Source organism: Cornus florida, unplaced genomic scaffold (assembly GCF_030987335.1).
Source record: "Cornus florida cultivar Cherokee Brave unplaced genomic scaffold, ASM3098733v1 CherokeeBrave_3.0.0_Hap2_Chr06, whole genome shotgun sequence".
NCBI lineage: Eukaryota > Viridiplantae > Streptophyta > Magnoliopsida > Cornales > Cornaceae > Cornus > Cornus florida.
The window spans coordinates 65,009,483-65,153,661 of NW_026775576.1; the positions used below are offsets into that span (position 1 = coordinate 65,009,483).

Here is a 144,179-nt window from a genome sequence, read left to right on the forward strand (position 1 = left end):
GTCAGACACCGTTGGCACAACACATAGAACAAAGTATCCACGCTAAAGGACCGAAACACACTCCGCATAGACAACTCTACAATTCCTTAAGTGGAAAGAGAATTCAAATGGCATAAATCAGAGCCTGCTCATTGAGAGGACAGATTGACAACTATTAAACACCAAGGGTTAGCAATACTTGGATCAAAATTCCAACCTCTCGTAAATAAGTTAATTGAAAGCTTTTGAGATGCTTTCTTCTTGTAGATTCATATGCCTTTTATCATAGCTTCTAATACCAGTTTATTTGCTCAGAAGTACCACAACGAAAGGGCTCCTCGAGCTCAATATCTTGAGGTTTTTAGTTATTTGAGCTATCAAAATTCTAAAAATTTAAACCCATTCAATGAGAACAACTGAAGCATCAGGCCCACTGATTTTAACTTTTGAAACTGATCAAAGTCTGAGAACTATTCGGAAAGTTAGACGTGCAATTAAATTTGTTGAGCATTAGAAACCTATTATGGTGGGTTTATCTTTGAAAGCTCAGGTGGACAGAGAGAGGTGCTTGTTCACGATAATGGAACCCTTATGAAGTCAGTTTGGGGGTTGTAAAAACAATTGTGCCGATTTGGATACACATGAACTAAGGCAGTCTACGGTGAAGATAGAAACAGATTTAAGAATTTAACTCAAATCACTATCAAGACCCTAACAGAAACCTAAGAACAGAGCATAAGCAAACCATGAGAGAGAAAAAAGTTTGTTCTTTCACTTATTCAGCTGATTTATATTTAATGCTGATTTAGAGTTACCATCAAGACAATGCAATAGTGCAGGTAGGAAAAGAAATTCGAAACACATTCATCAATATAAATGGTTGTTGTCATTTTGCTACGGTGTCAAGGAATAAACAGCAAATCATCCCCAAGACAACACTTGGGCACTTCAACCACCTTCAAATATATCGTCTAGCAATTTAAACAAATATAAATGATCAAATCTAGGGAATTTGTTTAGTATGAAAACAAACAAACAAACAAAAAAAAATCCTACTAATTAACATCCCCACTTTCCATTCATTAGTGGTTTGGGTAAATAGAGCAGCTTCGGTTTGACAAATAAATACAAGTCACAAAGGAGTGTTCTGAAATATAAAAGCAGAGATGATTAAAAGGTATAACTTACTATGAGTGAACACACACATCACAAGATCTTTTAGTTAAATTCAAAAGACTAACATCTAACAACTGCCACACACTAGCACAACAGTCCTCTATTTGTAACAGCTTCAATTGAATAACATAACAACCATACCAAACATTTTGAATCATGCATCAATCGTAAAACATTTGGAATCCCTAATAACACAAATCAAATCTACATCAATAAATTATCTATATTTATTTAGTCAATAGAAATTACCCTAAAAGAAGGCTGAAAGTTGGCCGGAGCACCACCCTTTTCGCCACCAAACTCACCGGGAGGGCCCCCTCGAGGACCCCCACGGTATCCATCCCGGTCACCAAACCTCAGCCTGTCACCTTCAAACCGTGGTGGGCCACTGTAATATCAAAATAAATCCACAAAATTAATCACATTTCTACCAAAAATCAAAACTTTGAGAGAAAATGCATAAAAGCCATTATGGAAAATGCAATGCGGATGCTGAATTACCGTGGGCGATCGCCGGATGGGCCGACCAGTGGGCCTTGCCGACTTCTTCAAAGTGGCGGGAACAATCTCCGATGGAAGATTGAGGTAAAAACATAGAACATATTCTTAATTATGAAGTTATAAACAATAAGTAGAGTGCGATCATGCAGCCCCTCATTTTGAAAAAGGAGAGAGACATGGTGTATATATATATATATATATATATATATAGATATAATGAGATGGATATTTAATAGGAGTGGAATATAAAAAAAAAGAGTAATTATACTTGTACCGATTTGTTGCACCGAATATTTTTTATTGGTTATTTATATATAGTACATGTAAGTGGAGGGTTCACTTTTTTATTTATGCGATTTGTTATAATAAATTGTTAGACCTATTTTTTTTAATCGATCTATTTATAAACAATCTCCGATGGAAGATTAAGGTAAAAACATAAATCATATTCTTAATTATGAAGTTATAAACAATAAGTAGAGTGCGATCATGCAGCCCCTCGTTTTGAAAAAGGAGAGAGATATGGTGTGTGTGTGTGTGTGTGTGTGTGTGTGTGTGTGTGTATAATGAGATGGATATTTAACAGGAGTGAAATATAAAGAAACGAGTAATGATACTTGCATCGATTTATCGCACCGAATTGTTGCACCGAATATTTCTGGTTGATTATTTATGCATAGTACATGTAAGTGGAGGGTCCACTTTTTTATTTATGCGATTTGTTGTAATGAATTGTCAGACCTATTTATTTTAATTGATCCATTTATGCATAAATAAATAAGTGAGACCCTCCACTTATATGTACTATGCATAAATAATCAATCAGAAACATTTGGTGCAACAATTCGGTGCAATAAATCAATGCAAGTATCATTACTCGAAAGAAAATTCAAAAATATTTGGTGCAATAAATCGGTGCAAGTATCATTATTCAAAAAAAAAAATAGAGATTGGTGGATTGGACTCGTTACTCTTTAGAATGAAAGAGTTAAAAATTGGTGAAAAAAATTAAAAGGTGGCAGCTTTACATATACAAGATTGCCAAATAATGACAAGTATAAAATATTATATTTAGAGCATTGCTATTGTAAGAGTCATATAAATCCTATATTTAAGAATTTGGGAGAGGGAATTAATTAAGAAATAATCATTTGCAAGTAAGAAAACAAATTAAGTTTTTTCTCTCCTCTTTTCACGTTCTCTCTTTCTCTCTCTTAGTTAACCCTCAACTAATTTGACTTAAAATTTTTGTGATGAGGTTATTCTAAAATTCAAAAACGTGAACAAATAAAAAATAAAAAAAAATCTCAAATAGAATGAAATAGTATCACGAACATAATAAATGAAATTTAACTTACTAGAACCCAGTATGTCACCTTTGAGGATTAACCCATTGACGGAAAGAGACAAATTGGTTGAGAGTATTAACCAATGACTCAACCAATGAGAGAAAAAGAGAACGTTGAGAGAAGAGAGAGAAAAAAGCTTGATTTGTTTCTTTAATTGCGAATGATTCTTTCTTAATTAATTGTCTCTCCCAAATTCTTAAAAATAGAAATTGTATGGCTTATAAGCTCCGAACTTTGTAGACTTTTTGCGATAGCGCTCTCATAATAACACTACTCTTATATTTATTACATTTACAAACATACTTATACTAAATAACACTACTCTTATATTTATTACATTTACAAACATACTTGTACTAAATGATTTTTTTTATTAAAGACATTGTAAATGTACTAGTGACACCAAATAAAGGAATGACTACTTTAATCCACTTCATTTTTATAAATTAATTGAACTATCCTAAAAGGGAACACAAAATCATATGATCTGTATGAGGTACTGTTTTTGTATTATTAAAGCACATTTAAAAGGGTATGGTGTTATCATCAAGAGTAAAAACTTATAATATGTATACTTGCATATATAACTTATATATATGTGTGTGTGTATGTGTGTGTGGGTGTGTGTGAGTTTTTATTCCACACATCTCATACAGTACTGATTTGATCCCAGTGTTGGGTTTATTTCCTTCTATATGGAGGAAAGCCCAAGTAGGTTTTATTAAAGACCAAAGCCCAGCCATTTAGGGTGAATAACCCTAAGGAAGTCAGAATAAAAAGGCAGGAGAGATCAGCCGTAGCTGACACAAAAGAAAGAGAGAAAAATGCAATTTTTTTTCACACTGCCCAGATTTCATCAAACCTCCGATCCTGCTTCGTCCGTAGTCCGATCGAGCTAAAATTTGGAGGAGAGGTTCATGACTCAATGAGTTAAAATATGAACGGTGATGATTGGATTTTGAGCTCAGGAACAGTGATTCGTGCCCATGAACAATAACCGGGTTTATGGTATTTTCTCTCCAATTCTCTTTGTTTTTGCCAAGATTGATGATATCTTGATGAGATGTATTGTAACCTCTAATTACGATTAGAGAAGACTTTGTGTACCCATTATTTGGTTGATAGTGGAGATTTCAACTAGACGAGGTCCCGTGGTTTTTGTTCCTCACACTGGAGAAATTTTCCACGTAAAAAATTGCTTGTGTTCTTGTGGTTTGGTGTGATTGATTTTCTTTTCTATTATTTTCAGCACATATAAAATTAGAAATACACTATATTTGCTTGCATATAGGGAGAAGAGTTATTCTGCTGTATTTATTTATTTCTATCTCTCCCAACAAAGTGGTATCAGAGCTCCAGGTTGACAGATTGTCAGGTTGACAGTTTGAGTTATGAAGCAAATACAAGTAGAATCTCAATGGTTCAAATTATCACATATGGAAAGGAAAAATGGAGAATCTTCTTTATGTGAAAGATTATTACCTACCGGTGTTTAGTGCTGAAAAACCAGAAAACAAGTCTGTTGTGGAATGGACTTTGTTACATCGACAGGTGTGTGGGTATATGAGGCAGTGGGTAGATGATAATGTTTTGAACCATATTAGTGGAGAGACAAATGCACGTTCTCTATGGAGTAAGCTTGAACAGCTATATGCTAGAAAGACTGGAAATAATAAATTGTTTCTGCTTAAGCAGATGATGGCTTTGAGATATCAGGACGGGACTCATTTATCTGATCACCTGAATACATTCCAAGGAATTATTAATCAGCTGGCTAGAATGGGTATTAAGTTTGATGATGAGATACAAGAGTTATGGTTGCTTGGTTTATTACCGGACTCATGGGAGACGCTCAGAACTTCATTGTCTAACTCTGCTCCGGAAGGTGTAATCACAATGGATATGGCCAAGAGTTGTTTGCTAAATAAAGAGATGAGAAGAAAAACACAGGGATCCTCTTCACAGTCAGAGATCTTGGTTACAGAAAAGAGGGGGAGAAGTAAGAGCAGAGGTCCGAAGAACAGAGATAACAGCAGAAGTAAGTCCAACAAGTTTACAAATGTTGAGTGTTATCATTGCGGGAAAAAGGGACACATCAAGAAATATTGCAGGCAATTGAAGAAAGAAAACAAGAATGAGAAAGGGAAGGGAACGAAGAATGGAGATGACAAAGATGGTGATGACAGAGTTGCTACCACCACTCCTGCAGACTTCCTCATTGTTTATGATAATAAGATGATAAATGTTGCATACCATGAGACCAGTTAAGTGATTGACAGTGGTGCCTCTATTCATGCTTCATCTCGAAAGGATTTCTTTATATCCTATAAATCTGGTGATTTTGGAACAGTAAAGATGGGCAACGATGGCTTGGTTAAAGTCATTGGAATTGGGGATGTGTATCTGAAGACGAATAATGGCATGAGGTTAGTTCTCAGAGATGTAAAACATATTCCTGACATTCGTTTGAATTTGATTTCTACAGGTAAACTTGATGATGAAGGGTACTGCAGTACTTTCAGTGATGGCCAGTGGAAGCTCACTAGGGGTGCTATGGTTGTGGCTCGAGGCATGAAGCACTTTGCACTGTACGTTCTGCAAACAAAGATCTCCAACGACATTGTTAATACGATGGAGGATAATGATACAACAGAGTTGTGGCACAAGAGACTGGCTCACATGAGTGAGAAAGGATTAGCTCTACTTGGGAAGAAAAGTCTACTATGTGGACTGAAAAGTACACTTCTGAAAAGGTGTACTCATTATTTGTCAGGGAAGCAGAGCAGAGTCTCCTTCAAGAATTCCCCTCATTCGAGAAAGTCAGAGATACTGGATTTGGTACATTCAGATGTGTGTGGCCCTATGAAGACGAGAACACTTGGTGGCTCCAGATACTTTGTGACCTTCATAGATGATCATTTAAGGAAGTTGTGGGTATATACCTTGAATTCAAAAGACCAAGTGTTAGCAGTGTTTAAGCAATTTCAAGCCTTAGTTGAGAGACAGATTGGGAAGAAACTGAGATGCATTCGTACTGATAACGGCGGAGAGTATTCTGGTCCTTTTGATGAGTATTGTAGACAGCAGGGTATCCAGCATCAAAAGACAACTCCTAAAACTCCTCAGTTGAATAACGTAGCAGAAAGGATAAACAGGACACTGGTTGAGAGAGTGAGATGTTTGCTTTCACAAGCCCGGTTGTCAAAATCCTTTTGAGGGGAGGCATTGAGCACAGTTGTTCATGTGTTGAATCTTATACCCTGTGTTCCTCTACAGTTTGATGTGCCAGACCGAGTTTAGACAGGTTAGGATGTCTCTTATAATCATCTTCGTATTTTTCGGTGCAAAGCATTTGTGCATATTCTAAAAGATGAAAGGTCCAAACTTGATGTGAAAACGCGACAGTGTATATTCCTTGGCTATGGCCAAGATGAGTTTAGGTACAAGCTTTATGATCCAGTTGAGAAGAAAATTGTGAGAAGAAGAGATGTCGTGTTTATAGAAGATCAGACGATTCAGGATATTGAGAAAGCATGGAAATCTATGTCTCAGCAAGGTGATATCTTGACTGATGTAGATCCAGCTCCTCTGAAGAATCTGCCATCTCAGGTTGAGAATGATGTTCAGGATGACCACCAGTGTATAGGTGATGTAGATGTTCCCTTACAGGTTCAGGGAGATGTTGAGATTGATGAGCAATTGACAGCGCCAGAGATTTTACCAGAAATTCCATCCAGGAAGTCTCCCAGAGACCGACGTCCTTCCACTTGGTATTTAGCAGAGCAATATGTGTTATTGACTGACGGGGGAGAGCCCCAATGTTTTGCAGAAGCCATAGAAGATGAACACAAGAAATAGTAGGTTGAGGCCATGCAAGATGAGATGCAATCATTGCATGATAATCACACTTTTGAGTTAGTGAAGCTACATAAAGGAAAAAGAGCTTTTGAAAACAAGTGTATTTACAGGAAGAAGCTAAAGGGGTTCTCTTCACGGCCACGATATAAAACTAGATTGGTTGTCAAAGGGTTCAGTCAGAGAAAAGGTATTAACTTTGATGAGATCTTCTCTCCAGTCGTAAAGATGTCATCGATCCGTATAGCACTCGGCCTAGCAGCTAGTCTTGACTTGGAAGTTGAGCAGATGGATGTGAAAATTGCCTTCCTTCATGGTGATTTGGAGGAAAAGATTTATATGAAGCAACCAGAGGGTTTCAAAGTGAAAGGGAAAGAGGATTATATGTGCAAGCTGAAAAAAAGCCTATATGATTTGAAACAAGCACCGAGACAGTGATATAAGAAGTTTGACTCTGTTATGGGATAGCAAGGCTACAAGAAGACAACTTCTGATCACTGTGTATTTGTTAAAAAATTCTTTGATGATGATTTTATTATTCTACTGCTTTATGTGGATGACATGTTGATTGTTGGCAGGAATGCTTCAAGGATTGACCAGTTGAAGAAGTAATTGAGTAAGTCATTTGCTATGAAGGATTTGGGGCCAGCAAAGAAAATTTTTGGCATAAGAATCAGTCGTGATAGGAGTGCCAAAAAGTTATATTTTTCACAGGAGGAGTACATTGAAAAAGTGCTTTAGAGGTTCAACATGGACAACACTAAAGTGGTTAGCTCTCCTTTTGCTACCCACTTCAGATTGAGTACAAAGCATTGTCCTTCTATAGATAAGGAAAAGAAAGACATGGAAAGAGTTCCTTACACCTCAACAGTAAGAAGTTTGATGTATACAATGATTTGCGCAAGACCAGATATAACCCATGCAGTTGGTGCGTTAGCCGATTCTTGTCAAATCCGGGAAGAGAGCATTGGAATGCAGTGAAGTGGATCATGAGGTATCTTCGAGGCACTTCCAGTTTGAGACTTGGTTTGGGAAACGGACAACCATTGTTAGTTGGCTACACAGATGCAGATATGGCAGGAGATGTGGATACTCGTAAGTCTACTTCGGGTTATTTGATCACTTTTGCAGGTGGGGCTGTAGGTTGGCAATCAAGACTTCAGAAGTGTATTGCTCTTTCTACGACAGAGGCAGAGTTTATTGCAGCAACGGAAGCGACTAAAGAGTTTCTGTTATTAATATTTATTAGTAATTAATAAATAATTACTTTTATTTTATTTTTTAAATGATTTATTTGGATTTAATTGCTTTTATTGTTATTTTTAAATGATTTGTTTTATTTAATTGAGTGCTAGATTAATTGTCTTATTTTAATTAAGTTATATTTCATGATTATGTATGATGACTGATTGAATTGTTGGCGTGTTGATTTTATTGGTATGATGTGACTTAGTTGTACATTCTTATTTGTTTATATGTTTCATGTAATTAGTTATTTTAATTTAAGTGTTTATTTATTTAAATTAATTGGACTGGGCTTAAGGGAAATTGGACCAAAGGATATGGTCTTGGGCTTGAATGAAGCTTTATTGGGTTAATTAATAAAGCCCATGGTATTGTGATTATTTAAATAATCATTTTTGTGTATAATTATAAATATAATTAATTAATTAGTGTTATGGTAGAATATATATATATATATAGATATATATTTATGGATATATATAGGTATATATGATTTAATTAATTCATAATTAATTATGGAAGGAAATATACATATATATATTATACAAAATATGCGTGTCTAGATATTTATATTAGTTAAGGATTATTAGTTTCCTTTTATTTAGTAGTTATTATTGGTATAGGATTAGGTATTAATATGTATAAATATACACTTAAGGTTTTATCGATTAGAGTTTTGTCACGTTAGAAAAATAAGAGAGACAAAGACTGAAGAAGAGAGGGCTGACAAGGAGACAGCCGGGCCTAGGAGAGAGGATGCCGAAATTGAAAGAGACACTCAAGGCTTGAAGCGTCGGTTTCGTTTTGAAACTTTCAAACGAGTTTTCACTATCTTTCCTCTTAGAATTCATAAATATTTCACCTTGAGTATCAATATTTTAATTAAATTTGTTAATTAAATCATAGTTAGATCTGATGAATTAAAAGTATGAAATACTATGTTTTTAATTCTTTTGGAATTTTGGGTTTTAATTTATACATATATGTGTTGTATCTATTTTTAAATCAATCTATAGGTTAATCTTGGACCCAATATGATTAATTAGGGTTTCTAGAGTTTCTAGAATTTTTCTGTAATTTTTGGAATTTTCTAGATATTTTTCTGGATTTATTTTATATTTTTCTGAATTTATTAGAATTAGTTGTATAATTATTTAAGGGCTTAAATTATAACTTTTGTATACTGGAGCCTAATCAGTAAATCTGCGTTTGCATAACGGAGAGGGTTATTGTGCGGCGCGGCTCACAGAGCTACGGTGCGCCCAAATCAGAACCATTAGATGGTCCTAATGGGCAATGGAATGATCCAGTGTGGGCGTGTATGCATGGGAGGGATGTACACCTGATCTGGACCGTAAATGGAGTTGATGGATGGAGGAGGATGATCTTGTACGGTGCGGTCCATGAGGAGTAGTGCACATGCAAGATCTGAATGCTAGATATAGTCAAATGGTGGAAGATGGATTCAGTGTGACGCGGCTCACCAAAGGGGGAAGTATCAACCAACTAGAAGCAGCCACATATGTGCTGAGAGTGGATCAGGCGCGTGCGAGTGCATGGTAGCGCGTGGAAGCGCATGCAGTGAATGTTGAAGAGTTTGGCGGCACGTGGGGGCACGTGAGGCACTCTTTGGGGTTCCGGCAGGTTGCTGTATAGTCCGGGGATGTTCCAGAATTGGTTTTAAGCCTCTTAGGGTTGAAAACAACCATTAGAGGAGGTGTTCATGGTGTCCTGAAAGCCACAAAGTGTTACTTTAATGATTAGTATAATTTATTTTTGCATAAATATAATAACTTATGATATTGGAATGTGGTGTATATATGTATATATATAATTATACATATATATATGTGTATACATGAATTTTATTAAATTATGATTAGTATGGAAGAAATGATATATATATATATATATATATATATATATATATATATATATATATAGGATTTAAATAATTAAGGATTATTAGGGAAAGATTATACACATATATATTCTAATAATATATGTGTATATATATGTATGTGAACTAAGATTATTAGTATTATTTTTCTTATTTTATATATTTAGATAGATTGGTTAGTAAATTAGGGATGTGCTTTATAATCTGCATGAGATATCTATGTATAAATTAGTTGCCGTTGAGCCTACAATTTGTACATGGGATGAGTTGTCATAGGCGTAAATATATTGTCTAAGTATTTGTATGAATAAAATACATACATAGGAAGCATGGATGAGTTGCTAGTTAATTTGTATAAATATATATACTTGTAGAGGCATGGTTGAATTGCTAAAAGTATAAATAAATATACTTAAGAAGGCATGGTTGAGTTGCCAATATATAGATAAATATATTTACAATGGCATGGTTGATTTGCCAAAGTGTAATTATATTGATATGTGTTAGATGATTAAAATATATCATCTATGATTATTGTATGTATAAGTTAGATTAGGATTAGATATTATTAAATTAGATTAGGATTAGATATTATTAAATTAGAATAGTCTAGTACTTACAGGTTAGTGTATTATTTGATACATATTAATAAAATAATACTAGTGGTGACATGGATGATTTGTCAAAGTCTAGATATCGGCTGTGTGATTTAAATACTTAAAATCATTATTGGTTTTGGAATTAAATATAATGTTCTCTTAATTATATTTTATTGTTTAAATTATTAAATTATTTAAAATGGAATTAAGGTTAAAATGTTTCTCTTTAAAAGAGAAGGAGATTGTGAATTGGTTGAGGTAGGATTATGTTTTAATCATGACTTAATGGTTTTGAAAATTAATGAACATATTAAGAGAAGGGAAGGTTATAATGTATATAATTATTTATACATATGTGTATCTTTATTAACCTTAAAATTTTAGTAGGTTTGGTTTTGATCAGAGATGATTTACTTATTGGTTTTCAAAGGTCTGGTAGAGAGAACTTGCTCGTAGGGTTTAATCCACGATTTATTTTTTTCAGGTTATTAGAGATTCCAGTCTCGAGGTTAAGGATCCGCAATTGGGAGACTGTCATTCATCTATTCATCTTGTGTACTTTTAAGTAGTATTGGATTATTGGATAATGTTTTAAGGGGTCCTGGAGTTACCGGATTCTCGAGTTGTAACTGTTGAATAATTACTAATTAATATTTATTTATTAGTTTTCTTCAATGGTTTATTTATTCTTTATTATTCATCTTGTATTCTGTGCTTGTTTAAATACTTTAATTGTTTTGATATCCTTTGGTTTTGTGCGCGGACTTGATCAACCCGTGTTCCGAAATCATGAGGTATCACACAAAGAAGTTCTTGAGAGAACTTGGTTTCATGCAGTAGAGGTATGTGTTGTTTTGTGATAGCCAGAGTGCTATTCATCTTGCTAAGAATTCCAGTTTCCATGTAGGATCTAAGCACATTGATGTACGATACCATTGGATCAGAGATGCGTTGAACAATAAGTTACTTGAACTTGAGAAGGTTCACACTGATGATAATAGTTCTGATATGTTGACAAAGACCCTACCAAGAGAGAAGCTTGAAGTTTGTTGTTCGATCGCCGGGATGGCGATTCTCTCCACATAGTCGGAAAGGGGGAGATTTGTTGGGTTTATTTCCTTATATATGGAGGAAAGCCCAAAGCCCAGCCCTTAGGGTGAATAACCCTAAGGAAGTCAAAATAAAAAGGTAGGAGAGATCAGCCGTAGCTGACACAAAAGAAAGAGAGAAAAACGCAATTTTTTTCACACTGCCCAGATTTTATCAAACCTTTGGTCTCGCTTCGTCTGTGGTCCGATCGAACTGAAATTTGGAGGAGATGTTCACGACTCAATGAGTAAAAATCTGAACGGTGGAGATCGGATTTTGAGCTCAGAAACAGTGATTCATGCCCGTGAACAGTAACCGGGTTTATGGTATTTTCTCTCCAATTCTCTTTGTTTTTGCCAAGATTGATGATATCTTGATGAGATGTATTGTAACCTCTAATTGCGATTAGAGAAGACTTTGTGTACCCATTATTTGGTTGATAGTGGAGATTTCAACTGGACTAAGTCCCGTGGTTTTTGTTCCTCACACTGGGGAAATTTTCCACATAAAAAATTGCTTGTGTTCTTGTGATTTGGTGTGATTGATTTTCTTTTCTATTATTTTTAGTACATATAAAATTAGAGATACACTATATTTGCTCGCATATAGGGAAAAGAGTTATTCCGCTGTATTTGTTTATTCTTATCTCTCCCAACACCCAAGAATAATATTATTTGAAAAAAATCAAGTTATTCTCGAGCTAAGTTGAAATGGGGTTTGCTTAAATGCGTGTTCAGTTCTAACTTTCTAACGAGTTTAAAAATTTGAGTACAGACTGCACACTCGACTTGTCATTATTTAAAAAATTCATTTAAAGTTAATTTGAACTCTTGTTCAATATTATATTCATGAACTTATTCAATCAACCCTGCATAATCTTATATTCGTGATGATGTTCAAGAGTCTATATTTATGAACATATACGAGCCTACAATTTAGTCATTAGTGTGATCACGAGTCAAACCTAATAATATTTGGAATCAATTCCAACCCCAAAAATCTAGTTTGTACTTGCTTCTTTATTGCTAAATGAGCACACATGGAGTTTTAAATGAATCAATTTCAAATGATTCATTTGCTGTCCTAATCCTTAATACCAAAATATTAAGAAAAAAAAAGAAAAAAAGAAAAAAAAAAAGGGGGTAAATCTAGTATGTGATGGTTTATTTTATCTCTTAGAAGATCTCATATGGTATTTTTATTTTTATTTTTTAAATTCACAATTACAATTATGAATTTTTTAAGTGACAAATGCACTCGGCGTTTAATATGAAATGATTTTAAAAAGAACTGGGTCCCGGTTTGAAGTTTGAAGTTTGAATTTTGAAGATTGAACAACTGGACTCTAAACAGTGTCCCTTCGCTTTTTCTCGTGCTCCGTATCAACTTCAAAAAAAAAAAAAAAAAAAGGAAAAATTACATATAAATAGAGTCAAAGTTCCATATTTACTTAGAGGCTGAGTCAAAGTTCTATATTTCTCTAAAATGGATTGCTGAGGTGGCACATGGTTTTTTACTGTTTAGAAATTGTGGTGCCTAAAATACCCTTCCGCGAAGGTATTACTTTTTCTTCGAAGGTACTACTTTTTGGCGTCCAGGTATCATGTTTTTTAAACACCCGCGAAGGTACTACTTTTTTGAATTGGAGGTACTACTTTTTTGTTAGGGAAGGGCATTTTAGGCACCACAATTTTTTAAACAGTAAAAAACCATGTACCACCTTAGCAATCCATTTTAGAGAAATATAGAACTTTGACTAAGTTTAAATATAGAACTTTGACTCCATTTATATGTAATTTTTCCAATAAAAAAAAAAAAAAAAGGGGTTGAATTTTGTTTGTACGTAAAAACTAAAGCAATGCAAATTCCCCAAAAAAAAAAAAAAAAAAAAAAAACAAAATAAACAAAAGGGTAAAGCATTTTGGACTTCTATCTTATCCCTCTAGATTCCAACATGTTCAAGTGAATTTTCTCCGATCCTAACACAATCCCTCGCCCCATGGAAGGTATTGCCTCTAATCTAGTTTTCAAATTTTGGGTTTAGTTTCAGTTTCAATAGAACCAGTTCACCCAAAGTCACGCAGACTATGTGTTTGTATATGTGTCTGTGTGTAGTAGAGTTGATTCAATTGCTGGGCTTTGATTCTTTTTATTGTTCTTCCAAAATCATTGTTTGCTGCACCAGCAAAAACTGTTAATACAGTTGATGATCCATCATCAGCACGCTTCACATGGAGGGTTGACAAATTTTCCACGCTGAAAACACAGAAGCTATACTCTGAAAGTTTCTATGTTGGAGAACACAAATGGTTAATTTTTCATCTCTACCCTCTTTCTAGATTTTGATTTTGATCCTTATGTTTGATTTTTAAGTTTTTTTTTTTTTTGGTCTGGGAAAGGCGGTTGCTTATTTTTCCAAAGGGGAACAATGTGGACCATTTATCGATCTATTTAGATTCTGCAAGTTTAGTAACTTTGCCATCTGGGTGGAGCAAATTCGCGCAATTCAGCTTATCTGTGATCAATCAAATTGATAACAAGTCCACAAAGAAGCAAGGTGTGTGTTTTGCATTTTAATTTACAAATATCTATATATCTTGTACTATATAGTGCTGATCTCTTACTCCCCGTGGAGCAAAAAAATTCATCCGCACTTTCTATAGATTGAATTTGCAAATTCTTTATCTCATTTGTCTCCCTTTAATCCTAAGTTCTGATTCTTACAAAACTCCCACAAACTATTCACCAAGACCTTTTAGCAATTTCGTAATAAATCATAGTCCTAGTCATACATACATCAACCTATTCACATCAGGAAAATCAAACTAATGACATATAAAACATCGACTCAAAAAAATAAAAATAAAAATTATTTTCTCTGCACAACACTTCACCCCATAAATTTCAATGGATTAAAATCTATTTTTTCTAATTATCTTTTCTAATTATTTGTTTGAGAGACATGATTTTCAAAGGTGAAGAGGTTTAAATCTATTTTTTGGGATAATCACCTTTTATTGTTGTAATTAGTGGTATTGGTAAATATTGAATTTAGAAACTAAAATAGTATCAGTGGTTTTGTATTAAAAGGAAATGATGTAAGCGGATTTCTATAATGACAGTTGCATTAGATCTAATGGTCACTATAGAAAGTGCAGATGAATTTTCTTGCTCCACGGGGAGCAAGAGATCACTACTCTCTCTCTCTCTATATATATATATATGTACACATAGGCTTATATGTTGTGTGGAAATATATTATTTATCTTTGCAGAATTTGTGCGTTCTATTGGTATTATGATTCTAATCTGTGTTTTACTACTCTTAATTATATGTTCATTTTAATTTACAATTATTGAATGCCACAGGTGTGGAACTTGGAACTTAGCATAAGTTTTAATTAGAAAAGATGTGGTGAATTGATTTTTTATTTTTGACTAAGTAATTAAATAAGGTGAACCTCTACTTTAGTAATTGGTCATGATGTACTAAATAATTAAATGATAATTATCTCTACATACCACCTGATTGTTACTGTTACTGAGTTCGTTACTGTCACCTATTCATCAACCTTCTCCGTGATGGATACGTCTCCACGACCATTTTTCCAAGAACGCTAAGTTCTCAATTGATCTAATCTTGCCTTGTATATGAAATTTACCTGTTCTATCAGCTTACACTGATACCAAAGGCTCCTCTCCCTTACCAGTGGTAGAAGGCCAAAAATGATACTCAACATTCATCCTAAAGAAGGAGAAGAAATAAGTCTGAATAAGCATCATTAGTTACAGTCAATTAACTGCCACTCAGACAGTAAGAATCTCAATCCTGCAGCCTTTCTTAGAAGTGGTTAATGTGTAAATTGTCTGTAATGAAATGCAATCACATGTTGAATGGCATGGAAATATATCCTTAATTTTATAATTTTCAGGCTAGAATTTGCCCAAATGTAAGGTATATTGGAGACAAAACTGATTTTGTTGATGCATTGACTGTATTCACTGGAGATATTATATGTTTTTTGTTTTGGTGTTGAAAAATATAAACATTTAATTTACTTTAAATGCTTATCAGATTGATATGGCATAATACTTCACTGGATAATCGACCCTAAAATAGATTGATTCTGATAATGTTAAACGGATAAGTTTTTCATGCAAATTATATCTTTACTTCTTTGTATGTATTGGCTGAGCCGCATATATGATAAGGAGGCATAGTCCCCCACCACCAACAAAACAAAGTTTTCAGTGCCATCTTTTAAAAGAAATTAAGGTGGCCCCTGCAAAGTTTTATCTCCAATCCTAAATTCAATTTCTTTTCCATCCTTAATTTGAAGCTGATTTCCCTTAATTTGAAGCTTCCAGAGGTTATCTTGTGAACGATACATGTGTTGTTGAAGCTGATTTCCCTGGCTTCCGTTCAGTTGAACTTACGGTTGAGGCGGCAAAGACTGCCTCAGGCAGAGATGAAACTCCTAATTCTTCTTCTCAAGGGGATATTGATGGGAGGATTAGACAGAATGATTCTGATACTGATACAACCCTGCCTCAGACTGATACCTTGGGCCCTCCTCCTGCCAGTAAATCAGCAACTGAAGTGATCCAGTCTTCGGTCCCACCAGCCACTCCAATTGTTGAAAAGGAATCAATGGTTAATTCCCCTCACGCCCAAGATCCGGTCAGCAGCTTTTCTCTAGTCAATCAACAATGTTCTTTTTTTTCTTTGTTTTTTTAAATCTTTGAGAGAGAGAAAAAAAATAATAATAAAAAAAAAAACACTCTTTGACCTGAGAGTCAGTTGCTAAAAAGAAATTTTCTTTTGTAATATTTGTAGGAAGTTGAGTTGCCAAGGAGTCTTCCAATGGGTTCTCCTCTTGAGTCATCTTCATTTGATGACATGGATGCCTATACCTCCAAGTTGGTGTCTGTAGTAGAGACTGATGCACATTTTGACTCCACTACTGAAGGATCGGTCGTCGCCTCCATTCCTCAATCAACTGTTGATGAAGCCAAAAAATTCTTTATAAAGATGTTATCTCGGGACCTATCAGAAATTCCTGATTTTGCCGCACACATTACAGAATCCATCCGTGTCTTATCAGAGTGTCATGACCTCACTCCAGCCCAGCTTGCACAGCTGAAATCCCTCAAGGTTGAGTTTCCATCAGTTCTCAAAACTTTGACTTCCAACCATTCTTTTAAGGAGGTCGAGGAAAAAATAGCAGAAAAGCGAGGAACACAGAAGTGTTTGGTTGAGCAAGTCAAGATTAATGCTTTCGCGTTCCAAATGCAGAGAGCTATTCACAAAGACTTGATCTCAGAGGAGGCAAAGCTTCAACAAGAGGTTGAGCGGCTGCAGGCTGAACTGGCTAAGATTTCCGAGAAGAAGAAAAGTGCTGGGAAAGAGATGAAGCAACTGCATGGGAAGATGGTTAATCTAGAACAGTCTAGGTCCTCTGTTCTTGAGGAGATCTCAACCCTTGAGACCGAGAAGACCGCGGAGAGCTCTCTGTCATGGGTCCAGCAAATGTGGACTGAGCTTAGAGACACATTCATGATACCAAACAATTAATCTCTTTTTATTTGCAAGATGAAAAACTTTTGTTGGTCTACTGTTATATTTCTCTCTAAGGGCCGGTTACATTCTACCTTAAATTTCATGTTTTTGGATATTTTTAACTTATTTCTGGTCGGTTGGGGTCAATATTCTTATACTTTTAGTCCTGCAATTCTACTTTAAATTGCACTTGTTTCTGGATTAATGAATGTGATTATCCTTTTTACCTTAGACCCATCTTCTTTTATTATTATTATTATTATTATTTTATTTATTTATTTATTTATTTATTTTTATTGGTTCTGCTATTGATCTATATCAAGCCTTTTCATGGGTTGGTTTCTTCAGGTGAGCCTTTTCACAGTAAGAATTATTTTAGTAACTTATATAGTTATATAATTTCTCGTTTAGAAAAGTATTAGCATATATTATATTGTCGTTGATATTGAAATCTCATAATACTTTACTTTATCTTCATTCCTAATATTTATAGGGCTCGCCAATAAACTTTCTTATATAATTCCAAATTTGTTTCTTATAACCACCAAGTAATACAAAAATGTTTGACAAAAATTTTTCTTATATTTTTATAGCTCCACCCACGTACGCGGGTTGAGACCGTGGGATACTACTAGGGGCAGAGCCAAATAAGGCCCAAAGGGGGCATGTGCCCCCCTTACTCCAACCTACTATACATAAGTACGTATTTTTGGTATATATATATATATATATATATATATATATATATATATATATATATACTTACATGGTAATTTTAAATAGTGCCCCCCTCAAATTTTCAAATTCTTTTAATTTCCTTTTGAAAAAAAAAAAAATTACATACCCTTCTTCAAATATACAATATATTTTTCTTTTTCTAATTTTTGTTTCCTTTTTCAAAAAATTTCTTTTTTCACTTATGTATAATTATGTATTTTTCTATTTTTTTAAACTTATTTCTTTTATTGATGACATTTGAGATTGTATTTAATTAAAATATTATTAATTAATATTTTTATTCTTATATTTGTAACTATATTTTTTTTACAGTATTTATTTAATATATTATTTTACAACTATTTTTTTCTTATTTGCCCTTTTGATTTAAAAAAATTATATTGTCATATTTGTTAAAAAAAAAAAAAAAAAATTTAACAAGTACATTGTGCCCCCTCTGAAATAAAATCCTGGCTCTGCCCTTGGATGGTACCTCTCTCTTTGATCAGGTGTGGGAGGGAAAATAATTTTTTTTTTCTTAATTATAAAGTAATAGATAATAATTTCATTTAAAAAATTAAATTGACAGGAGGATGTCAAAGTGGCAGCTCTAAGTATCCAAGATTCACAAAATAATGTGAAAGTGCGACATATAACGTGTTTTATGTATTACATTAACATATTGTTATATACTCCCTCCGTCCCATTATTGTTATCCACTTCGTAAACTGTGACTCACAATTATGTGAGTCACAATTTACGAAGTGAACAATAAAAATGAGATGGAGGTAGTAATTATTATCATTTTTGTCTTTATTTCTTATAAATGGGCCAACCACGTAAACTCCTGGTTTTTTTTTTTTTTTTTTTTTTTTTTTTTTTTTTCACTCTTTCTAAGTCATGTATTCTACTTAGATTTAACATTTTTATAAAAAGTTTTTGGGTTAATTCTACCTACACCTCCTGACGTTTGCCTATATTCCACTTACACCCTTTCTACGTTTCAATATTCCACCTACCTTCCTTGAGGTTTTGGTTTGTGTAGCAAATTATCCCCTAACGTTAAGCAACTCACGGTGTGTGCTGATGTCAGCATCAGCAAATTGTTAAAAAGTCAATTTTGCCCTTCTAATGTCTAAAATGACGTCTTTAACCTCGTTCACCAATATGCAATTACAAAACTGCCCTTAATTTGTTAACTCAAGTGTACAAGAATACCCTTCCTTTCACTTCAATATATATATAGATATCTATTCTAGGGTCAGAGATTGGTTATATCATCGATTTCTCTCTACCCTCGAAGCAATTGTGGAGCCCAAATTGGTCCTTCATTTTGCTGGCTTCAAGCCCTTAATTGTTGTGTTCTTAAAGTGGTTTGTCGATTGAGAGAGGCCAAAGTTTCAGTTTGCCCAAGGGTCGAGGCTTACGTAAGCTAGAAAGTCACGGTCGAGGGTTCCAGCGTCGAGCCTGTAATTCGACGTTCGGTCACCGAGAGACATTAATTGTGATACCGTAAAGGTTGTAATCCGACACCTGCCGCTGACATCAACTTGTTCTTCAGCTTCGTCTTCCGTAATCAACTTCGCCTTCGATTTTTGGCCATTAACGTCCATTTCGGCAGTGGTGGCGGCGGAGGAGCCGACATCAACTTTGTTTTTCTTCACAAGAATGGAATCAGATTCTTGGGGTTGTAATGGTGATGGTTCGGATGGTGACGAAGTTACAGAGCTATGCTGAATTCTTCTACAGAGCTCTGGTGTGTCTATGGCCGTTTTGAATTAGGTTTCACCGAGGTGGGTCGAGGAATCGCTGCTCGCCGGACTAAACTGGGTTTGGTCAAACTTAGTTTGTTTTAGCTTTGAGAACAACTGAATCGCTGAACGGGTTTCGTATGACTGAATCGTTGCTCGCCGGATTGAAAAAGGAAGAATCCTTAGTTCAGTCCAAACGCCGGACTTCAACGCCATCGAATCTACGGCCGCGTAGTCATCTTCGTAACGCTGGACAAGAACGGGGTAAGCCGAATCAAAGACGCCGGCGGCGAAGTTCACAGCTACCTCGACCCAGTTCAGTCTAGCGATCCCAAGTTCGGTGAAGCTCAGTTCAGTCCAGCGAAGCTTCGCAGTTTGTTCACTGCACGTTGGTGGTCTCGTAACGGAGGATGACGGCTGTGATAAGAACCAGCAAACTATCCTTGCAATTGAACGGCGGGCAGTAAGGACTAAAATTTGAACGGCGGTGTGTCCTTGCAATTGAATGGCTGGCAGTAAGGAGAACGCCTCAGCTGTGATAAGAACCATCTTTTTCTGTGCTTACTGTTTGTGTATTCTATTGGTAGCATAGTTTCTTCGTCGCCGACAACAATGAAGAAGAAAGGGAAAAAAAAGAAAAAGAAAAAGAAAAAAGATATATATATATATATATATATATATATATATATATATATATATAGTGCTTGTATATATGTGTGTGTGTGTGTGTGTGAGCAGAGAGAGAAATTTAATGGTGTTAAACAGAGAGTGTTAAAGTCTTTTATTTTAAGTTATGAATTTTAGTAAAACAGTAAAATCACACATTTCCGTTGGTAAACTAAATGGTGGTTACTGGCAGGGGGTGTAGGTGGAATTATGAAACGTAGAGGGGTGTGTGTGGAATATAGGCAAACGTTAGGAGGTGTAGGTGGAATTAACCCAAATTTCTTATCACGTCAGTCAACTGTCTAAGTTGACCTCCGTTTCTTACCTTTCTCTTTCTTACTAGACTACTAGTGAATTTATAGATTGGAGTTAGATATCTCCTACCATCTAGGTCTAAAGTAACATTCTTGTAAAATGAGTTTTTGATCGATCTCCTACCGGTGGTGTAGGTTTTTTCAGCCGATTCGTCCTCGGATCAACCTGCAGCGTTACCTCCGGTTTAACAGCGGAGATCAATCGCAAACTCCATCTCTAGTTGAAACTATCTTGTACTGATTTGGATATTAACAGCCATTCGATTCCGTGAATTATTCCATCTGGACGGACCACATCGTCGGGACGACCACCCTCGCAGTACCGACTAACTTGTGCTTCGAATCTTCATTGAGTCCGACCAGTGGCGTAGCTAGAAATTTTCTTCTTTTGGGGGTAATCTTTAATAGCAATAATATATATATATATATATATATATATATATTATTTGAACCAAAACAATATATGTAAAAATTAAAACATTAATTCATAATATTTCTATTTAATACATTCACAACGATTTTTCAAATTATTCATTATTGTTTCAAAATTGAGTTCATTCAATTAAATGTACTAAAAAAAAATCATATTCAATGAATCAAGAATAAGATATGAAAAAGAAAATAATACAATTACCTAACTGTTCTAATATATCACATATGTGAAAAAAAATAAAAACATAAACTAAAATTTAAAAGGACAACAAGCCCTAAAATAATTTTGGTAGTAATAACTAATAATTTTTCTAATTAAAATTATAATATCAACTAATAATAAATTTAGATGATAAAAAAAATATCAAATTACTTGTCTGCTTACTATTGACTTAGTCTTTGTCTACTGGTAAATGGTTGCTCCGCTTGCTTTGTTTGGATTGTGGAAAATGTTGAAGAGGAAGATGAAGATGTGATGGAAATAATCCATTTGTTTATGGTAAAGTCAAAAAGTGTGGTAGAATATCTTGATGAATTTTTTTTTTTTGGAAAGTGGTAAAGAATATAATATTTTGGGTGGAAAAAATATTATATTTTTTTGGAAAGTATAAATTGATAGATATATTATATATATTTACAATTGTGTCACGATTATATTCCTCTCGTGAATGGGCTTTTGGTTATATATATATAGTATATTATGTGTGAATTGTCAAATTTTAGAGGGGGCAACAATACAAATATAAAAATCTTTCCATATAAAATTTAAAAAAATTAAAAGTTCAGTAGAGGCAGTTGCCCCCACTTGTCCCTTTGTGGCTACGCCATTGAGTCCGACGGTCTGGTGAGCGAGTGTGAAGTGCTGAGTCAGCTCGAAAAATGAGTCGACCCATTCAGTTGAATGAATCATTTTGGGGACGATGTGGTGGAGCAAGAGGGTCTGGAGTAAGCCTGTCAATAGATCAGATCAATCAAATCCATATTCGATTTGTTAAGCAAATAGATTATCGGATTCGGATCACTAACGGGTTCTCGGACCGAAAGTCCCAATCCATATCCTATTTAGCTCAGACGCGGATCGAATCGGATTCGAATTCGGATTAAAATCATATTTACTAACATATATAATTATAAAGTTAGATGAAGCGGAAAATTTCTAATATACTGAATGCTACATAATATAACTATGCAACTAAATGAATATAATCATAAATAATTAATATATATAAATTTAGTAATATATAACTAATATATGTAACATTGATATATAACATATTGTAAATTATTTACTCTTTGTTAATAAATAAAGAGTATGATATTATTAGTATGTATATTAAGAGATTTATTAGCATATGGATGAGAACACCACATTATTGTCTATATAGCATTATGATTTTTTTTTTTGATTTTTGGGTTACCTCTAATACAATTTTAATAGGAGTATTGATATATATATATATATATATATATATATATGTAAAATTATTGATAAATAATTATACATATAATTATTTATATATATAATTTTAATCAGATCGGATCGGATCGGACTATTAACAGATCGGATTAGCATAATCCATATCCGATTTATTAAGTTAACGGATTATCGGATTCAGGATCGTAATTCGATTATCCAATTTTTTTGTTCAATTCATATCCGACTAATCGGATCGGATTCAGATTAGGATCCGCTCCATTGACCGGTCTAGTCTAGAGGGACCTGAGATTGGCGGGTTCTAGGAGGAACCGCTTGAACTCGGGGTCAAGGTTGCGTTCGAGTGCTTCGTTATTTGGCGTGAAGATGGTGATGTTGTGTGGACTCAATGATTCTTTTAGTGTCTGCAACAAGCGAGCCTTCTCGACGAGTTCGGCGAGCTCGGTATAATAGGAGTAAGGTGACGAGGACCGAGTTGGAGCTGATTTAGGCGTGGTTGTGACTTGGGTTTTCCGGCAATGCAGTACTGAGGATACCAAAAATGACTTGGGTCGGGCACGACCTATGTTACTGGAAACGGGTATGGAAAGAAGACTTGGTTCAATAAAATCATCACTTGTTAGGCCCAAAATTGGAGGATCAGTCTGGAAGCCCGATCTCAGAGCAAAAGAAATGGGCCCATATCCAAAATGAGCCCAAAGAATCAGCCCAGCGTGAAGAGTTAGTTAGGAAGCTTCTAGAATGTTGGTAAAGGTCTATAAATAGACTAAAAAAGGAAGGAAAAGGAGTTGGAAATTTTCTTGAAGTGTAAAATTATTCTGTCCAAATTAAGAGAGGATATTTCTTGCATCTTCAATGGCGCTGTCTGTGGTAAATGATCGAGATTGATTCGTAAAGAAGAAGCTTGATCTCTGGAAGTTGGATTCAGATCGGTGAGATCATGATCTGTCTTGTAGAGGCTTAGTTCTAATTGATCTTTGGAAATTGGAGTCGGATCTGCACAATCACGATCTATTTTACGGAGCCAGATCTGATGAGCTCACGGTAGGAAAGATTCAGATCCAACCGAAGGAGATCGGAATTCAGCCAATCCGAGACCAGATGTAGTGCATTCGCATTAGTAGAGTTTAGGTCCGATTAGGAATTCACGGTTGATGACTCTGCTCCGATCAGGAACGATGATAGGAGGTGAAAGTTCTAATCCACAGGAGAATGACCAGCAAATAAAGCTCGACGAATTAATGAGCATGATTGAAGCTCTAAGAAGAGAGAATGCGGAATTGAAAGCTGGAATAGAGTGTCGAGAAGTTTAGATTATTCCACGACCGCCTCTGGTAGGCGAAAAAGTTATGTAAACGAATGTTGTTCACCAAGTTGAACAGGAAAGGAACGTTCACCTGGATTTTCGTCGCGAAGAGATCAGGCACGACGATATTCCGCCAAATGTTCATTATGTAGAAGATTGGGAAGAATCTGTCCATTTGGATCCACATCGGGAACGGATTAGAAGAGAAGAGTTCATGGAGATTGATCACACCGTGAGAAGCTTAGACGAGAAGAAGTCGTGGATTTCGGTCGCAATAAGGCCACACCGTCGTGGCAGAAGGAGTTGATGGAGGAAAGGTCCTTCGATCTTCCTTACCGACTGTCAATGGCCACGTATGACTATAAAAGTTCAGACAAGAGGTCTGCTGATCAAAAGATACTCCCAAGGTTTTCGAGGGAAAATGAAGCCCTCCGTTCGGCAGCACGAACAGTTGATTCACCGTTTACAGACGAGATCCTGAATGCTCCGAATTCGAGAAAGTTTTCCATGCCGGTTTTCATTCTGTTCAACGGAACGAGCCATCCGATCGATCACGTTTACCATATTCAATTGAAAATGGCTCTGAACACGGAGAATGATCTTTTAATGTGCAAGTGCTTTCCTACAAGCTTGATTGGACCGGCGCTCAATTGGTTCAAGAACTTGGCAAGAGGCTCAGTGGATAGCTTCCGAGACCTGTGTGACAAATTCATAAGCCAGTATTACGGGAACAAGCGTCTGGCCAAAGATATTTCAAGTTTGTTCACAATGAAACAACACGAAGATGAACGTCTCTAAGCTTTCCTCACCAGGTTCAACCTCGTTAAGAGCATGGTAATAAAATGCCATCCATCCACGGCGGTTCAAGCATTCAAACTACCAGTGAACCGAGGGACACCGTTCCACACAAGTCTAGTGGTGAATACACCGAGAACCATGGACGAGCTAAATGAAAGAGCTGATGGTTTTGTGTGCTTGGAAGAAGAATAAGTTGCCAACGCAAGGAAGACGTCCGTAGTCGCGATGGAGGAGAAGACCAAAATAAAGATCCTACAAAAATAAGCTCCACCATAGCGTCAGACCTCCTGGAGAGCAGAAAAGAGGCCTAGAGAGGAGGAATCGGTCACTCCACTCAAAGTCACCCTGGCGAGGTTGTATCAAGAAAATAAAGATAAGTTTCATTTCCCCTACTAATCAGACAACCACTCGAATAGAGAGATCAATCTAAACATTGTTCTTTCCATAGTAATTTTGGTCATCAGACTAATGAATGTAGGAACTTGAGAAGGCAAGTGGAGATGCTAATAGCAAAGGGAGAGTATGTAGGATACATTCAAGGGCCGGCAGTAGAGCAGAACCGACTGACTGAGCAAGTGAAAAGAAATCAGAAGCCAAACTACCATAACGCTCAACCTATTTGGATTATAAATGCAATTCATGGCTGACCTGAGCCGACCGAGGAGTCAAAAGAACTGCTCTGAATGCGCCTCCATCAAACACAAATGAAGAGAAGGATAGTAGTATAAATGCTCTGCACCAATAGAGCACATCAGTTCAGATAAAGTTTGACAGAACGGATTTGCTGCGAGTTCAGATCCCTCATGAAGATCCTCTAGTCATTAGCTTGACGGTGGCAAAATGCTTGGTGCAAAGAGTTTTAATTGATTTAGGGAGCAACGGGAATGTCATGCCAAGAATAACGTTTGACCGGCTCGAGATCAAGCCAGAAAAGCTCAAACCCATTGGAAATCCCTTGTTGGGATACAATGGGAAGCAAGTGGAACCTATTGGTATGGTAGAATTACCAGTATGAGATGTTGAAAGAGATCTGATTGAAATCTTTGTGGTTGTCGAGATCCATTCGTCTTACAATCTTCTGATGGGAAGAGGGTGGATTCACAGGGTCTAGGGTGTCCCATCGATTCTGCACCAGGTGATGAGATGCTTGAGTCCGGATGGGAGCAAGGTGATTGATATCCATGGGGACCAGGTCGCAGCCAAGGAGTGTTACTCTGTAACGCTGAAAGCTGCTGGGAAGGGAAAAGCTCCAACCCGATCTGATAGCCCAAGATAGCAATTACTAGGGCCTCCACCCAAAGAGACTAGGGAGGAGGAAGAGCCTTTGGTTCTTACCGAAGATCCCTTCATTGATGTGGAGATAGATCCTCATAGGCCAGACAGAACCACAAGAGTAGGGTCAGGGCTTGCAAAGGAGGAGAAACAACAGTTAGTTGATTTCCTATCTCAGAACGCAGATGTGTTTGCCTGGAGCCATTCAGATATGCCTGGAATCAATCCCTCTGTATCTTGCCATTCCCTCAATGTAGATCCAAACGCCAAGCCTATAAGATAAAAGCAGAGGAGGTACGCCCCAGAGCGCAATCAAATCATACCTGATGAAATTGACAGATTGCTGGAGGCAGGATTCATTAGAGAAGTTCAGTACCCGGTTTGGCTCTCAAATGTGGTTGTAGTATAGAAGAAGAATGGGAAATGGAGAGTTTGTATTGACTTCACCAATCTGAACAAAAGCTTGTCTGAAGGATAGTTTTCTATTACCGAAGATTGATCAAATGGTGAATGCCACTACTGGATACGAATGGTTAACTTTTCTAGATGCTTACTCAGGCTACAATCAAATCCCTATGGATCCAAACGATGAGGAGAAAACTTCCTTTGTCACCGAACAAGGGATCTACTGTTACAGAGTCATGCCGTTCAGATTAAAAAAACACTGGAGCCACTTACCAAAGGCTGGTCAGCAAAATTTTCAAAAGCCAAATGGGTAAGACTGTAGAGGCTTATATTGATGACATGGTGGTGAAGAGTAAAAAGAAGGACTATCATTTGAAACACTTGCAAGATATGTTCTGGGTATTGAGGAAGTACGGTATGAAGCTAAATCCAACCAAATGCTCATTTGGTGTGGGTTTTGGGCAGTTCCTTAGACACGTGATCAATAAAAGAGGGATTGAAGTTAGCCCAACCCAAGCAAAAGCTTTAATAAAAAATGCAGAACCAAGAACAGTAAAGGAGGTGCAAGCACTCACCGGACGAATAACCGCATTAAGTCAATTAATTTCTAAGCTGTCAGATCGCTGCAAACCGTTCTTCGATACAATAAGAGGCCACGGAAGGCAAACCTAGGGGGATGAGCAATGACAGGCACTGAGTAGTTTGAAAGAGTATATGCGGAACCCTCTAGTCTTATCTACCCCAAAACTAGGTGAAAAGTTTTTCATGTACCTTGGCGTGTCCAGCATTGCAACAAGTGCTGTTCTGGTGCGGTGCGAAGAAGGTAAGCAGTTCCCAATGTTCTATGTTAGCAAAACAATGGCTGAGCCGGAAAGAAGGTATTCAAAGGCCGAACGAGTGATCCTATCACTGTTGAATGTGAAAAGGAAACTCAAGCACTATTTTAAATCCTATCTTATCGTCGTTCTAACTACCTTTCCTATAAGGGTTGGTGGTGTCGCCGCACCACAAGCTTAAAGAGTGTACATTAAGGCGAGGGCCAAGTTTTACATTTATAGAAGCCACTACTACCTTCACTAAGAATATAGTTAGGGTGAGTAGGGATCGTCCCAAGGGATTGGATTCGTACTTGATTGTGGAATCGCTATTAGGGTTAGTAGGTCGAGTGATCAAACAAATAGTTGGTTGGTTGATTAAACTAGAGAGCAACTAAATTAAACTAAGTGATAACAAAAGAATGCAACTAAGAGCAAATAAGAGAGAGAAGAGTCTTGGGGTTTAGAGATCACCACTAAGCAATGCATTTTTATACCATTGATAAGTGACTAATGAGGGCAAATGGTGTGTTGCAATATTGGTGTGTGCGTATTTTTGGTTGATTCAACAAGTAAGGATGACTAGTTAAGCATGTATTGTCTAAACATCATGTGAAATGCACAATATATCTAAGCAGTGAAGCATATATTGTCTAAATAACATGTGAAAGATACAATAGATCAAAACAAGTCATTAATCCTTTCATTAAGCTCACAATCTAAATACAACACAAGGTTAGAGACATATGTTACTTGCATTCAAAAGCATGGATCATCAAACAACAAGCATGGATTGTCTTCCCATTTAACACTACATTACAACTATACTACATCTATACTACTAGCATGAAAGTAAACTAAGGGAGAGGCACAATCCATTAAGGAATAAGTATAAACCATCAAGAAAATCACAAGAGCATTCCATTAAGTACTATGTTTTGACAATCTCTAAATCTATAGCATCAATACACATAGATATGCATCAATAATACAAAATCTAAGACAAGCACATGAACATCTATTCTAACATACATAGACATATGGATAGAATGAAATGATCAATTGAAAGTATTTAACCATATAAATCATTGAACAATCAAGATCTGTATATATCAAAGTGTCAAAACTTTAATTACAACACTAATCCCTCAATAATACACGAGTTTTAGATATAAAAAGCATGCTTGGGGGCTAACTCTAGCCCTAAGAGGATGTCTAGCCACTTATGGTGATGTTGCTCCAACCCTCAAGAGCTAACTCCATGGAAGAAATCTGCTCCTTGTTGATGAAGAACTTCAATGGTGTCTCTAGCCTCCTCCTCCTTTACGCTTGCTTTCCAATAGATGATATGATATGATATTAGCTCTCTTTGTAAAAAGCAATCCCTATCCTTATATTGGTAGGTTAAATGACACCCAAAAATGAGCTAGGGTCGTGCACACAATATTCCCTAATGATTGGATAAAGGATAACTTTCAATGAGCTGGAAATTTAACTTTTTCGCACTGGAGGAAGTTCGATCGATCGAACCTTGGACTTGGATCAATCGAACATGGCTGAGATCTATCGAACTTAGGCTGGATCGATCTTCATTGGTGGCGCTTTTTGGATAAAGACAAATCTGAGATATTTTGAAGATATTTTTGGGAAAAGGACAAAAGTGGTTGGAAGGGTGGTACAACTATATAAGATTAATCATTTGGATAAGGACAAAGCAGTTCGATCGATCGTAGAATGGTGTTGGATCGATCGAACTTTTGAGATCTCTGAAAATGTCATCATGGCTCTGATCCATCTTGAAGTGCTGAGATCGATCATGTTAAATCGATTGAACTTTGATCTGAGATCGATCGAAGATGTTGATTTCCACCTTTTTTTTCCTTTTGCTTCCACTTGGCTCCTTTCTTTGATTCATCCCAGAATTGCTTCAATTAAGCTCTTATTTAGCTGAGTTAACTTATTTTCAGGATAAGTGCTTGAAAATGGAAATAATACGAAATCAATCTAAAACGTTAAAGTAAGATAGATAACGGTACTAGAATGTCTAAACTTAAGGGGTTTAAATACGCATTTTTCAGCGCTCATCACACCTCCAAACTTAAATATTGCTAGTCCCTAGCAATGAACTAAAAAGTAAAGGAATGAAATGAACAACTATACAAGTATGAATCTAGAAAACAATAAATGGATAACGCCACTTTCGTAGGGAACACGATTGCACTTAGCACATGCAACAAGGCTTTTAAACCCCTAGGTTACCCCTAGTGGATGAGTGAAGTCTCGTGAGGGTTTCCAGAAATGGTACCCACAAACATTGAGCTCATTCTTTCAAAAGAGGTACCAATATTGCAAACAAGCATTGGGAGAAAACTACCTTAAGTATGCAATTTTTCAACATTTCTAAGCAATCTCCCAAAATCTCAACATCAAGCAAGTAAGTATGGTCATCCACACATCAAGAAAATGATCATGCAAATAAAAACAACTCTAGAATCCTTTTTGAGTGGACCGGCATCAAATGTGTTGTTATCTAAGCCAACTAAAGAATTAATCACATCCTTACCCTCAAAGTAGCACACAAATCTAGTACCAATCATCAAGACAAAAAGTGGATCTTTTATTAAAGCTTTATTCATCTAGGTGCGCTTATTCTTTTCACTCAATTTTTATTTTTATTTTTATTTTTATTTTTATTTTTTATTTTTTATTTTTTATTTTTTTATTTTTATAGGATCAAAGATGGAATCATGGTGTAATGTGTTGATCTCTTAAGCTTTCTAGTGATTCATGAGGTTAAGCGTTAGGTCAATGACTCATAAACCAGACGGCTTTAGGGCATTAGGTGTTCAAACACCCCTACGGACTTACAAGCTCAAATCAACTAGGTTACAAATCAAGATAACCTCCATCTAATCATTTCCCACTTCTCACGATTTGGGAGAAGTCCTCACTTTTTATTGCTTTTGCTTTTGCTCTTTTTTTTTTTTTTTTTTTTTTGAATAAACAAGTTCAGTTATTAACCTAGAGTTTGGGTCCTCCACCTTTCGGCTCGAGAAGTTCAGTTCTTGATGAGGCTAGAATCCCGGCTACTTAGTGAAAAGGGGTTGTTATCCACTTTTATCAAGAATGAAAGCTTTCAATGCACTACTAGCTCAATTGTGATATAACCAATTCAATAATCAATAAATCATGTACCCCACAAATGAATGCTAGTGTGCGCCGGTGCTAGTGTAGAATCCTAGAATGAATCTCAAAACAATCACAAAATTAAGATGATGTGGACCACAAGTGCAAGCAAGATGTCAATCTTTCGAAAAATTTACTCCTAAATGGCTTCCACAAGGCATACAAGGAGTATTGGACTCTCAAGTCAAGCAATTTTTAAATTTTAAGCAATATAGTCCTCAAAAGATCAAAATTATCGCTAGATATGGACCAATCATAGAAAAATCCCTCAAGTACACAAGTTATGCTTAAAATCTTGAAATTTAAAGCTAACACTGCAAAGCACCATTCCCGCCAAACTTAAATGGCACAATGTCCTCAATGTGCAAGAGAACAAAGGAAAGAGTATACCAGTGCAACTAAGGTATAGAATGATCGGGACTGAAGTATCCAAAGTGGGTGGCATGCCCCCCCCCCCCCCCCCCCCCAAACTTGGGATGAACTGTGGGCCTAAAAAGATGGCACTTGGATAAACTCATCAGGTAACAAAATGGGATAATCAGTGCACAGTGGACATGCAAGTGTAAATGTGATAAATAGATAAAGAGATGAGAGAGGTATAAGGGTGGTCCTGAAAATCGGGTACCACTCTCTCACTGAAGTCACTGTGATGCACTTGATGGAGTCAAATATACAGATATGAGAATATAATATATGACATCCATAATAAAAACATGCATAAATAGAAAATAAAGTACTGAAACATCAAAAGATCTAAGCCGACAGACCGGTTGTAAAAATAATAGTACTATACAGTGACAAAAGTAAAGTATCAATAGTAAAGAAGGATCATGAAAAGATAGAAGAATCTGGAATCTCAGGAAGATGAGGCAGGACGGGCAGGTCGAGCTCCGCGGATATCTCTGGATAGATCTCGAAACATAGTCGCGACATCCGTACGGAAGGTAGCAAAATCAGCTCTGTGGGCCGTAAGATCAGCTCGTATAGCAACAACAGCATCCTCAAGAGTCTGCAGGCGTACTCCAAGGCCGGGGGTCTGATCTGGAGCCTCATGTATAGAAGAGTCAGAAGAATAAAAATCTTGAGTCTGTTCCTGCTCGTGAATGGGCAACCCAGCTGGAGAGTACTGCTCTGTGTCATCTACAGGTCGCTCCAAATTAATATCTATATGCTCGGCAGCTGGACTGACTGGTACATCGTCCGCTGCGGGATCTGCTGCTGCTGCCTCTGCTTCCTTAGCCTTTAGCTCTTCTGCAGCCACTATTGCGTGGTCCTGTAGTCTAGTAATGATGGCATTGTAGCTCTTGTCCCAGTTCTTCTGCAAGAAGTGACAGGAACCTCTCTTAGGGTGCTCCCGAGGATGAATAGGGTAGCGCTGGTCGATCAGAATCTGGGTGATGAGGTGGCCAAAAGGGAGAGACTTAGCCTGTCCGGGCTTCTCCTTGCTGATATACTCGTCAAATAACTTCCTCATCACGCTCCAGATGAGCGCAGGAATAGATACCCAGTGGCCTGTGTATAATGCGTAGAGGGCTGTCAGATAGTCTCTTCTCCGCTGGATCTTGTGCCCGGCTATATATATATTCTAAAAGAAAACGGAATCGAAGAACCATAGGTCATCTGGAAGGAATGTGCGGGTGGCGAAAGTTTTGCCATTGGCATGGTGACCTATAAGAAATACTGCCATGTCGGCATAAGAAGGCTTGTATAGCCTCGGATATAACTCCTGTAGCTCCGGAGGGCATCTATGTGGACAATGGCAAGAGCGGGCCAGCGAGTCCACAGTGATAGTAATCTGATGGACATCTATGGTAATGACCAGCTCTGTTGTGGTACGCGGGGATGGTCGGAGGTTCTGGAAGAATAACCGTACCAGCCGCGGGTAGACTGGCTCTGTAACTGGGGCAAGAATAGCTAGGTCCCTCTGAATAATGTCGTGGTAAGCTGATCGGGTCAGCACCGATCTGGAAAAAAAGTCTGTGTCGAACACCGACTCATTGTCTACTGCCATATGTGCATATCTATGCGCGGGCCTATCACGCTCCTGAGTTGGTTGAGCTGGCTGGCGTGATAGAGATGGTATTGGTGAATGCTCAGCTCCAACATGTGGCGGAGATGGTGATGGTGTAAATGCAGGCTGAGCTGCAGAGGTGGATGGAATATGAGCATCCTCAGCCTCATGAGCAAGTGACTGAGGTGGAGTAGGCTGTACTGGCTCCTTCTGTGCATGAGAGGGCTCTGCTGGCTCCTCTATCCGTGGTCTGATATGTCTCTGAGGCCCCTGTTGCCTTTTGGTAACAGTCTTGCGCTTAGTCATAGCCTGAAAAATAATTTAAAAACTTGTAAGGGGAGTTAGTACCAGAATTAAAAATTGAAAGCACAAAATAGAAACATACATGTCAAATAAGATAGACAAAATATATAGATGACATGAATCTATGCAAGTGACAAGATATGAAACATGCTAAATAATGTAAGTATGAAATGCATCCAATGTGGAATATCACAGGCATTGGGCATATATGAGATAGCATGAACATAAGGCATGATGAATGAAGTGTGTGTATGAGATTTGTGAAGTTCGATCGATCATAAAAAGTTTTGAGATCGATCTCAAAACTTCAATCGATCTGAGATATGAGTTCGATCGATCTCTCAAGATCGATTTGAGATTGAAGTTTGATCGATCGAACTGTGTGAAGGTGAAAACTCAAAGGTCACATATCTGTGACTTTGGAAGCATGGGGCCACACGAACAAGGTCGTGGGCCCATCAACACAACACATCTATCAATTCTAGCCACATTACAAAGCCCATACTCCCACAATCAATTCAAAAATAAAAAATATAAAAACATATATATACACATATATACAAACATGCTTCAAGCTCATCAATGGTGGATTTCATCATCATTCATCCTAGATCTAGCATGTAAGCAACATATATTATCAAATTAAAGCTTGAAATGACAAAGTGTGGTTCGGATCTCACCTCTAGTCACGAGAGAAGAGGAGATCAAGATGGTAATGCAAATCCGAGAGGAGAGAGAGAAAATCAAAGGTTGGAACTCGCCGGAGGCTCGCCGAAAATGGAAAGGGTGATTGGGGTTCACGGCGACGATGAGAGAAGCAAGGGTTAGGGTAGGGAGTTGTTGGATCGATCTTTGTAATCGATCTCACAACTCTCGGTTTTATTTTTAAAAATATTTTCGACAGAGTTCGATCGATCGAACCTCAATTGATATCGATCAAACTTTGTCTTTTCTCTTATTTATTTATTTATTTATTAAATTGAATAAACAATAATAATTATAAACTAAATAAACTAAGATATTTTTGTATTTTTGAAAACTTTTTGAAAAATAAAATAAAATGAAATGAAATGAAAATAAAATAAAATAAAATAAAAATGAAAATATTTTTGGATTTTTGAAATTTGAAAAGTCAAAATAATGAAATGAAGAACTGAGATTGATCAGAACAAGAGTTCGATCGATAAGACAGAGAGTAAGAATATGCAGGTTTATGGCTCAGAAAATTGGCTAAGTGTTGGAACTTGAGATCGATCGAACTTGAATATTCGATCGATCGAAGAACTTCAGATCGATCTTGAAATGTTTTCGATCGATGAGTCAAATAACTGAAATATGCAAGTTGATGCAGGCTCAAAATTTTCTAAGTGTTGGAGCACGAGATCGATCAAACTTTGAAGTTAGATCAATCTAATGTCTTCTGATCGATCTGAGAATTAGTTCGAACGATGGGATAGAGAGGTGATTTGGATGCAGGTGGATGCAGGTCGAAAATTTTTCTAAGTGTTGGATGCAGGTGGAAGTTCGATCGATCGAACTCTCATTTGAGATCGATCGAACTTATGCAAAATGCTCAATCACAACATAAAAATCATGCAATCCTAATCAAAGTTCCTATCAATGCGTATGAACCAAAAACAAGTATCTAGATTTCGCAAGAAATGAAATTTAAGATAAAAATGAGGGAGGAATAGGGTTTTGACACCCTACTAAATGTCGTTGCTAGTCTTTAACGTCTCTAGCAAGACATTGGGCTTTTTTAGCCCAGATCGAAGATCTTGTAATGCATCCCCTCTTTGTTGGGGTGATAGATGCTTTGAACTCCACCCAATAAATGGTTCTTTGAAGAACTTATTGGATTAAGCTCAAACGAAACTTTTGTTCAAGTTAACTACCGCAAGTCTCAAAACACCGTTGTCAACCACACCAGTCATGAATCCAAAGCCTGACAAGTCTGTGCCCTCAAGCCAATGGATCGGACCTTACAAAATCAAACAACGTCACCATCGCCCTAGTCACAATGACTCCCAACATGACAATGCACCCCAAAATCCTCCACATCGTCCTAAAGCTGGCCTACTACAAGGCTACGCCTAGGAATCAAGACACCGGATCAAACTCACACTCACAATCCTGTCAACTAAGGTCACACCACCCAAAGCATAGTACAGGAATGATAAAAGGAATGAACTAAATAAGGCAATTAGTCATTAAAACATACACATATATATACACAAGTATACATTCACAAGTATACTACGCAATATTAAAACAGAAACGCAATATATATATATGTACAAGTATACATTCACAAGTTTACTAAGCAGTACTAAATCTATGGTAGACAAGTATACAGGCTTAAGTATACTATACCAAAACGAAATAAAAAAAACAACGTGCAAGCATACTAGGTACAAGTATACTAAACGTAAATCAAATTCTACTCATAATTTCACATAAACTATATCACACCATATAACTAAACATATAGTGTACAAGGGCAATCAAATATGCTACCTATCACACAGGGTTCAAGCAATAGAGACACGCTACACATCACCTATAACGCTAGCATGATAAACAGATATAGTAAATGAAAAATACATCATCTATATCAGCACATAACTACCAAATAGTCACATCCCCTAAACATGTTTCTAAGGTATGCTCAAAATAACAAGGCATATAAACATATAAGAAGGACTATGCAAATAACAACCCCACAAAATCATATGCAATAAGGGGTTAAATGCCTCTAAAAACGACAATCTCACCAAAAGTGAATCTCAAAAACCTGGATGAGTCCGTTCTCTCACCGTGAGGAAATGAATCATCTCCCAGAATGAACAGTAAGGTCCCTAAAACAAAGAGTCTACAAGTCTTTCCCAAGACTAGCTCAAACCCGAGGTGGAATCCTAACGCCATGCAAAACAAAACAATAATGTAATGAATAGTTCTAACACTAGACATTACAAGACATCAACAAGAGAACACCTCTTAAGACACTGATAAGTTTGATGGGAACTTTACAGGATCCTATCGGAACTTTAACACGCAACCCCAAGTCTTCTATGACAAGGGAGAGTAATTAATTGCACCGATGTAATCAATTACACAAAACCATTCACATCCCAACCTATGCTCGTAAGAGCTGTCCAAGGCAAAACGAGAAGAATCCTAGGTCAACGCACCTATCAAATCCCTAACCATCACTCTAAGAAGAAGCGACCTTAGAACCTCGCCACTGAGGCTCGTGAAAACAAACCTCCTAATCCCCAAAAAATAACTCAAGTCAACCCCGACTCATCGTCCCATGACGCTAGAAACAAGACCCCAATGATGTCATCACATCAAGGTCACCATGAAAACCCTAAGAGATGGTATCAACACCCCAGACACTCCCCGACCACATCGTAAAGCAAAAAAATAAATAAATAAATAAAATGGTGCCTCCCAGGCCACATCTCATTCCACCAGACAAGAACTGCGATTCTACGCTTACATGATTCTTACTCGCATCAACCGTCAAACTAAGGTCTCGAAACACCCAAACCAACAAAATAGACAAGAAGGTTCCCGTCGTGGGTTCCTTGTAGAATGAATTTCTCCTACCCAAGGAAGAAACTCCGTAGGACAATAATGTATCTAAGGGATACAATAGACTCCAAGAGACAATGCCCTAGCATCACTCTCTAATAACCAAGCTGGAATAACCCGCAATGCCAAAACAAGACATAGAAATAAACAGCTACTAAGTAACATAGTAACGGACTACATACTCACACAAGTAGTAAGGAATCACATAAGGCATGTTAATGTATGCATCATACAATCATACTAGGGATGACAAACACATACAATACGTTAAAGCAAACAAGCATATCCAACATGCTAAGCAAACAAGCATAAAATAACAAGTTAAGACAGCTAAGCATATATAATGTACTAAAGCCGACAAGCATACACGGTATGCTAAGGCAAAACAAGCACATACAATACGCTAAAGCAAACAGGCATATACAATGTACTCAGGTAGACAACCACATACAATATGCTAAGGCAGTTAAAGTAAATACAACACACTAAAGCAAACAAACATATATATCATGCTGAGACAATTAAAGTAAACTTTTAAACATACGTCCACATAAGCACGTAAACATGTTATCAAATCAAAACATGTTATCAAGAAGCAACTAAAAATATAGAGCATGGCAACATAAGCATGATATGCACCCAAAATCCGTCGTCCTAAGGTTTTCGAACCCGGACGCTCTGATACCACCTGTGACCTGGATTTTTCAAACCCAGTGTGTCTTGTGATGACCCGAAACAGATCCAAAAAGGTAGAAGCAAAGCATAAACAAGTCTACAGAGATGTACGTCATCCCTAAGACATGTGAGTGGCCTTTTTAGGAATCCCATGACTCAACAGAAGTAAGTCCGAATTTAGGGTTTTAAAACCCTCTAAAGGAATGGATTAAGGGTAAAATGGTCATTCCAAACTAAAATGGGTGCCACTTGTACATCATTGGAAAGATAATGAAAAATTAACAAAATTAGACTCAAGAATCACTTGATTCGGAATCCGGATGACAAAGATATGAAAATAGAATGATACGATGTCCTCCAATTAAGAGATACCACAACCCTATCTCACTAAAATTTTCATAACTCTCACTACAGTTGGAGTTTCTGTGTGTAGTTGGTACCATTGGAAATCTGACTTCAAGCTCTTGAGGTTAGACTAAAAAATGACCCAATTTGGACTATAAATAAAGAAGTTTTGACCATTTGAAGTCAGAGAAGCAAAGCTGAAACAAAACCTGAAGGAGAAAAAGAGCTGGGCATTTAGGTCAGCCGAAATGGCATTTTGGTCAGCCAAAATAACCCTAGAATAACCAAAAATCTGGAAAATGAAGGAAAAACATTTCGGTCAGCCGAAATGATGAATCGGTCGACCGGCTGTGGCCAAAACAGTACCTAAGCTACTGGAATATGCACTTAAACTGTTCAAATGAAGTCCTAAAGTCACCGGTCTACTGAAATGACTCAAAAAAATTGCAAAACTACTTGTTACGCACCAGAATTGATAAGGCTTCACCCAAGCCTCAATCCCCATCATGGAATGGTCTAAAAACAAAATTTAGAACTGTGCAGGCATGCCAACAAACCTACTTTACAAATTGAAAGGTGTTACAATGGCCCATGGCCTTAATACATGATAGATTCACAAAATCATATGCCAAACCTCCAATGCTCATAAAAATATCTTTCAATGGTAAAAACAAGAAATTTCATAGCAAGGACGTAAACTATAAGATGATTGGCCCTTGGCCAAAAATCATACATATCAAATGAGTACTAAAAAGAGTGCTTAGACACTTATTACATATCCGAAATTGAAATGACATGTTAAACCAAACATTACATTACAATTTCATAAGAGAAGCTAAACATGCTAACACTTGCATGTTAACAAAAATACATCAAAAGAACTTCAATTCAACGAATCGACCTAGGAATGTTGTGCACCTTAAACCAAGGTATCTGTACCTGAAAAATAACCCGATAACTTTAGGGTGAGTAAACAAGTTACTCGTAGGGAATGAGCATGCATAGACCTAACATTTTACAAGGTTATCACTTTAATGTGAAACAATTCAAAAGGTCATGCCACCTAACATCTATGTTAAAAGTGAGACTAAGGGATCATCTCAAGCTACACTAGCAATTGAAATGAACTACGGCATACAAGTATACATGCTCAAGTATATAAATAATGTTAAAACATGATATACAACATACAAGCATACAATTAATATAGGAAAACTCATAAATCAAGTATACAAGCACAAGTATACTAAGCTAAATGAATTACACGTAAAACAAGTATACACGGCACAAGTATACTAATAGGATTCGATTACACAAAACAAACATACAAGGCGTAAGTACACTGGATAGAGTTTAGATACACAAACAAGGATACAAGTTCAAGTATGCTAAATGAGATCTAAATACACGAAGCAAGTATACAGTTTCAAGTATACTAAATGAGATCTAAATACACGAAGCAAGTATACAGTTCCAAGTATACTAAATGAAATCCAAACCCACAGGATGAGCACCAATTCTCAAGTTACAAGTAATCCATGATTAATAACTTGAAATTAAATGTGAAATCAAATAGTGGAAAGACTAGGACCCATGGTCTCTAACCAAGCAAGTTATTCAGGGTAATTACGATCCACAAGGTACTACCTAGTGCGCACTTATGACTTAGAAGACTCTTGTCTCTGTATTAGAGCCAAACCCTAGCCATCACCTGTATTTTGTCCTTATAAGCCTTCCAAAATCAATAAGTTCAAAACTTATGTAAAATCAATAAGTTAAACCAAACTTATACAAAATCAAATAATGCATAAAAATCATCTTTCATGCACAAGTAAGGTTGAATCCACGCAAACATTGTCCTAGAATTCAAGTCTAAGTGGCAGATGATATGTCAAGTTCTCAATATGCAATTTATACACAAAACAAGAATATTCTACAACAATGGAGCCAAATTACCATCCTAAGCCACAAGTACTAAATAAGTTACAATTTAATAACTAACTTTCAAGGTAATCAATTATAATATTATAAACAAGCTATATATCTATGCAAAATATATTTAAACAAGTTTTGCAAGACAATGATATCCTACATCATGCTAGGTACAATTACCATGACTTAAACCTAGAAACAACTTCTAAGGCATAGTTAAATTCATGGAACAAGTAAATATGATTTAGTTAAATAAAATAATTAAACTCTCTAGATTTAAAATTAATTCCAAATAGCCTCAAATTAATATATGTTAGGGAATATATCGTCATCTTTACATATATCACATTAAATATCCATTTAAGTGATTAAAATACTTAAACTAAAATTAATTAAGCAATTAATTAATTTTCTCTAGATTTTTTATCAACTCCAAATGTCCTCAATTTAACATAGGTTAAAGAACATACCAAGGCCTATTTTAATATCACATTACAAGTTGATTTCATGCTAGTTACAACCATGTGAATTAAATTTTAATAAAAAAAAATTATTAAATAAAAGTTACAATATATGTTCAAATATTCTTAATTTAATATATGTTGACAAACATATCAAGGCATAATTTAATAACATGCCATAATTTAATTCCAAGCTATATACATCCATGGAAATTAAATCTCATACATAGAAAATAATCAAATTAATTTTTAAAACTTGAACAAAGGCATGCTTACAAGTTGTAAATGCTTATAAAACAATCAATACAACATTAATATAAACCTAAGACATCCCCTACCTCGATTTGAGATGCCTCACCGAAATGAAACTGCTCCGAATCTTATGAAACTTTGGGGTTTTGTCGGGGACAACAAGGTGAAATTAAACCCTAAGGAGGTCACACCAAAATCCAAACTTGGCTTCAAACCCGAACTCGAAAAATGGCCAAAACGAGATTCCAATCGATTGGAATTAAAGGCCTCGTCGAGGCGGACATTAAACACTAAGTGGTACGTCGTTGAACCAAAGCCTAAAAATGTGCTAAAAATTGTGAGTGTGCAATGTGACCAAGTTTTAAATTTATAAATTCCACTATTACTTCTAACTAAAAATATAGCTGGGTTGAGCAGGGATCGTTCCAAGGGATTGTGGGCGTGTTTGCAATGGAAACAATAAATAGGGTTAGTAGGTCGAGTGATCAAAAGATGGTTTATTTGGTTAATTAAACTACAATGCAATTGAAATTAAAGCAAGCAAAATACAATAATTTTAGACGATAGGGAAAAGATATAGAGAGGTGAGGACTTGGGGTACTAGAGCTCACCACTAAGCTTGACTTCACTAGACACTAGCAATTATATATCAATGGGAAAATTGAATTGTAACTTGTGTGTGTGTGACATTAATTGAAACTAGGCATGGATGGCAAATAAGTATAGATTGTCTAGCCAATTCAAATGGAAAGCACAACCTATCAAATGAGACCAAAATCCATTCAATGAAACCACAATTTGTGCACACACAACTATCTAGAAACATACACCCTTTGCTGGAACACCAAGGAACAGGAATAGATTGTCCACCTATCTATGAATCTAAAGCAACTACACTACATCTACACTAAAGACATGAAAATTAAACTAAGTAAGCTAAAGATGTGACACAATCCATCAAGAAACAAGTGTGAACCATCAAATAAATTACAAGAGTGTTCAATTAAGCACTATGTTTTGATCATCACTAGATTAACTTCATCCATACACATAGACATGCATAAAGTCCACTAAATCTAGAGAAAAACACATGAATCATCCATTCTAGCATACATAGACATATGGTTAGGGATGGATAATCAATTTAAAGCATTAATCCATACACATCAAGTAGAAATCACAAGATATATATATATATCCAAGATCAAAACATTCATTACAAATAAATCCCCAAGAATATACAAAGCACTAGGTCTAGGAAGCAAACTTAGGGGCTACTCTAACCCCAAGTAGATGTCTAGCCACTCATTGAAGTAGTCATCCAACCCTCAAGGGCTATCTCCATGGTAGGAATGACCTCCTTCTTGATGGAAACCCTAGAAGAATGACCTCCTTCTTGATAAGAACTCCCAAAGATGTGTAAAAGCTCTGTAGTCTCTATCCTCCTCTCCAAGATATGTGATGTGTAAGTTATGATAAGAGATATATAATGTAAAAATGGCTCAAAATCCTTATATAGGTAGCTCAAGTGTCACACCTAATGGTCTGGACTCATGCACTAGGGCCCTTGCAATGATTGCATCACGAGCCATCTTTTAATGAGCTGGACTCTATTTTATTTCGAACTTGAGGAGGTTCGATTGATCGAACTGTGGTGAGATCGATCGAACTTAGGTAAGATCCATCGAATGCTGTAGAGATCGATCGTCCTTGGCAGTGCCTTTTTGAATAAAAACAAATCTCTGAGATATTTTAGGGTATTTTGGGAAAAAGACAAAAGTGGTAGGTGGGGTGGTAGGTGTGGATAAGATCGAATAATTTCGATCGATCTGAGAAAGGTTGGATTGATCGAAGATGTTGAGATCTTTTGGATAAGGACAAATGCTTGGATCCATCTTGATGAGGCCAGATCGATCTTTCTCTGATCGATCGAAGGAATATTGAGATCGATAGAACTTGCTGTTTTTCCACACTATGCTTCTACTTTGCTCATTTCTTCCATTCAGCTTGAAATAGCTTCTTTAATGTTCTTATTTAGCTGAATTAACTTATTTTTGGGATAAACACCTAAAAAGGGCAATAACATGAAATTAGTCTAAGACGAAAAAATAAAATAGATAAATGTCCTACAATGCTCAAGCTTAGGGGGTTTAAATGCGTACTTTTCAACGCTTATCACTAAGGCACTACGGCATTTTACTCAAGGGAAGTGGCCGAAAAAGGAAGAAGAAGGGTGGCAACCCCTTAGGCTCCCATGGCTGCCAGTCAAGAGGGGAAAGAGATGGAAAAGTTTGACTTTTCCTTATGACATTCCCTATTTATAAAAAAAAATCCTAAAAGTGCTCCGAATGGGTCCCGCCGGGTTCGGAAAAGTGGAATTTGAGCAGACGTGCTCAAATGGCAAAACTCTATGAATGAAAAAGAACCAAAATGAGAAAAAATGAACAACGGAAGAAACGACATCGAAAATTGAGTCCCGAGCAGAGAGATATGTCCTAAATAAGTTCAGCGGCAATAGGGATCAAAAACCCGAAAACTGAGGAGATCGACCGCAAGACAATTCTAAGAGTACACGACTTGATGAAATGTGAAAATGAATCCCGTACGAAGATCCAAGCCCCAAGAAAACACTTTGCAATTAACTTTCATTAATTACACAAAGGCACCTACACAAAAGGATAACTGCGTAACTGGCCAGAATGAAGATATTTTCTTAAAAACCCCTAAAATAAATATCTTTTGAAGATATTTACGAAAAATACCCGATGAAATATCAATGTTTTTGAAGAATCCTTTTATCCACGCCCTTGCGAGAAAAAGAAATAACCTGCGAGCTTTTCTCCGAAAGTAAAGTTACGCATTTCGAGAAAAACAACTAGAATGAAAACTCATGAAGTCAAAACTCAACCCCGAACATGAAAAGTGAGGTTGTGCCAACAAAGTGACACACGGGGAAAAAGACGAAAAGTGAATAGTATCGAAAAAATGAAAAATGTGGAAATGACTTGGTCCTTTAAGAAAGTTGTCAATGCAAAGAAAAGAGTCTCGGAAACCATTCTCGAACACTCGAGACGACACTAAGTGACGAGAAACTGAACTCATAAGAGAGAATTCAACGAAAAAAATTCATTCGTAAAATTCTGAGAAAAAAGAAAGGAAGGAAAATGACCGGGTCATTACAATTGATTTAAGGAGAAAAGACTCATAGTATGTGGATGTTTTGGTGGTGAAATTGTTACGTTTTGATAATGTGCTTTGGTATGGTGTATGTTCGATAAAATGTCTCTTCATAATCGTCTTATTCCCATCGACCAAGAAATCGAATCTACTCTTAGGGAACTTAGAAGACATGAAAGGAAACCTCCTTCCTTTAGCATTCACTCATTTGATATCATGGATAATAATGATAAACCTCAACCTCAACCTCAACCTTATCATGGACCACATCTATTGCCCCATCCTCCACTTAGGGTTCTTATAGACCATTTGCAATGACCCAAATCGAGTGGATCCGGATCGCTAAACGGGTCTTTATCCGAACTAGAGGACATGCAAAGGTAATACGGTCATTCCATATTAATTTAATACTTTAGGGCCCAATAAGGAAAAAAATAGTCTTTTAGTTCAATCATAATAATTTAAGACCCATAAAGGGTAAAATAGTCATTTACTAAAGCCATCCAATAATTATATTGAAGCTCAGGGGAAATTATATAATTATACCAAAGTTTGGGGTCAATGTGTGAATACTAGTTCATCTAACCGGTTACATGATTCATCTAAACGGTTAAATGGTCTAATCCAGTGGCATGCAATCTGCCAAGACGAACTGATCGGTTAGATGTCTCATCTAACTGGTTACATAGCTCATCTAACCGATTACATGGAATCATCTTACCGATTACTTGGTTTGGCCAATGAACGTGCAGATCGGTAAAAATTCAACTAATCAATTACATAGCCCCATCTAATCGTTTACATGGCTTACACCAAAAAGTGTGACTTTTGTGAATCCCATAAACCTACGAGATTGATCAAAACTCATCTCTAACCATTTTCTCAACATAATTCAACATACTAAACAACCCGTATATGAAATCACACACCTAACTACATCAAAAAAACGTTATATACATTAAAATATAGCATTTATACATTATTTTAAAATCGAAGTCATACATGTTCCATTATATACAAGTCCAAAAGAAATTTGATTACAAAATAAGGCTGACAGGGCCATAAATACATTTCTTTTACGAAACGATCATCAACTAAACTAAAAGTCTAAAATATACAGATATAAATATGATATCCTAATCTTGTTTAAGGCTGTAAAGATACGCCATTCATCAATTTATTTCCTTTCTCCTGAAAATGTTAAATAATAGGTAGAGCTCAACAGCTCAATAGAGATATCCTAAAATATAATCTTAGTAATCTCGTGAGCTACAACCAAAAAAGAGGGAATCAAGGAAACGGGATCATAGGGATATCAACAATATCATTATACATGAATTTTATAATTTCACAAACAATGCAATGTATATAGAATGGAACACCTTCTCTTTCTTTTCCAACCCAAATTTCAATCATCAACTCAATTTTCACTTGCCTAACCCATACCGTAACTTCACCTTCTCAAACTCACCTCATGCTAATAATGTGCATGACATACAACTACTCATGAAAACACAATTCATGAAACATCCATCTTATACCTCACATCATAACATATAAGATATGAAATCCACAACATGGAATTGATCATACAAATTATTTCTCAAACATTTCATCTTAAAAAGAATTAGCATGTTTTGCAACAAATAACTAAATCACTTTATCCACAACATGGATCATGTAAATTAACAACATCTCATGCTTAAACATCTCAAATAATACTTTGTCAAAACTTAAACATGTTAGATAAAACATGTAACGCATCATTAAGATTTTATGCAAGAAACAAATAGAAACTCATAAAAACCATAGGACTCCATGATCCAAATTCGAATCCCACTAAAAGGTTGTACGACCAGAACCAAAACGTAGCCCTTAAAGAGATCTACAACCTTGCTAACAATGGCTTGGATCAAATTTACCTCAACCTAGAGGAAATCAAGAGAGAAGAGAGAGGAATATAGAGAAAGATAGAAATGTAGAGAAAAACACACACCCGGATGAGGAAGAAGAAAATTGAGGCTCAAAATGGCCTTTGTCACCTCTAAATGAGTGGCCAACAATTGGGTCTCCATTTGACCCTCCAATTTACTAAAATAACCCCATTACAAATCTTAACCATCATCATGTCATAAAATATCCTCTCACATAGCTAAATACATTATCACACACATATATATACTCACACACAATTACATGGAAATGCCATAATGCAATATATAACGACCCAAGTTTTTATCAACTCAGTGCGTCAGTGATGACCCGAAAGTTAACCCGGTAATGGATCCAAAATGCGGAAGTGAAAGATAAACCAAAGTCTCTAGAGATAGAAGTCATCCCTAAGACACCAATGTGACCTTCCATGAAATCACAAAACTTAAAGAGAGTGAAAGAGGAAACTAGAGTTAAAACGAGCAAAATCCATTAATTAAGGGCAAAATGGTCAATTTACAACTAAGAATGGAAATTTGACTCCAAGTAAGTCAAATAAGGTTCACACAACCTAAACTAATCATTTCACAACATTCCAAGAGGTTCTAAGAATTTTGGACAAGAATCCCACAAAACGCCCTTTCCGGTTTAAGCGAAAACTGACACCATCTCACTAAAATATAGATAACTCCCACTATGATTTGAATCTGAGAATGGCATTGGTACCATTGGAAAGCTAACTCAAAATTTTTCAGTTTAGGCTCAAGAATTAGCCCGTTTGGATTAGAAATGAAGAAATTATGATCGTTTGAAGTCGGAGCAATAATGTTGTCCCTAAAACTGAAAAATGAAGAGTTGAGCCATTTAGGTCGACCGAAATGGCATTTCGGTCAACCAAAATGAACAGAAAATGGCCAAAATTTTTAGAAAATGAAGGAAATCATTTAGGTCGACTGAAATAACCCTGAATAGTACTTTTAGCTACTAAAAAGTGATTTTTTTGGTGCAATGAAATTTCCAAAAGCCATCGGTCGACCGAAATGGCATTTCAGTGGGATTGAAACACCTGTTATGTGCTAAAAGTGGTGAGGTTTAAGCCAAGCTTCAAATCCCATCATGAATTGATTAAAAAACAAAGATTAAAAGTTGATTTTCAAGAGGATAAGAGTATGTGAACATGCTAACATACCCAATATGAATATTTGAATGTAATACAATGTCTTACGGCCTCATACATGTCAATTATGAGAATTTCATATGCCAAACCTCCAAAGTTGGTTAAAATACACTTTTAAAGCAAAATATAGTACCAAGTGAGTACAAATATTAAAGTAAGCATGCTTGGCCCTTGGCCTCATGTCATACATACAACATAAGCATCAAAAAGTGTACTTAGGTACACATTATATATTTCAAGGCAAAAATAGCATTTTTCACCAAAATGATACTACATGCTAACACTTGCATGTTTTCCAAAATACAACAAAATACATCAAGGCGTCAAAGCAACTTAGGGATGTGATGCTCCCAAAACAAAGTCTCTTTACCTGCAAAACAACCCGGTAACTTTGAGGTGAGTAAACAAGTTTACTCGTAGGGAATGAGCATGCTTAAGCTTAATTTAATACAACTTACAATTCAATATAATTTAATCCAAAGTGTTTAACCGACATTGAAACTTCTAACACAACGAAACAAGATGCAAACTCACAAGATTATCAACTAGGAATTTAAATGCGAAATCAAACCAAAATGGATACTTGGATATTGCCCGGATTAAAATCGTACTCTTGGGATCACTTTAGGGCTATTAACCCATGGGTACCTTCCCCTAATGCGCACTATAGTGTAGAGAGCTCTCTATCTCCCGTACTAGAACCAAGTCCTAGCCAAGTCAAGTTATTGATAATATCATAAGTTTTCAAAATCAACAAGTTGAGCAACAAGCCATAATATATGTTACAAACACAAAAGCCCCATGAAATAAATGACTAAATCATTAGAACAATGAAATAAAAATTAATTAAACTAATTAATTAATTTCTCTAGATTTCAAGAGTTAATCAAATAATCCCAAATGAATATATATAACAAGAACTGAGGCATGGCCATGCCATATATCAAGTCTAAAATGAAATACAAGCATAGTACAATTAAGTAGAATTTAAATCAATTTAAATTAATTAAATCTCTTGATTTAAAAGCTCATTTAAATCATGTTAATTCAATATACAATAAAGATCAAGTCATGGCCATGTCATTTACCAAGTCTAACAGTCTAAAGTGTGTTATATGCAAACTACTATTAATCATAATTTCTCAAATTAGTAAGAGTCATGCATACAACTTGAATATTACTACAAAAGCAATTTATTCACTTAGATAATAAACTAGAACACCTCCTACCTCAATAGAGAATAGAATCTCTATAATCCAAAGCAATCAAGTCCAAAAAGGAAAACCAAACTAGGGTTTTGTAGAGGAGAGTGAGAGGAAGCTAAAGTATTCCAAGCTCAAAGGTCTAAGGTGAGTGGAAGGAGGCCAAAAATGAAGTCAAAATTCTAAGTCAAGTTTTTCCTTCGATGGAGGCTAGGTTAGAGTTTGAGAGTAAAGTGGTGAGGAAGATACAATAAAGTGAGGTGAGTGGAGGATTTAGCATTCTTCCACTCACTATGTGCTCTTACACTACCTCTCACACACACACATAATGCAAGACTTAATTTGGTACCTACACTTGTCACAAATCCATGGCTCCTTCCTAGGCTTAATCCTAAGCCTACACTTGTTAACCATCCAAGCCAACAAGTGCTCCAATTCTAAGCCAACAAACGGGTGAATTTACACCCTCCATGTGTCAAGAGATGAAGCTTCCAACCTACTCCACCCCAATGCTAACAAGTGGCTCCATGAGAGTGTGACACTTATCACACTTTCCAAAAATTGCAAAAAGGTCATTTTCCAAAATATCTTCCAAATTAAATTACAAAATGGTCTCTAAGACATAAAATAATTACTTTATTTAATTACACTTAAAACCCCAAAAGTCAAGAATATTTCCAAGAAGTTATGGATCCGTACCATTTACAAGAAAAGTAAACATCTAGCATGCTTTTCTACAAAAGTAAAAATGTAAATATCATGGAAATTAAATATTATGGATGTATGCAAATTTGGAATCAAATCCGAGTACAAAAAGTGAGGTTTTGCAAGGAAAAAGATAAAAGGGAAAAAGATGAAATAGGGAAAAAGATGAAAAAAAGAAATTACTGAAAAAAGAAAAGAAGGAAAATGACCGGGTTATTACACAATATCAATGAAGAGTATCGGAACCCACATGGAGTGTAAATCAAAGGCACATCAAAAATAATAAACAAAAAATTTAGGAAAGTCTATAAAATACGAAACGTTACACCATTACACTCCAAATGCTTACAATTCTCCAATTTGCTACCAATTTCCCAATGTTTTGGCAAATCATTATGAAATCAAGTTCAAAATCATTCAAATGTTGCCATTTTTTTTTATGGTAAATCGAATGAGGATCCTTATCGGCATTTGGATGAGTTCTTGGAAATATGCTCAACAGTAACAATCACCGGTTTACCAGAAGAAGCTTTGAAAATGAAACTCTTTCCTTTTTCCGTTAAAGATAAAGCAAAGTATTTGTTCAATACTTTAGGGGCAAATACCATTACTTCTTGGGCTCACATACAACAGAAGTTCCTTAAGAAACATTTTCCCACAATTAAGACCAATCAAATGAGAACGCCCATCATAGGATTCTCTCAAAGCGATGGGGAACAATTCCATGAGGCTTGGGAGAAATTGAATGATTTGCTAAGAAAAATGTCCACATCATGATTTTCCAAAATAGTAATTAGTGCGATGTTTTTATGAAAGCTTGTCGGACACACACAAACAAATGGTGGATGCCTCATGTGGAGGTACATTCATGCTTAAAAATGAGGATGAAATTTAGACTTTATTTGAAATTTTGAGTGAAAATTTAGTGCATTGTGCCATTTCCACTCGATCGGGCCGGATGTCAGTGTTAGGTGGAAGGAGAGTTAAAAATCTTAATTTCATTGATAATTCCTTAGAGGTCACCGCTCAAGTCAAAACCCTTACTCAAAGGTTTGATCAATTTTTGCTAAGAAATTCTTTTGCACCTCAATCATTCTCTTCTACTCCCACTCCAAGTGAAGTGTACATGATTTGCTCTAATCCTTGTCATAATACTCGGGATTGTCCCATTGGAGAACCAACTTCAAGTGAACCTAAAGAGAAAGTTAATGCCGTATTTTCTCGCCCGGCCAATAATCTATACTCCAATGCTTATAATGCCGGGTGGATAAATCATCCAAATTTCTCATGTAAAAATCAAGGTGCAAATGCTAATCCTTCTCAAGGAAAGTATGTACCACCTCATCTAGTATTTAATCAAAATGCTTATCCTCAATCCTATCATCCATCGCAATACTCTCGTCATCCTTCTAGTCATTCTTTAAGTTCTTATCATCAAGCATCTCTCACTTATAATTCACATTCTCATCCTTCTCAGGTGCCTCCTAAGAATTCTGCTTTTGAAGATAAAGTGGTGGCCGCTTTGGGTAATCTTGAGTTAAACACATAATTGCTCCATTCTCATTCCTAATCCATTGCCAAGCTTGAGCTCAAATCGGGCAAATCGCAAATGCAATAAGTGTAAGAGAAAAATAGAAAGCTTCTTAACCAACTAGAACTAAACCCAAAGGCACACTACATGGTGGAAGCTAATCCCTCACCGGGACTTTTTACACATGAACAATTCCAAGCCATTACGACCTTGAAAAATGAGAAAGGTTATGACAATAAAGTCTGTGAGATGCTAAGTGAGGAAAGTGAACCAATTCGAAATGTTGAGTATCATTTGCTTACTCCTCCATCCATTAATTCCAAAATCCCTTCCATCTCATGAAATTGAGAATGAAAAAGAAGAGAATCCATTATTATCATATTTGCCTCCTCTACAAGGGAACCCATATGAGCATAGGGCTCCATTCCCTCAAGCCTTTAGAGAACTTTCCTCCTCAGGAAAACAAAAAGAAAAGATCAATGATATGATAAAAGTTTTTAAACAAGTCAAAATCAATCTTCCTCTTCTTGATGTTATTATTCAAATTCCACCATATGCCAAATTCTTGAAAGACTTGTGTATCCAAAAGAGGAAATCTCGAGGTCAAGTTCCTAAAAAGGTGGTTCTTGCTGAGTAAGTGAGCTCAATAATCCAACACAACACTCTTCTTAAGTTTAAGGATTCCGGTGCCCCTACCATTTCTTGCATCATTGGAAAGAATGGAAAGAATCATGTTTGAGTTGGCCACATCATATTTTTATGTTAGCTGGTTTTTGTCGGGGACATTATAGATGTCAATTCTATCATTTTCCAAATGTTAATTAGGGAGAGGGGAGACGAAGATATCTTTCCATAGTTGAAAGGTTAATTGTGGTATTTGAAAAAATAGTTATGTATTTATAAAATTAGGGATAGAAATGTCTTTTCCTTTAAGAATGGAGTGCAATCATAAAAAAGGACCAATACCAAAATGTTGTTGGCCTAAAATGCAAATGATTAAATTTTTTATTTTCCATTGGCAAAGAACATCCCGGATACCCAAACTTTCTACCTTTTACTTTAAAAGGAGATGGAATATTAAAATTTAAATTAACAATAATTAATTTGATGATGTAGATAAAAGCTCATAACTAGGGGTGCATATGGTTGGGATTGGACCGGTTTGCTAATATTTTAGAACCAAACCATTCCTAACGGTTGCATAAAAATTGGAACTCCGTGAAACCAATGGAACTGAACCAAACCGAAATGTGAGAAAATGATTTAGTTCATTTTTTTTTTTTTTTTTTCGGTAAGTAATTTGGTTCAGTTTGGTTCCACGGTTCTAGACTTTTTTTATAATTCATTCTAAAATTTATATAAAATAAAAATATGTAATATATGATATAATTCTATAATAAAATATTATGACATATAGTTGAGTGTTTAAAAGGCTAATCTTATTAATCTATTGTTTATACTTATAATACAATATATAAAAATATATATATACAATTTAGTAAACTTTTTAGTTCGATTCAATTAACATTTATAAACGGTTCTATGTTTTTGGAACCAGAATCGAACCGAACCATGAAAAAAAGATTCAAACCCTAAGTCACATAAAGCGTAAATGGAAGTGAGAGCGTGAAAGTGACAAAATTTAAGTCACATAGAATAGAAATGGGAGCAAGAGCGAGAACGCGCTCGGAGTGTAAAAGCGACACCCGATAAAAAGGATTGTGTAATTTAGATCAAACCTATCAATTCAGTTTTGTCTGGTTCAGTTTATCGGTTCAATAAAAATTTTGTGCATCCTTCCTCATAACACATTAATGCAACTAAGACGGGCTGGGCTGGGCTGGCTGGGCTTGGCGTGGTAGTTCGCCTAGCTTGATTGTTAGGTTGGGTTCGGCTAAGTATCTACTCCTAACCGACTTTTGGAATTAAAAAATTTGATTACACTTGCTAAGGCCTTATTTGGTAAAGATGTGGTTTTCATTTTGTTGTTGTGCTTATGTGAAAAATGGCAAGTTTTGAAAGGTCGTGCTGATATTTTTGTCAAAACCAAAACAGTTTGGTAACATAAATCTGCTATTGAATTTTTTAAAAGATAAAAGAGAAAATATGTTTGGTAATTATTATTATTATTTTAAATTGAATCTTTTATTTACTATTCAAGTATACTTGAAGAATAATAAAATAACATTTTTAATTTTACTATTTGAGTATAATAATATATATATATATTTTAATTTTATTTACTACTTGAGTATAATTGAAAAATAATAAAATAATATTTATTTACTATTCGAGTATAATTAAAAATTAATAAATTAATAAAAGAATAAAATTACATTTTTAATTTTACCATTCTGAGTATAATAAAATAAATTTTTAGTTTTTATTTACTATTCGAGTATAATTGAAAAATAATAAAATAAAATTTTATTTACTATTTGACTATAATTAAAAAATAATATTTTTAATTTTACCATTGAGCATAATGAAATACATATTTAATTTTATTTACTATTTGAGTATAATTGAATAATAAAATAATAAATAATAGTTTTTGAAAATCAAAACTAAAAACAAAGCTTCATTTTGGAGTTGTGGGAATTGTGAAGGAAATGATAACTAATATTCAAAAATTTTGAAATGTGAAAAATCAATATAGAATTATTAAACGGATTTTGTTGCCCTTTTTAAGAAAAATGAAAACCACAACAGAAAACCAAATTTGATAACTTTATCAAACATCTTGTTTTGCATTTTATTTGAAATGAAAATCGTTTATAAATATAGTATTCTTATTGACAACTTAAGAAAATATAATTAAAAATATATATATCAATCAAGTCAGAAATTATTAAAGAAATGAAGTGAGTGTGTCAATTTCTTATAAAAAAAAAAAAAATTATTAGAAGTGTCAAGTGACATTTAAAATTAACAGTGGTATAAATATAGATTTAGCCCATATGAGCCATTATTAAAGCTCATAGAGTTTGACCCAAAATCCAAATTCAGTCTGACCCGTTTATTTAGATAAACCCTGTAACTAAAAATCTCCAGCAGCCGCCCGTCCTCTTCCGCTCCACACCGTGAGCGGCTCTCTACATGCTACACAGAGTAATCCGAGTCGCTAAAACCATGGAAGGTTTGATTTCGTCTGGAAACTTGTTTCGGAAGCACCGAATCTGTGATTTGGAGTTGAAATTGATTGAAATTTTGTCAAAAATTTCAATTAAATTTTCCTCTAATTTCAAATCCAAGTCATTGATTGGTGCTCCAAATGCAACAACTTTGTGGTGGAGGCAACTTCTTTTTCTTTCTTGTCTATGGAAATCGGATTTCATAGCTGGGTATGTAACGGAGTCCAAGCTTAGCCCGAGCACGAGCAAGAAATACCCATAGTTTGGTTCAGTTTCGTTTACCCTAGATTTTATAGTTACTAATACTACTACTAATCATTCAATGCTATTGAGTTTTTGTAATTGAACCGTCATTGTAGACCAAAGATTGATCATAATAGGTGTCATCTTTCCTCCAACAGTGCTTTGAGAAGAAGAATGAGTGACCTTGAGGCTGGAGGCAGCCGCTCCGGCTTGATGACCAATAATACTAAGCAAGACCGTCAAAGATTGAGAGTATGTTCAATTATTCTACCTTTTTATTTATTTATTGATTATTTTTATATATGTAAGTCTGCTAGTTCATCTTCGCACAACCTAAATCGCTTTGCCAAATTTTCTTACAAATTTTGAGTCATTTAATAAAAAATTTAAATCAATGGTTCTTGCTCCTTAGGCTACTCATCTTTCCGAATCTGCTAGGAAAGAAGAAAATGGTACTGCCCTTTCTATATTTTCTTGTTTTAATTTACTACAGTTTTAATTTATTTATTATTAATTACGGCATGGTATGTCATTTTTAGGTTCCATTTATGATGGACATCTTCTTCTTCTTCCCTCTCCCTCTCTTTTATTTTTCTTTGATTATTAAACTCATCAATCTTTTACATGTTTCTGTGGATTTACTTAGTTCTGTCACCTGGTCCTTATGATATTGGACAAGAGGCACTTTTGTCATTGACGAGGGAATATGATTTGTCTGCTTTGCAGCAATATGGAGGGGCAAGTGTTATATATATATATATATATATATATATATATATATATGTATGTATGTATGTATGTATGTATGTATTCTTTATATTAATTGTCATTTAGTTCTAGATCATCGTTCTAAATCCAAGCCGTATTTCTTTTACATTAGGTTAAAGGACTGGCAGCTATGTTAAAGACAGATCTAGAGAAGGGAATCCCTGGTAATGATGATGATATATTAGAGAGAGAATTTTTTTTTGGATCCAACACATATCCTCGGAAAAAAAGACGGAGTTTTTGGGTTTATATTGTAATTAAATTCAACATTTGGCATTGCATTCCTCCTACTGATTTTAAATAAGCAAAATATGCTGTCTTTCTATAAGTAAAAAAATTGTGCTATTGAATTTATTTGGCTGTTATATGTTTCATAGAGGTTTCTTTGGGAAGCTTGCCTAGATATAACCCTGATCATCTTGATGATAGCTGCAGCTGCTTCTTTGGGGCTAGGTATAAAGACACAGGTGAGATTAAATGGAGCTTAGCCATTAGGAGTATTTATTGTTGTAGTATGTTCCTAGTTTTTTCCTGAGTTATCATCTTGTTGTCTGTTGGCTGTCCATAATTGGTAAATTTTGGTCCATTATAGTTCTTTGAGTTAAGCATTAACTTACAATATGATCCCCTAATTGCAAATTTGAGCATCTCCAGTCATAGTATATAATTATTGTTCTATACCAATATTCAATGTGGTATTGGATCTAAATACGATTTTGTTTTTGTTTATATTTTTTAAAATGAATTGTTCTTCATTGACTTTATATATGAATAATTGCTGGTCCATATTTCTTTTATAAGTAAATGGTGGCAGAATGGATCCCCTCCCCCTCCTTCCTCCCTTCTCTTCATTTTACAGCTTAAACAAAGCCCCATATGGTTCTGTATGATCTGTTGTGTGGGAGGAGTTCATATATTTTGTATTTTTCATAAAAGAAAACTTGATAGAAAGGAGTGCAATTTTTCAAAACTTAAGATTATTGTTTAAGTGTCGCTCTGGAAAGGGCATAAAACAGTAGGCCTATCTAAAAAATTTAAAAAAATTGGACATAATTTTGGTATGGGTTCAGTGGAGATCCAGTTTGACTATAATTCTTATAGGTTTTTAGCTACTCCATTGAAGTTCTTTGAGAATCATGGTTTTGGTTCAAGAACTCATATGACACTTCTCTTGTAAAAAGATGAGAAGTTACTGGATTTGGTGTATTATTCCACTGAGAACCTATTTCTTTGGAATATTACTTATCAAAAAAAAAAGAAAAAGTAAAAAAAAGAAAAAAAGAAAAAAGAGAACCTATTTCTTTTTAAAGTGTTTTGTAGTAAAACTTGAATCATAATATTGGTTGCGTCTCATTTTCTGAGTTAAAAATTTCGATGCTAAAAAATTGTTGATTACTTGATAATTCCTTATATTTTTCATATATCCAATGGATTTTCTTAAAAGTAGGCTTTAGCTGATAATTTTAGTAAGTGTTTTCAATTACATCATGTGAGATCCATTTCTGTTTTGTTATTTTGTTTGGCATCATGGATCTTTCAATGTCTCACAAAGTGAGCATGAATCCTTGAATTGCTTACCAAAGAGAACATTTGTACTGAAGCATGGGTAGTCCTCTTCTTTATTTTATTGTTTCTTTTCTTTTAGGGTATTATCGTTTGTCTACGACTTTAAAATCAAACGGGGCTGTTTTGTTTCAGTGGAGTTGGAATTTCTTTGAAGTCTCAGAATGATCTTATTCGGTACATGTCGTTTTGTGTCTTTCAGTCCTTTGTTTTAGTTTTATTCCCATTTTAGTGTTTCAATGTCCTTTGTTCCTCCTTACCCCAAAAATAGTCTCTTGTCCTTTAGGATACCTAACATTGCAGTCACTGCCCACAGAGCATAAATGTCATTATTCATGCTTTATTACCCTCTTCCTTTAAAAGAAAAGTATGTTCTCACGAGACGCATAAAATTTTTGTTCTAGTCACTCCTTTTAAAGCTTATGACAGTGTTATTAGAAAGTGACACTGGACAACCTGCCGGACTGGTGAATCGGTGGACCAATAAGTGAACCAATTTGGTTAGTGAAAATTCCGGAGTAGAATCCAGGGCTGGGATTTCTGTCAAACCAGAGTGAATTAATTGGCTTGAAGTGATTGCTCCTTCCTGTTTTCCATTGTAAAAAATATGGCTTGGCGTCCTTAGTTGCGTGCAGAATTTTTACCCACTAACTACCACTCTTTTGTTGACATGTTTTACCACAATCAGTACTCATATGCATTTTACATATATTAATAATCAAGCTGTGCAACTGACCAGTCTGACACAATGGTTGTACTGGTTACCCAGTGAATTGCTCCATCATCGGGTTAATGTCAAGTCTGATTCTGATAACCATGGTCTGTGGGCAGATTCTTTATTAAATTCTGTTGTTAGGTCAAGTACAAAATCTTTGTAGAAACCATACACCGAAGAAAAGTTTGATTTGGTAAATAAGTGGCGTTAAAGAAATTTCATCTTTGCAATATTTGAAAATTGATGTAGTTCAAGTATAATTATTTTCTTACTGGTATCAAAGAAAATAAAAGTAGGGTTTTTTTTTTTTTTTTTTTCATTCTAGAAATGCTAATTTTAGATGCTAGTCGTCACATGGTTGCAATTAATGGGCAAAATAAAATGAAAAAACAAACCACGTGTTCGAGTTTTTCAATGTGTTCTTAATTCAAAATTTCAAATATAAACGTGGGAGATTGTTTTACTTTATCTCTGAAGTAATTGGCCAACAATTTATAGTGTGCTTAGTTAAACATTTACTTAGGAGCTTCCAACCTTTTTTTTATGAGTTATTGTTCACACACACACACACACACACACACATATATAAAATAAGGGAATTGCTTGTTTTTCTCTCTCTTTTTAATCCACTATATTGTGCAAGGTTTCTTTTTGTGTATTTAAACAATGATTATTTTAATTTAGGGTTAATTTCACTCACACCCCCTCAGGTTTGGCCATTTTTCACTCTTAAATCTCTTTCGAAAATAACTATCACTCACATTACAAACTAATGAACCGTTTTTCATTCACACCCCAACCGTTAGTTGAACAGTTCTGACACGATGTTAAATGACTTAAATACCCTTTGCTTTTGTCAAAATAACTCTTTAGCCTAAAGAATTAGATTAAAAGACTAAATATATCCCTCTAAATTTTGTAATTACAAATTATATATAGATACATATATATACGAACACAGACACACACACACACACACACACATATATATATATACACACAAGCACAACACCACCACCAACATCGGCGAGGATCTCGGCGCAACAAACGATGGCGGGGAAGGTGAGCCATCGTGGTGACGAGCTCCCGGGTAGCGATGGCGATAATTTCGGCGCAGGAGACGACGGTAGGGTAGGCGAGCTCGAGGGTAGTCTTGGTGCAGACGACGACATCGAAGGCGTTGCTGAGGAGGGAGAGGTTGATGTTGGCGTTGCACTCGGCCTTGTTGATGGGAGTGGAGGAGATGAGGACGGAGGCGTCGCAGCCCTCTGGTTCATCGTCTTCCTTCACACCAATGGTGCCGACGTGATAGTCTTGCTGTCATTCAATTCTGATATGGGTTCGGTAGAATTTGGGGACATGGTGGAATCTGGGGTGGCCGTGAAATTTTGGTGGTGGTGAGAGATGAGATTGAATAGAAATTGAGTTGGCTGTGGGGTTACAGTGATGCCATGGCTGTAATTGTGAAATTGAGGTCCAGTAAGGTCTGTAACAATGGCGTAGTACTCGATTCTGGTGGGTGATGCATCCAAGGGTGATGAAGCCACTAGATGGAGTTGCAATTGCGAACTAAGAAACTGTGATTGCAAATGGAAAGCGAGAACCTAAGTCGGTGACGTCATTTCTGGCGAGCCCTTCTCCCGTGGAGGGTGTGTGGGTTGTGGTGGTTGGTAGATGTAATGATAAGGGGTATATTAGTGATTCATGTAATATGATATTTGGGAATAAAAGAGATTAAAAAATTAAGGGTAAAATTGTCTTTTTACATATTTTTAACGAAAATTGTAACGGAAAAGTGAGAATGGACCTATGTAATAGTTATTTTCGAAAGATGTTTGAGGGTGAAAAATGGCCAAACCTAAGGGGGTGTGAGTGAAATTAACCCTTTAATTTATATCAGTTCATGTCTCTGAATTAAGTTTTCCCTTGTAGGGTATTAAGGAAGGATGGTATGATGGGGGAAGCATTGTGTTAGCAGTCACCCTTGTTATAATTGTTACAGGTATTGGTCACGTTAAATTGAATAGTATAACTCTTGTATGCTTCGACCTTTATTTTTTTCGATCTATTGTAATAATTTCTTTTGGCTTTAATAATTAGCTTCATAATTATATTGAATGTGAGGTTTATGCAGTTATAGTTGGTTTCATTATCCATCTCCATCTCTTTTGGCTAAAGAATAAAGTGTTTTGCTACATATTTAGGCGTTGTGTTGCGTAACAGTTCTACCATACATTGTTCCTGTAATGCGATAATTAGTCAAGTACATATATTAGTATTCACTGAAAAAAGGTTCATCATCATCATTGTCTAACCTTAACTGGTTGACGGGCATCATAATCATGGGATGCTGTTTATGGTCCCAAAAGTGCTACCCACGTCCCACAAAATTCCTATCCTACAACCTCTAATAACAAAAACATGTTTGAAAATCTAGCAACCTGTCACTTTGAAACTGTAAATCCGAGCTAAATGTGATTCTTTTCAGTCTAATTTTTTTTTTTTTTTTGATGAGTAAAAATGTATTAAGAAGCATTCAAAAGGGGAATGCATCCCAATGAACTACACAAGGCTAAAAAGCCAAACTCTCAAAGAGTCCAAATAATCAACAATCTCCTCCATGTATTTACAATTTATCCCCAAAACCCAACAAAAAGAGAACAAAGAATAGAGAACTTAAGCGCTCCAACAGGAGTCTCCATTCCATCGAAGGATCTCTTATTCCTTTCTGGCCATAAACATCACCAAAGACATAGAGGCATTACAAAAGTGCCTGTATGCTTATTGTACTCCAACCCTGGCGTTGTGCTCTTCCAAGTCCTACCACACGCATTATTGTTACTTCCTTTAGGGTACACTCATCTCACTCCAATAGTTCTCTTCCGCCATAGACTCCATGTCTATTCTCGTCTTTGGCTTAAATATTATGTTGGCTTTATATTATATGTATGTCTGACTACTGGCCTTCGTACATAATATGGTGCTTTTGAGCTAATCGTACCACTAGTAAATTTTCACTCAGCTTGTTCTTACTCCATGCTCTTTTCTGTTTGTATTTTTTCTAGACATTTTCTCTAGCATACTGAAATCGGCATTTGGCAGTCACTATTATTATTTTTTTCTTACTGGTAAAAATTAAATTTTCTACGGAAATTTTGTTGTGTGATTTGTACTTCAAATTGAGGGCCTGTTGTCTCTGGTGGTCATAAAGAAACTCCAAACACGAGTTGGCTTGCACAAAATACTACCATCATTGCATATTTGATTCATTACCGTTATCCTTGTAGATTCCATTAGTAACATGTTAACATGTTCTCCATGCTTGCATCTTGAATTGTATTTGCCATGACGCCGTGTAAATGATGGTTTAGTGGTTCACAGTTGGATGCATAAATCTGGCTTTCTCTGATTACTATATTTGATGTATTTAATGCATATCTGCATCATACTAAGTCATGCTTTTGCACAACTATAGGTTGTAATGAAAAACATGTATATTTGTTTCATTGTGCTGAATTCTTGACTTCTTTCATTTTTCATTTTCTCCATCCTAAAGCTACAAGTTATTGTGGACAATCCCTTCAGTTCCAAACTATAAATGAGGAGAAGCAGAATATACATTTGGAGGTACGATATCTGCTGTTTGGCAATGTCCTTGACCTACAATGTTTTTCTTTTTCCTCACTGTTGAAGATATGCATACACAGGTCATTAGAGGTGGTAGCAGAGTTGTAGTTTCGTTATTTGATCTTCTTGTAGGTGATGTGGTGCCTCTAAAAATTGGTGATCAGGTGAATGACATAGTTCCTGTTTTTGCTGTGTTTGACCCTTGCATTTTCAGTGTTTTTACTTTTCTACTTCACTCCTACCCCAGGTCCCTGCTGATGGTGTTCTAATTTCTGGTCACTCTCTTGCAATTGATGAATCTAGCATTACTAGACAGAGCAAGATTGTAAGCTTTATAACCTATTATATTGTGCTATGTTATTATTGCAATTTTTCTTTTCTTAGATCACTAGCATGATCTCCTTTTCGGTAGGTTCAAAAGAGTTTGAAGGCACGACTTTTAATGTCTGGCTGCAAAGTTGCAGATGGTTATGGATTTATGCTGGTAAAATTTCTTATGAAGTTTCGTTTCCTTTGTTGTTTCTTTCTTCCTCTTGCTCCTAATATTGTGATCACCATTGACCTTTTATAAAGTTCAAATGTTTTCTAACTTTAAGATAGTGTTGCAAATGCATTTCTGAAGGTTATGACTGCTGTAGAAATTGATTAATATGCAAAAATATAGTTGTGTCCAAGTTAACCTGAATCAAGACTTCTCATTGTATTATCCAAAAGCAAAATTATAGCCTATAATTATATAATGTGAAAAACCTGTACTGGGAACTTAGGAACCGCTGGTACCTGCATAAGATATGTATTTGATACAAAAAGCAGTCCAGTTTAGAGGTTATACATCATCATCCTTTCCTTTATCCCGTACAAACGGGTCGGCCACATGGATTCTTTCACTCTTTTCTGTTAGAAGCCATATGTTGTATTAGATTTAATTTTTTAAAATAATTTCTTATCACTTCATTCCATGTGATTTTAGAGGTTATACATCATGATCAATAATACACAGAGAAGATTAGCATGGCCCCTGGCAAGGATGACACGGACAAATTGAGAAATGGTCCAAAAATTTGTGTAAAAAGCCAAGGAGTCTGGTAGTGAGAGATGTTTGGGCTACGTTTTTATTTTATTTTGATAAGTAATATTTGTTATAGAAAGCGTTCCAGGGGGGAACACGGCCCAAGAAACTAAAGAAGAGCCACATCGGGCCCCTAGTTTCTCAATATGTCCAAAAAATCAACTATCAGCCCCAAGGATTTACAATTCCTCCAGGCAGCCCAACAGAAAAGAGAACTCAGGATAGAATATTTCAGCTCCCCAATAGGAGTCTCCTCACCATCGAAGGATCTCCTATTGCGTTCTCTCCATAAGCCCCACTAAATACACAAAGGTGCCACCCTCCAAAGGACGCGGGCTTGAGAGCCCACTATACAACGTCTCCAAGCCTCAGTCAATTCTAATGAGGTCCGAGGCATAACCCAGTGGACCCCAAACAAAGACAAAATCAAACCCCACATGTCCCTAGCGACCGGGCAATGCAACAAAAGGTGATCAACTGTCTCGTTGTCTCCCTTGCACATGCAACATCAGTTGACAACAACCTGTCTCCTCCTTCTCAAATTGTCACAGGTCAGAATCCTTTCCGAGAACCGCCGTCCAACAAAAGATAACCCTCTTTAAGGGTGCCTTGGTGCGCCATACAGCCTTCCAGGGGAAAGCAGCCCCTTAATCATCTGAAATCTTCCCAAAGGAGGAGCAAACATCAAACCTCACCCACAGCAAAGAAGAAGGGGTCCATACCAAAGAATCAGCCTCACCCACAACAACTACCTGGCACTACAACAAAGACAAAAGCTCATGAATGTCATCCAACTCCCAATCCTGGAAATGCCTCACAAACCGCACATCCCAAGTCGTCCTCTTACCATCAAAGCAATAGGCGACGACAACCAGAGCATGCCTATTTGTAGCAATCCTAAAAAGCCTAGGAAAAATCCACGCCAGTGTACGATCCCCACACCAGCTATCTTCCCAAAAGCGGATGAATGTGCCCCCTCGAACCTTGAACCTTATGTGTTTAGAGAATTCATCCCACACCTTCCTGATGAATTTGCAAATACCCACCCCGCCTGGGATCCTCACCTCAAGAGAGCACCACCCACCTCTCTCCTCCCCGGATCTCTAGGCAATGACTCTCCTCCATAACCTGTCCCTCTCATCACCGAATCTCCAAAGCCACTTGCCCAGAAGAGCCTTATTAAAAGGTTCTAGTCTTCTAATCCCAAATCTGCCTATCTGGATTGATCTACAAACATGCTCCCAATGGACAAGATGGTACTTGAACTCCTCTACCAAACCACCCCAAAGGAAGTACCGCTGAAGCCTCTCTATCCTCATAGCCACAGAGTTGGGAATCTGAAAAAGGGACAAAAAGTAGGTAGGGAGGCTCAATTACTTGATCTTCAAAAGGGTAATCTTCCCACCCTTCGAGAGATACTGCTTCTTCTACTCCGCCAGTTCCTCTCATGATTGTTTAGAGAATTCATCGCATGAATGATTGGACCGTGTTTTTGGTTGCGTTCGGTATGTTTTGGGTGTCCCCTCAGTCCACAGTGGACACGATTGAGGCTTGAAGAGGGTGTATAGTGGATAGCTAAGCCATAGATATTTGGAGGGTCACTCCCCTTTGTTTATTATGGCGGGGCTTGTGGCGTGAGAGAAATAGGAGATCCTTTGATGGCAAAGAAACACGTATTCGGTCTCTCAAATACTCTATTTTGAGTTCCTTAATCTTGTGAGTCAATGGGCAAAATTGTAGATATGTGGGGAATGAACCTTTACTTACCCTAAAAAAAAAAAATTTGATTATTGGTTTCTCTAGCGAAGGACAGTCTAATTCCTGCGATTAGTAAAAGATTGCTGAATAAAGGAAGTTGGAAGGATTCAGAATGACACCATTTGGTGTCTTCTGTTTTAACTTCCCTCTTTTTTTCTCTTTCCCACCCCCCACCCAACATCGAAACTCAAATTGTTACTCTCTTTGACACCTCTTCTGTTTGTTTCTTTGATAGCCGACCATGTTGTTTATTGTCCAATTTTTTTTCTGTCTACGGTCAGAATTTCAAGTAATTGGAAGAATTCTTATAATACTAGTCTGGTGAGGCGTAGGCCCTACTAGTCTGTATCTGCAAAGCTGGCAGATTCAAACTCAGCTTGTCAGGTCTATGCTCATTTTCAAAATAATGTCTTTCCTAAAAAAAGCTAAGGACTTTAAACCCAGACAGGAAGTTGGCCTCAAATATTATTTTATATATTTTAGGTGTGATGCTCAATCGATATCAGACAAAATAGTTAACAATGTACCTATGCATTGGATATTAATTACATAGATGAACCAATGGGCCTGTGGCCTAGCGGTACGAGGCTCCTACTTTCCAAAGGGAGGTAAGGGGTTCGAACCTCGGTGGAGGCATGTGTGTGTGAGTACCAACTAGGGAAAAAAAAAAAAAATTACATAGATGACAATTTAAAAATAAATTATAGTTTTTTTTATGTTTGGTGTGTATAGCTTGCTTCATTTGCTAAATTATGCTAACTTACAGGTTTTCAAATTTTTTTTAGGTAACAAGTGTTGGAATAAATACAGATTGGGGGTTGCTAATGGCAAGTATGTCAGCAGATTCTGGTGAAGAAACGCCATTGCAGGTTTGGCCTTTTAAATTATCGTTATCATCCTTGATTTTTTATTTCTATGAACGGGGTTGGCCACACAGATTCTTTTTTCTTTTTCTTTTTCTTCACACTCTTATATTATAAGCTATTTCTATCATTAAATTAATTGTTTAAAATAATTTATTTTTACTTCATTCAATGTTAGTTTTGGTTGACCTCCTTGTTTCTTACTGCTATACAAACAAATCTTCATTTTCTCACTGGCCATCTACTGGTTTGTGTTGAATATTTTTATAGTAGCTGAATTTACTCTCTTATGTTCACACTAATAGGCCAACACTTCTAATGTCTCTCTTTCACATTGATTTTTAACCTCTCTCTTCTTGTTACACCTATATAAGATAGCCTGTCAAATAACTGTCCTATATACTTTACCTTTTCACTTTTTTGATATTTGTCTTGTTAAATATTCAACTTTTTAAATTGTTAAGACTGGAGCTTGTCACTACACTTTATGAAGCATCTCTGAGTGACTGACTAGAAATGACTATTTGTGAATAACTTATGATAGGTACGTTTAAAGAGTGTTGCAACATATATTTATATCGTTGGACTGGTTGTAGCTTTCCTTGTTTTTGTTGTCCTCCTTGCCAGGTAAATCGAATCTTATTTGATGAGTTCCCTGTCACCTGCCTCCCCACGGAGAGGAATAACCTTCTTCCCTCCCTCCCTCCTATAAAGTGTTTGTTATGTGAAGCTTATAAATGTGAGTCTCTGCAGATACTTTACTGGAAATACTAAAAATCCAGATGGAACTGTTCAATTTACGAGTGGCAAGACTAAACACAGTGATGCCATATATGCTGCTATAAAGATTTTCACTGTTGCAGTATGTTCCCTTTTAAAATTAAAATTTGATATATATATTTGTGTGTTGGTTTTAATTTTATTTGAGTTTATGACTAATTCCAGAAGAACTTTATAGGTCATGATTGTGGTGGTTGCAGCGCCTAGGAGGTTTCAATCAGTTGTTACCTTAATGTAAGTCTGACAACAACCCCAACCAACCCCATTCTCCCCACACCCCCCCCTCCCTGAATCCTTGGTGAACTTTAGGTATATAAATAAGGTAAAGTCAGGGTCGACACCCCTTTCTCTCCCCCTTCCCCCCCCCCCCCCCCCCCACAACAACACACACACACATTTGTTTTATTCTATTTCATTTTATTAGTTTAGCTGACCATAATTCATACTTCAGCATTGTAAGTCTCTGGGTTTGTTTACCCAAATAGGCTTTTTATGTATAGATAATTTTTTTTTTTTGAAGAAAATATCACCCGTCTCTTTTGTTGATAAACTTTCTATGCACATTTCATTTGAACTTCCTTTAGTTCTTGTAGCATTTCAAAGATATTCTACTGGCGCCATCATTTGTTTCTTTTGCACATGCACAACTCATCTCAGCATGCTCTTCCCAAATTCTCAGATTATGCTACCTCTTAACATCTCAAGATTCATCTTCCTACTTTCTCAGATTATGCTACCTCTAACATCTCAAGATGCATTCTTTGTGTTTGTTTGTCCATGTGTATGTTTCATTCTTAACAATTTTCTTTAACTTACATTATCTGTATTTACAATTGTATTACAGACTTGCCTACTCAATGAGAAAAATGATGGCAGACAAGGCCTTGGCATGCATGACTTTTTCTTTTTCTTTTTTTTCCCCCAGGCTTTCTGGTAGTGACATGATACGTACATGCATTTGTTTTATGGTTTTACAACTACTGAACTGCAGGTCAGGAGGCTTTCTGGTTGTGAAACCATGGGCTTTGCTACTACAATTTGTATCAATAAAACTGGGACATTGACCTCAAATCAGGTTATTATTCTGTGGTTTCTCGAGTATGCATTTTGTTTCTCTACTATTCCAATTATTCTTTTAGTGGTCAATTCATGGTTTTGTGGAGTTCACTTGGAGAAGGATCTTTGCAACATGTAATTGTCGTCTTCGTTAGGAACTGCTCTAGTGCTTTGGCTTGAAGAAATTGGGAGGTCCCAAGAAGAAGGTATTTAATATCAGCTCTATATAGGTCTTAGTGGTTAATTGGAGGTTCATGTTAATTGAATGTTTAGAAACTAGGAAAAAAAAAAAAAAAAGGATGTTTAGACATTCTATGTTTACTTTTCTTTCTTTCTATTTTTTTTCTTTTTTGTCCGTTGATGTTTAGTTGGTTTGTATGACATAAAACTGAATGCAAGTGGGTGTTTTGGAGGATGTGGAATTTTTTTCTTTTTTTGGTTTGCAATTTTTTGTTTGGATAGGAGAGTGTAAGTGGCAAGAAGATTAAGAGAAATGCCATTTTTTCTAATTCTCACAAACTTTCTTCTGTTACAGATGACAGTGGTGGAAGCCTATGTTGGTGGAAGTAAACTTGACTCTCCGGAAGATGGGTCACTATTTCCTCCTACCGTTAAGTCCCTGCTTATTGAAGGTGTAGCACAGAATACAACTGGGAGTGTCTTTATGACTAAGGTGGGTGATTTTGTTTAATTTGAGTTTATTGTCATTTAGCTTGAAACTTCTGCATTAATATTTAGAGATTTCAAGTTGAAAATTGTAATATTAGTACATCATCCCACATTGACAAATTTCCCTTTACATGGATTGTGATTAATGATTTGATATTTGTATTGGCATATCTTAGAGCAGGTTGAAATGATAGTTCCTTGGACAGGTTTTTTTGGTCTTAATTATTGCGGCAATTTTTCTAAGTTCGTTTGAAATTGACGCGGCTTATACAAAAGCACTTGAAGAATCCCATTCAACATTTTGACCATTAAAGTATTTGGAAAGTGTATATAATTTTTCTCCCAAAAATACAGATTTTGACCTTTCTTGGAATTATTGATATGCGGCTTTAACAAAAAAATAGTTTGAAAATGTGCTGAACTCTTGATTTGGACTTGGATAGGATAAATGATGCAGTTAATTTTGTTACTAAATTAAAGTCTGTGGAGAACCAACATTTAAGATTCTAATGCATTATCTAGGGGAAAAAAAAAAAGATTCTAATGCATTTTATCGTGTCCAAAATTTTCAGCAATCTGAAATGTGTTCCAGTTCATTTTAGAAGTTTATAAGATAACTGAGTAAGAACAATTGTTCTTTGATTTTTGAGACTTTATTGGAACTCAAGGAAAATAGACAGCGTTGCTCTGAAAATTTGTGTTGCTGTAGAATACAGAGGAGAATTCGGTGGGAAACAATGTTATACAATTTTATTGAATTTGAGTGCATCACAACATATAACTTGAGATATGTCTACAATGTAGGTCAGTGTTTTGGGATTATGGAAAATATGACTTACACTAAGCAGGTCATAAAAGTAATGCTAATGCACACTGTTGACATAATGCAGCAACACAAATTTTCAGAGCACCCAGAAAAGGCATATAATGCACCCTGTTGACTTAGCCTTGGCTTATGAGTTTTATGTTGGTGAGATTACTTGTTTAATGTAAATCCATGGAGGAGATGGTTGATCTTTTGACTCTTTGAGAGTTTAGTGGCCCTATTGGTCTTGTGTTTCTTTTAGGGTTGCGCTCCCTTCTTAGCGCCTTTTAATACAAATCTTACTTACCAAAAAAATAAAAAATAAAAAAGAGATTACTTGTTTAATGTAAAAAGCCTCCTTGGATTATCCTTCTTATATGAGTAGGATTTCCACCTATTTTCTTCACTTTGTTGGTATAAGAAAATTTCCCCCATTTTGGTGGGAAAGATGGAAAAATAAGTGGAATGGAAAGGATAAGGGACGGAATAGGCTAGGGGTATGAGAATGTCCATCCTTCTTTTTGTTTGGTTTAGTGGAAGGGAAGGAAAGAGAGATATTCAACAAATATACTTCCAAATATATAAATTAATACACGTAATTGAATTTTTTTCAATACTATTGAAAAAATATATATATTTTCTCTCCTATTTCCTCCCAATTTTGGATGCACCTAAAATGGTGGTCTAGAAGGGATACCTTATCCACCCTTTCATAGCTTCTCTCGTCCCTCCCTCTATCCAACAATAGAACCCTGCTCCCCCCTTCCTTTTCTGTCATACCAAATGTAGGATAAAGATTGCTTGGAAGGCTTATATAGCAAAGGCTGGGAATGTCCCCTTGGGAAGTTGAAGATTTGCTTTTATAATAAAAATGTTTTTCAGCAGGATGATGACTGTTAATTTATTTATTCTATTTATCCTTTTGTCTTGCATTACACTTTATTATAGCTCATATATATAAATATTTGTTAGAGTTTCTTAAGAATATGAGTCTACTATTCCACATATGTTGTTCCTTCAATTACAAAATATCGTTTAGGTGATGTTGCATGCATATTTGCTGTGTGTATTTGGTTAATTAGTTATATGGTCTTGCATGTTTCAAGGGACCAAATATTAGGTGTAATTATCTGGTCCTTATCAGTCATTCTTACCCGATTTTTTCTTAGCTATTCCGATGGCTTTTTTAACCAAGGCCCCATCCAGCTATTAGAGCATGTAGTTGAGGTCCAGTTGTACTGTGAACTTAACCCCAAGGGGTTGGCTCAAGTGGGTTAGTCACTTGGCCCTAGTGCCTCAGGAAGAATTGGGTCTCATGTTCGACTCGTCTTGGGTGCAAACAATTCCTTGAAGAAGAGCGAGGGGGTGGGGTTTTACCAACTAGGAAAAAAAAAATACTGTGAACTTGGAACTGTTGTGTGATTGTTTGGTGTTGTCCTGTTTTATTGTATGGTTTGTTAATCTTTTCTTATCATTAATCATTTTGGTAGAGTAGAAGGTTGGGTGTTGCAGCATTTGATTTGATTCTATCATCAATTTCTCTGGATATGTGGAGGTTTCTGGATCACCAACAGAAAAGGCCATTCTCCAGTGGGGGGTCAATGTACCTTCGCTAATTTTTCTACTTCATTGCTCTTTTTCTTTTTTAATATAAAAAATTGATCAAGTCAATATCTTATTTATTTATTTTTTAATTTTATCATTGTTTCTTTTGTAGCTTGGAATGAATTTTGATGCTGTCAGATCAGAGTCTTCCATTGTCCATGTTCTCCCCTTCAACTCAGAGAAAAAACATGGGGGTGTTGCACTTAAACTGGTAAATGAATTGCTCTCGTTACACAAAAATGATCACCTTGGTTGATTTCTTGCTTGTCCTTTCACTTTGATCATAGTGTTTCATCATGGCACATGTATTTTTCTTTTGTTGTCACATTGGAAATACGATCTATTAATTGCTTGCTTATGATTTCATTATTTCTAACTCTGGGATGACTAGGAGAGAAAAATAAAAAAATAGTTCAAGAGGAACTAAGATTTTTTGAGTGAAATTTTTTTCAGGTAATCAATGAGTGAAAAGAAAGTCATGAATCAAATATAGTTGGTTTTATCTCACGATTATTGAATTTATTTATCAGATGATTGCTTGGAGCAGATATAGATTATTTATTTTATGTTTTTTAAATTTATGGCTAACACTGAAATAATTATACACAAGATTGGTAGTACGGGAATGTATTGGGCAACAGTAAAATAAGTAAACTATAAAAGAGTACTTGTTGCATTTCTCAACAAACTAGTTTCTGGATGCATATGTTTTTCCCCATTCTGAAATTCCAGAAACTAAAACTCATGTAAGATACTTTGTTTAATAACACTGTTATCATAAAACCAATAATGGAAGCCTCAGAAAACCTTGCGCATTAGATGACACGATCCCCGCTAGACCACATGCATTAGAAAAGTGACAAGTATGGGAGAAATTTGAACCTGAAATGTTTGTTTCTTAATCCATTGTCTTGACCAACTCATCTAGCTTTGTAGTTTAGATAACTGGGTAACTGCTGAGTTCTGACACTACTACCTTAGATATTTTAGAATAGTGTCAGACTGTCAGAGTTATTGTATTTTTGCATTTAAATTTTAGGTAACCATCTTGAATGTGAAAGTAAGATTATTGACAAGTGTTACAAATTGTCGTTCACGTTGAAACTCCTAATGTTAAGTTATTATAGAGATTGTAGTTGTATTAGAAAATTAGCCTGGCTGAATACCAGATGTTTTATTGCAATGAATCTATGGTGTCATGCATTGTGTTAAACACAATCGTATTAAATGCTGTAAAATGGATACTGTGGTCTGATAAGAAATATTTATGATGATATATTATAACGAAGTTATGGAATTCGAAAGATATTCATACCAGTCATACTCTGCCCTTGCAACAATACAATTATGTTGTTACTCATAATTCCTCCTATTTCTGTAATGTTTACAGCCTGATTCTGAAGTTCATATTCATTGGAAAGGTGCTGCAGATATAGTTTTGGCTAAATGTACAAGATACATTGATGCAAACGATTGCATTGTTCCAATGGATGGGGACAAGGTTGGAAAAAGCAGACTCTTTTTGAGATTAAATTGTGTTTGCCAGTAATGGTTAAGAATTTGAAGCTTTCTTGGACTTGAAATGAATTTTGGATTCCATTTGTTTTATGTTATCAAAGAGTTTTAAACTATTTATCTCTTTTTTGCCTTTTATTTTGGTTAAAGGTATTTCTTTTACTTTCCTAAAAAATAATTTATATTCACTTACTTAAAAGAGGAAAGGTGATTGTTCTGTTAGTTGATTTTATATAGGTAAGATTTTTAATCAGTTAATAAAATGTATTTTGAAAAATCATAAAAATATAATGGTGCTTGAATCTTGTTTTACAGATTGTCCTTTAATGAATGATATATAGCTGTCTTCCCCTAAAGTTCCTGATGTTGAAATTTGTGTTTATCTATAGGTGATTTTATTTCAAAAAGCTATTGAAGATATGGCTGCTCGAAGTTTGCGTTGTGTTGCTATTGCTTATAGATCATACGAGGTGGAAAAAGTTCCAACTGCTGATGAAGAACTGACTAGTTGGAAAATACCTGAGGATGAGCTTGTGGTGTTAGCCATTGTTGGTTTGAAGGTATTATTCTTCATTTGTTTGATATGTATTTTTTTTTTTGATAAGTAAGAATTTTATAAAAAAAGCGCTCAAAGGGGAGCGAAACCCAAGGATACAAGAAGAACAAACCAAAAAGAGCCTCAAGCCTTCAAAGAGGCCAAAAACATAACAATCTCCTTAACAGAACGATAATCTCTCCCTGAGACCCAACAAAAGAGAGTAGAAATAATAGAAAACTTAAGCATAGAAATGGGTTTCTCCTTGCCATCAAAGTATCTTCGATTCCTCTCGAGCCAAATGCACCACCAAACACAGAGAGGGGTAGCCCTCCAAGCATCACGGATGAGCGCCCCAACAGAGACACCTCTCCAAGCCTCAATCAACCCTCTAGAGGAACAGGGCATAACCCAGGGAGCCCCAAACAACCCAATCATCAAATCCCAACAATCTCTGGCCATACTGCAATGCAACAGAAGGTGATCCACTGTCTCCTCATCACAACGACACAAGTAACAGCGATTAATAACCACCTGTATTCTCCTCCTCAAATTACCCTGGGTTAAAATCCTACCCAAGACAGACGTCCAAGCAAAAAAGGCCACCTTAAGGGGAGCCTTGGAACGCCAAATAGCCTTCCAAGGGAAAGTGCCACCCTCCCCATCAGAAAGGCACCTGAAAAAGGATCTTACATTGAAACGACCCTGAGAGTGTGGACTCCAAAGCCAACAATCAGCCTCCTCATGAGATATTACCTGACGATAGAATAACTCCAAAAAACGAGTGACCTCCTCAATTTCCCAATCCTGAAAATGCCTCCTAAACTGAACGTCCCAAATTAGTCTTTCGTTATCAAGGTGATAACAGTCAACCACCAAGGCTTGCCTGTCAGAAGCAATCCTGTAAAGCCGAGGGAAAGAAAGAGCAAGGGGAAGATCCCCACACCAAAGGTCCTCCCAAAATCTGATCCTCCTACCATCCCTGATCCTAAAGCGAACATGATTACGAAAAACGTCCCATCCCTTTCGAATGCAAGTCCAAACCCCCACACCCCTAGGACCACGCCCCTCAAGAGAACACCACCCACCACTGATTTCCCCAAACTTGCTGGCAATAACTTTCCTCCAAAGCCAAAGTCTCTTAACCCCAAATCTCCAAAGCCATTTCCCAAGAAGAGCCTTATTGAAAGGCAACAACCTTCGAATCCCTAATCCTCCACTCCGAAGGGGCCGACACGCTTGCTCCCAACGAACCAGATAATATTTGAACTCCTCTCCTCTCCCTCCCCAAAGAAAATTCCGCTGCAAACTCTCAATTCTCTCCGCCACCGAAGAAGGAATCTGAAAAAGGGAGATAAAATAGGTGGGAAGGCAAGAGAGAGTGCTCTTGATTAGAGTGACCCGCCCCCCTTTGGAAAGGTACTACTTCTTCCAACCTGCCAGTCTCTTCTCAAATCTATCCACCACCGGATCCCAACTCCCCACACATCTCAAAGGAGCACCCAGAGGCAAACCTAAATAAGAAATAGGAAATGAGCCAGTGCCACATCCGAGGATCTGAGCAAACATCTCAATATCAGGAACATCCCCGACCGGCACTAAAACACTCTTTCCAACATTCACTTTAAGCCCAAAGACGACTTGGAACCAAATCAAAACACATCTCAAATGTCTTAGCTGGGATGCATCAGCATCACAAAGAAGCAAGGTATCATCAGCAAACATCAAGTGAGAAATCTCTAACTGACTAGCGACATCTCTACCCACCCGAAAGCCTCTCAACAATCCCAGATCAACAGCCTTTTTCAACAACCTACTAAGAGCCTTCATCACAAAAAGAAAAAGGAAAGGAGAAAGCGGATCCCCCTGTCTCAAGCCCCTCGAACTAGAGAAAAACCCCGTCGGAGTTCCATTTACAAGGACAGAAAAATGCGCATTAGAGATACAAAACAGAATCCATCTTCTCCAACGCTCCCCGAAACCCATCCTCTCCATCAAGTAGATGAGGAAACTCCAACACACATGGTCGTAAGCCTTCTCAATGTCCAACTTACACAAAACACCCGGAACCCCACTACTCAGCCTGGAGTCCACACATTCACTAGCAATAAGAACCGAATCCAAAATATGACGTCCTCCCACAAAAGCATTTTGAGAATCAGAAATGACACCATCCAGAACCTTCCTCAGCCTAGTGGCTAAGACTTTGGCAAGTATCTTGTAAAAACAACCCACCAAACAAATAGGACGAAAATCCCTAACATTCAGCGCTCCTCCCTTTTTCGGAACAAGGGCAATGAAAGTGGCATTCAAGCTCTTTTCAAAAGAGCCATGAGCATGGAAAGCATGAAAAGAGCCCATCACATCATCTCGGACCACTTCCCAACACTCCAAAAGAAAACGCAAAGAAAAGCCATCTGGACCTGGGGCTTTATCCCCATTACAGTTCTTCAAAGCAGACAAAACTTCCTCTTTAGAGAAAGGGACCTCCAAAAGAGAACAATCCTCATCCGAAATAGAGTCAAAATGAAGCCCAGCCAGTAAAGGTCTCCACTCAACTGGTTCAGAGAACAAAACTGAAAAGTAATCAGCAAAACTCTTACAAATCTCATCTTCCTTGCAAAACATCTCCCTTTCCACCCGAATCCTCCCGATATGATTGCCTTGTTTGTGAACATTAGCAAGTCTATGAAAAAATTTCGTGTTGTTGTCACTTTCCTTGAGCCACAAAGCTCTAGACTTTTGCTTCCAAGAAATTTCCTCCATGACCGCAATCTCAGCAAACTCCGCCCGACACCTGTGTTACCTGGACTCGTCGTTTCCGGCGAGGGTGTCCGTGTCGACACGACACGACACCGACACGGACTCGGGATATGCGTCCGACCTTGTACGGTCAAGATCGGACACGGCCGTTGAAGAAAACCCTTGTTTCAGTGGTCGGAAATTATGGTCGGAAATTTCTGGTTTCATCGTGTTTTCAGGAAGAGTTTTGGAGAAGACGAGGGTTCTTCACGCGTTGGTTTTGTATAGAAACCTACCCTATTTGGAGCATCCCACTCACGCGTAAACTTGACACCACTCACGCGTAAACTTGACAGCCTGTCATTGTCGAGAAACGTAATAGTGTGTGTGTATATATATATATATATATATATATATATATATATATATATATATATGATTGTAGCATAAATATCTATATATGTATAATCATTTAGTGGGTTACTAGCATGTTGACCGACATAAAAAAAACAGGTGTAATTTTACATTTTTGACCTTATAATTTATGATGGAAAAATTAGAAAAGATTGGGCAGGATTCAGTTACGGGATTTCTGTTCTTTCTTCCTCTTGTGTGTGACTGTGTGTATACACATATATGGTTTTTTTTTTTTTTCGGTTTTTTTTTTGGCAAGAATAACCTAAATTATTACTCTTCTTATATTTGTAAGTTAATACAATTATGTAATTTTGTACTTATGAAAAATCTTTTCCCCAGTTTTATTTTATTTTTTGTTTTTCCCTCTATGTTTTTTCAGAGTTCGTATTGCCGGCCAACAGTGCAAGAAACACTGTGAGATCACCATTGCCCAGGGAGCATTGTAAGAGGGATTCATTGGATTCAGCCGGACTCAATATTTTAATTCTGACTTCTCACCGGAATCATTCTTATTAAACATGGAGTAGTAAAATAAACTATGAGAAATTTGAGTTCCATTGATTCCAATTTGAATCCATGATTAATTTAGTTTGATTTTGAAATTATTGAGTTCATAAAATTACAACAATGAAAAAAAAAATAAAAAAAATAAAAAAAATTATGATTTAATTGACTAAAGGGAAATAGGAATATAACTTTTTTTTTTTAAGAAAAAAGGAAATTATAGGAATTTGAAGAGTAAAAGAAGGAAAAAAAAAAAGAAAAAGGAAATAAGAAATAATTTTAGTAAATGAAGATTTTAGATATAAAGGACCATAAGTAAAAGATCAAATTATGATTTGATTGACGAAAGGGAAATAGGAATGTAACTTTTTTTTTTTAAGAAAAAAGGAAATTATAGGAATTTGAAGAGTAAAAGAAGGGAAAAAACAAAAAAAAAAAAAAAAAAAAAAAAAAGAAAAGAAAAGGAAATAAGAAATAATTTTAGTAGATGAAGATTTTAGATATAAAGGACAATAATTAAAAGATCAAATTATGATTTAATTGACCAAAGGGAAATAGGAATGTAACTTTTTTTTTTTTTTTTTTAAAAGAAAAAAGGAAATTATAGGAATTTGAAGAGTAAAAGAAGAGGAAAAAAAAAAAAAAAGGAAATAAGAAATAATTTTAGTAAATGAAGATTTTAGATATAAAGGACAATAATTAAAAGAACAAATTATGATTTAATTGACGAAAGGGAAATAGGAATGTGACCCTTTTTTTTTTAAGAAAAAAGGAAATTATAGGGATTTGAAGAGTAAAAGAAGGGGGAAAAAAAAAAAAGGAAATATGAAATAATTTTAGTAAATGAAGATTTTAGATATAAAGGATAATAATTAAAAGATCAGACTTATTTGCTTTGACTTTTCAAAATGGATGACTAATATAGGAAATCTAAAAATAATATTGTCTAAAATAATAAAAGGTTTTTCCCATAATTAAATCTCATAAATCCATTAAAAAGGGTAAATAAATACTTATGCATTTTTTATATAACTTTCATATAAAAAATATTGAAAGTAAACTAATTTCACATTAATTACTAATCATGTTTGAGGTTTATAAATATTCTAAAAAATATTATATACATTATATTTAAATTAATTAACTTTTTATCCCATATTTAAAGCTCATATCTTACACACTCACTTATTGCTAAGAAAATTATATAATTTTCTTATTACTCATTAATCATGTTTAAGGGTATAAATATCCTACAAAAAAATTTAAATTTATATTACTTAAATTTCTTTTCTATTTAAATCTCACATACCCATTTATTCGTAAGATAATTATATAAATAATTACACATTAAATTATTTATTTTGTTTACAAAAATATTAGAATAAAATCAAGTATTTAACTAAAAAAAAGCTTATATTTAAGTATTTAACTATATAATTCACATTGAATTATATTTGTCCTAATTAAACACATTGAATTAAGGAAGCTTTGGGAAAAAAATAAAAAAATTAAGGAGGTTATAATAGTATAGTAATCCTACATGACTATATAATTAAGGATAGTGATAGATGGGCCGATAATTTTGGCAGAATATACATGGCAATCCAATTAAGCAACTTTAACAATTAAAAAAAGGAAAGAAAATGAAAGGGGAAACAATATATGCATCTGCACATTCATCTTTCCCAGGCTGTCAAATTCTAGGTTAAGTATCTGATAGTTATCAAATCTCTCCCTCTTTGTTTCGTCTCTTCAAACAATATTTCTTACCTTTTGAAATTAAGAAGGCTACACTAATATAGTGATCCTATTACCTATATAACTATATAATTTAACACGTGTAATTAAAAATCTCACACTAATATAGTGATCTATATATAACTATATAATTAAACGCTTTGAATTATGGAGGCTATATATACTAGTATAGTGATTCTATATAATTATATAATTTAACACATGTAATTATATGATTTATATTTATATAATCAAACACATTGAATTAAGGAGGCTATACTATTAGTATAGTAATTCTGTATAACTATATAATTAAACACATTAAATTAAGGAGGCTATATATATATATATATATATATATATATATATATATAATGATCAATCCTATATAACTATGTAATTAAATAAGGCTTAATTTAATTACTAATTAATTATAACTATGTAGTCACTTTCATAAGAACTAGTAATTCAATACGAACTAGTAGTTCCATAGCAACTAATTACAACCTTGGGTAGTCACATCATTAAATTGGAGGCTGAGAAGATTTTTTTGCATACAATGATACAAGTTATGTACAAGTGTACAACTGACAAGGTTTTATATATTGCAAAAAATAATATATTGGAGGCGGGAGTTTCTTTTGCATTTAATGCATACAAAACAAGGGTTTGAAAAGTTGAAATCCAATGTATATGTGGCTGTGGCCCGTGGGTTCGGTGGAGTGCATGGAGATTGGAGACGGTGGAGTGTTAGACTCATTATACTCTACCAAACTCTTATTTCTCGGACACCACATCTCTCTCATTTGCCGAAAGTCAGATAGACATTGAGCTTCAACAATAATCTCATCTGCAAATACGGAAGAAGAACAGGTATATACTCAAATCAAATGGTTGGTTTTTTATTCCTCTAAGTATTTTTTGATTTCAACAATAATCTCATCTTCAAATAGGGAACAAAAACACGTTTATACTCAAATCAATTGGTTGGTTTTTATTCCTCAAACTTTGAGCTTCAACAAAAATCTCATCTACAAATAGGGAACAAGAACAGGTACATACTCAAATCTATTGGCTGGTTTTTATTCCTCAAGTATTTTTTGATTTTAAGTTTCAAAGTAATGGCCGGACTGCCAAGTTGGTGCTGCTAAGTTGTTAACATACATCTTAAGTATTTCGTATTTTCTCATTCTCTTGTTGGTGATGCTAAGTTGTTGCTCCCTTAATGCATCAGTAATGTACTAACAAATTAAAAATTACATTTAGTGTGTAGAATTATATTTTTTGCTTATGTGTACTTTGTTTATTTTTTTTATTACTTTGTATACATTCTTTATTTTCTAGATGTCTGCCAAAAGGAAAGGGAAGGCAAACCTAAGACCATCAAAAGCTCAAAGAACTGAATTTGATGACAAACCACTATGGAATCATGTGACAGTACTTAGCCTACCAACACGTGGAGGTGGAAATAGAAATTGGTGTTGCAATTATTGCAACAAAAAGGTTATAGGATCATATTCAGAAGTCAAGGGTCATTTATTGAAGATTCCTAATCAAGGGGTTGAAGCTTGCAAGTCTATAAGCAATGATGTATTTGAAGCACTAAAGAAGGAACGTGTGCAATCTGAAAGCAAAAGGGCACAACAGGAATTGAATGTGAGAAAGAAGGAAGAGTATTTATCATTGTCTGAAGGATCAGATTTATTGCAATGCAAAAAAAGAAAGAGATTAGCTCCAGGAGCTCTAAAAAATTCATTTAATGTAGCACAAAGAGATGAAGCAGATAAACAGGCTGCCCGCATGTTCTACGCATCTGCCTTATCCTTCAACTTCGCAAGGTGCCCTCACTTTAGAAAATATTCACTCACATTAGCCAATAGCAAGTTATCTGGCTATACACCTCCAACATTCGACAGATTACGAACAACATTGCTGGCCCAAGAGAAGGCACATATTAATCGAAAGCTCCAACCGATAAAAGATAGCTGGAAAAAGAAAGGCATGTCCCTTTGTTCAGATGGGTGGTCAGATAGACAAAGGAGGCCACTAATAAATGTAATGGCTGCATCAGTAGGTGGTGTTATGTTCTTGAAGGCAGTCGATGCAAGTGGCAACATAAAAGATGCTGAGTATGTAGCAAATTTGTTTATACCAGTGATCAAAGATGTGGGAGAACACAATGTTGTTTAGATCATTACTGATAATGGGAGTAACTTTAAGGCTGCTGGGGGTATAATTGAGAGTACATATCCTCACATCTTTTGGACTCCATGTGTTGTGCATTGCCTAAATTTGGCATTAAAAAGCATTTGTGAACCATCTGAAACCTCACCTCAATATACTCATTGTAAATGGATTATTGATTTGGTGAGTAGTGTTCAAAATATAAGAAATTTCATTGTTAACCATGGCATAGTACTCTCAATTTTCAATACTTACTCGGAATTGGGTTTACTAAGGATAGTGGAAACAAGATTTGCATCAAGCATAATCATGGCAAAACGTTTGAAAGAAGTGAAGGATGCACTTGAGAAGATGGTGATGGATCCAACTTGGAGAAGGCTTCTAAAAGGAGATGGAAAGTCAGCAATTGAAATCAAGGCTAGGGAAGTTAAAAAATGCATTGTGAGTGACAGTTGGTGGGATGACTTGGAATATCTCTTGGAATTTACTGAACCTATTGTTGATTTTTTGAGGTTAGCAGACACTGATGCCCCTGTTCTCCATTTGATTTATGATATGTGGGACACAATGATTGAGAAAGTTAAATTCAGAATATTTGCTCATGATAAACAAGATATGCTGACTGGCCAATCAAATTTCTTTGATGTCATTCACAATATATTGGAAACAAGATGGAATAAAAGCAACAATCCACTGCATTGTCTGGTTCATTCATTGGTTCCTAAATACTACACTGAAGCTTGGATTAGAGGTGGAAGTGATGGAGTTCCATGGCTCTCACCACATGAAGATCAAGAGGTCTCTTTGAATAGAAGTAAATGTTTCAAACAATTATTTAGCAATCAAGATGATCTTCGGAAAGTTTATATTGAATATGGAGCTTTTTCAAGTGGATCCGGTTACTTCAATGAGCCTCATGTTATTGATGCAAAATTGTATGAGGAACCAATTTCATGGTGGGCAAATCATGGTTCTTCAACACCAATGTTACAAGCTTTAGCATTCAAGCTTCTTTCACAGCCTGCATCATCATCTTGTTGTGAAATAAATTGGAGTACATATTCTCTTATTCAAAGCATCAAAAGAAATAGATTGACTACAAGTAGAGCTGAGGATTTGGTCTTTGTACATTGCAACCTCCGTCTTATGTCAAGAAAGAAGAACGAATACAAAGAAAGGCCGACAAAGTATTGGGACTTATGTAAGTTCACTAACTAACTACTTTTAAATTTTAATATCTTCAATAAACTTCTAAAAATATTCTTCTTCTGCTTAATGATTTTTTTTTTTTTTTACATCAATGTTAATTTATTTTGTTTAATAGGTGGTGATAAGTTTGATATTGATGGTAATACTCTTGGGGAACTTGCTGAACTTTCCATCAACGAGCCAGAGTTAGAGCTTATAACATTTGATGATGCATTTGAAGAAAGGCAAGAGGCTGCCTTAGGGGCTGAAGTTGAACCACTTGAAGAATTCCAACAAGGAATGATGGATTGAAGAAAAAGAAATGAAGCAGTTCAAAGATAAAAAACCATACCTTGGCTTTTGAGTTTTGATTTTTGCTTTTCTAGTTTAATTTTTTGAGTTGTTGAACTTAAATGTTGTCTTGTTTCCAAGTAGCCAACTTGTCTGTTACTCTGTTAGTAACTTAGTACTTGGTTTAGTGCTTGGTAATGCTGTAATAGTATACTTTGAATGTGTCTATGACTTTATGATATAAATTATATAATTGTAGTTTAAACTTTGAACTTTTAAAGTCTTCAATTTACTCTTAACTTAAGTTCTTAACTTCTCAAGTCTTTAACAGGTGAAAGTGAATGATATACTCATTTAGGCATTTAGGCTATTTAGCAACCAGCAGGTATGCTTCTCTATCCTTATGCTTAACAATTTAGCATATGTTTATTTTTTTTAATAAGTTCACAACATAAGATAAATTTCAATTTAATATTTCAGGTGCAAACTTGCAAAGTGCGGATTGTGCAAGTGTGATCAGTGGTGATATACTGATATGTAATTGAAGGCTAAAGTCACTAAAGTATTATGGTGCAGTGCAACTGTACAAGTGCAAGTGTGGGAATTCAGTATTCACAGAATCACAATAAAGTGATAAACCAATAAGGTACTTATAAGTTATAATTATATAATTTATATCATACTAAATTACTAATATACTGTCATGTATCATGCATTCATGTATGGTTGTATGCCTAACTGCTTATATATATGTCTTTAGACTCTTTAATACTCCAATATACTATTTTCTATGCCGTGTCCAAGTACCCGTGTTCGAGTTTTGGACACTTTTATTCCGTGTCCCCGTGTCCTATAATTTAATAGATAGATGGATCTGACCTCTAGACACGTACCCCAGTCTGACACCCGTACCCGAGTCCGGGTAACATAGCCTGACACTCCACCCTCATAAGCTTCAAGGAATCTGACAAAGATCCTTGACCCTCCAATCTATTAATGTCTGCAATATCAGAAAAAACCCGATTCTTCCTTCACGCAAGATTACCGAAAATCTCTTTGTTCCAGACTTTGAGGTCATTTTTTAAAAACCGCAGCTTACCTGTAAAGGAATGACTAGGGGTGCCAGCAACAACATACCCCACCCACCAAGATCGGACACGATCCAAAAAACCTTCAGCCCGAAGCCACATATTCTCAAACCTGAAAGGGGATCTTCTACTGCGTAACCCACCACAGTCCAACATCAAAGGAACATGGTCAGACAAAGGACGAGCTAAAGTGGTCTGGATAACATCCGAAAAGTGCTCTTCCCAATCACTCGACACCAGGAATCTGTCAAGTCTAGAGAAGGTAGGGGGAGAACGACCACTCGACCAAGTGAAGTGCCCACCCACCAAAGGCAGATCAATCAAACCAAAAACATCAATAAACTCCGAGAAAGCCTCCATCTTGACCGTCCACCTACCACCTGACGATCTCTCAAACGGAGAACGAACAATATTGAAATCCCCACCAATACACCAAGGCAAAGACCATCTCCTATGAACCTCTCCCAGCTCCGCCCAAAGCAAATGACGCACACAATTCTTAGTAGGGCCATAAATACCAGAAAAAATCCAACGAAAATCATCCTCCAATACAGAGAAAATGCAGGAAGCAGAGAAATGCCCAACCTGAGAATCCATCATAGAGACCCACCGATTATCCCACATCACAAGAACACCACCGGCAGAACCACTAACATCTAGAGCAAACCACTCCACAAATCTACCTCCCCATAAACTACGCACCAACAAATCCGTCATCGTCTCAATCTTTGTTTCTTGCAAACACACAACATGCCCACCCTCTTTACGAATCACCGCCTTCACCACTTTTCTTCTAACCGGATCATTGAGACCCTGTACATTCCAAAAAAGGATTTGTAGCTTCATAAAGAAACAACAGATTGGATAGACACATCCCTCCCTCCACCACCCTTTTCCTTACACCCTTTGTTCCTTCTCTCATAAGTGACAAGAGCCGTTGGGCTCAACACTCCCCTCTCCTCAACCTCCAACTCCCCCGGCATGCTCCCCCTACTCTCCCTACCACCCATTCTATCCAAATTCTGAGAAGACAGAACCTCCAAAAACATATTCGTCGCCTCCTCCATTCGTCCTTCAAAAGAAACTCCCAACAAAGAGCCAATTTCAATTCCTTTCTCCCTCACCCAATTGTCCTCCATAACAACCCTTCCTGAATCAGAACCAGCCCCATCCACAAAGACCTCATCCGGATGAACAACCGCCAAAGGAGCAAAGAAATCAAAATTCGTCTCATTGCCATTCCACTGACCTGACCCCCAATCCTCAAAAAAAGAGCATGACCCACCATCCCAGTCCTCAAAGATTGATGAGGGAGGAGAATGACCATCCAGTAGAGTCCTATTAACCTCAGCAGCCAAAAACCCACTCGTCCCACACTGAAAGCCTTTTAAAGCTAAATGAGTCCGCAACTCACTCAGCACCATAGTCGCTGAAGCATCATCCAAACAAATCTTCATATCACGTCCCACACAAACTGGCAAACCCCAACACCATCCTTTCGCCCGTTCTCCAAACTATCCTTCAAATTAGAGGAAAAACTCGACCCCCCTTGAGAAGGAGAAGGAGCAGAGGGAGAGAAGAAACAAGAAGGAGGTGCCTTAGAAACGACAGTGGACTTACCCGGATCCAAATCCGACTGCACAGACGTCACCCATTTCTGCTTATCCTTTTGTGTCCAACGTTTGCGAAAAGCAGGAAGACGGATCTTTTTCTTAGGAAGACGTATTCACTGCACCCGATCCCTAGCACGCCGATCCTCCTTGACTCTTCCAGAAAGTTGCAAGTCACTACCAACCGAAGCGGAAGTCAATGGCTCAAAACAATTCTTCAACTCAGGCCCATAGCAAGAAGACCCACTAACCTGCCCAGTATTCAACCCAGCTGACCCATCAAGCGAATGGGCACCGGACCTGCCAACCAACCCATCTTTAAATGACTGAGTAACCGGTCCACCATCCAACCTCAAATCACAAACGGCCTTGCCAATAATTGGATGCCTCTGAACAGGCCCACAAGAAGAAGTACAGCCCTCACTAACAACTAAAGCCCCAATCCCCAGCCCAACATCAGGCCCGTCATCGCGTATGGTCTTTGTATTCTTACCAGCCCACTTAGCGGAATTTGAAAAATTCGTGGAAATTCCACTGTGAACGGGCAACTCCTGGGAGCCAACCATGTGGCAATTCTTCCCTTCCCACTCCCACGCGCTTGTTGCGCGTGAACACCACCATGACGAGACCCTTTCTGTTCCCACCGCTGTAAAAATGGCCGACGACTAATCCCGGTGGATCCTCCATTCCACTACATCTTCCGAAAATCAACTAGCTGACACCGATTCAAACCAGACGAGAGCCCATCCCTACGTTTCTGAACAAAAAGCCTCCGGAAACATTCCTTATTACGAATCCACAACGCATCTCTCTAATTCTTCCATCTTTGGAACTCTGCCATTCCATTTTTCCTCATAGATTCCCACCTCAACCATTCTTTTTCCTTAAGCAGTTGTGAACCATCACCTCCTTCCAAGCAATTTGTCGTCAGAACAAGCTTGGGGTGCTTCTCCTCCCACACTGCCACCTTGTAACAGTACCAATCGTCATGAACGAACACAAAAGGTGGACAAACCTTTCCATCAGCGACTGTAATACGAACTCTTTCAGCATAAATAGCCTCATCAGCCTCTACCCAGATAAACCCACTGCATAAATTGCCTACTGTCACAAACAAAGCATGACTCCACAGGTGAAGTGGAAGGCCAAAAATCGTCACCTTCTTCAACCCCTTCTCTTTCAAGATCTCCGAACACCCGACCCTGAAATTCCAAGCATCCACATGAAGAGTTGCCTTCCCCCAGTCACGTCGACCTTCTTTAAGAACTCGAGATGCTTCGACTGCCGAGGGAAATCGAAACAAAAGAAGCGAGTCAGGCAATGGCGAGACTGACACACCAGTGGAGATCTTCCAAGCTCTTGAAGCCCACGCTGCAATCTGTGCTCCATCGCCTACTTCTTTATCAAAAAAGCCCACCAAACACGACCTAAGGTCCTCTTTTCTCCTATCAACCGAGTCATCATCCAAATAAATCGATGGTCCCCTATACGGATTTGCAGATCTCGCAACACCACCTTGAAACAGTCGAGGCAATCTTGCAACTTCCAAGAACGAGCGCATGACAAAGATGAAACGAACACTCACAAAAACACTCCAGAAACAACAAATCACTCAAACAAAAGGAAATAGAAGAAAAGCAGTTGAGAATTTCACCGGAGTTAATGACTTCGGGGACTAGTCGGAGTAGAGGACTCCTACCGCATCCCTACCACGCCTCTCATCGCACAGTGCAATATCTTTAATTGGATTGCAATTTGTTATTATTTCAAAATTGGATGACGATCTTGATTTTTTACTTTTTCTTTTAAAGAATTATCTTCATATGTATGTATATATTTTATTATTAAGTGATTTTCATATTTGTGTACCTAGGAACTTTTCTTTTGGACTTCTTTTTTTTCATTGGGAAGAAACTCACACACCCATTGTCTTTTTGGAGTCTCGAACCGTCACCTTCCACATTGTGGCCTAGTGGTATCACTTATACTTTGATTTATTATGAATTATGCTAATGCATTTATAATTCTCAAGGCTCAGAATTGAAAAAAGTAAACCATTCCTAATTCGTTTTCTGTGTTATATATTAACCATAACATTGTGGGCAGTATTACATGAAAGCATGTCTCTGTGTATGTGTGCGAGTGATATATATATAATTTTTTTTTTTTTTTTTTTTTTTTTTTCAAAATGTATCTCTTTTTCAATATACTGGTATAATTTTGAGTCACAATCATGCAATTCATGTAAGAAAGAATGCTATAAAGCTTGAGTTGACAATATGGTCTCTCTCTGTAATACAATAGTTACAATAAGTTTTGTTCGTTACTTTTTCTACGAAAGAAATACCTCCACTATTTCCTGTTCCTAGCCTTCACTGACAAAGATGGTTGTTGTGCTTTGAAGGTTCAGAAGTCTAATGCGTTACTTGGAATACATGTGGTTTTGGTCATGTTTCCAACTTTTGATGTTTAGACACATTTTTGTTTGGATCTGTTTCCTACTTGGAATGTGTCATGATGACATAGAAATTGTACAGTTTGTTTCGATAAATTTGAGAAATCGTATGAATAAAAGAAACAGCTTTCACTGCTTTCTTCATTTCATTACTCCATTTCTTGCAAATCAATATTTGTTGATGCGTAAATGTAATAAATTTGTCCAACATCCTTTGTAAGCTTTATTTTGTTTCAATTTGTTACTGTATGGATATTCGCACTTGTTTAACTGCACTTGACAACATTTTTAATAAAGCCCACACAAGTCTTGCTCCAAATGTTCTTTTAGTTTATGCCATGTGAGTGATAGTGCTCTCTTCTATCCAGTGTGTTACTGGAACTTTATACTCTTTATTCCATTGATATTATTGTTTGAATAAACACTTCACTTTCAAGTTACCCAATAAAAGACAAAAAGAGTTGTGTTCACATGAATGTATATATTTTATACACAGGATCCATGTCTGCCAGATGTGAGAGAGGCAGTTCAATTATGCACCAATGCTGGTGTTAAGGTATTTTTTGTACTTTCGATTTATGATACTAATCACATATAGAAATTGTGAAGGTGAATGATTTTGTGCTTTTATATACTTTATGATTATTTGAATGATAATGTACTTCATCATGGGGTACTAACAAATTTTTCTTCTCAAAAAATTTGATATGGTCTATCGATTATGTTCTACACTCTATAAACCACTATCCTAATTCCCTCGCCACCCTTAATCTGAGGATTGTTGTACCTAAAGGATCTACACTGGTTTAGATCCTCAAAAAGGATATATGCAGGTATAGATCTTCAAAGTGCAGGGGATCTCTTCCCCTATTGAGTCATATTGTCCTGCCATTGCTTTGCATAAGGCCTTGTTTGGATTGACGGAATGAGAGAAAAGAAATGAGAAGATAAGGAGGGATAACTTATCTTGTATATGTTCTACAAATGCCGAGAGAAGGGAGAGGGTATGCAAGGATGACGAGGGATAGCCTAACCCTCTTTTGATAACTCAACTCAGCGCTTAATTCTGAATGGATTAAGTGCTTATCCAATTAAGTGCGTTTAATACCGCAATTTGAATATCATTGAAAATGGCAAGCACCACTTGAAATGTGGAAAATTTTTTAGTGACAGAAACATCACTTTATCACTGAATGCTGAAAGCTGAAAATTAAAAAAAGATATAAAAATATTATTTTTAATTACCACTTAAAAACTTCGGCACTTAAAATTCTGCTCTTAAAATCTCAGTACTTAATTTTCAGTTTTGTCAAACAGCGCCAGCTTTGACCCATTTTGCCCCTATTTCTTATAGCAAGTGAATTTCTGTTTTGTCCTAGCAACTCATAGAATAAAACAATCATTTCCTTTCGCTTCACTATCTTTTCCAAACATGATGAAGGGCTACCTCTATGCTATCAGGAAAAGTCTTGTGTTACCGGTTGTGTGAACCTTTATAGCTGTGGATGCAATTCGAAGGATGTAATTAGCATGTAATGGCAAAAGAGGCAGTAGCACTTTAACATGATTCTCCACATGTTAGGAATTTAGAAACAACTCATTGTATTATACTGTCCATTCTCTCGTGGACTAAAGGCAAGTGTATCAACTATTTTTGGAGAACTCTTTACTTCTAAGACGGTTCATGTATCATGACAGTTAGGAATAAGTTCCCTGACTCTTTCTTCACTAGGACATGTCCTCCGTAGAGGATTAATCGACAAGCCATTTACTTTTTTTTTGGTACTGAATTTAGGTGGTCCTCAATGCGTCACTCAAAACTGAGGGAATAAACTCTGTGAACAACTTTCTTCACCTTGAATGGTATTAACCTTGCAAGAAATGCCCCGCCTGTCAACTCCATGACAACCTTGCCTATGTCTCCATGGTAGCCTTATGTGCTCTCTCTATGGTAAACCGTCTTACTTTTGGACGTTGCATCTTACTGGCTCAAGCTCATCAGCTGTGAAAGGTAATGTCTGGGTTATCAACTTTGAGATGAGCAGCTGGGTCAACATTTTCTCATTTTGTGTCTGAAAATATAATATATATATATATATATATATATATATATATATATATATATTATTATTTTGTCTTTCTTGTATCTCAAGGGTGATTCTCTCTCATAACGATACCCATCATACCCTTTCTTGACCAGACTTGCCAGGTAAACTTCTTGCATCTTAAAAAATTACTCATTATAGCTCTACACCCTATTATTATCTTCGAGAGAATGGACAGGCAGAAACTACTTACATAACTTTGCTAAAAGTATTTGTAATACCTTCTTGAACTTCCCTTGATCTTGTAGTTTAGGCGAAGATCAACAAGTCTCAATCCAAAGAACAAGAGAAGATGTGAGTGAAAATGATAGTTTTGTGCTAAAAATAACCTTATTCAAGGTACCTTTTAAGTCACGAGAGTGTTTTGAACTTTTGATGTAAAAAGTTAGAAATTGTGAGTGAAAAATGAGAGTTTTGAGTTGAAGATGACCTTATTCAAGGTACCTTTGAAGGAATGAGTGTGTTTTAATGTATAAAATTAGAAACTTTGAGTGAACAAAATAAGCAAATGAAAAAAATAATTATAAGGCATCCTCAATACGCTCACCTGCGATGCCTCATGCCAGTATTTTTGTGTTGTAGTGCCAGATCCCAATCCATTATTTGGATGTTAATTGCAAGGCTATCAGCCACGGATCAAATCTTGACTAGTTTCTTCTTTACCCAATCAGCCTGAGCATAAGTTGTGAGGTTCATCTAGTTAATTGCTTAACCAATTTCTCATTGACCCAGTCAACTAACCAGCGTGCATTTGGTAATGGGTTTATTAAACATCACTAAAAGGGAGGAAGTGTCCACAAACTTCTCCCAGTTCTCTACCTCATCTCTCTTTTCCCCTAAGGTCGCTTTGGTTTTCACTCTAATACATCTTCCAAGTTTTCCTAGGGATGTTCCGCAACAGAACCCTGTTACCCACAGGTAGACATTTTTTTTTTAGTCTTCAAGATTGAATTTAGTATTATTGTTTCTCTATAACCAAGTAAATTTTACCATTTCTCAAAGGCTTTGTTTGGTTAGGTAGAAATAGCTAGAAAAGAAAGGAAAGAGAAAGTTTTGAATTTTTTTTAAAAAGTTTGGATAGATAGAAAGAGAATCGTAATGGAAAATTTAGTTTCCCTTTTTAAATTTTTTCTCCCAAAATTTTTCCCTCAAAAAACATGCGAAAATTTTATTTTCGCGTGAAAGAATCCCTTATTTATTTGCCGTTCCAATTTTACCCATAACTTAATCGTTGCAAAGTTCTCTCCAAAGGTAAGTTCTCTCTCAACATTTATCTGGCAACGCAAATTATACATTTAATAAGAATATCAATGATAATTTGTGTAAAATTGCTCCTTCTAAATAGATTTTTTTTTTTTAATTGTCTGTTCTATATTGCAATTCTAGCCACTCATAATCCCAAATCATACTTAAAATAACGAGTTTAATAGTCTTAGATCACTATTATATCTACAGTTTCAGAATTTATTATATCTACAGTTTCAGAATTTTTGATAATTATGGACGCTATTTTAACGATTTTTTCGTTCCAAATATATACACAATATCCAATATCATACTATGTGTTGTCTGTTTGTGCTTTTCCCTTTCAATCTGTAAAGAGCATCCACCTGTACGTGTAGATCACTAATATATCTATATATATATACACACTCATATACCTCTCCCTCTCTATATAAGCGAATATACAATAGAAGTAGATCTACTACTATTTAAATTTTGATGGAAAAACTTTGTTCCATGAATGTTTTATTGAAAGACCATATTGAACTTTTAATTTGGTATATGAATGCAAGTCATTTCTGTATGGGTATGGATATGTATGTGTGTGTGTGTGTGTATATATATATATAGTTATATGGTGAAATATTTGATTTTTCTCTCAAAAGGTTTTGGTATGTATAATTACTTTCTTTTCACTTTCATGTTATCCAAACCAACAAACTAATATTTTTTTACAATTTTCTTGATAAATTTTTCATGCTAACCAAATACATGCTAGAAAATCTCTTTCACTTTTCATTCACTTCACTTTTCATTCATATTCTATATCTTTTCTTTTCTTGCTTATTTCCATCTAACCAAACGGAGCCAGAAAGTTACTGACAGCACTAGGCAATTAAACTTTTGATAAGAGGACTTCTAACTCATTGAGGTTTTGATGCTTTTTCAATTACCTGAACATGTTGTTCTCAAGCATTTGAGTAGATGCTTTCTTGGGCACCATATGTTGATTTTCATCACATATCTTTGATGACTAGAAATGTATTCTTATTTATTTATTGGCGTTGGAGGTTTCTTCAAGTTTTTAGCATGCTCATATTAAATAAGTTATTGAATTTGGTGATATATGCAATATGTAATAATAGTATTTTTTATTTTATCATCTAATACAGTTGGTTGGAAAAAATTTCCATGTACGGTATGGATGGTCACTGGTGACAATCTTCAGACAGCTAGAGCATTTGCTCTAGAATGCGGGATACTCAGGTCAGATGCAGATGCTTCTGAGGAAAATCTCATTGAAGGGGTGGCGTTTCGTGCCTTGTCAGAAGTGCGAAGACGAGATATTGCTGAGAAAATATTGGTAGAACCTCAATTTGTACTGCAATATCTGTAAACTATTATCTGTGTGCCATTGACTTGAAGCTGAAGTGAAATGTGTCCAGAAAACAAATAATAATAATAATAATTAAAGAAATAAATAATTGTCATTTGATGCATAGGTAATGGGAAGGTCTTCTCCTAACGACAAGCTCTTGCTTGTGCAAGCATTGAGGGAAAAGGGACATGTTGTTGCTGTAACTGGTGATGACACTAATGATGCTGATGCACTACATGAGGTATGATAGGATCATTATGGACTTGTTGGATGATGGTAGAAGTCTGTAAATCTGATATGTGCAATTAGATGAGGTATATTTTTTTAAATGCAGGTTTCATTGTTTATGTGTTCCATTTACATTTTCACTAATCTTGCAAACAATATTACTCATCCAATTTGAAACATTAAAACTTATATGTTCAACTACTACAGCTTAGGGAACTCCTTTTCTTGTTTGTCAGCCATAAGAATTGTTAAATTGTACCCCATTATCCTCTCCTCATTTTGGATGTCTTTCAAAAAGTTTCCACTTTTCACCCAAGGTTTCTTTAATAAATTTCCTATGGAACATTGTTTGCTTTGATAAAAAATAAAAAATAAAAAAATTCTATGGAACACATAAATGGTGAGTCTTTACAGGCTTTACAAATGTGCAACACCTGGTCAGGGTGTTCTGGTAATTTTTTTTCTGCTTATTAGTTTCATCTGTATTTCAAAAATCTATTTACTTTATTTCTGATATATTCACATAAATTGGGTTGCAACTGTTTTGGAGTTTAGGCTGATATTGGCCTTGCCATGGGTATCCACGGAGCGGAAGTAGCCAAGGAGAGTTCAGACGTCATTATATTGGATGACAACTTTGGTTCTGTTGTAAAGGTTAGTATGATGTAATTAGATTGGTAGGGATCACTTTGATGAATCTTGTTCATGTGAGAAGCATTTGGTATGCCTCTTTATCTTTTCTTGAAAGGGGAACAAACCCAAGTTTTGCCTCTTGAACGAGAGTTTCCAACAATAGCATCAACGAGGTAGTGATTTCTACCCTGTTGGACATAAACAAGGTAACCTTTTTCTTTTTTCTTTTCACTAGCACAAAGGCATACAGTACCACTCAAGGATCAATACTAGGACCTACTGAAACTTAATTGCACCCATATATCTATTCAAGTTGTCTCTAAGCATTATGGTCAGTCGGTAGAAGAAATATCTTTAAAGAATTATTTTATTTCATATTTTGTAGCATTGATCCTTTAGAGATGTGATATTTATGGAAGGTTGGTGGTTCAGATCCTAGAAATTATCCTTCAACCTCCTAGACATTATCCTTCAACCTTTTTCTTTGTTCTTCTTACTGACATGCACATGAGTGGAATTTAGACCCAGGATATTGCTTGTCTGGGCCATTTTTTATTATTATTATTATTATTATTATTATTATTAGTATTATTTTTCTCTCTATATGTTGTTTTCTAGTGTCTCAATCTATTTGAATAAGTTGGAGGCTAAAAATTAAATAATCAGAAGTTAGGAATGTCAATAAGTGATTCTGTCTGTCAAATGCAGGTTGTCCGATGGGGCCGATCTGTTTATGCGAATATTCAAAAGTTCATTCAGTTTCAGCTCACAGTTAATATTTCTGCTCTAATAATTATTGTTGTGGCTGCTGTTTCCTCTGGTGATGTCCCATTAAATGCGGTGCAGGTATCCTCTCTCTCTCTCTCTCTCTCCCTCTCTCTCCTTGTATGTGTGTGTGTGTGTGTGACTGTGTGCATGTATGGCTAGGTCGTTGCCTTAGTTTGTCCTTTTCTTTTTGTCCGCTTCTTTGGGTTAATCTTATTATGGATACTATTGGAGCACTAGCGCTGGCCACTGAACCACCAACGGATCACCTGTTACACGGGCCTGTAGTCGGTCGAAGGTTAGAAGACATCTTTAGATTGTGGAAATTGCTGGAATATATGTTGTTATCGACATGTGAAACATTTTGCCCTTTTTTATTTTTTATTTTATTTTAGTTTAGTTTTTTATAATACATGCACCCAACAGACTTTTGCCACTATGTTACATAGTTCGAGTCTCAATCTCATGCTTGCAGAAGTATATGAAAAGGAGGTGAAAATAGATAGTTTTAGTCATTGCTCGCTGACCGGTCTATTAAATTCTCATAGTATAATGTATTATTTTATTAGTGGTATAATTTATGACATTTGAGTCATTGCTGAACCGCTCTCTTCAGTAAGTTAATAAATTGATGCCGTGTTCTTCCCTAGAATAATTCCTAATTGATTTGCTTTCAAAATCTAATCATTTCTCAACTGCTCTCTTAAAGTCTCATAGTCTAATGTATCAATTTTATAGTGCTATAATTTCTTCGATAATGAATATTCCTTTAATTGTTTTATATATTTGTACTGGATTTTTTTTTACACACTTATTAGACTTTCTTTATTTGTTATTATGATATTATTAAACAATTTTGTTGTCCAAGGCACACAATCATCCTATAAAAAGGATGATTTTAAAGCTCTTTTTATTTTCTTTCTTTTTACCTAGCACATCCTGATTTTATGAAAAAATAATTTTTTATTTTTATTTTTTTTCTCTTCCGGAGATAATAACCTGCAGTAGCAACAAGTGAAATAAAAAAAGAAAAAATTACGGTACCAATAATTAATAAATTAAAATTATAATGTTGTTTAAGTACATTTGCTTCCTTCAGATGTAAACGGTTAAAAGGGGCTTCGTAACCGGTTACATGTGTATGGGCAGTGCTTTGGTCGACCAGAGATCATTGATGCATGACATGGAGGATCCTTGAGATAATTTTTTTCTTTTCTTCTAAGCATAAATTTCTTATTTAATTTTCATTTATAAAACTTCTATATAATTTTCATTTAACAACTTAAAGTAATTTTTCCACATCTATCTATTTTAATAAATTTTCATCAAGATCCTTGGATCATTCCCATGACACTCTTAATATTCTAAACTCAAGATTTCTCTTTACTTAGCAAGTCTGTATGTTTTCTTCTCCGCATTATCTGTACACATTTTAGAATAAGATTGGCACATATTCTAGAACTGCTGCACTTAATTAATTAATTAATTTTTTATTATTATTATTTTTTTGCATATTTGAATTTTTTAGAACTTTTGTCATCTGTATTTTTTTTGGCCAAATTTTAATTGAAACTTTCTCCTGCTGTCCAATTTTTACTTTTAATTTTTTGATGTTTTATTTGACATGCCCATTTGTTCACTGGTTGACTACACTGATCACTTTGCTTTTTGATCTTTCTCAGGGAACCTCTGATAACAAATATCATGTGGTGGAACTTACTAATACAGGTATTCTCTGTTTCCAATCCAACATTAGCAAATAATGTGTAATCTCTAATTTTGAAAAGTGTATAAAGAAGGAACATCTATGTTTCCTTTAAATCTATGGCAATTCTCATTCCCCTCCCTTTAGGGAGGTGGTGGTCATGCCACCTTGGCCAAGGGCCCAGTGCTTTATAATAACTATTCATTGCTATAGAAATTTCATAATTAGAGGAAGCAAAAATTAGATGTTTTTGGTTACATTATTCTTTATGGTTGACTAAATTGGTGGTGGTTGAGTTATTACAGGCTTTGTATCAAGCGATTGTCTTACTTATCGTCTACTTTGGAGGTAAAAGCCTCCTAAATTTAGAGCATGATGACAGTGTGCATGCCACCAAAGTGAAGAATACACTGATATTCAATGCTTTTGTCCTTTGTCAGGTAAGTTTATTGACCTGAATAAAAAGAAATGAAAATCGAAAATGACTAGTTTACTAGTCATTTATTGGTATTCAGTGCTGCATAAATTTTGGAATATCCTGCCTTCTGGTTCTGTTCAAAATCTTATATGGATTGTTCCATCATTTGGGCTCCAGTTGAGCTATCAATGTTTGATCTGAGTCTTTTTATTTTTATTTTTATTTTTATTTTATTTTTATTTTTTTATTTTTTTAATGAGTGATGCTTTACCCATTCTGGCACTGTAAGCAAATCGAGCTCCCATGAGTTACATGTAGCTTATCTCTTTTTCAGATACTAAAGGGTCACTGCATCAAAGTTCTTATTACAATGATGGATGTCCCATAAAAAGCTAGTTTATTTAAAAATTAGCCAGCAATCTATTCGTTTCATGTCCACTGAGTCAAGCCTGAGATATAAAAGCTCTCTGGGAGCAGATGCCATGGTCAATTAATGAAAGCTTATTATGAGTCTGTCACACTGTGAATGTCTTGTCGGTAAAATTTAATTGGGCTCAGGTGTTCTGAAACTTCTATATTTAAACATGAAGTTCTTGATAGAATTTCCTGGGATATGCTATATCACAAAATTTTCCCCCTTCTTCTGCTGGAGAACTTTCTAACAATTGATTTTGCAGATTTTCAATGCACTTAATGCTCGGAAGCCTAATCTAGTAAATATATTCAACGGAGTCACTAGAAACCATCTCTTCATGGCCATAGTGGGCCTAACTCTTGTAATTCAGGTCTCTCTCTCTCTCTCTCTCTCTCTTACTTGCATGGTTTAACATATCTTCTTGTCTTTATTTATCAGGTCATTATTATGTTCCTTGGAAAATTTACCTCAACAGTTCGGCTTAGCAGGGAACAGTGGGTTATTTCCTTTGCAATTGGCCTTTGCAGGTTAGTTGTTACTGGTAATTTTGATATGTTAAAGTTATTTATTGACATTCTTCTAGTCATCTGAGATGTGTACTTAGTGCATGCTGCATACAAATTCTAGATAACACCCCCCTACCCCTTGTTTCTTTCTGGATTCACGTATCCATACTTGGGATGTATTAATATTGCTCATGTTTAATTTTCTAATTTGGACTGCAATAGGGATATAGATAAGTGAATACATTGCAAAGGTATTGCAGATATCAGCTTTTGTTCTACTGCTACTCTCAACCAAAATAATAATATTGCACTTTTACTTTTAAAATAAACATTCCAACAGTGTTGATCGTAATTGAGTAGCATTTTTTTTTTCCACTTGAACCAGTTTGCCTGTTGCGATAATTGGGAAATTGATGCCTATGCCAAATATGCCTGCCCTTGAACTTATCAAAAATTATTTTGGTGGCAAAGATCCTCTTGAGGTATAAACCTTCTATACTGTATGTAGGTTATTGAGAATCAATTGATATACTTGTGTTTGAGTGATTAACATATCCTTCTGCTTTTTTCCTTTTCTTTAGGATCGGTCAAGAGGAGAAGAAATGAGGCTGCTGAGTGCTCGGTGACATCTCCATGTTAAATATCTAACTACTCATAGATTTCCCCACTTACTGGTACAGGATAACGTAGATTATATATTACATCTTTCCAAATTCACTTGGTAAAAATTAAACTACTGAATACTGAGAGGTCAGTTTTACTCTCATTTTCATGTGATTGAGTAAAAATTAGTTGATTTCATGGTTTTTGTCAATTTATATTTTTGTGCTTCCTTTGAACAAAAAAAGGGTATGGTACTTGAGAGAAATTATTTAGTACCCTAAGCGTAGCCGGTCATCATGCGTAGGTGGTACACCATCCAATTAAAACATGACATCTAATTAAATTTCCATGTCAGCAGCAACCTCTAGAAGGCAGGAAGCTAACTGACCAAAAAGTTAGCTCTGTGTGAAAAATTTCGTAGTCCCCGCCCAAATCCCCGTCCTTTTGCCTTTTGTTTTGGAAACCCAGGTCATTCTCCATTCTCTTTATATTAAAAAAAAAAAAAAATAGAAATAAATAAAAGAAAAGAAAACCTAGACAAAAATTCACGTCCTTTTTTTTTTTCCCTCCCTCTCTACTCAATCTCACGATTCAATATTCTAATCCTACCAAAACTATCATCCGTCAACGGAACACCACCACAAATCTTCCAGAGGAGATTTGCAAAGCATAATGAATCTCTTTAAACATTGTCAATTTGAAGATTGTATATTCTTTCACATTGAGGAATTTGATGTAGAAAGTCGTTTGCCAATTTTTTACTACGATTGTTCTGGGGATGACAATGTTTTTTATGCCACGAATAAATTGGTATGATTTGATCTTTGCTACATTCCTATGAGTAAATCATCATAGGAGAATCTATGATGACTATTTTATTTGGTTGTGCATTTATCATAAATGAGGTTACAGATTGATTTGTTTGGTTGTTTGAGGCATTTTTAGAGGCAATGGAGAATAAAGGACGAAAGCGATGCTTACTGATCAATGTCAATCAATGGCAAATGAATTTAAGAATGCCTTCTTTTTTGTTTGGCATATTTTGAAAATTGCCACTCAAAAATTTGGGACCTTGTATGCAATTATTAGTTAAAATATTTGTTTGATGAGTGTCTAAATTGTGAAACACAAAACGATTTTCAAACAACATGGGTTCTGATGATAATGAAGTTTGGCATTGGGACAACAAATGGATTCGGTAACTTTATGAACCAGGAGAAAAGTGGTGTCTGGCTTTTTGGACTTGGTCTCGACACTTCACTCTCCTTGCGAAATCAACACAAAGAATGAGAGTAGGAATAATGTTTTGCATAAAATGCCCGGAGTTTAATGGAACTTTTGTAGTATTATGAAAAACAAAGTCGGAATTTATTCGTTGAAGCTAATGAAGATTATCAAAATAAAACATGACACAATACAAATAAAAGTAAAGGATTGCAAAATATTGAAATAAACCTATGGTGTTTACACAATTAGTATTTAATGTGATTTTTCTAGAGTCAATAATACATTAAGGGTCCGTTTGGATGGCGATAACGTTATATGTTATGATTTGGTATGATATGAAAACAACCGTTTTGGTATTGGTATTGGTATGTTTTTAGTAGAAATTGGATCCATGTTTGGTAACAATTGTTTTGTTTTTGATAATTGTATATCAGAAACATGATAACGCGTTTGGTATTGTCATGCGTTTTAAGGAATCCGAAAACAAAACACGTTTGGGAATAGTGTTTTGTTATTAAAAATTCTGAATCAATAACAGAATACCTGTTTGGTAAAGACTGTTTTGTTTTGTTTTGAAAAATTATATATATGAATACAATTATAAGTTTATATGTAAAATAGTTCATTTTTCTTTATGATTTGAGATAATTTGTGGAAAAAAAAAAAAAAATTTCTGCATTAGAGTTGGGAAATTTTTTTTTTGTTAAATTTACATGTATAATGGCAACCAAACTACTTTGTAATAATGAATAAATCTGCATAAACATGATTAATGGCAACCAAATTACAAATCTAACTTTGTAATAATCTTTCAATGAGAGTAGATCTTTGCACTCCATTTATCTTTTTCTTTTGGCTTGCATTCCATTTAACTTTGTTTTGTTTCATATATATATATATATATATATATATATATATATATATATTCATGATGAATGTAAGAGAGAGAGAGATCCTTGTAGTTGAAACAAACAAGAAACAAAGCCAAAACGTTAATCGTCTTGAATTGGTCAGAGTTGAAATTTGGTGAACATTGAAGCTTGTGAATAGTTCTACTTCACTTAGATTAGTTTGAAATTTTGTAGTGGAGGTCCTTCAAATTGGTAATATTTTTTTTTGTTTAGTCATAAGACCATTTCCCCTTTTGTTGAGTATTTATTTTGATAACGGACTTGTGAATATTTCATACAATATCCAACCATAAGCAGAATTGATAAATATGAATAAAGATTAAAAGCAAGCAATCAAAGAAGATCCCTCTTACAAGACTGAACAACATTCACATATATAATAATTGTATAGTTTTGCTTTATACATCACAATCTTAAGAACTTGAGTGTTGCACCATTCACATATATACTTCCATATATAAGGAGCTAGACATTCCTTTAAAATAGTATGTGCGTACACACACACTTCATTACACTTACATAAAATGTACACATAACTGGAGATCACTAATATTCATTCCATAAAATGTACACCCATTTTTTTATACCTGCATAGGCCTCCATTTGATTAACTTAGAGATCACTAGCTTTCTGGAGTTGCAACAACTGGAGAATGCTTCCTATCAATCCCATTGGTGCCACTGCCTACAACTTACTGCCATGTCCTTCAATGTAGTAGCAAAAAATGAATTTGAATGTAAAACAAGACATTACCTATAGTAGCAAAATATAAAGCAGAGTTAAATTCAATTTTTATTATTTTTTTTAAAAAAATCCGGCATGACTTCCCCTTAAAAATGGACATTTCCAAAATTTCAAAACACAATAAACCCAAGGAACACCGCCCACAAAATTAATTCAATAAGGGACACCGCCCACAAAATTCATTTAACAAGGGACACCGCCCACAAAATTATTTTAACAAGGGACACCGCCCACAAAATTCAATTAACAAGGGACACCGTCCACAAATTTAATTCAAGCAAGATATATCTAACCTTCTTTCAGGCTAAGCTACAAATTTGGAGTGTAAATGACCTCATGCAAAACAAAACACATGAAGAACATTAGAGAAAAACAAAATAACACACGGTAGGAATGAAATAATTAGAAATAGTAAACAAGATATATCTAACCTTTTTTCAGGCTAAGCTGCAAATTTGGAGTGTAAATGACCTCATGCAAAACAAAACACATGAACAACATTAGATAAGAACAAAATAACACACGGTAGGAATGAAATAATTAGAAGTAGTAAACAAGATATATCTAACCTTTTTTCAGGCTTAGTTGTAAATTTAAAGTGTAAATGACCTCATGCAAAACTAAACACATGAATAACATTAGAGAAAAACAAAATAACACGCGGTAGGAATGAAATAATTAGAAGTAGTAAATAAGATATATCTAACCTTTTTTCAGGCTTAGTTGTAAATTTAAAGTGTAAATGACTTCATGCAAAACAAAAGACTTGAATAACATTAGAGAAAAACAAAATAACACACGGTAGGAATGAAATAATTAGAAGTAGTAAATAAGATATATCTAACCTTTTTTCAAGCTTAGTTGTAAATTTAAAGTGTAAATGACCTCATGCAAAACAAAAGACATGAACAACATTAGAGAAAAACAAAATAACACACGGTAGGAATGAAATAATTAGAAGTAGTAAACAAGATATATCTAACCTTTTTTTTTTTCTCTAATGTTGCAAATAGAGTGTAAATGACCTCAGTAGCAAATTTTACAAATACCCTAAAGCTCACTCCCAAAATGACAGAGAAGATAACACAACAGCAACAAATACGCAGTTCAAAATATACCATTTAAGTATATATTACATACCAAATGAAACACAGGAAATTAACTAAATACGTATTACATGTCATATATTACAAAAGATGGAAGTTTATCTAACTTCATCTTTCAATAACAACGATAATGAGCAACAAGAGGACAATCACAATAAACATGATTGTGATAGCAAGACATCCACAACCTAGGAAGAGCATGTATTTCTGTCTACATTGCTCATTTTGAATCATTGCAATGACTCTGTCCAAGTCAGATTGAACCTGTTCTTCAACTTGTGCACCTTGGTGCAACTCATCCACCCACATAAATGCATTCATATGTGACTACAAGAAATATAAATTATACAATTAGGAAACAGTAACAGAAATAGCACCTAAAAGTAAATGACCATACCTCCCGAGCTGGACACCTATAGAATTGTTGACCATCATTTTTTGGAGTTCGAGCCCTATACAGATGCATAGGACCTCTATCACATGCACATTGTGGTCGCTCACCTTCAAGCCTATACATAAGTGCGCCTACAAGTACTAAAGCATTTAATATTTGATATCCTAAGGGCCTGTTTGGAGGCCCATAACTGTTATTGTTTTCATGTTTTGGTTTCATTTTTGGGCCAATATCATGTTTGGAGTGGGTTAATGTGGTATTGAACAGTGTAAAAACATTATAAAATTTGGGCCAAAACCCATATCAAAGAATTGGTGATATTGGGTGATATGGTTTACTGTAGCGGAAATACCAACCCAAACCAAAACCATATTAATCCTCATTTAACTGTAGCGGTGATATCAAGTATAAAAAATCGCATATCAGAACCGAGCCATTTTTCATTGTCATTTTCTCTCTCATCGCGCAGCTCCTTTGGAGGCGATTTCATGGGCGATTGTTCTTCGTTTTCGTCACACCTTCGTTCCTAGGCTACAGATCAATCAATCCTCCCATACTTGGTTTTCAGCTCAATCGTCTCTCTATTATGTATTTGTGTGACCCCGAATCTGAAACCCTAGATTGTTCTTCATCATCATTTTCTCTCTCATCGCGCAACTCCTTTGGAAGCGATTTCTGAAGCCGATTGTTCTTCATTTTCGTTACACCTTCGTTGCTAGGCTACAGATCGATCAATCCTCCCGTACTTGGTTTTCAGCTCAATCGTCTCTCTGTTAAATGGAGTGTGACCCGAATCTGAAACCCTAGAGTTCTTCGCAACCACAGATCGACGCTTCTTCTCTGGAAATTTCTGTTGTTTGCTACTGAGAAAGCGAACGCGCTAAGGTTCAAGACTTTTAGCCGAGCGTTAGCAAAACGGAACGAAGCGTCGGTAGGTCATACATTCTATGTATCGATTTCGTCAAGGGCGATTCTTTCAGGTGCTCTTTCTCTCTCTCTCTCTATATATATATACACTAACAAAATTCCAGATTTAGTTCCATAACTATAGTTCCACAATTCCATATTCTTTCAGTAGCAAATACAGTAGCATAATCCAGATTTAGATATAGTTTTATTCTCTGCAAAGTGATGAATAATTCTGTGTATATAGAAATGGGAGTGCATAATTTCATAACTCAATTTTAGTTTTATAGCTAAAAAGTAAAGCCTATTTCAGCAACTTATGAAAATTTATAAAGTATCATTCAAACCAATTATTTGGAAATTTAGCCTTCATTAGTAACTGAGATCATATGAGATGTTTAGAAATATAAATTGTCTGATTCAATTAAATTAATAAATTAGAAATAAGCATGAGATTAAAAATAAAATACCTAACTTTATGTCATACAATCCCTATCCGGCCTTATTATATTGTAATTAGATGTGAGATTTTAGTATCCTCATATTTTATGCAATTACCAGGCACAATAAAATGTGAGATTATAAGTTGCATTACCTTGAATCTGATACGTTGAGAGAGTTTTAAGATTTGAAATCATATACTTTGACAGATATGGGCCTTCGAGATCACTGCTCTTCTCAACCTTTAGGAGAACATCAACTAGAGAAATGGAAACTTATCCAATTTGAATCACCTAGCTTATATAGAAATTGCCCTTGAAATTGAGGAAGGAGACTGATTTTTAAGAAAATCATGTGGTTGATTTAATTGATTTTGACAAATAAAATTTGAACTGAAGAAAATGGTGAGAATTTGAATTGAAGAAAATGGAAGGAGACTAATTTTTATCACATTTTTACTTCATTTTTTCTTCTTTTTAGCCCCTTATTGAAGTGTTTTATAGACAGTACCTTTTTTACTTATCATTGACGTGTTGAATTATGAGTCAAAACACAATTCAATGTACTAAACTGTTCAATTACTTAATAATAATCAGATGGACATGAACAATGACAATGTTGAGCAATACCCATCAAGAGACATTCATTCTCTTGATGGTGACAATGGTGAGGATGTTGTAGTTGTTGAACAGGCCGATGCTGCTGTTTGGTGTGATGCCCATCAAGAGAAATTCATGCTTTTGATGGAGGAAGAGGTTGGAAAAGGAAATCGTACAGGCACGACTTTTAATCCAAATGGGTGGACACATATTGTGGACGCAATGTTATTGGAAACTGGAAAGAAGTACACGAAGGACCAATGTAGACAAAAATTCAATAATATAAGAGCATTGTACAAAGATTGCAAACAAATATTATCTGAGACTGGTGTAGGGTACAACAGTGAAACTGGAATAATTGAGTTGGAAGCTTAAAGATGGGTTCGATTGTGCAAGGTTAGTATTTCAATACGTGTCTATTTACCATACATATAGTAAGTAATTAGTGATTTAGTATTAAAAGGGTTTGATGAACAATAATTGTAAGCTGATAACGTGTAGGTTCTCAAGCATGGAAAAAAAATAAAAAAACAGGGGTGTAAGAATTATGAGTAGATGGTAAGGATTTTTGGCAATACACATGCTTCTGGCAAGCATGTTCATCCTTCTACAAAGCCACCCAGACCTCACCAAGTGCTAACAATGCCTCAAGTGGCAACACATGAAGCTCAAATTCATAACACTGAGGGCAATGTGGGCATGACTGATATAAAACGACCTAATGTAGAAGGACCTACTGACCTCAGTCCTACTCCCAAACCTGTAGCTAAGAAATAGAAGAAAGAAACTTTTTCCGAAACAATGTCTTTAGTGATGGAATGTTTGACTAATATTGGGAACGCGAAAGCTGATAAAATTGCAAAAGCCATAGCAGAATCATCTTCTAGTTGTCAACCATCTCGATTTACCGAAATGCCTGAAGTGACATCTCATAGTAAAAAAGAAAAAGAAATGGATCCCCAGCTTGAAGAGTGCGTTAAGATCTTCAACACATTAGTGGGGATTGATGATACCCATTATGCTAAGATCATAAGGATGTTTGGTGAGGACAAGGTGTGGAGGGACATATTTCTTCACATTCCTGATGAAAGGAAGGTTGGGTGGGTGATGAATCAGCCTCTATGATTTCTTCGGTATCTTACTTTTATATGCTTTTGGATGACTGTTTTATAACTGTTTTTACATTACTGTTGGATGACAGTAGTGAATTTTTCTTATCTACTGCTTTTACATTATTGTTGGAAGACTGTATTTAATTCCTCTATCTACTGCTTTTAAATTAATGCTGGAAAACTATTTATGTTCTACATTTATTGCTTTTATATAGAGAAAGAGCACTTGAAAGAATCGCCCTTGACGAAATCGATACATAGAATGTATGACCTACCGACGCTTCATTCCGCTTTGCTAACGCTCGGCTAAAAGTCTTGAACCTTAGCGCGTTCGCTTTCTCAGTAGCAAACAACAGAAATTTCCAGAGAAGAAGTGTCGATCTGTGGTTGCGAAGAACTCTAGGGTTTCAGATTCGGGTCACACTCCATTTAACAGAGAGACGATTGAGCTGAAAACTAAGTACGGGAGGATTGATCGATCTGTAGCCTAGCAACGAAGGTGTAACGAAAACGAAGAACAATCGACTTCAGAAATCGCCTCCAAAGGAGTTGCGCGATGAGAGAGAAAATGATGATGAAGAACAATCTAGGGTTTCAGATTCGGGGTCACACAAATACATAACAGAGAGGCGATTGAGCTGAAAACCAAGTATGGGAGGATTGATTGATCTGTAGCCTAGGAACGAAGGTGTAACGAAAACGAAGAACAATCGCCCATGAAATCGCCTCCAAAGGAGCTGCACGATGAGAGAGAAAATGACGATGAATAATGGCTCGGTTCTGATATGCGATTATTTATACTTGATATCACCGCTACAGTTAAATGAGGATTGATATGGTTTTGGTTTGGGTTGGTATGACCGCTACAGTAAACCATATCACCCAATATCACCAATTCTTTGATATGGGTTTTGGCCCAAATTTCATAATGTTTTTACACTGTTCAATACCACATCAACCCACTCCAAACATGATATTGGCCCAAAAATGAAACCAAAACATGAAAACAATAACAGATATGGGCCTCCAAACAGGCCCTATCGTTCAGTGTAACTTTTGCTTTTGCTTTCACACAGAAGAAAAAAGAGAAGTGGAAGCTATCACTTCCATTTGACTTCTACGTCTTGGAACCATAATTTAAAAGAGCTTTTAATGTCCAAAGAGTTTTTGTTACCTTTTTGGCAAAATATTTGCCGAAACTTTTTTACTAATGGTATAACTATTTTGCCTTTACTATCCGGATGAGAGTCCTAAATATTTGTCTTCTGGTACTATTTCTATTACCAACTTTCACTTCTTCATTTTACCTTTGCCAATCGTCTAATTTATAATAAAAGATAGTTAACCGGAAGTAAATGAAAGTTGCTAGCCGCGGTAATTGAAATGTTTATTTATTTATTATTATTTTGTTTTTTTGAATGGATTTGTTTTATTAAAAAAATGAAATAAAAGTACACATAACATGGCATTAGCTCTCACAGAACCAACAAAGCAAATACAAGTAAGAGTGGACATGACTACTCAAATAAAAGAAGCCACACTCGAACAATAACATCTTCTACGGAAGAGGACATTCCTTGGAAAGATCAAATGCTTCCGTCCTTGAAGCTCCATGCATCCTTTGGTTCCTATCTAGTCATGTAGCTAAGCTTGCACAATAGCAGTAAACAACATTTTGCTCAGCTTGCTCGATCCTCAGAGGTTTACCTCTCAAATTATTAGAAAACCAATCAACAAGTGCATGAAATCTAAACTGAAGGGAGGAACTCCACTTTATAAGATTGTGAAATCATTTCCCGCCGCATATATACTTGTTTCCGAAAACTAGCAATGTAACCATGGATGTACACGATTTTTGAGAAATTAATTTTTTTAATTAAATAATAATCAACATATTGTACATATAAATTAGCATACATCATATAGAAACTCTATTCTTTTCAACAAACATAAGGAAAATTAAGGATTATAAGTAGTTGTCAATTTCAGACGTTGAATGCCATCTATTAAACAACTTCCATTATATACAACTGAACCCTATTGCTTAAAATCTCAACAAAATCAAATCTATGTCTGGGATAATGAAAAAAAGAAAAAAATTTGAAACAAAAACCCAATTACAATATCACAAAAAAGATTAAGAGATAATAATATACGTTTTTCATGAAAAACAGGTTTTATTTTCATTTCATTAGCAATTTATTTAGCTGAAATGATAGTGGATGTAAATCCCTTTTCTTTATATTTTGTGAAAAAGTAAATAAAACCTTTTAATTGATCTATGGCAACATCAATATGCATATCTTGAGATTGTAATGAGAGAGGACTGAGAAGGGAGATGACTTGTAACTTGTAAGTAACTTGTGGAGTTTGCTGAGAGAGGAGAGAAATCATAATGAACGTGAGGATTAGGAATAATAAAAAATAAATAAATAAAAATAAAAATCTAGAAAAAGAGAATATGGAAAGTTTCTTTGCTTCCCCATACAACAGCTAAATATATGTTGTTATGCAAGTTACCAAAAATATATTAAATATATATAGTGCTAGTGTTAAAAAAAAATGTGTATAAGATAGACAAAGAAAAAAAAATATTAATGAGATATTTTAGGAGATAAATAAAAAAATTGAGATATTTTAGGAGATAAATTTTTTAAAATTAGTATTCAATAAGGAAACAATTACAATATATTATACATAAGGCAACTAAAATATTTTGGGGCCTTTTTATTGGCCGGGGTCTTAGGCGGCCGCCTAATTCACCTAAGGCTTGAGCCGCCCTTGAGCATGTGTACAAGCAAAAAAGCGATGTGTGGATAAGTGTAACGTATAAGTGCTTGCCAATTTACCCAAAAACTTAATTTATTAGGTAGTACTGTGGTGCGCATCGTCGTCAATGCCCAAAGTTGCAATAAAAGTGTTTAGTGTGGGCAAGATTAAATTTAGAGAATGCCACTATCACTACTAACTATAAATGTAACTAGAGTGAGTAAGGATCGTCCTAAGGGATATGTAGTGTATTTTGCTCGGAAATCAATGTCGGATTAGTAGGTCGAATGATCAAAGATGGTTTGATTGGTTAATTAAACTATAATTTAAATTAAATAAATGAAATGTAAGGCAATTAAAGTAAAATGAGGTGTAGAGAATATGAGAGAGGAGTTTTAGGACTTAGAGTTCACCACTAAGCATTACCTTCCTAGACATTCAATGGTTGATGGATTAGGGGAATTATATGTTGTAAATAAAAGTGTGTGCCAAGTAAGTATACATTGTCTAGTCAAACTAGTGAATATCACAACCTATCAAATCAAGCCATTATTCCTTCCTTTAAGTCCACAATTAATGCACATCATCAAATTAAAGAAATATACTACTTGCATTAATGAGCATGGAACATCAAACAACAAGTATGGATTGTCTTCCTATCTAAGAAAGTAAGGCAACTACACTACAACTAAGTTAGTGACATGAAAATTAAACTAATTAAACTAAGGAGGAGGCACAATCCATCAAGAAATAAGTATGAACCATTAAACAAACCACAAGAGTAATTTATTTAAACACCATGTCTTGACCATCACTAGATTCATAGTACCAACACACATAGACATGCATCAATATCACAAAATCTAGAAACAAACACATGAACATTCATCCTATCATACATAGACATATGGATAGAATTAAATGATCAATTGAAAGTATTAAACTACACAAATCATTGTAAAAACAAGATTCATATATAAAAGATGTCAAGACAAACATTGATGTGTCAATACTAAATAACCATTCGCAATAGAACAAATCCTTGTAGGATAAGGCTATGTTGAGGGTGTCAAACCCAAGGACTGTGGTGGTTTATCAAGTCTTCAATTAATACTATTTTAATTTAGAAAGATGATTTGATTTTGTGTGTTGTGTTGCAATTATACAAACAGAAAATAAATAAAGTAAAAAAAAAAAGATCAAGGGTAGAGAAACTTAGGGATTGACTTCACCACGAACCTCATACTATAGTCAACTGTTCAACTTTGGAATTTCTACAATTTATATATCATATGGAATTAAACTCAATAACATTCGTTTAATTCAAATTAAAAGAAAGATATTCCATGAATTTTAATTAACTATAACCTATCTTTGGTTGGCACGAATTATATACCTACCTACTTCTAACTAATTTTGCAGTATAACTCGTCTTCCCTAGGTATAAACTATGAAAACATTCATTCATGAAAAACGTTTGAACACCATTGCATAAATCTCTATTCTTATGTCCGATAGGGCTTCGCCAGATATCGTCTAATAAGAATGGGTTGAATATAATTTAAGAGTAATTAAATCTAAGACAAGGTAATAATCATTCAAAAACTATTTAATAATTAAAACACCAATTGAATTAAGTAATTGCCCAAAATCATGCAATCAAAATACATAATATATTAAATTCCCAAAGTATAGAACAATCAAACCATAATATTCGGATTCGGGTTATATCAATGCTCTAAGAGAGGAATTAGCCACTCATGACGACGCTAGATATCATTTGTGTTGGTGTAGTCTTCATTGTCAAGGTCTGCACTTTTCTCTTGGGGACTTCCTTTCAAAACCCTAAAAGCCGCCGTGAGAAAGAGGAATTATAACTAAAAAAGAGATAGATATATGATTGATGGATTTTCTGTGGCCTTCTCCTCTTCTTTTATAGTGGAGAACAAGTCCCAATCCCCTTTGGATTGGTTTTCTAGCTTTTGGTAATAATTGGGCTCTTAAAGAAATAAGGAAAGATGATTTTTGGTAATTCTCGCATGTATTTTCGACTTCTAGGACGTCCAGGCTTGAGCTTTGGAGTTCAGGCTCGAGCTATGAGGTTCAGGCTCGAGCTTCACCTGCTAGCAACTTGTTATGACTTTGTAACACGATTTTGACTAATTTATAATGCGAATCTCGAGATGGCTATTAGAGACAAAAACGTCAAGTTTCGAGTCTTCTTTCCGGAACCACTAAGTTTGCTCAATTTGGAGTTCTAAGTCAAAAGTTATGTCCAAAATACTAAAATGGTTTTAGAGTTTTTAGCCATGCTCGAGCCCGAAGTGGTGGTGCTCGAGCTCTAGGAGCAAAATTTGTCTGGAACGTCTTTGTATTGATGGTGCTCGATCCCAAGGTGTTGGCCTTGAGCTTTGGGGTTGTAGGCTCGAGCTTTAGGTGTTAGTGCTCAATCCCTAAGGCTTGGCACGAGGTCTCGGGAGCTTGGATCAACTTTTCACATTCCGACGCATCATGTGCTCGAGCTATTAGGCAAAGGCTCGAGCACTCTTCCAAAATTCACCATTTTGACTCTTGGCTTGCTTCGAATGACCGGTAACGGCGCGGTAAACTTCATTGTCAATTTTTTCATTATAAAAGCTCAGTTTTAATCGTTTCTTTGCGAAATCACCTAAAAACACGAAATAAACATAAATCAGTATAAAGCAGGATAGATATATCACGTTAGGTCTTAACATATGCGTATTTAGGGGCTCGAATATGCAATATTCAGCGCTCATCAAACATTACAACACAAATCCCTTTTAATTATAAAGCATCAAAGTCTAGGAGGCATGCTTAGGGCTATCTCTAGCCCCAAGAGAATGGTTTAGCCACTCATTGATGTTGTCATCCAACCCTCAAGGGCTATCTCCGTGGTAAAAATGATCTTCTTCTCCTTGGTGGAAACCCTAGATGAGTAGAAGAGCCCTCTTAAATGGTGTGTATCTCTCTCCCTTTAATCTCTAGACTCCTCTAACCTCTATGTTCTATCTAATTGTATCTATAGTTGTCTATTTGGTTCCAAATGGCTAAAATCCTGATATAAGTAGCTCAAATGTCACACCCAATGGTCAAACCTCGTGCACTAGGACCTCCAAATGATTGCACCACGAGCACACCTTTTAATTAGTTGGAACTCTATTTTTCTCGCACTTGAGGAGGTTTGATCAATCACAAGGTTGCTTCGATCGATCGAACTATGGCGGCGCCTTTTTGAATAATGACAAAGTTGAGATATTTTTGGAATATTTTAGGAAAAGGACAAAAGTGATAGGTGGGGATAAGATAAAAAATGTTTGATCGATTGAAAAGGGAAATATTCTGAGGATAAGGACAAAAGGCTCGATCCATCTTGGTATGGTTGGAACGATCATTATGTGATCGATCGGAGCTTGGTTTGATTAATCGAAGAATGTTGTTTTTCATCACTTTGCCTCCACTTTACTCCTTTCTTCCACTTAGCTTGAAATTGCATCTTTTATGCTCTAATTCAGCTGAATTGACTTATTTTGGGGATAAGTACCTGAAAAGGGAAAAAACATGAAATTAAACTAAAACGGGAAAATAAGATAGAATAAGGTCCTAGAACGTTCAAGCTTAAGGGGTTTAAATGCGTACTTTTCAGCGCTTATCACACCCCCAAACTTAAATATTGCTAGTCCATAGCAATGAACTACAAGAAAAATAAAGAAATGAACAACTATGAACTTGAAAGCAATAAATGGATAATGCCACTTTCGTAGGGAACACGGTTACATTTAACATATGCAACAAGCCTTTTAAAACCTTAGGTTACCCCTAGTGGACGAGTGAAGTCTTGTGAGGGTTTTCAGAAATGATACCCACAAACATTAAGCTCTTTCTCTCTAAAGAGGCACCAATATTCCAAACAAACATTGGGAGAAAACTACCTCAAGTATGCAATTTTTCAACTATTTCCAACCAATCTCCCAAAATTTCAACATAAAACAAGCAAATATGGTCCTCTACACATTAAGACAATGATCATGCAAATCGAAACAACTCTAAAATCCTTTTTAAGTGAACCGGCATCAAATATGTTGCTATCTAAGCCAACTAAAGAAATGATCACATCCTTACCCTCAAACTAGCACACAAATCTAGTACCAATCATCAAGACAAAAAATGGACCTTTTGTTAAAGCTTTATTGATCTAGGTACGCTTATTCTTTTCACTCGATTTTTATTTTTATTTTTTTTTTTATATCCTAAGGATCAAAGATGGAAACATAGTGCAATGTGTTGATCTATTAAGCTTTCTAGCGATCCATGAGGTAGAGCGTTAGGTCAATGACTCCCAAACCGGACAGCTTTAGGGCATTAGGTGTTTAAACACCCCTAAGAACTTACAAGTTCAAATCAACTAGGTTACAAATCAAAACAACCTCTGTGGTGACCCAATGTGGGTGGGTGTGCATGGGCAGGTGCGAGGCACTGACAGGTTACCACACTGGGCGAGCTACAGGTGCACAATCCCACATTGCTTGGGTGTGGATGGGGCAAGTTCTATATGTAGATTCAATACTCTTCTATGACACAACGCGTTTTAAAGCCGTGCTAGCCGTGAACTTACCAGAACTGCAGAGTTAAGCGTGCTTTACTTGGAGTAGTACCAGGATGGGTGACCCCTTGGGAAGTCTCTGGTCCGGGGGAGCCAAAAATGGACAATATTGTGTTTGGCTAGGGTGAGGATCGTTACAACCTCCATTTAATCATTTTCCACTTCTCACCTTTTGGAATAAGTCTTCACATTTTTTTTTTTCAAGTTATTAACCTAGAGTTTAGGCCCTCCACCTTTCGGCACGAGAAATTCAGTGCTTGATGAGGCTAGAATCCCGGCTACTTAGTGAGAAGTGTTTGTTATCCACCTTTATCAAGAATGAAAGTTTTCAATGTACTACTAGCTCAATTGGGATATAACCAAATCAATAATCAACAAAAGCATGTACCCTACAAATGAATGTTAGTGTGCGCCTGTGCTAGTGTAGAATGCTAGAGTGATTCTCAAAACAATCATAAAATCAAGATGATGTGGACCACAAATGCAAACATGATATCAATCTTTTAAAAAATTTACTCCTAAATGACATCCACAAGGCATACAAGGAGCATTGAACTATCAAGTCAATCAATTTTTAAATTCTAAGCAATATAGTCGTCAAAAGATCAAAAATATAGCTAGTCATGGACCAATCATAGAAAATCCCTCAAATACATAAGTTATGCTTAGAATTTTGAATTGAATGCAAATACTGCAAATAACACACATTACCCCCAAACTTAAATGGCACAGTTTCCTCAATGTGAAAAGAGAACAAAAGAAAGAGGAAAGAGTATACCAGTGTAGCTATGGCAAAGAATGGCCAGGACACAAGTATCCGAAGTGGGTGGTATAACCCCCCTAAACTTGGGATTAATTATGGTCCTGAAAAGATGGCACTGGGATAAAACCTCATCAGATAACAAAGGGGATAATAATAGTGCACAGTGGGCATGCAAGTGTAAATGTGATAGTAAATGAAATAAATAGAGAGGAATAAGGGTGCTCCCGAAAAATTATGGGGTGCACTCTCTCACTGAAGTCACTCGGATGCACCTGAGAATGGAGTCAAGCATCAACAGATATATCAATATAAAAGTGAGACATCCGAAATATCATGAATAAATAAGAAAAATAAAAATAGTATAAGGTACATCACAGTAGTCAAGCCAACATACTGGCCACAAAAATGGAATAATAGTATCAAAGTATCAGTCAAAACACAATCATATATGAATGATAAAGAAAGATATAGAGGTCAGGCAAATGAAGTCAGTCTGGTAGGGCGTGAACCCCGGATATCTCTGGAAATACTCTGCAGCGCAGTCAGCACATCCGTGCGGAGAGTAGTCACATCGGTGCTGAGAGAGGCCACATCTGCTCAGAGGGAGACGACCGTATCCTCTAGTGTCTGGATACGCTCCCTCAAGCTAGGTGTTTAAGCTGGAGCGTTAGGAATGGTGGGATCAGAAAACTGATACTCGCCCTGACTCAACTCCTGAAAATGAAGTGGTGACCCCTCTAGAAAGTGATGTGGTGACTCCGCTGGAGGCTTTTGCTTCAAGTCAATGTCTATGAAAGCACCTTCTGCTGCCAGTGCGTCTGTCGGATCCTCGGCTACTACTGCTACTGCTGTTGCTGCTGCCTCCTCCTCTGCATCCCTGGCCGCCAAGACTGCCTCCTCCTTGAGACTCTTAATAAGAGTATTATAGCTCTTATTCCAGTCCTTCTTGCTATAGTGGCAAGTCCCAGTCTCAGGATACTCCTCCGGGTGAAAAGGATAATGCTGGTCCCGGAGAATCTGAGTGATCAAATGTGCGAAGGGGAGGAACTTAGCCCGCTTGGGCCGACTCTTGCTGATGTAATCTATGTAAAGTTTCATCATTACACTCCAATAAAGTGCTGGGACTGAGAACTAGTAGCCTGTGAAGAAGGCATAAAGGGCTGTCAAAAAGTCTGCTCGCCTTTGAATCTTGTGCCTCGCCATAAAAATATTTTGGTATAAAACCGAATCAAAGAACCATAGGCTGTCAGGCAAGTGGGTCCTAGTGGCAAAAATGTCGCCGGCACTGGTAGGACCATTAAGAGCTGTGGCCATGTCTGCATCTGATGGCCTCTAAAGGATAGGGTAGTCGATGCCTGGAGGGCAGACATGTGGGCACTGGGAGGTTGTAGCCAATGTCTCAACTCTAACACGGATGAGATGCCCATCAATAGTGGTCTGCAACTCTGCCAGGTTACTTGGGGCCTGCCGGAGGTTCTGGTAGAACAACCGGACGAGCCTCGGGTAAACTGGATTGGCCACTAGGGCCAGGATAAGAGAAATGTTGCACCGGTAAATCTTGTCATAGGCCCACTTGGTCGTGGCTGACCGGGCAAAGAATGTCTCATCAAAAACTGACTCGTGTGCCACAGAAAGGCACGAATATGTACTCTCAACCCTATCACGGACCATGCCTGGCTGTACCAGTGGTGGTACTGTAATGGGTGAAGGAGGTGGGGTGTGCTCAGCCTCCTGAGATGATGATGAAGAAGCAGATGTAGAAGAGGAGGAGCGCTCGGACTGAGCTGGGGCTGGCTCTTCTACTCGCTACCGGACCCGACGGTCATATGTCCGGTGGGCCGTGGTCTTGAACCGAGTCATGGTCTGCAGAAAGAAAGAAACACTTGCAAATGAAGTCAGTAATAGGAAACATTATATGAGATACAGAATTGAAAGCACAACCGACAGAAATATGGTTGTCAGATGAAGATAGACAATGCAGGATAAATGCACATGAACCTATCTGTATAAGTGGTAATGCAACCAAGTATAGACAATGAATGGTCAAATATGTGAAACATGCTAGACATGATAAATATGTCAAATATGTAAAACAGGCATTGGGCATAAACATAATAGCATGAACACAAATGAGGGTGCAAGGGCATCAATATGCAAAAATAGTGAAGTTCGAACGATCATAGGAAAATGTGATCGATTGAAGTTGGATTGATCATGACATGTATTGGATCGATCGTGCTTTGATCGATTAGAGCACTGGTGTGATGAATCAAACCTGTTGAGAATTGAAAAGTCACCCGTTCATGACGTGAAATACACGGGGCGAGTCCAAATGGTCACTTCAAGGCTCATAACCCCCTATACACCTCAACAATGCAACAATAGTCACTTGAAACGGCACGTGATCCCTGAAATCAAATTTAGAAAAAAAATATATATATATATACACATATATACATACATATACACATGCTTGAAAGCTTAAAAATGGAAACAAAATCAAATATGGAAGCTTAAAATTGAAGCATGGCAACATAAAAACACTTGAAGCAACATAAAAAAAAATAATGATGAACTTACCTAAACCCAAGAAGAGAAGATGAGAGAGACGAAATATGAGAACGAAGATGGATGAAATCGACCTTTGGAGACACAGGAGTTTTGCCGGAGGTGAGGAAGATGAAGGAAAGATGCCGGGAGAGAGAAAGGGTTTTAGATCAATGTAGATTTCGATCCAAATGACCCTTAGGTCTTTTTTTAAAAAAAATGTTCCCAACATGTTCGATCGATCACATGGATCAATGGATCGATCGAACACAGATCGATCATGAAGGTGTTCAGATCGATCGAACCTGCAAAACGACAAAATATTTTTGAATTTTTTTTTTCAAAATTTTGGAGATTAAAAATATTTTTGGATTTTTTTGGGAAATTTTACTAATGAATGTTTGAAAATTTATATATATATATATATATATATATATATATATATATATATTTGAAATAATAAAATTTGAATTTTGAAATTTAAAAAGTCAAAGTCAAATGGAAGCATGCAGATCGATAAAAGATTGATCAATCGAGTCGATCGATCAAACAGGTGAAAACCTGCAGAAATCTTTGAACGATACACAGAGAAGTGATTTTTCAAAGTTTCAAAATTTTTTCTTAGTATAGAATTGAGATCAATCCAAGGGAAAACTGGATCGATTGAGGAATTCTTAGATTGATCTGGAAGAAAGTTCGCATGATACACAGAGAGATAAAATATGCAGAGAATCTTCGCATGATGGATCAGAGAGATGATTGTATGCAAAGATAATGTTCGATTGATCGAACTTCTTTTGTGATCGATCGAACAGGCACTAGATGCCTAATTAGAAGATGAAAGCGCATGCATTCCCTATCAAGGTCTCAAACAATGTTTATGATCCCAAAATATATCTAGACGATGCAAGAAATGAAAGTAAAATAGAAATGAGGGAGGAATATGGTTATAAACCCTACGAATGCTAGTGTTTAACATCTCTAGTAAGACATTGGGCTTTTTTAGACCAGATTAAAAATCTTGTTATGCATCCCCTCCTTAATGGGGTGAATTGAACTTTAAACCCCACCCAACAAATTATTTACTAGGGAACTTGTTGGATTTGATACAAACGAGCTTGATGGTCATTTGTCAATAAAATCTTTAGGCTTCCATGCCCTTTTAACACTTGGTTTAAAAACAACATCTTTTAAAATTCTTTTAGAAGATAACCCCTTTGAAGTTTTAACATTAAGTAAAGACTTATTCTTGGTAAACTTATTTTCAAGACATTTTCGATAACACACACTTCTTCATGCTTGTCCAAAGAATTGGGGGTTGGATTGAAAATATTCAACTTCACCTTTATATGCCCAAATGGAATTTTCATTATCCCCGTCTTGCAATTAATGTTGGCATTAGCGGTTACCAAGAAGTGAGATACCCCTTGGATCTGAGACGCGGGTTGATCAGGCCCAGGCCCAAACCCGAGGCATATCAGACAATTAAAGTATTTTAAAACGAACACGGATTACAAAATAATGAAGAAAATAAATAATAGCGCTAAAAGAATTCTAAATTAAAAATCCTCAAACTATAATTATTAAAATCCAAAAATTCAAAACTCCATAAGTTTAACAACTCGGGAATCCATCCTTGTGGACCCCTAATAAAATCCCAAACTGAAACTGAAATAACTGAAATGAAACATAAAGCTAAACATAGAGAGTAGTCCTACGTAAATGGAGGAGTGAGTGTCTGTATCTGCTCTACAAGTCCAAGCTCTAACCCTGGAACTGACGAACACCTGAAAAATAAAGAGTGGGTCAGGCCCACATGCAAGTCCTATTCTACTACAATCCAAACAATAATCCGATACGCAAATACATCCTAGATAGCTCAACAATATCTATCTAGTCCATACATATATATATCCACACTGAGGGACATTCACTGGACTACAGTATGGGTCTCAACCTGAATAGAAGGCAACATGCGAAAACGCACCCAAATGTGGGCATGAGTACCTAGACCTAACAGGGTACACCTCAACCTACTTTAACCAGCTACGCATCCACTGCATATACGCACCCTAACCAATGAGTCTGAGACTCAAGCTCATCTCGTGGTACCATAAACATATATATAAAGTCCGTCCAAAACCAGGGTATGTCATTCAAATACTTATTAAGATGACATACAATATACAAACTAGTTAGTCACTCAACTTATTCAGTTGATATGACTTAACTACCATCCATTAATCCAAGAAGCCATTCAACTTAGTCGCAGTTGATCTGACTTAGTCACAATTAGGATTCAATATTTTTCAATCCATTCCTTTAATCCAATAGATTAGGTTTAAGCGTTTTGAGCTAAACCATCCCTAGTATGCCACCATCCCATACCGGTGCATACAATCCTCCATATCCTTATAAATTATAACACATGCATAATAAGCTAGTAATTTACAATCCAAACCATTATCCATATCAATGCAGAAAAGTATTTAAAATTTCAGCAATATAAATCCCAGCATTAATTCATGTAATTGCACTAGAGAATTTGATATTCCAACAATTAACATCCAGAGCATGCATAGTTCAAACTTTAAACATAAAATGATCTATCATGCATCAAATATAAGCTTTATAATCTTATTTACAATTCATCATGTTACCCAAAATTTAACTAAACAATTTGGTTCTTTCCATCCATTATCAGTATGCTAAGTTGTGTGCTTTTATACTGATTCATCCTTTAAATAATTTATAGAAATTATTTTCAAATCTATTTTGTTCAATTCCTTAGGCCTAAGAGTTGTATTATACACTCTAGAACCTTCCCTAGTCCATTTAACCCATTAGATTTAATTAAAATAGGTTTTAAAACAAATCTGGGCATTTAAAACCAAAACCCCAACTGAGCAAGCTAAGTTACAACTGAGCAGCCTTAGTTGCCAACTTAGGGGGCTGAATTGCTAACTTAAGGGGCTAAATTGCTAACTTAGGCGCCTCAGTTGCGAACTTAGGCACCTCAGTTAGTGCTGGGGTCTTCTTCTTCATCCGTTCAGCCTCTGTAAACCCTAAACCTTCATTGTTAAGGCCCCTAAGCTTCAACCTAAGTCCCATACGTCCATACTAAATTATTTTAAGTGTTTTAGTAGGCAAAGTTTCAAATCAAACCACAGTTCATGCATAAAGATCACATAAATAACGAAATCATGAAGAAGCATATAAAATCATGACACCCTCTATTTAAATCCAATTAAGCATGCATGACTATTTTGTTTTATCATTAGTTAAACTCCTGAAGTCTAGCTAGGCATGCACAGAATACAGATTAAAGGAAAAGAGTAGAACAGAGACTTGCCTTTGAGTTTTAAATTTTAAACTCTAATCCATGTCTCTGAACTTTTTGTCAATGTCCTAGGCTATAGTTCTATACCTCCAGTGCTTTAGTTTCACTCAGAAACAACCACGTTCCTTCCTCCTTGAATTGCTTTGTTAATTACCCAAGTTCCACTCTCGGTTCCTCTCTGCCTTTCACAACCTTACTCTGTTTTCTCTCAATATACTAAGTACGTGAATAGGGTTTTCTCTAACCCTAGCAGACTTATACAAGCTTATATATAAGCCCCAATGAAAACCTAATCCTAATCCCAAGCTAATTAAAAGTCGGCTATACAAAAACGTGATATCTAAAACGAAACCCTAAAACAATTAAAACATTTAATTCATCTAAATTAAATAAAGAATATAATAAACCATTAACTAAAAAAAACACATAATTTAATTAAATAACACAAATATCATTAAGCAAATAAATTATTCAATTAACTAACACAATTAACACAATTCACTCAACTAAGCAAATAAATAAGCAAATACACAATTAAACAATTAAAACAAAACAATTAAACAATTAAAAATACAATTAAACAATTAATTAAATATCAGGACTATCCTTTTAAAATTAGGGGTATTACAAGAAGGGACGGCCAAGGATAACGGGAATTTGGCTTTTGGGATTTGTGATCGGTTCCGTGTCAATGACTACAAAATCGACCGGGAAGAAGAACTTATCAATTTTGATCAATACATGCTCAATTATACCTCGGGGCTTTTTGATGGTCAGTCAGCTAGTTCCAAAACTACTGACATTGGTTTTAAATCACCTAAGCCTAATTGAACATACACCGAATATGGAAGAAGGTTCACACTCGCTCCTAAATCAAGAAGAGCCCGGTTAATGACTTGGTCACTAATAATACAAAAAGTAGTGGGTGAACCAGGGTCTTTGAATTTCGGGAGAGTGTTGTGTTACAAGACGGAGTTTACTTGCTTGGTCAAAAGAACTCTTTTTGGTACTTGGCTCTTGTTCTTCCTCTTAAGGGTGCAAAGATTTTTCAAGAATTTAGCTTACGCTGGAATTTGTCTAATTACATCCAAGAGAGGAAGATTGATCTTCACTTGCCTAAACACTTCAATTATCTCATTAACTTTGCCTTGTTGCTTTTCAAGAGAATTGGATCTTTTTAAGGCATCTGGAAATGGAGCCTTTGGCTCAAAACCTTTGTCAACTTCCTTTTTTAAAACATTTTTAATACAAGAATTTTTCAAATTATTTCTCAAATCTTTCTTAATAAAAGGATCATGCACATGCAATGAATGAGGAATAGGATGTGAGACGGGACGGGTGTCAACTTTTGGTTACACTGGTTTACTCTCTTTATTTTGAATACCAACTTGATTGTCCATAATTTTTTCACTTCTCAAGGTTGTCACCGCAGTGACATGCTTAATTGTGTGACTTTCCGAGGAGGAATTGGTCTCCACAACAAATTGTTGCTTGGGTGGTAGATTCAAAGGCATCTTCCCCTTTTCCCTAGCATTCAAGGTACTAGCTATTTGCCCAACTTGGGTTTCTAGCTTCGCTATGGATTAGGAATGGGAATAAAGTAATTAGGTATTTGCCTCTAAAGTACCCAAAGCGGTTAAAACTTTTTCCTCAAATGCGGGACTCCTTGAATTCCCTTGAGAATATGAAGATTGATTTGGAAAGTGAGTGTTTGAAAATTGGTTTCCATGTGGTGCTTGGTATGATGATCTATAACCTTGGGAACCTTGGCTTTGCATTGGGAGCGGAACATACTTTCTATGAAAATCACCTTGGGGAGGGTTTGACCCTTCCCCTGGGTTTTTCCAAGAGAAGTTTGGATGGTTCTTCCACCCTGCATTGTAATGAGTGCCATAGGGATTATTCTCTTGGTTGACAAATGCGGCATTCACTTGTTCATGGTGCTCACTTTGCATATGCCCATAGGGACAATTGGAAGTAGGATGTAAGACATTAGAAAAAGTCATGCAAGCTTCATTGGAATTATGACAAGAATGGTTAGGGGAGGAAGACACTTGATTCACCGAATTTTGGTTGTTCAAAAATTGATTAAACTTTTGAGATAAAGACTTGACTTCGGCGACTATGTCATTGGAATTATCAACTTGGTACAAGTCGACATTCTTCCTTCCACCTAGATTTCTACCATAGAATATAAGGATCGATGCATTGAATTCCCACTCATGCTCTCATAAAGATGCCATACATCGTCCTCATGCCTATCAAGATATGAACTACCTATGGAAGCATCTACCATTCCTTTATGATTATCCGACAAACTTTCAAAAAAAAATTGGACTAATTGCCATTTAGGAATGTCGTGATGTGGACACTTCCTAAGCAAGTCATTTAGGCTCTCCCATGCCTCATGAAACATTTCCTCTTCCCCTTGAGAAAACTCTCGAATTGAGGTTTTCATTGCATTGGTCTTTGAACTTAGATAATACTTTTTCAAGAACTCTTGTTGCATCTCTGCCCAAGAAGTTATCGAAAAAGGGCTTAGATTGTTGAATCAATATTTTGCTTTATCTTTAAGGGTGAAAGGAAAGAGTTTTAATCACAAAACCTCTTCTGGCATGTCCGTGTATTTTACAGTGGAACATACTTTAAGAAACTCATCTAAATGCTTGTAGGGTTATTCACTTAGAAGTCCATGATAATTGGGAAGCATTTGAATAGTTTGTGGTTTGATTTCATAATGGTGTGCTCTAAATGGAGGTAATTGAATGCATGTCGGTGCATTATACTCATTTGGCACGTAATAATCTCTCAAAGCAAGAGGGGGATTCACAACCAGTGGTGCTACACGAGCACCAAGATTTCCTTGAACTATGGGAGGTTGTGGTGGAACAAGAATTGGCTAAGGCATTCCCAATGAAACATGGCCTTGTTGTAATGGAATGAAAGGCCTTGGCATGCCTAATGGTACTTGAATGTTGTCATGATGCACATTAGGGTGGAGGATACCTTGTTGGTCAATGTGACCAAGGTCCTCCATATGGTCCTCACTGGTCCTCATTAATGTCCTCCATTGATGAAATGGAGTGATAAGAGCTACCCCTTCCCCTAGGATTGTGAACAAAGGATTCAAGGTTCAAATTAAGTGGGACAAGAGTTGGATTTAATGACCTACGACCATGCATGCATAAACAAAACAACAACTAGCAACAAGCAAGTAACAATCACTTCTCCTCCACAACAAATCAATCAACAACAATCCTCCACATACATTAATCCCATACTCCCATGCTTTCAACAAGATGTAAGAAAAGTAAATTGCCTCCACGTGGGCTCGCAATTTATCTAAGAATTTAAAGACTAGCCTCTACGCATGCCGATGATTTAACTAGAGATAGAGTTAGAAAAGCTCACAAATGGTCCTTAAGCAATTTCAAGTTATTTTTCAATTTTTGTCTTGCCTTGTTTTGCTTTGCAATTTTTTTAGATATTTAGCTTTTTATGCTTAGCTTAGCTTGCTCCTTTGCTTTAAATTTCCCTTTGCTTCACTTCTTTGGCTCAATGCACCTAGCCAATCAAGAACAAACACAATAAGTAACTAAAATAAAGTAAAATAAAGACAAGATCAAAAGAGTACTAATTCCTAATTGATTTAGAAAATACGATGTTGCCAAAATCCCAAGCAACGACGCCAAAACTTGGTGCGCATCATCGTCAATGCCCAAAGTTGCAATAAAAGTATGTAGTATGGCCAAGTTTAAATTTAGAGAATACCATTACCACTACTAACTATAAATGTAGCTAGAGTGAGTAGGGGTCATCCCAAGGGATATGGAGTGTATTTTGCTTAGAAATCAATGTCGAATTAATAAGTCGAATGATCAAAGATGGTTTGATTGGTTAATTAAAATACAATTTAAACTGAATAAATGCAATGTAAGGCAATTAAAGTAAAATGAGGTGTAGAGAATATAAGAGAGGAGTTTTGGGACTTTGAGTTCACCACTAAACATCGCCTTCCTAGACATTCAATGGTAGATAGATTAGGGGGATTATATGCTGTAAATGAAAGTGTGTGCCATTAATTAAATTCTCAAATATGGATGGCCAAGCAAGTATACATTGTCTAGCCAAACTAGTGAATAACACAACATATCAAATCAAGCCATTATTACTTCCTCTAAGTCCATAATTAATGCACATCATCAAATTAGAGAAATATACTACTTGCATTCATGAGCATGGAACATCAAACAACAAGTATGGATTATCTTCCTATCTAAGAAAGTAAGACAACTACACTACAACTAAGCTAGTGACATGAAAATTAAAATAATTAAATTAAGGAGGAGGCATAATCCATCAAGAAATAAGTATGAACCATCAAACAAACCACAAGAGTAATCTATTTAAGCACCATGCCTTGACCATCACTAGATTCATAGTACCAACACACATACACATGCATCAATATCACAAAATCTAGAAATAAACACATGAACATTCATCCTAACATACATAGACATATGAATAGAATTAAATGATCAATTGAAAGTATTAAACCACACAAATCATTGTAGAAACATGTTTCATATATAAAAGATGTCAAGACAAACATTACAACACAAATCCCCTTTAATTACAAAGCATCAAAGTCTAGGAGGAGTGCTTAAGGCTATCTCTAGCCCCAAGAGAATGGTTTAGTCACTCATTAATGTTGTCATCCAACCCTCAAGGGCTATCTCCATGCTAGAAATGATCTTCTTCTCCTTGGTGAAAACCCTAGATGAGTGGAAGAACCCTTTTAAATGGTGTGTATCTCTCTCCCTCTAATCTCTAGACTCCTCAAACCTCTATGTTCTATCTAATTGTATCTATGGTTGTCTATATGGTTCCAAATGGCTAAAATCCTTATATAAGTAGCTCAAATGTCATACCCAATGGCCAGACCTCGTGCACTAAGACCTCCAAATGATTGCACCACGAGCATACCTTTTAATTGGCTAAAACTCTGTTTTTCTCACACTTGAGGAGGTTCGATCGATCACAAGGTTTCTTCGATCAATCGAACTATGGCGCCACCTTTTTGAATAATGACAAAGCTGAGATATTTTTAGGATATTTTGAGAAAATGACAAAAGTGGTAGATAGGGATAAGATCAAAAATGTTTGATCGATCGAAGGAATGTTGGATCAATCGAAAAGGAAATTTTTTTGAGAATAAGGACAAAAGGCTCGATCCATCTTGGCATGGTTGGAATGATCACTGTGTGATCGATCGAAGCTTGGTTCGATTGATCAAAGAATGCTATTTTTCACCACTTTGACTCCACTTTACTCCTTTCTTTCACTAAGCTTGAGATTGCATCTTTTATGCTCTAATTCAGCTGAATTGACTTATTTTGGGGGATAAGTGCCTAAAAAGAAAAATAACATGAAATTAGACTAAAATGGAAAAATAAGATAGAATAAGGTCCTAGAACGTTCAAGCTTAAGGGGTTTATATGCGCACTTTTCAGCGTTTATCATACTGCATACCCACCCATTTATACCCCTTACACTTTCCATCCGTATCTGATGCGGGACAAAGTACCCCTTATAACATTCTCCCCCACATAAACTCAAAATGCCTTCGTTGTGGTCAGGCACCCTGCCTACCGGGTGGCTCACTTGAATGCTTTTCATGCTATTGGGCCACCCTGCCTACCCGGGTAGCTCCCCTACACAAACTCACAACACCTGTCATTTGCCTCTCGAACTGGAACATCATGCTTATTGGCCATCAAGGCCTTGAATTTTAACTATGATCAAGCCGGTGAGCGTAGGACACTTCAACTCACTGAGTTGGAAAAAATTAAAAATGATGTCTATGAGAGTTCGAGGATTTCTAAAGCTAAGACTAAGTTGGAATATAATAAATAAATTTTAAGAAATGAGTTTTTCTAAGGACAAAAGGTTCTTTTATATAACTCTCGTCTTGCATTATTTCTTGGGAAGTTGAGGTCACGATGGTCTGGTCCATATTATGTACACCATGTTGCTAGTCATAATGCCATTAAGGTACAAGATCCTAAAACTGGAAAGTTGTTTAAAGTCCATGCTTATCGTTTAAAGCTTTTCCTTGAGCTTGAGGCTCACATAATTGAGGACATTTTTCTCGTCGATCTGGTCTATTCGGGTTAATCTCTAATGGGGGCATTTCCCCCATTGCGTCTAGTTGAAGACATTGAACTTAGCCCTTTTGGGAGCCAACCTAGCCAATTGTATCTATTTATGTGACGACCCTGGTTTTTCAAGCCGGTGTGTCCTGTGATGAACCGAAGGTTGACACGATAACGGATCCAGATGTGGAAGCAAGAAACAAGATGACGGTCTTCCAAGGCACAACACCCCTCTAAGACCCTAAGATGACATTTTATGAGGTCACGAAATCCAAAGGAATAAAGTGCGGAAGTAAGAGATCGAAAAAATAACAATTAAGCCCCCAGGGACAAAATAGTCATTTATAAAAATATGAATTTGGGTGCCACCGAGCACACCGCTGGAAATACAATGAAAAACTAATCATGATGGACTCAAGAATCGCATGATTTGGAGTCTGGACGAAGGAGAAACGACAAGACGAAGAAAAATGAGCACTTAAGGCTAAAAGGGTGAACTGGTAATTATCCAGGAATATCCGGGTGTAACTGAGCATAACGTTGGATAGACGATAAAAAAGTAGTCAAGTTCAAAAAAAAATTCATCTTATTTGGAATCCGGACGAAGGAGAACGAGTGAAAACAAAAATCGACGTCAGAGCGTCGAGACGGGACACCATGGACGCCCGCGAGCAACCCCACGAGCATCCTGCCAAGCACTCGGACATGCTAGAAAAAGAAAAGGTTTTCCAGAACTGACGCTTGAAACGGAAGCTGAAACGAATTTTTCTGGAAAAACACGAAGAAGAAACCCCCCCTAAAATCGAGTTTTCTACCTGGCCACACAAAAGAAAACCAAAAAAAAAACAAGCTGTGAAATCCCCAAAATGCGCCTAGATCAAAATAGGTCAAGAGGGTCAAAAAGCTCTTACATAGGCTTTTCTGAAATATGCCAGAATAGAGTGCAAAAACGGGACCCTTAACGACATTTTCTGGAAAAACACGAAGAAGAACACCGGCTAAAATCTAGTTTTCTACGCAGCTGCGTGGAAGAAAAAAAAAAAAAAAAAAAAAAAAAAAAAAAAAACACTATGCAATACCAAGAATGCCCATACATCAGAAAAGGGCAAAAACTCAAAAAATGCAACTTTGCACCAAGTATGCATTTGACCCTAAATATATTTCTAGGTCAAAACGAATGTGCACAGAAGCGTCATAAATGATTTCAAGCTCGTGGGAATGGTCCGCGGCTCCCGAGAAGACCCGATGCAAAATCCGACCCCCCGATGGCCAAAAAAGGCGAAAATGCACATGAAAAGGTAATTTTGAAACTTAAAATTTTAAAATGGTTTCAAATTACCGTTTGCCCTTGGCCACACTTCATTCATGATTAATGAGACCATATGGAAGAATAAAAATGGAATTCCCACACCCGATGCATACATGGTGAAGCAATGACTTGGCTTTTTTCAATATTTTCATAATATTTCATGAAGTTAAAAATTACATAGGATACAAGATACACGTCATTGGCCTCCGGCCTCATCTCATACAGGTCAAATACATCGTAAAAGGTGTACTTATGTACACGTTACATATATGGAATCAGAGATACAAGTTTTGACATATAAAGCTAAAAAATGACATTTCATGCTAACATTTGCATGAAATGGAAACTTAAAAGCTACAAGTCATCCAAGGAATAATGAACATCATGAACCAAGTCTTCATACCTGAAACAGGTCGCATTTAGAGAGGGGTGAGTATCCTATGGTACTTGTAGAGAATGAGCATGGATAGACTTAGCATTTTACAATATCATCACCTTAAGGTGAAACATGTTATAGGGACTCATGCCAACTAAGGTCTATGTCAAAGTGAGACTCAAGGATCATCCTAAGTTACATAGGCGATTGAAATGAAATACACAACATGCAATCATACTGGGTACAAGTGTACTAAACGAAATTGAAAACATACGAGGCAAATATACAAAACACAAGTATACTAAACGGGATCGGAAACACACAAAGCAAATATACGAGACACAAGTATAGTAAATAGAATCTAGATAGAAGAAGCAAGTGCACAATTTCAACTATGCTAAATGAGATTTAAATACACGAAGTAAGCATAATGTCTTTGCAATTAAACAAGGTAGGAAATACTCCATATAACACGACAAGGTTCTTATATCTTCAAGAGATTACACTTGAAATCTAAGGGTTTAAAGATTTTGCATGTTGATATAAATTATTACATGTGATCCACCTAGAATCTACGTCAAGTTACATATATATAATCATTCCTAAGTCACGATAGCATAAAGTAACATGAAACGAAATAACTAAGAAAATTAACAAGATTGAAACAATTCAATTAATAGGACAAGGATAAGGCATGACATCAAGGATAATGCATAATATCTATGAAATTAACAAGATAGGAACATTCCATATAACACGATAAGATTCTTATAACTTCAAGGAATACACTTGAAATCTAAGGGTTTAAATCAAACAATGTGGATACTCGGATATCGCCCGGATTAGAACTGTACTCTTGGGATCACTTTAGGGCTACTAACCCATGGGTACCTTCCCCTAGTGCGCACTCTATTGTAGGGGACTCTCTATCCCCCGTACTAGAACCAAGTCCTAGCCATGTCAAGTCATGATTGATATCACCGAGTTTCCAAAATTAACAAGTTGTGCAAGTCAAGATAGTATCAAGAGACAAGTAATGCATTAAACCAAATTCCATGCACGGCCAAGATTATGGAAACACATAAGTTATGCCCTTAGTCCTCAACTATAATGGCATGTAAAATGTCAAGAAATCATAGTGTGTATCTATATAGACTACAACTAAGATATATAGCACATAGAATCCATTGAAATAAATTTACCATAAGTATAAGACACATGATTTAATTATTTGTTAAATAGCACATGAATAATTAAACCATTCTAAGATAATTATGCAAGTCCATTAACTACATTAATGAAATCAAGATACAAGAGATCATGATGCATGATAAAAAGGTAGAAGCCCCATGAAATACAAGTCAAATTCATAAGTTTAACAAGGGTTCAATATCAAAGCATAATTAACTCGATGGAAGCATAAAAGGGGATTTAATCAACTTAAAGGATTAAATTCTCAAGATTACAAGGCAACTTTAAATATTCTACGAACAAGATATGTCAAGGATCATATCAAAGGCAAGCTTAATATCAAGTTACAAGTTTATTCCATACAAGATGCAACCATGTGAATTAAATTCCATACAAAGAAAATAATTAAATATATGTCTCAAAACTTATCCAATTATTCTCTATTTGATACACGTGAAAGAATTTGTCAAAGAAATCATGAATACCAAGTTAGAAACTTAATCAAGCCCATGAAACCATTGAAAATATTTTAATTAATTCATTTAATTAAATCTCTAGATTTTAAAACTCATCCAAATGCTTCCAAATTAAAGTATGTTAGAAACCATGTCAAGACTTGATTTAATAGCATAATACAATAAATTTCCATGCAAGATACAACCATGATGATTATACCTTCATACAAGAAATTAATAAAATGAAAGGTTTCAAAACCTTATCAAATATTTTCGATTTAATATATGTGAGAGTATATGGAATGCTCATCAACAATATCAAGTCGAAAATCCAATAAAGTGAATAGTACACTTGGAATAAATTAATTTATCTAATTAATTAATTATCTCTAGATTTGAAAATATCTCCGAATACTCTCAAATTCACATATGTTGAAGAGTATGCTAGGGGCTAATATAATATGAAGTCACATATTGATTTCAAGCTAGATACAGCCACATGAATTAAATTTTCATTCAAGAAAATAATTAAATAAAGTTTTAATACTTGTCCAAATGCTCTCAATTTAATATATGTCAATGAACATATCAAGGTGTAATTTAATAGCAGGCCACAAGTTTAAATCAAGTTATTACCAACCGGGAGAATTAAATCTCACACAAGAAAATAAATAAATAAAGTTTCTAGATTTAATACAATGGCATATGATTAAGTTGTGTAAGCATGGAATACACTCAATATAACCAAGATATAAACCTAAGAAATCCCCTACCTCAATTTGAGATGAAATCTCAAATCCCCACCGAAAGAAAAGTGCTTCGAATCCGACGATACTCCTAGGTTTTGTCGGGGATAACGAAAATAGAACTTTAACCTTTGTTGTACCATGAAAATCCAAACCCGAACTCGAACTGAACTCAAAAATGGTCATAAATGGATTCTAATAAAGGGGAATGGAAGAGTACGTCAAGGCCTACGATAAATGTTAAGGCACGAGAAAAATAACAAAGGAAATCAAGTAGAGAAGAAGAAAGAGTGGTGGCAGCCCCTTGGGCTGCCATGGCTGCCGGCCAAAGGGGGGAAGAAGATGGTGAAAATCTGATTTTTCACTTTAAGTCATTCTATTTATAGTAAAACCCTAAAAGTGCACCGTCGGATCTAGAAAAGTGGAATTTGCACAGACGCGCTCAAACAGTAAAACACCATGAACGAAAAAGAACCGAAAAAAAAAATGAATAACGGAAGAAACAGCGTCGAAAACTGAGTCCCGAACATAAAGATATGCCCCGAACAAGTTCGACGCTAACTGGGGTTGAAAACCCTAAAACTAGGGAAAACGAGTAGAAGGATATTCTAAGAGTACCCGACTCGACGAAATGTGAAAATGAATCCCGTACGAGGATTCAGGCTCAAAATGAGACATTTTGCAAATAACTTCCGTTAATTGCACAATGGACTCTCCAAGAAAGGATAACTGCAAAAATGACCCAGAAAGAAAATACTTTCTAAAAATATTTTCTTAAAAACCCCTAAAATGAAATATCTTCAAAAGAAATTTACGAAAAACACCCCAAGAAAAGAAAATGTTTCCGAAGAAACTATGCATCAATACCCCTGGATACGGGGAATAACCAGAGTACTTTTCTGCAAAAGTAAAGATACGTATTTCATGGAAACCACTTATAATGAAGGTACATGAAGTTAGAAATCAACTCTGAGCACGATAAGTGAGGTTGTGCCAAAAAGTGACAAACAGGAAAAAAGATGAGAAGTGAACAGTGTCCAAAAAGTGAAAATGTGGAAATGACTCGGTCCTTAAAGGAAATTGTCAATCCAAAGGAAAGAGTCTTAGAAACCATTTTCAAGCACTCGAGATGACACCAAGTGATGAGAAACAGAACTCAAAAAGGAAAATTAAAAGGGAAAATTTTATTAGTAAAATTTGAGAAAAAGGAAAGGAAGGAAAATGACTGGGTCATTACAACTTACCCTCCTTAAAGGAATTTCGTCCCCGAAATTAGGAGCATACCGAAAAAAGAACAGAATAAGGACCGAACACAAGGTCAAACCAAAGGACAGCTCATAAAGCACTGAAGGACAACTCCAGAAGTCTCAAGATCAACTGAAGGATCGTGAAACCATGAACTGAGATAACACCTCATACGAATCGGCATGTTAACTCAATGCCAAACGTTGAAACACGATAAAAGAAGAGAGTGACAAGGCAACATGAACAGTGACTAGAACCCGCCCATAACGTACTCAAATGTGTGGTAGGAAAGATAGTGCCTAGCGCTCGCCCACACTTACTCGTCAGTAAGGTAGCATCGACGGCGACTAGTGCCCGCCCACAACGCACAATTTGGTATGGTAGCATGACAGTATAAGGCACTAGTTCATAACCTACCCCCAACTAGGTTAACTCAGAAAAACCTATCGATACGGATGACATCAGTATATGTCATAAACGATCATTATTGATGAGCGCTGAAAAGTGCACATTTAAACCCCTTAAGCTTGGGTATTCTAGAACCTTTATCCATCTTATTTTCTCGCTTTACATTGATTTCGTATCATTTCCATTTTTAGGTACTTATCCCCAAAATAAGCTAACTCAGCTAAATAAGAGCATAATTGAAGCAATCTTGAGATCAATCAAAGAAAGGAGCAAAGTGGGAGCAAAATGAAACAAGTGGGGGAAATTCAGTATGTTCGATCGATCTCATAATATATTTGATCGATCAAAAGTTCATCGATCTCACTATTCCAAGATGGATTCAAGCTCTATTGTCCTTGTCCAAGATCCCACAAAGTTCGATCGATCCAACTTTCTTCCGATCGATCGAAAAGATTCCATCTTATCCACTTGTACCACCCTACCTACCACATCTGTCTTTTTTCCCAAAAATATCTTCAAAATATCTCAGATTTGTTTTTATCCAAAAAGCCACCGCCATAGAGGATCGATCTAGCTTCAATTCGATAGATCTCAGCCATGTTCGATCGATCTCACCACAAGTTCGATCGATCGAACTTCCCAAATCCCGAGAAAATCCAAATTCCAACTCATTAAAAGTTGTCTCATATCCAATCATTGGAGGAATATTGGTGTACGAGCCCAGCTCATTTGGGGTGATATTTGACCTACCTATATAAGGAATATGAGCCACTTTTTGAGGGAGACTTTTGATATACTTGAGAGGCACAATATTGATATTTTTAGTGAAGAAGAAAAGAAAGGAGGAGGCTAGAGACACAAACTTGGAGTTCTTCCATCAACCAATAAGAGGAGCAATCTCTACCATGGAGTTAGCCCTTGAGGGTTGGAGGACACCATCCATGAGTGGCTAGACATCCTCTTGGGGCTAGAGTTAGCCCTAAGCATGCTTTCTACATCTTGATTTATGTATTTTTGAGGGGATTTGTATTGTGATACATGTTTTGACACTTTTATATATATAGATCTTGTTTATTCAATGATTTATATGATTTAATGCTTCCAATTGATCATTTCATTCTATCCATATGTCTATGTATGCTAGAATAGATGTTCATGTGTTTGTCTCTATTTCTTGAGTTATTGATGCATGTCTATGTGTATTAATGCTATAGATCTAGAGATTGTCAAGACATAGTGCTTAATGGAATGTTCTTGTGGTTTATTTGATGGTTTATACTCATTTCTTAATGGATTGTACCTCTCCTTTAGTTTAATTAGTTTAATTTCATGTCATTAGCTTAATTGTAGTGTAGTTGTAGTTTAGATGTTAAATGGGAGGACAATCCATGCTTGTTGTTTGATGTTCCATACTTATGAAAGCAAGTAACATATATCTCTAACCTTGTGATGTATTTGGATTGTGAGCTTAAAGAACGGATTATTGACTTAGTTTGATATGTTATGCTATCCACCATGTTGCTTAGACAATGGATGCTTAATTTGCCATCCATGCTTGTTGAAACAACCACACACACACACACTTTGTTGCAATACATGTTTTTCCCCCTCATAAATCGTTTATTAAGGGTGTAGAAAAGTTATGCTTAGTGGTAATCTCTAAACCCCAAAATCTCTCTCTTATTTTCTCTCATTTACATTTAATTGCCTACTTTAGTTTAAATTGCATCTTAGTGTAATTCAACGACCAACCAATCTTTTGATCACTCGACCTACTAACCCTATTCTTGATTCTTCAACCTAGTATGACCCACCAATCCCTTGGGACGATCCCTACTTGCCCTAGCTATATTTTTAGTGAAAGGTAGTAGTGGTAATTTTTAAATGTAAAACTTGGCCACATTCATCATAGTTCTACACCACTATCTTTTAGTGCACAAACTTTGGGTTGGAGTGCAACAAACCACCAATTACTAAAAGCCTATGAGAACCAGGCATTTTGCGAGAGTGGAGTATGGTCTAATAATGTTTGGCCAGACTATCTTGGCAATGTCATAGGCACCGCTACGCTTAAGGCCTTAAATCCTCAGTGCAAGTATAGCTAACAACTCCTACATTGCAAAACACCCTTGACACTCTCCGACCACGTCGAGAAGCCACGAAGGAAAAGGAATGAAACGGTGCCTCCCTAGCCCACATCTCACTCCTCCAGACAAGGATTGCGATTCTACGCTCACATGAGCCTTACTCGCATCAACCGTCAGACTAAGGTCTCGAAACACCCAACCAACAAAACAAATAAGAAAATTCCCGACATGGGTCCTTGCGGAATGAATTTCTCCTATCCAAGGAAGAAACTTGTAAAACAAGAATGCATCCAAGGGATGCGACAGACCCCAAGTGACAATGTCAAAACCAGATATAAAAGTAAACATCTAGCATGCAACATGGCAACGGATTATCTACTCACACAAGTAGTAAGATCACATAAAGTATGTCAGTGTATACAGGAAAAGATCGCAAAGCATGACGATATGCTGCATATAATCATATCAAGATGAACAAGCGTATACAATGTACTCAGACAGATGAGCATATACTATATGCTAAGATAACAAGTGTACACCATGTGCTAAGGCAAATGAGCATATATTATACACTAAGACAGTCAAAGTAAGCTTCTAAACAAGTTACCACATAAGCAAACAGACATGTTATCAAATCAAAATATGTTATCAAGAAGCATTTAAACACATAGAGTAGGGCAATACAAACATGATATGCACCCCAAACCCGTCATCCAAGGTATTCGAACCCGGACGCTCTGATACCACCTATGACGGCTCAGGTTTTTCAAGCCAGTGCGTCTTATGATGAACCGAAGGTTAGCCCGATAACGGATCCAGATGCGGAAGTAAGAAATAAGACAACAGTCTCCCAAGGCACAATATGTAACGACCCGGTCATTTACCTCCCTTTCCTTTTTCCTAAAATTTTACGGATAAATTTTTTTCCGTTTAATTCTCTTTTCTGAGATCTATTTCTCGTCGTTTAGTGTCATCTCGAGTGCTTAAAATTGGCTTCTAAGACTCTTTCGCGTGGATTGACAACTTCCTTTGAGGAGCGAGTCATTTTCGCATTTTCACTTTTCGGATACTATTCACTTTTCGTCCTTTTCCTTATTCTGTCTTTTCCTCGTTTGCCAGTTTTTGGCACAACCTCACTTTTCATGCTTGATGTTGGTTTTTGACTTCACGTGTCTTCATCTTCAGTGGTTTCCTCGAAATACGTATCTTTACTTTTGCAAAAAAGTACTCTGGTTGCTCCCAGTGTCCGTAGGGGCATGGATGCACAATTCTTCAGAATCTTTTTCATTTCCTGGGGTGTTTTTCATAAATATATTTTGAAGATATTTTATTTCAGGGGTAACTAAGAAAATATCTTTTGGAAGATATTTTCATTCTGGGGCAGTTTCGCAGTTAACCCTTTTTGTAGGGGCCATTGTGCAATTAACAAAAGTTATTGCAAAATACCTCGTCTAGAGCCTGGATCCTCATACGGGATTCATTTTCACATTTCATCAAGTAATGGACTCTTGGAATTCTGTTCTGGTCATTTTTCTCCAGTTTCAGGGTTTCCGGACCTAGTTGCTGCCAAACTTGTTCGGGGCATATCTCTCTGCTCGGGACTCAGTTTTTGACTATATTTCTTCCGTTGTTCATATTTTCTCATTTTGAATCTTTTTTGTTCACGGAGTTTTGCCGTTTGAGCGCGTTTGCTCAAAATCCACTTTTCCGGACCTCTCGGGGCACTTTTTGAGATTTCTATAAAAAGGGGATGAGATATTTCATTTTTCATCTTCCCCACTCCTCTTACACGACCTGAAGCAGCCATGGATGTCCATGGAGCTGCCACCTTCTCTCTCCTCCTTTGATTTACTTTTCCTAAGTGAAAAGTCTTCGACCTTCACTTTTTTGTTCCCTCGACATGTTCTACCATTCCCCCTTATTAGAATTCATTTTTGACCATTTCTTGAGTTTGGATTTGAAATCAAGTTGTGATTTTCATGGAGCTTCCTTCGGATTCATGTAGATCGTGTTGTCCCCGACAAAACCCTTCAGTTTCGGCGAATTCGGAACACTTTTCTTCCGGTGGGGATTTAGGATTTTCATCTCAAATAGAGGTAGGGGGTGTTATAATTTACTTTCTTACTATATTACATGCTTGTGATGCTTATAAAACTTGATTACATGCTTGGATATAAAATCTAGATATTTTATTATTTATTTTTTCTTGTGAAGGAATTAATTTTTCCGGTTGTCCATAGCTTCGTTTAATCATGTGGTATGATAGAATATTACCCCTTGATATGTTGATTGACATATATTAAATCTAGATCATTTGGACAAGTATTGAAGATTTTATTTAATATTTATCTTGAATAAAATATTAAATCATGTGGCCTTAACTAGCTTGAAATCAATATGTGTTAGCATATTATATTACTCCTTAGCATGCTCTTCAACATAGGTGAATTTGAGAGAAATCGGAAGTGCTTTGAAATCTAGTAATATTTAATTAATTAAATTGCTCCAAGTGTACCATTCATCCTGTTGGAATTTTGACTTGAAATTCTTGATGTGCATGACATGTAGTTTCATATATATTAAATCTAGAATATTTGATTAGGTTTTGAAACCTTTCAATTATTATTTTTCTAGTATTAAAGTTTAATACTCAAGGTAGTATTTTGCTTAGAACTTACTTGTATCATGGTTTTAAAACAAGTCTTGACATGTTGTATAATATACTTTAATTTGAGAACATTTGGATGACTTCTAAAATCTAGAGATTTTAATTAAATGAATTAATTAAAATCCATTCAATGGTTGCATGAGTTAGATTAAGTTTCTAACCTTGTATTCATGATTTCCTTGGCAAGTTCCTTCACGTGTATCAAATCAAGAATAATTGGATAAGTCTTCAAATTTATATTTAATTAATTCCCTTGTATGGAATTTAATTCACATGGTTGCATCTTGTATGTAATGGACTTGTAACTTGACAATGAATTTGGCCTTGACATGACCCTTGAAATAACTTATTCGTAGAACGTTTTGATTTACCTTGAAATCTTGTTAATTTAATCCTTGAGTAGATTAAATTTCCTTATATACTTCCATCGAGTTAATCATGCCTTGTTAGTGAATTCTTGTTAGACTTGTGAATTTGACTTGAATTCCATGGACTTTATTCTTTTTATCAAGCATCGTGAACACTTGTATCTTGATCTCATTAATGTACTTAACGAACATGCACATTTGTCTTGGAATGGTTTAATTACACATGTGTTGCTTAGAAAGTAATTAAATCATGTATCTTATACTTGTGGTATATTTACTTCAATGTACTCCATGTGCTATGTATCTTGGTTGTTGTCTATATAGTTGCACACTATAATTTCTTAACATTTCACATGCCATGATAATTGATGAACTTAGGGCATGACTTGTGTGTTCCAAAATCTTGGTTGTGCATGAAATATGGTTAATGCATTTATTGTATTTGATACAATCTTGGGTGCACAACTTATTGATTTTGGGACTTGGGATATCAATCAAGAATTGTCATGGCTAGGACTTGGTTCTAGTATGGGGGATTATCCTCCTACACTATAGTGCGCACTAGGGGAAAGGTACCCATGGGTTAGTAGCCCTAAAGTGATTTCAAGAGTACGGTTTTAATCCGAGCGATATCCGAGTTTCCACATTGGTTGATTTCACTCTTTAAATTTTAAGTTGCTATTCCTTGAAGATTTAAACTTATCGTGTATGTGAAATGCTCCAATCTTGTTTACTTGCATAGATGTAATACCCCTAATTTTCAAAAGGATAGTCTCGGTATTTTGTTTAATTGTTTTCTTTTCATTAATTGTTTTATTTAATGTTTTAATTGGTTTAATTGTGTTCTGTAAATTCTTTGATTATTGTTTTATTTTAATTTTTAAAAAGATATTCTCGGTCTTTTGTTTAATTGTTTTCTTTTCATTAATTGTTTTATTTAATGTTTTATTTGGTTAATTGGTATAAAGTTTAATTGGTTTAATTATAATTCGTTGATAGTTTGACCTGGTTGTTGACTTTGTTTAATTTTATTTTCTTACGTGTGTTATTTAATTTTTAATTATTTGTTAAATGTTTTACTTAGTTTTATTTGGTTAATTGGTATAAAGTTTAATTGGTAATTAAAGTAACCGTGACTGTTGTATCATTCCATTAGGTATACACAGTAACCGTCATGGTATAAACTTGAAACTTCTGTATGGGCCGAGCAAATCCGATTAGGGTTGAGGGAACTTAGGATTTGTGTGGCCTATAAATACTCACTTAGGGGTTTGCCTAGGGTTTTAAGAAGAGGATTACAACATCGTAAGTCTAAGGCAGTTTTAGAGACGGCAGGAAAACAGAGAGCAAATAGAGGAGAGTTTCGCCGGAAAATATAAACGAACGTCGGTGGGAGGCAAGTTCTATCCTTACTCTCTCCCTTAGGTAATGTGTTCTTTGCATTCTTAAATAATTCTAGGACTAAATTGAATCAATTAAAACAAAAGATGCTTTGTTCGTGCTAAAAAAAAAACTGAAACATATCAGTATGTGTTGTGTGCATGGAAACTTGTTAAAACATGAGTTATACTTGCATGATTGTTTATATAAATTCCTGTTGGTGATGTAATAAGGGCTTAAACATAGACTGGGAATGTTTAGAGGTTTAGTTTCAACCTCTGGAAACCATAGTAGAAGGATATAGAGGGTGCAGAAGACGTCGGGATCGGAGAAGACGGGGCATAAAGGGAGAGAGCCGGCTCTCCCTAAGAGGGAGCCGGCTCCCTTTTAATTTGGAGGCGGCTCCTTTTAGTTGGAGCCGGCTCCAATGCTAAAGGAGACAGCTCCAACTTTAGGGAGCCGGCTCCTTTATGCAATTTTTAATTTTTTTTCGTTTTCAGGCAGTTTTAGTTGCAGTGGTAGGTTCTCTATGGTTCCAGTTGGGTTTAGGGCTGTGCGTGAGGTGTATGGATGGTACTTGGAGACAATTCTAAGACTTCAGGAGGCATGTTAATAACCTAACTATGGTTGTCACTTGAACAGTATATGTTTTAAACAATTTAAAACACTGTAGTTGGAGTCGAAAGAGTTAGATTGGTTTAATCCTTTATGTTTTGTATTCTTCAGAGACAAATAATATAATTAATACATGTGTCACCATATAACATGATCATGTGTCTGAATTATATTGGTTTTGGATGCATTGGAGTTGAGTGATATTAAGATTTAAACATACTTAGCACTCTACTGAGTGTGTGAAACATTAGAGATTAAGCATGCCTATGTATATGCTGAAGTTTTGTTTTGATGCTTTCATTAGTACTGCTAGTATCAATTTTTAGAGCATGGACCTGGTTGATATTTACCCCAAATGTCTGTGATATCAACTGCTGGATGTGGACTCTACTGAGTCTGTGAAACATTAGAGATTAAGCGTGCCTATGTATATGCTAAAGTTTTGTTTTGATGCTTTCATTAGTACTGCTAGTATCAATTTTTTGAGCATGGACCTTGTTGATATTTACCCCAAATGTCTGTGATATCAACTACTAGATGTGGAATACTATTAATATTTAAACTTAGTATTATATCGGATTTTGTGTAACAGTATGTACTGACTATGTTTACTCTACTTATTGATGCTCATATCACTACTTTTGTTGTCAATTATTAGATGTATGGAATTAGTTGATATTCGCTTCAGTTGCCGATATTATCAACTGCTGGATGGTTGGATAGTATACACCGGTATGGGACGGTGGTATACTAGGGACGGTTTGGTTTCAAAATACCAAAACCTACCTATTCTGGATTAATGAATGGATTAACTAAAAGTTAAATCCTATGGATTTGTAGTGTCATGGCAACAACTAGTTGAGCGGCACTACTATGGATTTTGAATGGATTTTAAATATATTACTATTATGGTAGCTTGATATGAGCTTGAGTCTCAGGATCGATGGTTAGGGAGCATATTTGCATTGGGATGCATAGCTGGATACGATGGTTAGAGGTGTACCCTGTTTAGGTTTAGGTACACATGCCCACTTCATATACGTTTTAACATATTACCTCTATTCAGGTTGAGACCGGCCTGTAGTCCAGTGAGAGTCCTTTAGTGTGACTATATATATAATTACGGACTATTAGCTATTGTTGAATTGTTTAGGATGTACATGCGTATCGGGTCTCTATTTGGATTGTAGTAATATAGAACTTGCGCGTGGGCCTGACCCACTTCTATTTTTCAGGTACATGACAGTTCCAGGCTTAGACGTGTTCGTGCTAAGCAGAGGTCTCTATTCACTCTTCTGACGATGTAGGGCTCTCTCCATAGTTTTATTTCTGGACGTTTATTACAGTTGTTTTATCTTGCGTTTGGATGTTTAATAGGGGTCCACTAGAGATGGATTCCCGAGTTGTAAACTGAGGGAGTTTTAGAGTTTGGGTTTGATGGATTTTAATAATTATAATATTTTGCGGATTCTATTTTTAGTTCCTTTCAGCTTTAATTTCATTTCTTAATTCATTTTGTATTCAGTGTTCATTATAAAATATTAATTGTTAGATATTCCCTCGGGTTTGGGCCTGGGCCTGATCAACCCGTGTCTCGGATCCGAGGGGTATCACAATAGATATTATGCCTTGTTGTTGATTCATGTATAACTCTTTTCGTGTTTCATGGAATGTTCCATTCTTGTTTAATTGCATAGATGTTATGTCTTGCTCTTCATTTCGTGTATTACTTCTATCGCGTTAATTGGAATGCTCCAATCATGTAAATTGCATTGATAATGTAATTCGTATTAACTTGTATTGGAGTATACTTCTTGTCGTGTTAATTGGTATGTTCCAAACCTTGTTCAATTCCATTAATAATGTGATACTTGTATTCTAGTACTTTCTTGTTGTGTTGTATGGAATTATTCTAAACCTTGCTTAATTGTATTGATAATGCAATTCATGTTAACCTATGTTCAAGTATCCTTCTCATCGTGTTTTTGGATTATCCCAACTTGACTTGTTTCATATGTGTATATATATCATGATTCTTGTTGCTATTACTCCATGGTAGCTTAGGATGATCCCTGAGTCTAATCTTTGACATAGACGTTAGGTGGCATGATCCCTTTTGAATTATATCATGTTAGTCCTAAAAATCTCTAAAGAAATCGAGTCGATGCATGCTCATTCTCTACGAGTAAACTTGTTTACTCACCCCGAAGTTACTGGGGGATTTGATCAGGTACAAAAGCTTGGTTCGTGATGCTTGCTGTTCAGTGGGATGGCTTCTACCTTTTCAGTTTCCATTCATGCAAATGTTAGCATGAACTATCATTTCATAACCTAATGTATGTAACTTGTATTCTTTGATTCTAAATATGTAAAGTGTACATAAGTACACTCCTTTTCATTGTATTCAACATGTATATGATGAGGCCAGAGGCCAGTGTCATGTAACTTGTATTCTATGTACTTTTATTCTCAAAGTTATTATGAAAACATTGAAAATTCATAAGTCTTTTCTTCATAACTTTTACATTGGGTGTGGGAATTCCATTCTTTCTTTTTCATAGGGTCTCTATGATCATGCATGAGGTGTGGCAAAGGGCTAAACACCATTTCATTCTAGGTTTTGCATTGAGGTTCCATTTATTCCATTTTTAGCCATTTTTGGCCGTTGAGAGGTCATATTTTGCATTCTTGACATTCTGAAGTCGCGGGCCAATGGAATGCATCTTAAAGGTCTTTTTACGTTTGTTTTCATGTCCACATTTCACAAAACTCTCAATTTTCAACTTTTGAACTATTTTTGGGCAATTTATTGAATTTTTATGAAAAATTCCTCCACGGGGTGTCATTTTGAGTTTCCCCTTGTTTTAGCATGTTTTGAATGCTTCAATGATGTTAAGAGATGTTTTCAAAATTGTCCAGATCATGTTTAAAGCTTAGAGAGCCTTAGAAAAGAACCTAGCATCACATACACCATTACAGCAGTTTTTCATAGCAGCAGCAGGAGTTTCGGTCGGCTGATGAAGCTCAATCGGTCGGCTGACGATTCCCTCGAGACCATTCCAGTAGGCTTTCTAGGAACAACCCTTGTTTTGGCCGGCTGACGATTGGGGTTTGGCCGACCGACGGTCGAGTTTCAATCGGCTGACCATTGCATTTTAGTTGACCGATCCTCCCTGGAACCCTCTCCTTCTCAGCATCTATTGGACAGCTTTGTTGTTCCAACTTTGGGAGATCATATCTCTTTCATTTCGAATCCGATTTGGGTCATTCTTGACTCTAAATTCAAGAACTCGGAGTTAGCTATCCAATGGTACCAACCACACATCGTAAATCCATCTATGATGAGAGTTATTCCAGTTTTAGTAAGATAGGTTCATGGTGATTCTTAAACGGCGAAGGCCACCTTGTTTTAAATTCTTATCTTTTCCGTCCGGACTCCGAATCAAGCGATTCTTGAGTCTAACTTGGTTCATTTTTTGTTGTCTTTTCAGTGGTGTACTCAGTGGCACCCATTTTAGTTTGGAATGACCATTTTGCCCTTGGTTTATTTCCTTTCGGGTTAGGCATTCTTGCTTTATTTGCTTGGCTCATTTGAGTTCTGTGGGTTAACAGAGAGTCATCTTGATGTCTTCGGGATAACGTACGTCCCTTAAGGCCATTTTTCTTCTTCTGCTCCCGCATCTTGGACCTGTTTTGGGTCATCATAAGTGATTCACTAGGGTAAAAAAATCCTGGGTCGTCACACAATACACCTCTAAGACCCTAAGATGACCTTCTATGTGGTCACGGAACCCAAAGGAATAAAGTGCGGAAGCAAGAGATCGAAAAAATAACAATTTAGCCCCTAGGGACAAAATAGTCATTTCTAAAAATATGGATTTTGGTGGCACCGAGCACACCGCTAGAAAGACAATGAAAAACTAATCAAGATGGACTCAAGAATTACATGATTCGGAGTCTGGAAGACGGAGAAATGACAAGACGAAGAAAAACGAGCACTTAAGGCTAAAAGGGTAAACTGGTAATTATTCAGGAATATTTGGATGCAACTGAGTACATAGTTGGATAGATGTTGAAAAATTAGTCACGTTCAAAAAAAAATTCATCTTATTGGGAGTCCGAACGAAGAAGAATGAGCGAAAACAAAAATCGACGTTAAGATGTCGAGATGGGACACCATGGGCGCCCACGAGCAACCCCATGAGCATCCTGACAAGCACCCAGACATGTTAGGAAAAAAAAAAAAAAAAGATTTTCTAGAACTAAGGCTTGAAACAGAGGCCGAAATGAATTTTTATGGAAAAAACGAAGAAGAAACCCTCCCTAAAATTGAGTTTTCTACCCGGCTAAATGGAAGCAAATAAAAAAAACATGCTGTGAAATCCCCAAAATGCACCTAGATCAGAAAAGGTCAACAGGGTCAAAAAGCTGTTACATGGGCTTTTCTGAAATCTGCCAGAACAGAGAGCAAAAACGGGGCCCTTAACGACATTTTTTTGGAAAAATATGAAGAAAAAACCCCCCCTAAAATCGAGTTTTCTACCTGCGCTCGTGAAGAAAAATGAAAAAAAACACATTGTGAAATACACAGAATGCCCCTAGATCAGAAAAGAGCAAAAACTTATAAAATGCAACTTTGCATCAAGTACGCATTTAACCCTAAATGCATTTCTAAGTTGAAACGAACGTGCACGCAAGCGTAATAAATGATTTTAAGTGCGCAAGAATGGTCCACGACTCCCGAGAAGACCCGATGCAAAATCCTACCCCCCGATGGCCAAAAAAGGCAAAAATGCATATGAAAAGGGAATTTTGAAACTTAAAATTTTAAAATGGTTTCAAATTATTGTTTGGCCCTTGGCTACACTTCATTCATGATTAATGAGACCCTATGGAAGAATAAAAATGGAATTTTCACACCTGATGTAAACATGGTGAAGCAATGACTTGGCATTTTTCAATATTTTCATAATATTTCATGAAGTTAAAAGTTATATAGGATACAAGATACATGTCATTGGCCTCTAGCCTCATCTCATACATGTCAGATATATCATAAAAGGTGTACTTATGTACTCGTTACATATATGGAATCAAAGATACAAGTTTTGACATATAAGGCTAAAGAATGACATTTCATGCTAACATTTGCATGAAATGGAAACTTAAAAGCTACAAGTCATCCAAGGAATGATGAACATCACGAACCAAGTCTTCATACCTGAAACAGGTCATATTCAGCATGGGGTGAGTGTCCTATGGTACTCGTAGGGAATGAGCATGCATAGACCCAACATTTTACAATATCATCACTTTAAGGTGAAACATGTTAAAGGGGCTCATGCCACTTAACGTCTATGTCAAAGTAAGACTCAGGGATCATCCTAAGTTACATAGGTGATTGAAATGAAATACACAACATGCAAGCATACTGGGTACAAGTGTACTAAACGAAATTGAAAACATACGAGGCAAGTATAAAAAACACAAGTATACTAAACGGGATTTGAAACACACAAAGCAAGTATATGAGACACGAGTATACTAAATAGAATCTAGATACAAGAAGCAAATGCACAGTTTCAAGTATGCTAAATGAGATTTAAATACACGAAGTAAGCATAATGTCTAAGCAATTAAACAAGGTAGGAAATACTCCATATAACACGACAATGTTCTTATATCTTCAAGAGATTACACTTGAAATCTAAGGGTTTAAAGATTTTGCATGTTGATATAAATCATTACATGTGGTCCATGCCACCTAGAATCTAAGTCAAGTTACATGTATAGGATCATTCCTAAGTCGCGATAGCATAAAGTAACATGGAACGAAATAACTAAGAAAATTAACAAGATTGAAACAATTCAATTAACACGATAAGGATAAGGCATGAAATTAAGGATAATGCATAATATCTATACAATTAACATGATAGAAACATTCCATATAACACGACAAGATTCTTAGAACTTCAAGGAATACACTTGAAATCTAAGAGTTTAAATCAAACAATGTGGATATTCGGATATCGCCCGGATTAGAACCGTACTCTTAGGATCACTTTAGGGCTACTAACCCATGGATACCTTCCCCTAGTGCGCATTCTATTGTAGGGGGCTCTCTATCCCCCATACTAGAACCAAGTCCTAGCTATGTCAAGTCTTGATTGATATCATCGAGTTTCCAAAATCAACAAGTTATGCAAGTCAAGATAGTATCAATATACAAGTAATGCATTAAACCACATTCTATGCACAACCAAGATTATGGAAACACACAAGTCATGCCCTCAGTCTTCAACTATAATGGCTTATGAAATGTCAAGAAATCATAGTGTGCATCTATATAGACTACAATTAAGATATATAGTACATGGAATCCATTGATGTAAATATACCACAAGTATAAGACACATGATTTAATTATTTGTTAAACAACACATGAATAAATAAACCATTCTAAAACAATTGTGCAAGTCCATTAACTACATTAATGAAACCAAGATACAAGAGGTCATAATGCATGATAAAAAGGTAAAAGCCCCATGAAATACAAGTCTAATTCATAAGTTTGACAAGGGTTCAATATCAAAGCATAATTAACTCGATGAAAGCATAAAATGGGATTTAATCAACTTAAATGATTAAATTCTAAAGACTACAAGATGACTCTAAATATTTTACGAACACGATATGTCAAGGATCAAGTCAAGGACAAGTTTAATATCAAGTTACAAGTTCATTCCATACCAGATGCAACCATGAATAATTTCCATACAAAGGAAATAATTAAATATATGTCTCAAAACTTATCTGATTATTCTCTATTTGATACACGTGAAAGAACTTGTCAAGAAAATCATGAATACCTAGTTAGAAACTTAATCAAGCCTATGGAACCATTGAATATATTTTAATTAATTCATTTAATTAAAATATCTAGATTTTAAAACTCATTTAAATGCTCTCAAAGTAAAGTATGTTATAAAACATGTCAAGACTTGATTTAATAACATAATACAATAAATTTTCATGCAAGATACAACCATGATGATTAAACATTCATACAAGAAAATAATAAAATGAAAAGGTTTAAAACCTAATCAAATATTCCCGATTTAATATATAAGAAAATATATGGCATGCTCATCAATAATATCAAGTCAAAAATTCAATGAAGTGAATAATACCTTGGAATAAATTAATTAATCTAATTAATTAATTATCTCTAGATTTTAAAACATCTCCGATTACTTTCAAATTCACATATGTTAAAGAGTATGTTAGGGCCTAATATAATATGACGTCACATATTGATTTGAATTTAGATACGGCTACATGAATTAAATTTTCATTCAAGAAAATAATTAAATAAAAGTTTCAAAGCTTGTCCAAATGCTCTCAATTTAATATATATTAATGAACATATCAAGGTGTAATTTAATAGCATGCCACAAGTTTAAACCAAGCTATAACCAACTGGGAGAATTAAATCTCATACAAGAAAATAAATAAATAAATAAAGTTTCTAGATTTAATACAAAGACATGTGATTAAGTTGTGTAAGCATGGAATACACTCAATATAACCAAGATATAAACCTAAGACATCCTCTACCTCAATTTGAGATGAAATCTCAAATCCCCACCGAAAGAAAAATACTCCGAATCTGACGATACTACTAGGTTATGTAGGGGATAACGAGAGGATCAACTTTAACCTTTGTGATACCATGAAAATTCAAACCTGAACTCGAAACCCGAACTTAAAAATGGTTAGAAATGGATTCTAATATGGGGGAAAGGAAGAGCATGTCAAGACCAACGATAAATGTTAAGGCACTAGACAAATAACAAAGGAAATCAAGTGGAGAAGAAGAAAGAGTGGTGGTAGCCCAAGGGGCTGCCATGGCTGCTGGCCAAAGAGGGGAAGAAGATGGTGAAAATATAATTTTTCACTTTAAGTCATTCTATTTATAGTAAAACCCTAAAAGTGCCCCTAGCGGGCCCCGCCGGGTCCAGAAAAGTGGAATTTGCGCAGACGCGCTCAAATGGTAGAACACCATGAATGAAAAAGAACAAAAATGAAAAAAAAAAAATGAATAACGGAAGAAACGACGTCAAAAACTGAGTCCCGAGTAAAAATATATGCCCCGAACTAGTTTGGCACTGATCGGGGCTGAAAACCCTAAAACTAGGAAAAACAACCGGAAGGAAATTCTAAGAGTACTCGACTCGAGAAAATGTAAAAATGAATCCCGTACGAGGATTTAGGCTCAAAATGAGGCATTTTGCAATAACTTTCATTAATTACACAGTGGCCCCCAAAAAAGGATAACTACAAAAATAACCTAGAAAGAAAATATCTTCTAAAAATATTTTCTTAAAAACTCCTAAAATAAAATATTTTTAAAAGATATTTACGAAAAATACCCCAAGAAAAGAAAATGCTTCCGAAGAAACTATACATCCATACCCCTATAGACACGGGGAGCAACCAGAGTATTTTTCTACAAAAGTAAAGATACGTATTTCATGAAAACCACTTAGAATGAAGGTACGTGAAGTCAAAAATCTACTCCGAGCACGAATAGTGAGGTTGTGCCAAAAAGTGAAAATGTGAAAATGACTCGATCCTTAAAGGAAGTTGTCAATCCAAAGGAAAGAGTCTCAGAAACCATTTCCAAGCACTCAGGACGACACTAAGTGACGAAAAATAGAACTTGGAAAAGAAAATTAAATGAAAGAAATTTATCCATAAAATTTGAAAAAAATGAAAGGAAGGAAAATGACCGGGTCATTACAATTTAGTTACTTTGGATTGATTTTCGAGTCTTAGTCATTCTATCTCACTTCTACTCGTTAGCTCCGTAACTATTTAGTATTTCAATATGGTTATATTTTGTTTGAGGGTAAAACATTGGTTTGATATGGTTTTTGATTGTTTTAATTTCCATAATATCTTTGCAGAGATTGTACTTTCACATCGAAACAAGTGAGGTAATACGTTCCAATATTTCCCTATGTCTCCACCTATACTTGTCAATTTAGTTTCCATATTCTTTGGTACCAACACTAGGGACAGTGTTGTCTTTTGTTTGGGGGTAGGACAATGATTTTACTTCTATAGAAATTACAAGT

The 144,179-nt window shown here is 35.8% G+C and overlaps 5 protein-coding genes, 1 long non-coding RNA gene and 1 other non-coding gene across 9 annotated transcripts; 6 read left to right on the forward strand and 1 right to left on the reverse strand.

Annotated features, from left to right (window-relative positions):
- Nucleotides 1-13,563: 13,563 nt before the first annotated feature.
- On the forward strand, nucleotides 13,564-17,483 carry LOC132311771 (uncharacterized). Its single transcript, XM_059809861.1, has 5 exons — nucleotides 13,564-13,699; nucleotides 13,879-14,002; nucleotides 14,093-14,250; nucleotides 16,054-16,373; nucleotides 16,530-17,483. Exons 1-5 carry the CDS (start codon nucleotides 13,693-13,695, stop codon nucleotides 17,265-17,267), a joined length of 1,347 nt encoding a protein of 448 aa, XP_059665844.1. The 5' UTR covers nucleotides 13,564-13,692; the 3' UTR covers nucleotides 17,268-17,483.
- Nucleotides 17,484-52,398: 34,915 nt separating this feature from the next.
- Nucleotides 52,399-53,866, forward strand: LOC132314212 (uncharacterized). The gene is made up of 5 exons (XM_059813104.1): nucleotides 52,399-52,993; nucleotides 53,185-53,278; nucleotides 53,439-53,478; nucleotides 53,673-53,764; nucleotides 53,861-53,866. The coding sequence occupies exons 1-5, from the start codon at nucleotides 52,749-52,751 to the stop codon at nucleotides 53,864-53,866; spliced, it is 477 nt and encodes a 158-aa protein (XP_059669087.1). The 5' UTR covers nucleotides 52,399-52,748.
- Nucleotides 53,845-64,245, forward strand: LOC132311773 (calcium-transporting ATPase 5, plasma membrane-type-like). 2 transcript variants are annotated; one of them, XM_059809865.1, is made up of 9 exons: nucleotides 53,845-53,958; nucleotides 54,172-54,261; nucleotides 58,005-58,074; nucleotides 59,629-59,699; nucleotides 59,780-59,863; nucleotides 59,947-60,024; nucleotides 60,112-60,183; nucleotides 63,312-63,395; nucleotides 63,934-64,245. In XM_059809865.1, exons 2-9 carry the CDS (start codon nucleotides 54,217-54,219, stop codon nucleotides 64,018-64,020), a joined length of 591 nt encoding a protein of 196 aa, XP_059665848.1. In that variant the 5' UTR covers nucleotides 53,845-53,958; nucleotides 54,172-54,216; the 3' UTR covers nucleotides 64,021-64,245. The 2 variants fall into 2 exon arrangements, with proteins under 2 accessions (XP_059665848.1, XP_059665846.1); XM_059809863.1 differs by having other exon boundaries at nucleotides 63,312-64,245.
- LOC132315155 (U6 spliceosomal RNA) lies at nucleotides 60,662-60,762 on the forward strand. The gene has a single exon (XR_009483588.1). It is a non-coding gene; the product is annotated as a U6 spliceosomal RNA (small nuclear RNA).
- A 314-nt stretch (nucleotides 64,246-64,559) lies between the features above and the next one.
- On the forward strand, nucleotides 64,560-95,716 carry LOC132311772 (calcium-transporting ATPase 8, plasma membrane-type-like). Its single transcript, XM_059809862.1, has 20 exons — nucleotides 64,560-65,056; nucleotides 65,161-65,244; nucleotides 65,761-65,910; nucleotides 66,073-66,075; nucleotides 68,255-68,302; nucleotides 68,417-68,515; nucleotides 69,695-69,805; nucleotides 70,209-70,379; nucleotides 85,067-85,131; nucleotides 89,103-89,262; nucleotides 89,402-89,518; nucleotides 90,061-90,159; nucleotides 90,847-90,983; nucleotides 91,100-91,201; nucleotides 92,586-92,631; nucleotides 92,914-93,048; nucleotides 93,704-93,811; nucleotides 93,880-93,968; nucleotides 94,333-94,429; nucleotides 94,529-95,716. Exons 1-20 carry the CDS (start codon nucleotides 64,922-64,924, stop codon nucleotides 94,571-94,573), a joined length of 2,001 nt encoding a protein of 666 aa, XP_059665845.1. The 5' UTR covers nucleotides 64,560-64,921; the 3' UTR covers nucleotides 94,574-95,716.
- Nucleotides 95,717-97,061: 1,345 nt separating this feature from the next.
- Nucleotides 97,062-97,912, reverse strand: LOC132314892 (uncharacterized). Of its 2 annotated transcripts, none has more exons than XR_009483536.1 (2): nucleotides 97,726-97,912; nucleotides 97,062-97,382 (listed from the first exon to the last, which is right to left on the reverse strand). It is a non-coding gene; the product is annotated as an uncharacterized LOC132314892 (long non-coding RNA). The 2 variants fall into 2 exon arrangements; XR_009483537.1 differs by having other exon boundaries at nucleotides 97,062-97,392.
- Nucleotides 97,913-100,875: 2,963 nt separating this feature from the next.
- Nucleotides 100,876-101,253, forward strand: LOC132314213 (L10-interacting MYB domain-containing protein-like). Its single transcript, XM_059813105.1, has one exon. The coding sequence runs from the start codon at nucleotides 100,876-100,878 to the stop codon at nucleotides 101,251-101,253; it is 378 nt and encodes a 125-aa protein (XP_059669088.1).
- Nucleotides 101,254-144,179: the final 42,926 nt, after the last annotated feature.

What these genes read in the sequence shown, in the direction of transcription:
- LOC132311773 (XM_059809863.1), top strand. Translation starts at nt 54,217, where the DNA reads ATGATAGCTGCAGCTGCTTCTTTGGGGCTAGGTATAAAGACACAG. An exon ending in CTCTAAAAATTGGTGATCAG is followed by an intron (nt 59,864 to 59,946) that starts GTGAATGACATA and finishes CTCCTACCCCAG; the next exon opens with GTCCCTGCTGATGGTGTTCT. An exon ending in ATGGTTATGGATTTATGCTG is followed by an intron (nt 60,184 to 63,311) that starts GTAAAATTTCTT and finishes AATTTTTTTTAG; the next exon opens with GTAACAAGTGTTGGAATAAA.
- LOC132311772 (XM_059809862.1), top strand. Translation starts at nt 64,922, where the DNA reads ATGCATTCTTTGTGTTTGTTTGTCCATGTGTATGTTTCATTCTTAACA. An exon ending in ACTTTGGTTCTGTTGTAAAG is followed by an intron (nt 90,160 to 90,846) that starts GTTAGTATGATG and finishes TGTCAAATGCAG; the next exon opens with GTTGTCCGATGGGGCCGATC. An exon ending in GCCTAACTCTTGTAATTCAG is followed by an intron (nt 93,812 to 93,879) that starts GTCTCTCTCTCT and finishes TTTATTTATCAG; the next exon opens with GTCATTATTATGTTCCTTGG.
- LOC132311771 (XM_059809861.1), top strand. An exon ending in TATGTTGGAGAACACAAATG is followed by an intron (nt 14,003 to 14,092) that starts GTTAATTTTTCA and finishes GGTCTGGGAAAG; the next exon opens with GCGGTTGCTTATTTTTCCAA. An exon ending in CAAGTCCACAAAGAAGCAAG is followed by an intron (nt 14,251 to 16,053) that starts GTGTGTGTTTTG and finishes CTTAATTTGAAG; the next exon opens with CTTCCAGAGGTTATCTTGTG.
- LOC132314213 (XM_059813105.1), top strand. Translation starts at nt 100,876, where the DNA reads ATGGACATGAACAATGACAATGTTGAGCAATACCCATCAAGAGACATT.
- LOC132314212 (XM_059813104.1), top strand. Translation starts at nt 52,749, where the DNA reads ATGCTACACAGAGTAATCCGAGTCGCTAAAACCATGGAAGGTTTGATT. An exon ending in AAATCGGATTTCATAGCTGG is followed by an intron (nt 52,994 to 53,184) that starts GTATGTAACGGA and finishes TTCCTCCAACAG; the next exon opens with TGCTTTGAGAAGAAGAATGA. An exon ending in TGCTAGGAAAGAAGAAAATG is followed by an intron (nt 53,479 to 53,672) that starts GTACTGCCCTTT and finishes GGATTTACTTAG; the next exon opens with TTCTGTCACCTGGTCCTTAT.